We start from the raw sequence: 142,362 nt of genomic DNA on the forward strand, positions 1-142,362 counted from the left end.
AAAACACCTTATCTGACTTTGCTTTCACTTTGTAGCAATACCTGTAGAGCAAGACGTTTTGGAGATGTTTTCCAAGGCTTTTTTATATCCAATTTCCAAGAAAAAAGCCCACAAACGAGCATGTTCCCTATAGGGGATCATGTTGCCACCTCTGTAGTTCACCCTTCTGATCCAGGCAGTTATTTCGGTCAGAAAATTAAAACACAAAAGCACACAGAATTACCTGATTAAAACAAGTTTCATTTAACAAATTATATTAAGAATACAGACTGAGTTATCACACAATGAAACTTCCCTTTGTAAAATACAGGAGGGTCATCTAAAATAAATATAAAACATAGTAACATTCATAAGATTAATGCACAATAAAATCACTTTCAGTAACCCAACCATCTTAGAAAATGACTGCAATTGCATAAAAGGTTTCTCTCTGCCATTTGTATGATGACATTGAAATCTGTTGCTGTTAGGAAACAATTTCACAACAAACTACCAGAACATCCAAAGTGTTTGGTTTCCCTGTGGCGAATGCACCGAGCAGCATCTCACTGAGCTTGTTTGTGAGCAGAGGAGCAGCCTGTCCCCCGTCAGTGCCACAGCCGGGGCGATAAGGCCGGGGTGACTGACACCAGCACACTCGGCTGCTCCACTGCTGGGGGGATTTCTGCTGCTGGGAGAGATTCCCAGCTGTTCATCAAGGCTCCAAGGCTGAGGTAATTATCTGGATGTAGCGAGGTGTGCCTGCCCTTTGGGAGGAGCAGGAACAGCTCTCCGGGCTCCTGGGGCTGCCATGGGAGAGGGCCACGGGCACATCCAGGGAGACAGACCCAGTGTCACCTGGGGAGCAGCAGGCAGGTGAGGGTCAACACGGGACCAGCCAGCTCTGTCCCATTTCCCTTCCTCCCAGGAGACTTCAGGGCCCCACAGAAGAGGAGGTGCCAAGGCCCATGGAGGCATGTCCTTGCCACTAGCACCTACCTGGCACGTGCAGTGCCCATGACAGGGGCATGATAGCATGTGGGTTCAGTCTGGAGAGCTCAGGATGCTGAGGGGGCGGTGGTGGGTGTGAAACCAAACAAGCCCAATGCTACAGACTACCAACAACCTCCCACTGCACAGGAGGCTCCCAAGAAACCTCCAAAAAACACCATGGGGACACGCAGGGACAGTCACAGGAAACGTCTGACACAGTTTACTCCTATGGAACTACAGATACGAGGTGCTTCTGTAAGGGAAGACACCTGCTACAACTATTCACACTTGAATTTTATCACGAAGTTCACACTCTACATCACTTTCTGGACTAACTTCTTGCCTTTCCAAAACCAACACAGCAGACAGCACAGCCTGGCCTGGGTGGCCACTAGCCACCTTGGCACACGACCAGCTTCTTGCTGTGAGGAATCCAGGAGGCAGCGTGTCACTATGAATTCACATCAGAAGGCGTATTTTACAGTAAGCAAACCCCTCACTGCTGCTTTTCTGTCTCTGTTGCAGATGTACAATAATTTGGCAAACTAACTTCTCCATCAGCCACAAGATTAAACTACCTAGAGACCAGTCTTGTTCTACAAATTCAGGCAAGGTAGCCAAGAACATCTGGTGAAGCTCTGAAAATTCACTTCTGTTGCTTTCCACTGACTCCTCCCCTCCCCTTATGCTCCAGAAGGCTTCTCCACAGCCAGACAACATCTGCATCATACTCCCTGAACATTTATTGCCTGGTCCAGTTCTTCCACAGTCACCTCTTGGGCAGGGTGGAAGATGCAAAGAGATGCTGGTACTGACCATGGCACATGCCAGCATGGAGGACTCACTGTAAGGATGCAAGGACCAGCCCTGCAACGAGCTGCTGTGAGTGCAAAAAGTTATGAACAGCCAATAAAACCTTCCTGTGGAAATGCTGACCTGACACCCCCGGTCTTGGGAATTCAGCAGTGCAATAAAAAAAGCTTCCTCTGATCAGTGGACTGAGAAGTTGACACAGTCAACCACCCTGCACTGTGTCTTGCTGTGCTTCCAAGCACTGGCTCCGAGCCCTCTCCCCTTTGGAATGGCCTAGTTTTCAGCCTGTGGTTAGCAGGGCTGAGAGCTCAGCTGGCTCTCAGCAGGTGCAGCTTTTTATTCAAAACACCTTCATTGTGTTTGCCCCACAGGAACTGCATCTGTCCTGCCTGTGCACTTGGAACAGTCTGTCCCCACAGTGCTGTGGTGCAGGACCACACCATGGAGAGCAAACTCATCTCTCAAAGTTCTTCGCAGGTGAGTCCTGAAGCAGCTGTGCTGGCCCAGTGTCAGAGAGGAAGAAGTATACAAATATATCCTGAAGATGTAGATGCATGTCCCAGCCACATTATCCTGCCAGTGTTTCAAGTATCCAGTGTTTCCTGTAGGTCACTGCAGAGCAAGCTTCTTCAAGAAGGGTGAGCAAACCTAGCAGTTGGTATAAATATTAAAGGACTGATTTTGTCTTACATAAGGGACTCGAAGCTCTGCACCCGTTTTCCCAGACACAGCCAGGGAGTGTGGCACTGAGTGTGGGGCTTGGCAGCTCTCAGAATCTGCTCCCTGCTGAGCCCAGGCTGCCGTGCAGGCAACCCTGTCCTGCGGGGAAGAGGTGGCTCGAGGAGCAGCTCTCAGTCTCCAAGTGGCAGGCACTGCCCCTGGAGCTCTGCACACTGTGATGGCTGTGCTGTTCCCTGTGCTAACCCCAGCCCTCGTTCCTCCAGCATCACCAGGGAGGGTCAGCTCTCATCCCAAAGCTATGAGGAATGCAGTGCTGCAGATGGCTCCTGCCTACCTGCCGTGACCACTGAGCCACAGGAGAAGCTATAAATGGATGTCACAGAAAACTACAGAACAAATTACAAGCAGAAAAATAGAAAGACAAAAGATGGATGAGATGGGCACAGCACTACGGCGTAGACTGGATTTGAACTTGAAGTGAACCTGAGCCGAATGACCAAGCTGCCATGGTATGTTCATTTGTCGATGTCGGCATCATCAATCTGGCCTTTGTGAAGCCTGGCAGTGAGGTCTGGCTTTTCTTTACTGCAGGATAAATAACAACTAAAAATGGTGGTTCAAGCTCCAAGTAAACGAGCACTTCCAGGAGGTCACCAAGGGCTCCAGAGCTGGCGCACAGCTTTAACTCTTTTTCCCAAACACAACATACATGCAACCAAATTGGCTTCTGCTCTCCAACCACATGGCCACTCTACAAAGGCAGCTCCAGAAAATTATTTACCTGATTGGAAGAAGCTGAAGCATAGATCTGGACTCAGTTTGTCCCAAATGTCACGATATTTTGTGCTCTTTATCCCAGCAGTAGAGTGTGGTGCCTTAAAACCAGAAATTAATCTTTGGACAAAAATTATTTTACTTATGTACAAATAAAAAATACTAGCAAACAGTACAAACACTGCTGTTAGTTACCACTCTGTGCAACTAGCAAATGCCAGATCAATCCAAGGGAGTGCAAAGTGGGTTCGGGCACATGTACTACCCAGGCTGGGAGCAACAACACTGTTTACTGTTACCATGGCAACTGCATTTCAGTGGGGTCAGGGAATCAGTATCTTACAATACCAAAAAATTTTACATTTTAACTCTTACTCCATAATTGCCATTTTGCTGCCATGATGTATCTTTGTTCCACAGCAGAGACTTGAAAGAGCAGCACAGAGTCAGATGGGCACTTGTAAATAACTTATTACAGCAATGGACTTCTCCAAGACATGCGTTTGGTTTGGGAGCAAGCCCAGCCAGCGATCACAGGGAGGCAGAGGTCAGGGTTTAACACATCCCACTCACCCTGTGCCACGCCAGTGTTCAGTGCTCCCCCACGAATGCCCAGGAAACAGGCACATCTCTTGTTTTAGCAGCGAGTGGGGAACATGTTAGAGAGCTGTCTCAATGATGGGCAGGTGATGGCATCCCAGCTGTCAGCAGGTCCATAAGCAGCTTGGCCAGTGGTGCACTGCCAGGGTCTGCCAGGGTGTCACTGCCAGCATCCATCCAGAAAGAAGCACAGGATGCTTGCTGCCCTAGATCCATACGGACAGATGGACACCTTGTGCTAAGCAAACGTGCTTCATCTCAGGAGCTGCAGTGTACCTTGGGCACCCTGGCTGCCCTACCAGTGCCCATGGAGAGCCAGCGGCCCTGGCTCCCCCAGTCTACAGCAAATCTAGTGACCACAGTGGATCTGACACTGATCCCAGCCACAGTGGAACTTCTGTGCCCAGGCCTTGGCAGAGGGATTGGCATTCACTCAGCTGAGTTCTGCGCTGGACTGAGTGCCACAGGAGCCTCCTGCTGCAAGGTGTCGAGAGCCAAGCAGCTCCACAGCAGCTCGTGTGGCAGCACCCAGCTGTGCCTTTTATTGTTCCTTCCAGGGCTAAGATTTCTCGATGCTCCGCAAGCTCCCGGCTGTGTTTGCAGAGGTTTGCTACAGCTCTGGATTCTGTGAGTGTCCTGCAGCGGGGTTACAAAGTGGGGATGCGTGATGGGCTGCGTCAGGCTCCCATCCCGTACTCACGTGGAGAGGGGTCTGCAGCAGCAGGGGAGGGGGAACAGGTCCCAACAGTGGAGCGGTGTGTGCAGGGGGTGGCGCGGCGCAGGGCGGTGGCTGGACACGGGGAGGCCTGCCAGGGTGGTTCCATGGCTGTGTCCCATGCCCTGCTCAGTAGTGTGCACGCACACACGCCCTGGTGCTGCGGCCCCTCAGGACGGCGGGCCCGGTGGGCAGCGGGTGGGGCTGGGTGGCAGGCGAGCCGCTGCGCTCTGCTCCGTCCGGAAGCTGTAGTCATACTGTGGGGAAAAGCAGAGAGAGGGAACTGTGGAGCGCTGAGCCACACACAGCGCAGAAGAATGAGAGAAAAACCGGCCCTGGCAACAGCTGGCCCAGGCAGGGCCATGCCAGGTGAACCTGCTGGTACCACCTGGCCCCACATCAGTGACCTCCCCAGGTAGGGCTCACCCCCTCCCCAAAAATCCTGCATTAACACAAACATGACCACACTCATCCTGCCCATAAATCAGCTGGTCAGAAACATTCCCCCTGGCAGGTTTACACAAGCCACTACCATCAGAACTAATATTCTTGGTTGGCAAGAGGGTGAAAATCCCTGTATACACATCCCTATGCCCCCACGATGTCAGTGCAGACAAGGGACACCCCCGCAGCCCAGGGACATCGCTCGCAGCCTGGCGTGCACTGTAGCAGTGCCATCTCGTGGCACACTGCGAGCCGCACCCTGCCGGCCCGCGGCCACCCTGCCCGCCGCCTGGGCAGCCCAGGACAGGCCGGGCGTAGCGGTGGCTTTCCCGTGGCAGGTGGGTGTGAAAGCAACATCACGTGTGGGGGCTACCAGGCTAGGAGCTGCCCGCGACCCTGGCACACCCACTGCAACACCCCGTACTCGGGCTCTCCTCCCAGGCATCTCCCGGTGTCGCATTTGTGGCTCTTGGAATGTCGCAAACAATTCCCCCGGTGCGCCCCTCGCACCGGACCGGGGCACGGGACGTGCTGCCAGCGAGGCTGCTGCTGGCCCGGGGCTGTGCCGGCTGTGCAGGGGCAGTGGGACCGTGGCCGGTGCTACCAGGGCTGAGCCACTTCCACCCAACGCCGACCTCATTTGCTGCCGCTTCGGGAGGAACCGGCGCGACACCGGAGCTGCGAGAGTCCCGCTCCTGCCGAGCGCACAGGGCCGGCCCCGGCGAGCCCATCCCGGGCGATCTCGGCCCCGGCGAGCCCATCCCGGGCGATCTCGGCCCCGGTGAGCGCAGCCCCGGCAAGGCGGCGAGCGACCGGCAGGGGGCGCCGCGGCTTCGTGCCGGGCGGGGCGGTAATGGGGATCCCCGGGCTGTACCCGGGATGTACCTGGGCTGTACCGGGGCTGTACTGGGCTGTACCGGGGCTGAACCGGGGCTGTACCGGGGCTGTACTGGGCTGTACCTGGGCTGTACCTGGGCTGTACTGGGCTGTACCAGGGCTGTACTGGGCTGTACCCGGCTGTACCGGGGCTGTACCAGGGCTGTGCCCTGGCTGTACCAGGGCTGTACCGGGCTGTACCTGGCTGTACCGGGCTGTACCGGGGCTGTGCCGGGGCTGTACCCGGTCTGTACCGGGCTGTACCCGGGCTGTACCCGGGCTGTACCGGGGCTGTACCCGGGATGTACCGGGGCTGTGCCCGGGCTGTACCGGGGCTGTACCGGGGCTGTACCCGGGCTGTACCGGGGCTGTGCCCGGGCTGTGCCCGGGCTGTACCAGGGCTGTACCCGGGATGTACCGGGGCTGTGCCCGGGCTGTACCGGGGCTGTACCGGGGCTGTACCCGGGATGTACCGGGGCTGTGCCCGGGCTGTGCCCGGGCTGTACCAGGCTGTACCGGGCTGTACCGGGCTGTACCGGGCTGTACCAGGTTGTACCGGGCTGTACCGGGCTGTACCAGGTTGTACCGGGGCTGTACCGGGGCTGTGCCGGGGCTGTACCCGGGCTGTACCCGGTCTGTACCGGGCTGTACCGGGGCTGTACCGGGGCTGTACCCGGGCTGTACCTGGGTTGTACTGGGCTGTACCCGGAACTGTAACCGAGCTGTACTCGGGCTTTATCTGGGCTATACCCTGGCTACACAAGGTTGTACCCAGGCTATACCAGGCCTTTACTCCCCGCAGCCTCACCTCCCTGTCGCGATGCCACAGCCGCCAGCATGCAATAGGTCTCATTTTTCAACACCCAAACGCATAAAGATGTCAGCTCAAACTGTTTACTAATTAACACTTAAAAAGACACAAATTAGATATGCGTGGCTAAGAGCAATTATAATCAAGACGAATCTCTCCAGTCATTGGGGAACTGAGGAAACTCCTAATTGCTGGAACCAATGTTTTAAAATCTGAAATCATGCCAGTTAGCAAATATGTTCATTTAAAGAACATTTCTTGTGACTGCACTCAGGAGAATTGACTACAAACATGCAAACAAGGAAAAATATTTCTGTGTAAAATTAAAATTTTAAGCTCTTCTAGATTTACAAGTTCTTCATTAAATATATTTGGAAAGAGCATCCCATGAAAACTTGTAGCAATTCAGTGGTTAAATGAACTGCCTTCCTTATCAGTTTAAAAGGAATGATGAATACTGGATGTTCCCTTTACTAATTAGACTCTCTCTAGACTTTTTACACCACGCCAAGCGCAAATGAAGAGAGGGTGCACCCTGCCAGTGGCCAGACCACTGCCCTCACTGCCACAGAGCCGTGAACAGTGGCAGTGCCACCACCTTTGCTACCTACTGCACCTGCCCAGGTGCACGCTCAGTGGCTCTACCCTACCCAGGACAGGCAGGGGTAGCAAGGACAAACCCCAGAGCCCTGCTGGGAGACCTGGCAGCAGCACTGTCCGTCCTACACTCTCCTCTCTGTCCTACATCCACCAAATTAGCCATGAAGTGACAGCATGTGCTGCTTATATCTGCACTTCACCACCTCTTCACAGCCCAGCTCCCTGTGCACTCCCCTGGGCACAGCTGTGCCATCCTGGGACAACAAGAGCAGTTCAGGTACAGTCCAGGATTTGCACCTATTTCCACCATTTTCCTGACAGGGTAGAGTCCTGAAATTCAGCTTCCTGCAGACTGGAGGATGGGTGCCTACATCTGCAAATGTGGTGACAGAGAGCAGTAATTCTTGGAATTCTTTGGGAATATTTTTTGCAAGGCATCTTGCTCCAGGGAGAATGTTCTGGCTGCTTTGGATATCCAGAAGATTTGCTGTAATGGTGCTATTGCTTACAAGGGAAATAAAGCCATGCCGAAATTCACAATATTTATATGTGTAGCTCTCTATGTGCAGACAAGATGCTTCATCAAGGAATATGGGCTGCATAATCATACTTTTCATTACGCTAGAACGCACACAGCCTGCTACACAGCAGAGCTGTGGGAGAGCAGGCAGGTATTGGCCTCTCCACCCTGGCCCACACAAATGCTTCCAGTGCTGGTGTCCCCACACTCCACAGGCCTGCAAGGGCACAAGGAGGGCTGTGCAGCCCACCCCCTCCAGGCACCCCCGAGATGCCAGACCTCTCCCACACCAGGCAACACACAGCGATGGTGCAGAAGAAAATTCAGCACCACGTGGATTTCCCTTTGGCCAAAGGGACCATCTGCTCCCTGGCCAACTCAGGGCAAGAGTGGGAAAGCAGACAGGCATGTGGAAGGGCCGCCAGCCCTGAGCACCCCCTGCTCCCAGCGTCCCTCCTGACAGACACAGGCAGTCCCAAACAGACATGTGTGGCACAAGGCAGACTGCAGTGCCTGAGGCTGTGGGTGCATCTGTCAGCCATTGCCCCTGTCAGGCAGCATCTTCACATCCACTACTGCAGTCACTGCAGTCCCATGGGGTGCCTGCAAAAGCCCTGGCAACTGGGCCTGACCATCTCCTTGTACTCAGACAAAACTTTCAGGCAGAAGAGGGTGGATTAGGCAACTGGACTCAACTGGAATAAAAGAATGGAGAAGCTTTGAGGAATCTGGCAGCTTTGCAATGTCATCTTGCTCTCTCCCTTGAACCCACCTAGATGGCATAGGAGGAGACCTTTGTGACCAATGGTGCCTGAAGAAGCAGGTGCTGCCAAGACAAGTTTCCTCCCTCATCTGAGGCTTCAGATGTGAAGCGACCTTAGCGGAGCAGCTCCTCAGCACTGTGCCATACATGTTACACATGTGCCAGAACCACCCTGCTTTGGTGGCTGCCTCCTCCCTGCACTCCTCAAACATTCACTCCCACTGAAGTGCAGCCCAGTTCTCCCAGCAACAACTTCCCAGCATCAGCAAACTAAAAACGGATGAGGGTGTTTACCTGACAGTGCTAAGTCAAGTCCATTTGCCTCCCTAGCATGCAAGAGGCACCTGAGAGTGTCCTGCCTGTACCATGTATTGTTAATACATGAGAAAGAAAGGCTAACCAAGACAGACATCTGGAGATAAACAGAAGGCCCCACACTTTGCCATTAAATTCACCACCATGAGTGTCTTCACTCATCATGGATCATAGAGGGCATCCCTGACCCTGGGCTTACTGCTTGACTTTATCCATTCTCTGTGACTTGAGAGATACAAGAAAATTATTTTCCCTAAGGGTAAGGTTCTTAAAAAGAACTGAACACAGCCCTTGTGATTTGCTTAGTGCCTGGCTGGCTACTTACCTCTTTTTCGATTTCTGCAAGTGTTTTGATTGTGATACCCAAGAGATCAACTGGCTGCATCTGGAAAGAAAGAAACAAAAATTTCAAATTCAGGGTCAGGGAGCGGGGGTGTGTTTGTTTGTTGTTTTGTTCTGTTTAAAGTCAGCAAACACTCTATCACCAGAGATTTAGAGGTACCATCTGTAAACACAGGCATGATCCTGTTCCTCATTCCAGTAGGAGAGTGAAACAGCAGACGGTGGGCTGGGGCTACCAGCTTCAACACTGTTCTCCCTCAGCGCGACAGCTGACACTCAGCTCGGTGCTGCTCTGCTCAGGGAGATCTGTCACCTCCCCTGTGCAGGATGAGTCTGTAACACCGGATGGAACTCTGTGGCTGCAGCACGAGGTGTGAGCAGCACCAGCTGCGGGAAGCCCTGACCAAACTGACCATATGGTGGCAATGGTGTCTAAAGGATCCGCAGGGAGGATTAGCACAACCTAATCTCTCTGCATTTGTCCTCACAGCAGGGACTTCAGCTTTCTGGGAATAACGGCCCATAAACAACCCTCTCAGAAAGCAAGGAATGTGAAAAACCCCTGTCAGCAGGAAAAAGAAAGCACAAAGCTGGACCACTACTGAAAAATCAGACACTGCTGATGGCCCAGTGTTTACCTTAACAGCTTCCTGTAAACTGGTTTCTAAAAAGATGCTGCTTTAGGATCAGATGGATTCAGGAACTGTTAGTGGGATACTGAGTCTTTGAGCTCTGGATCATCAGCTTTAACAGGCATGGCCCAGTGACACCCAGAGGTCATTCTGAAGCAGTAGCAGTGTTTCTGTTTGGGAGAAGCAGCCGTGCCCTGCCCGTGCTGTCAGCAGCATGCTCCACCAGAGTGGCCCTGCAGTGCCCGGTGTGGAGCAGGCACCACCCAGAGCCCTCTGCAGCCAGGCAGGACCCTGGTGGCAGCTGGTGGCACTGGAGTGCACTGTGCCGTCCCCACTGCCCTGAACTTCTGCAGTGACAACAGGAAGCAGTAGAGCTGTTGGCACTATGCCATCCTCACAGCAAGTAAATCCAGGAGAACTCCACATCTGCAGCTTCCTTTACAATATACACTGAGAAATCAGAAATGCTTTCAGCACCACGGAGTCCCATTGCCATTCCTATTTTTGACAGTAATAAACCTTGAAATCCCAGGAGAATTCAGTTTTAGAAGCAATCTGGCAAAAGCCTTTCCCACCTAACAGGCAGCTATTGTGACATGCAACCTCGGCCTGTCTCAAGCACTGTGTATGTGTTTGGCCCCACAACAGAACAGCTCCCACAAGCAGGTAATTGCTCTTTATGTTTTGTGTTCGCTCTCCATGAAACAATGAATTTCAGACACTGGGAGAACAACAAAGGCAACTCACCCCTTCAGGAGCACAGGCAAACTTCTCCGAAATCATAAAAGGCACTCCATCCATTGCTGAAAGGGACAAGACATCATGTGACATTTCCAGCTGGCTTCTGACATGCAACTTCACACATTCCCAGAGACAGATCAAGTATTCACAGCATTGACACATGACTGATTGCTCTTAAACCCGCCTTTTCCTCCCTCGAAACTACAAGTGGTTTCTTTCCATTTAAGACATAGCTGTGTCAGTCCCTACCAAACCAGGAATACAAAAAATTCTCCTTGCTCTATCCATATACCATTTCATGGCCTCAATTCTGGATTTTCCAAGTTCGTGCAGCTGGCAAAGCAGGACAGTATTTGAAACTGGAAGGAGGACACACTTCTATTTATTACCTCCTCACCAAACCATTTCAGCACACTCGATGGTGTCTGAGCAAGAGATTAAGGAGCAGCTGGTTCAGGGGACTTGTAGCCCCCAAAGCAGTCAACACCACCACCTGTGTACCAGGCAGTAAGTTGTCACCACCTGGGCAGGATGATGACAAACACCCGGGGCCAAGAACCCTCCCTGGCCCAGCTGTTGCCAGTGTAAACTCAACAGTGAGAAGTAGAGCTCAAACACTTGCAAACCACATCTGGAGGATGTAAACCAGTGGAATATGAAGACAGACATGAGGACATGACACACACGGCACAGCCTCATGTCACAAGGCTCAGCTTTTTCTGTAGTGTAACCTTAATGGTACTCAGAGCACTGTTTGCCTTTATACCATTTTGTATATTCATCCTGTTGCAATGATGCACTAGGATGTGTTTGTGCCTTGCTATCACCATGTCACAGGAAGCCTCCCACAAGATGTGGCAGTACAAGGGAGACACTTATTTTTAGAACATGTAACTCAGCAATTTGCACACAAGACTGGAAAGGGCATGTTTCTAAGGCAGCACACACCCCAGATACACCCCCTTTATTGCACTTATACCTTTAACATCTGAAGTCTTTAAATTTCAACTCTGAAAGAAATAAAAACTTCAAATTAGAGCAAATTTAAGCCCTGAGAGGCCCTCCAGTGATCCTCAAATAGGGTTTTCTTTCAGAAAGCATCTGCACCCACAAACCCAGTGCTCCTCTGTCTGCTGTTTCTAACTTCTACAGCACCACTGAGTTACCATGTTAGTGATTAAACAAGTGTCATTTAAGAACACTCAGCCTTTTACATTTGCTTTGTCTATTTTAGATTTAAAAACCTCCTCCACGGGAGTAATTTTGTTATCAAAGGTGCTGTGTGGCAGCCACAGTGCAAAGGGAAATAAAAGGAAACAGATGAAAAGCAGCATCACCAAATCCAGGAAGTTTTAAACCTGAAAGACCATCTGCACTTGTTATCCGACAGAAACCCTCTTTGATCAGCCACACGCCAGTTTTTGTAAAGTAATCTAAAGGCTGAGCAAGGCGGAGTGTGCGCGTTCCCACAGCCCCAGAGCCCCCCCGTCCCTTGGCCCCGAGCTCCAGCCCACCCCAGCTCACAGCTACGGAGCAAAGCAGCAGATAAAAGCAGGGTGAGCCAAAGGCTCCACAGCGCAATTAGCACTCTCCTAAACAAACGAGCTTCAACAGAGCTGTAATTAAGCAGGCCTGTAATTAAGTATATGCCCTTTATCATAACGATCATGCTTAAAGATGGCATGATGCATGGAAGTGTGTTATTAATGCTGCACTCCCCAGGCACGGGCGCATGTGTGGAGCTGCCGTGTCAGGCCCGTCACCAGCCTGCTGCTAAAATGCATTAAAGGCAGAAAGCAGAAAACAAGGTGCTCGTTCAGCGTCTCCTTTCACAGCCAGGCACTGGTGTCATGGGGGTTTAAATACCACCAATTCTGGAAACTTTACAGAAACTGAGCTCTGGGCGGCCACTGCCACTGCCTGTCCCTCAGCAGGAGGGCAGCAGTCCCCAGCCTTCATCCCATGGCTCAGCGGGGCTCCAGGAGCCCTTTGGCCACCCAAGGGGCTGCAGAGAGGCAGGGGGGACCCCCAAGACAAGATGCACGGGGAGCAGCGCTCCTGGGCTGAGCAAACGGCCTGAATGAAGTGGATGCTCTGGGGGAAGCACCCTCCTGTGCCCCCGTTACCCTGAGGTGCCCTTCTCACAGGGTGAGACACCCACAGCTGCTGCTGCTGCCCAAGGCGGGCTTTTTCACATTCGGGAGGACTTCAAGGGTGAAGCCCCCTCCTCCCAGAGAAGCTCATGGAGACTTGCAATGATCTCCAGGGCCAGGCAACTCCAGCAACAGCAGGAAAGAGCTCCCATGGCTCTGCGGGAGCCTGACAGGTTGTCCAACACTGGGGTGTCCAGTACAAGGGGCTGGGCATGGGGACCATTGCTCCCACCTACACTGTGAGGCAGCACACAACTGCTGCTCACAGTAGCAGCTAATTTCATAAGAAAATTAAATGAAACCACAAGTCTAGGAGGACATGTCCCTTGTTTTGATGTTGTTCTCAACAACATCATGTTGTAATGTAAATGTAAACATCAGCAGCAGCCTCTGATTTCTCCCTTTTCCCTTTTTATTTTTTCCCTCTTGGCTTTAAAGCATTCCTGGCAGGCTCTGAAGAGTGACTGCTGTGCTGAGATCCTGCCCTGTGTCACCACCTCCACGGGCAGTGTCACACTCACAGACCCTGAGCTGCAGCTCCCGTTTTAGTGTGGCCAAAAGCTGTACCAGGTTCCTCCTTGTCAATCTGTGCAACATTTGAGATCAGCAGACAGTGACATCAGGGGACAAAGGAACAGTTTTGACAAAGCACAGTTCTCTCCAAAGGTACACATGCTGATTCAAATAAAAATGGGCAAGGTCCCCCTTTTATAGCATTACTCATATTATCATAGGAGCAGCTCACACATTGACCCACACAGGCTTCAACTTCTTTAAAGGTTGTGACTTAAAAATATTTCTAAAGACCTATAAAACATTTGCACCTTGCAGATTAAAGCCTCCTTGCACAGGCAGGCAAGGCTGCTCTTGCCCCTCCAAGCCTCAGTGCCTGCCAGGGCCCTGTGCCCGGGGCCCAGCCCAGCAGGCTCTCTCCATGCCGCTACATCCACAGCACCTGCGACAGGTCAGGGAGGCATTCGTGCCCTTCTTCCTCAAAATGGAGCTAAATAAAATCAGATTTCAGACGGAAAACTGTTTCCAATGGCTGTTTGCTGCCTCCCAGGATCAGCCCCTTCCTGAGAGTCACAGAGCTAATTCACTCAGGCACTGCAATTAGTTAAAAGAGTTGAAAGGAGCCTGCAGCCAAAACCAACCTCACAAAGCCCAACCCCAAAGGACAGTGTTCCCAAGAAACCCTGACAGCAGGCAGGAAGGGATGGGTGCCTCGGTGCCCCTTCCTCGGTGCAGGACCACTGAACACACACTACCTGCTGGCTATTTCTCTGTAATTTACCAAGACTTGCTCTCAGGCTCTAGTGGGGGGACACCAAAGCATGCTCTATAATTCAACTTGCTAGCTCACTTAGAAATCCTCTCTTTAATCTATAAAAGTATTGTCACCCTCCTCTAAGCACTCGAGAGATGCTGCCTTCTGCACTGCAGACTCCAACTAAATCTCAGTTGTCAAATTAGTAATTCATCTTTCTTGAATAACTATATTTTTAGCCAAGCTACCAGATTTAAATGATCAGACCTGCCAATGCTACCCTAATTTAAACATGCTGACGAACTTTCACAGGCAGCATCAGCTAACATAATGAGTTTCTGGATGACAAAGAACTTCAGACGGTAGTTCTCTACACTACCCAGCGTAATAAGCACTTGTTCTTTTCTACAATGTGCACATAAAAGAGAAATCTAAATAATAGTTGCTGTAATTATCTTGAAAAATATGTGGTGATTAATGGTGATTATGAAAATCTGTATAATTGTTCACTAAAGCTCCAAAGATCAGATGCTGTCTTGAAGCAACCATCAGTGAAGAACTTGGAAACACAAAAGCTTCCAAGCTGCTGTCTGCTAGAAGCGCGTGAGAGTGGGATCAGCCGTGTGCCAGCTCAGCCTTCACCCTCCCATGACCTCTGCCAGAGGTTCCAGCATGTCCACGATGTGACGCTTGTGTCATTGTGGCTGAAAGCACCAAGTTCAACCTGTTATTTATGCAAATAATTAATTACTCTTGTATCCAACTCACAGTTTGTCATGACACATTAATGACTTGATAGACTTCTATGAACTAGTGAGCACAGGACAGCAGAGCGCTTTTATCGTCATTTAATTTAAAAACGATCCTGTGTGAAATTATCTAGTTGTGAGTGATGGAAGCATAAAGAACAGACTCAGCAAAGCTTCTTTTGGATCATTGCTTTATTAATGGTAACGTCAGGGAAATGAAAAATGCTAACATTGTCATATTTAACTCCTGGGTACAGATGAATCGCTGCCTCAGAGCCTGGCGGGCTCCGTTTGCACACTGCAGTGAGCGCTAATTCCTCACACCATGATTGTGGGGATACACAGCCATGGAAGAGTTTATATGCCTTAACTCCCAAGGAAATAACAGCTGTTTCTGCATTAAATTCTCACCATAAGCTTTTATAGCTTTGGATTTCTTTATTGCTGTTTTTGCATAGCCTTTTACGCTTGAATTTTGAATTTCTGATATTAAAAATATTTAAATAAATAAATCCCTTGAAAAACGTTTTCCTGCATGACCGAAAATGAAGACCTGTTAATCCAAACCAACAAAAAACCCAGCACTGAGTGCACTACTGCCACCTTTAAAATTTAAATGACCTTAGATTTTAGAAAGGGCTTTCTCTAGAGCTGCAGAACTGTTCCCATTTTCCCCAGACCTGAATGCTGATAGAGTGTTCATCCTTTACCAAGAAGTGTATCCCATAAACCAGCCTACAGCAACAGTGTAAAACCAGCAGATCTCCCCTGCTTAGAGAAAACTTCCTTTTCAGCTAAATGGCACCAGAGGAATCTGAAAGCAGATTGAGAAGCAGGGGCTGGCACAGAGCTCAAGCACAGCGGTGCTTGGAGGGGAGCCACGGCCAGGCTGGAGGGACAGTGGCTCTCAGAAGAGGCACTGAGCCAGTGGCAGGTGGGGCCCCAGGCCACTGAAGCAGGAAAGTGCCACGAGCAGCCTGTGCCCCAGCTGCAGCAGAGCCCTGCATGGGGCAAGGCTGGGGCTCAGCTGCAGTGACCCACAGCAGACAGGACATGCTGTTACCTGGGTGGGCTGAGCAGCCATGGGGAGCTGGTGGCAGTGTGGTGCTGGCCAGGACAGGCTAGAGCCAGGCCACCTGCCCCTGGTGCCCTCTGGCAGCCCCTGCCAAGCACACAGCTCTGGTTCCCCCCCATGGCCCTCTGCTTCCCAGCACACGCCCCAGTGTGAGCTCTGCACTCCTGAGCTTCTCCTGCACCCGTGCATGGAAGGTGGAGCAGGACACCCGTACAAACCAGGCATGCTGTGCCCTTGTACAGGGGAAACCATTCAAAATTCATCTCTCTGTGATGCTGAGCCTCCTCCTCCTGTATTTCTATACACAGAGATTTAAACAGCAGCCTGAACAGTAAATGTGTGTGTGCTTTGTGCTGGGGTGCACCAAGGCCCAGCTGGAGCCACACCAAATCATTGATGGCAAAACCCCAGGGCCAAAACCAAAAGCAGCCTTTCCTGAAAGCTCCTGCCAAGCTGTCTGCAACAGGGAACCTGCAGCTGCCCCAGCTGTGTTCCCCAGCTGCAGACACCACCCCAACATGTATACAACTTCTTTGTGTCATACAAAGAAGTACAGAGGTGCAGGCAGGGGCACAAGCAGGGGCTCAGGGCTCAGCTCTGCTTGCCCAGGGCACAAGCCCAAGCTCATGAGAGCCCCAGAGCACTTCATGCGGCTCCAGGGGCAGCTGTGCTGCAGGTCCTGTGGCTCCTGGGCAGCAGGAGCTCCCTGCAGGGCTGTTGTGGGGCAGTGAGGCAGCAGGGCCACAGCCAGCTGGGAATGGCCAGCCCTGTGCCCTGTGCATGGGCACGGCCAGGCAGCAGCACCAAACCACCCAGTGCTGGTGCAGGGAGTGGGAGAGTAGGGGCCTCCTGAGCTGGGGAAGGAACCTCTGCTCTAGGAAAGGTTTACAGATTTCCTGTTTGTCTTAAAATTACTTTGATTAAAAAAACAGACCTGGACTAAATTTTCATTTTTGCTAATTTGATTGTCAGCCTTGATTTTCTCCGCTTCCTGCATAGCTCAGGACATGGCACAATTAGTTCTTTACTGCTAAGATCAAGCCACGAAAACACTTGAAAAAATACCCCTGGATTTGATTATTTTCTTTTTTAAATAAAGTGAAGGTTAAGTACTGCATGGTGACGCCTAAGGAGCACCTCAGCACTGTGACTCCATCAGCACCAGAGAACATGGAGAGACTTCAAACAAGCTTTTCAAATTGCAAGTGTTTAGGAGCTCTTGATTTTATTATTTTTTAATAAAATGTCCCCTTTGAAGTCTCTGCACCACACTAAACTTCAAAGATCACACCTTAGCATGTGCTGTTTCCAAGCCACAACCCTTAATTAATTAGAGCAGAGCAGATACAAACCAGGGCACTCGCATGGGGCTGAGGCAGAGCCAGGACAGGGCCCGCTTAGTGATGGGGAGGCAAAGGCAAAGGCAAAGGCAAATACTCCTCCAGCATCCGCTCATGGCTGCGTGCTGAAGAGAAACCCAGAGCTTTTCCATTCCCTTCAGCTCTGGCTGTAATGACAGACTCCTTGGAAGTCATTAAACATGTAATGTCTGTCTGCCACGGCGGCCGGGCAGCGCAGGCTGCAGCAGCACTTGCAAAAAGCATCTCGGGCAGCCCCACAATGGCTGCAGTGTTCCCTGGCCAGCAGCTGTAAATTCCTGCTGCTTGATGAGAGAAACATCCACATGGCTTCCAGTGCTGCAGGGTAGGAGCAGGGGGTATTAAATCCACACATATTGTTACAGTGTCTGGCCCCGGAAGCTTTTTCCTTAGCTGAGCCACCTATAGTGTGAGGTGGGATTTGCTGCCACCGTGGCTGTCCTAGGCTCCCCAGACTCCTTGGACAGCAGCCAGGTTACTGGCCAGGAGCAGATGCTCACACTTGCAATGGTGCTGTGATCTGGCCCAGCAGCACCCCACACCCTCCAGCAGTGCACTGAGTGACCAACATCTGTCCCACAGGACTCCCAGGGGAGACTACAGTGCACAGTCCTCTCTTTACATGGTTTTGGTTCAAGGTACTCAAGTTATTTTTAACACACAACAGCTTTGTGTTTCAAATGAAAGCAGGAGAAAGAAGCTAAATCAGCTGCCCTGACAACATGGTGCTCTCCATTCTGTAAGCATGCCTGCATGTTAGTGAAAAGAAACTCATCACGAGCATGACTAGGAAGGATGTGGGGATACCTATCTTCTGCCCTGAAGCTCACTGATGCACAGAACATGCTCCCACCATCCCACAAAACATTCATGCAGCCAGAAGAGCCTCGACACAGACCCAAAGCTAAGGCCTTCAGTGCTGGAGAGGATGGCACAGGGCACAGGCACGCAGCACTGCCCAGCTGCAGGGGAAGGTTCCTGACACCGTGGGCTGGGGAGCTGAAAGCCAGGGGAGGTGCCCTCCTCATCCTCTTCTTCCTGCCAGGCAAAGAGCCACAGCCCTGCCCAGCCAAAAGTGCTTCTGCAGGAGGAGATCCACTGCACCACGTATGATCCAGATCTTCTAATGGGATTTAATTTTTAAGTGCTCAAAATCATTATAGGAGCCACATATTTCTATCAGGTAAATTTCATTTGCATATGCAAATTATATCTAAACACACAGCACCATTAATATGACCAGTAATTACATAATAATAGTCACCAATCTCTGCACACATCAAACTTACAGTTTTGTAGCTATTAAGGAAACTGTGCTTTGTAATTAAGATAATCCTCATTTCCAGATGCTAATTAACTATATAATAATTAGCTTCTTTTGCTAATGCAAATTAAGTATTTTCATCCTTATTGGTAAAAGAGTTGCTTATCACTTAAAAAAGAGACAACCTAGAAATAATCCCTCCTCCCCCCTAAAGGTGAAAAGGTAACTCCATTTTTATCAGTCTCATTTGTGAATGTAAATTAGCCCTGATTAATCAAATCTCAGATTAATGTGCCCATCTTGTAGCACGGCCAGTGCCTGGTGTGGCCCTGCAGCCCTCAGAGGACGAGGGCTGCTCATGGCCCCCTGGCTCCTTTCCGCTGGTGCTGGCACTGCAGAGCTCCCTGCCCCAGCACAGGGGGGACCAGCCACCAGTCCCCCTTGGGGACACCCTGTGCCACCCAGACAGGTCGAGGAGCACCCAGAGCCACCCCAGCACATGGCTGATGCCACCGAGCCCTGGGCTGGCGGGCAGAGGTGGCAGGTGTGAGTGGCAGCACTGCCAGCCTGCCACGCCACCACGGCAGGGCTCGGCCTTGGTGCAGCGCATTCATCATCTGCTAAACCAATCCACCCACTCTGCACCACCATTTGTCATTAATTATGTTAATCAGCACACCATTACTCTCCAATGACACCACGGCACTTATTAGCCAGTTACGGTTTTTCAAAAGCACAGCTCATCGTGTATGTGAGTGCTGCGCCTGCATTAGCCTACAGGGAAGAAATGTCCAATTATGAAAAGAAGAAATTTGCTATTATCTCCCTCTAACAAACCAATTTAGTAATTATAAAAGTCTCTGAACTCAGAAGGATTTGTTAAGAAGAGCTGAGTGATGAAACCACAGAATTTTCTTTGCAATAACTTTCTGAGTTGGAATTGAAGTGACAACAGAGAATAAGGAGTTTTTATTATCTTAATTACAACTCTTGCATCTTCATTTTAGATGATCAAAAAGCAGAATTTATCAAATACAGGCCTGTATTTAGCTCTTCCCTTAACCTATCCAATTTATTTTAACAGATATGCAGCCAAATGTACATAACATGTCACAGACCCCGAGATGGGCCTGGCCAGTTCCCAATGCATGAAGCATGGACGTGATGAGACACCAGCTCCTGCACAGAGCCACCCACACAGAGCCCCTGCACAGAGCCACTGCACAGAGCCCCTGCACAGCCACTGCACAGAGCCCCTGCACAGAGCCACCCACACAGAGCCCCTGCACAGAGCCACTGCACAGAGCCACTGCACAGCCACTGCACAGAGCCCCTGCAGAGCCACCGCACAGAGCCCCTGCACAGCCACTGCACAGAGCCCCTGCACAGAGCCACCCACACAGAGCCCCTGCACAGAGCCACCCACACAGAGCCCCTGCACAGAGCCACTGAACAGAGCCACTGCACAGCCACTGCACAGAGCCACCCACACAGAGCCACTGCACAGAGCCACTGCACAGAGCCCCTGCACAGCCACTGCACAGAGCCACTGCACAGAGCCCCTGCACAGCCACCCACACAGAGCCACTGCACAGAGCCACTGCACAGAGCCACTGCACAGAGCCACTGCACAGAGCCCCTGCACAGAGCCACTGCACAGAGCCACTGCACAGAGCCACTGCATAGAGCCACAGCACAGAGCCACTGCACAGAGCCACTGCACAGCCACTGCACAGAGCCACTGCACAGCCACTGCACAGAGCCACCCACACAGAGCCCCTGCACAGAGCCCCTGCACAGAGCCACTGCATAGAGCCACAGCACAGAGCCACTGCACAGAGCCACTGCACAGCCACTGCACAGAGCCACTGCACAGCCACTGCACAGAGCCCCTGCACAGAGCCACTGCACAGCCACTGCACAGCCACTGCACAGAGCCACTGCACAGAGCCACTGCACAGAGCCACTGAACAGAGCCACTGAACAGAGCCACTGCACAGAGCCCCTGCACAGAGCCACTGCACAGAGCCACTGCACAGAGCCACTGAACAGAGCCCCTGCACAGAGCCACTGCACAGAGCCACTGCACAGAGCCACTGCACAGAGCCACTGCACAGAGCCCCTGCACAGAGCCCTTGCACAGAGCCCCTGCACAGAGCCACTGCACAGAGCCCCTGCACAGCCACTGCACAGAACCACTGCACAGAGCCACTGCACAGAACCACTGCACAGCCACTGCACAGCCACTGCACAGCCACTGCACAGAGCCCCTGCACAGAGCCACAGCACAGAACCACAGCACAGCCACTGCACAGCTACTGCACAGAGCCACAGCACAGCCACTGCACAGAGCAACTGCACAGAGCCACTGCACAGAGCCACTGCACAGAGCCACTGCACAGCCACTGCACAGAGTCACTGCACAGAGCCACTGCACAGAGCCACTGCACAGCCACTGCACAGCCACTGCACAGCCACTGCACAGAGTCACTGCACAGAGCCACTGCACAGAGTCACTGCACAGCCACTGCACAGCCACTGCACAGCCACTGCACAGCCACTGCACAGCTACTGCACAGAGCCACTGCACAGAGCCACTGCACAGCCACTGCACAGAGCCACTGCACAGCCACTGCACAGAGCCCTGGACACACTCCAGGAGCAGGGGTACCAGCCCAGGAGCAGGGACACCATGCCATACAGACACAGCTAAAGGGATGGAGCCGGGCCCTGCAGAGTCCCTGGAACACTGGCTTTGTTGGAGCATCCAACTCCTCCACAATTCCTATTTGATTTGCTCACTGCAAGGAGACACCACTAGTTTTAGAAGCTTAATATGTGTTAAGAGCTCATTAATATCATCAGAGTAAATGGGCCTATTAAAATATCTTTAAGCAATATCTGAACATACATCTCCCTAAACTATATTTAATGACTGTACTTAAGATACATTATATGAAAGTCTTAATGAGACATTAGATAGCATTTTGAAGATTAAAATTAGAGAATCCATATAGTCTGTCCATTTAATTTAGCCTTAAGCTACACTGATGAAATACATTACCACCAAATTATTACTTCATTAGAACAAATATTTTCTAATAATTTCTGATTCATGCCATTAGTTGTCTCCATATACATTACACATTTGTATCTATATGTACATATAAAAGTATACACAAAACAATTTTCTAGTTCAAGAGGAGATGGGAGAAATTCTGAGCTTTCTAACGGCTAAGTTAATTACTTGTCTTTTTTTCTATTGAGTTAAAAATATGCACTCTTCATAAAAGTCCATTTATGGTGCCCCCACTTATCCATTAACCATAAGGTCATTTTTTAAACATTTGCTGTTCTGCTTTTCAAGGATCACTAAGATGCCTTGGGCTTGGCCCCGAGTGGCCCTCTGGGCCGTCCCCAGAGGGTTGAGGCGTGGTGGCAGTGCAGCCCCCAGGGCGGATCCTGGCCCGGCAAGGGATGGGACCTACCAAAATTACCCAGGACTTCTGGACAAACTGCAAGCAGCGCCCATGGCACACCCACAGATGGGCACCCACCCTGGGCCCTGCTGCAGCACAGCCCGGACAGCCAGGCCAAGGGACACCTCCCCCAAACAACTGAGTCACTGCCAACACAAACTGCAATAAACTTATTAGCAAGAGGGCTTTATGTGTGGTTTATTTTGTATAAACAGCTTTTCATTAGATAAATGAAGCCCAACAACCTTTACAAATGTTTTCAATTATGAAATGATGCCATTGAGATATCTGGATGGTGATAATCAGGGAAAACACCAGTGACATCTCCTGCTCAGAGCTGGAGCGTGCTGCCTGGATGGCTGCTCCTCCCAGTCCCATCCCACCCAGCCACACCAGGCATTTACAAACTCCTGCTTTATTTGATGGAATCTGCAGCAACAAGACTATTTACATTTATTCTGCCCAAGCCTTCTAGCCAAAAGAGTGAACATCTCATTGTAAAAATTTTGCATTTTTAACTGTGCGAATTAAGCATTCTTCATAAATAACAGCCTGGTTTGCTGCACTGCAACTCCTTTTTATTAGCAGCACAGAAATGCACAATGAGCAACGTGTTCTATTATTCTTTGTCAAATCACAGAATGCTACATTAGAATAACTCTGCCGGTCAATGTAATATAGTAGATTAAATAAAACTTCTGTGCAAAACCCACTGTAAAACAGCATGATAAGAAGGCTATAAAAAATTTAATTTTACTCCAAACTCCATAAAAAAAAAAAAAAATGGTGTGAAAAGTAATTTTGCATAATCAGTACACGCCATCTGGAACAATTAACTGATTTCTATAGAACTATGAGGATCAGTCATATCTGCTTATTAAAGATCAGAAATTATACAAGTAATAAATCCTTGAAAAAACTAAGCGCACTCCCGCCTGTCAATGCTATTTTAACTTCAAATACTGAAGAACGCCTGATAAGGCTGAAAAGAAGAGATTAATATATGCAAATTACATCCAGCATTTAAAATCCCCAACAACTGTCTCTGGTTTTCTGTCCCTTATTGCTGCCTTTATGTTTTATTCATACACCAACTCACCTGTCACTTCATAAGCTATAATATTATGGGGGGTATTATTAAACAGCATAAAGCCAAGCTTTAATTGGAAAGCTTCATTGCATTTTCCAATTATTTGGAGTAAATTAAAAGCAGATGCACATAGTTTAATAAGGAGTCTAATATCAGTTCCGGGAAATCAAAATTCATTGTCATTACTATGCTGTGATAGTTTTGCAAACTGTACCCAATTTTGGAGGTTTTGAAAAGAAAATCTGTCTCTGCAATCTGTTAATTGTCATTTGGTTAATAACTGTTTAAGTATCCAAACCTCTGAGCAGCTCCCTATTTAAAAAAAATTAAACTCTGGCACTCGGCAAAGCAAAACAAACACAGTGCAGGCCACCCCAAGGTTGTGCTCCATGGGAACGGTGCCAGTCTCACAAGCTCATCCTCCTCCATCAGGCACCGGCCTTCACCCGCTGCTGCTGTCCTGGGGATCCACGTCAGCTCCAAGGGACCACCCTTCCCTCCATCAGGCACTGGCCTTCATCTGCTGCTGCTATCCCAGGGGTCCACATCAGCTCCAAGGGACCACCCTTCCCTCCCTCAGCCCTGCTGCAGCCTGCGGGTGTGGCACCAGGCTGTGCCCGGTACACCTGCTCGTACGTAACTCATGGCTCCAGGGTTACAGCCGGATAATCCTCTCAGCAGAGACTGAGCAGCCTCCTTGGGAGGTGCTGTGTGAGCTGGTGAGAGCTGGTGTGAGCTGAGGAACACGGGTGAAGCCCACATGCCAGAGCAGGAAGGGCACACAGCTCCCACGCCCAAGGGAGCTGGGACCACTCGAGCAGGGCAGCACTCAGCCAGGGCCTCCACCTCCCCTACCAGCACGACTGGAGGAGAGGAAAACAACAAATGGAGCTCAGGGTGACAGCAGCTTCATCAAAAAACTGTCTTAAAAATATCACCTGTGAGAGAACTCATGGCTTCATCATCCCCATTTGGGGCTGCTGCCCCAGCACAGCCTGGGTAACACGTGGGGCAGGCTGACACAGCACACCAAAGGTCTGTACACCATGGATGGGATAATTCAATAAGAAATGTACTTTTTGAATCTCATTTAGTATAGTATTAAGTAGCACACTTCCCTCTCTGAAATATGCAGCTGCAGCATTTTACATGAGACTCCAGCCTCCCTGAACTGCTGGATATTAATAGAGCCTTTCATAGCTGGAAGATTATCCAGGTCTCTTAGTCCAAAGACTGGAAATTGCAATAGGGTAAAAACCAGGCTGACTTTAATCTCAGCTTCAAGAAAGAGGTTTCAATGCAGAATAAAGCTTGTGTCACAACTTGTCTGGCTTTTGGAGAATCCTGATTAAAATCCAGTGTCACAAAATATATATTTAGTTCCACTTCTACTCTTAAGAAGCACCAAGAGCCTAAGTGAAGAGATGGGGACTGACAGTAAGATGCAGCACAGGACCTCCCCTTCTGAGTCTGAGGGTCTCAAAACCCTTGAACATTAGAGGAAATTGCAGGACCACCAGAGCTGTGCTAGAAGGTGAAGATAAAAGCATCCTTGTGCATTGATCCAAAAAACAGAATCTCCTTTTTTTCAAAACTACCTGTTTTAGTAAACATACTGTGACAAAGTATTTGTAGATAATTTAATTATCTACAAAAATAATGAACAAAACAATAGTTTGTAAAAATAAATTATTAATCTCTGATTGAAACACCTGCCCTCCTATATCAAGTAGAAAGCTACTGTGTCTTTTAAAAGGAAACAGACAACTAAGGAAACGGCACATGTGGCCAGATAACCTGGCATTTTGCAACAAGAAGGAAGTTGACATATGGGCATAGAAATATAACAAAATCTAAATCTAGAAAGACCTCTGAAGGAAACTTCTTTTGTTACTACCAAAGAAAAAAAGAAAATACATGGGGGGGGGGGGGGGGTAGATGCCCCAAGGCATTTCCAAATGGGCCCCTCCTGAACGGGAGGAATCCAGAAGCAAACACTTCCCACGCCACTGCCCCCACGGGTGACACCTGCCCCCGCCTGCAGTATGGAAAAGCAACTCAGCTTCCTTTTCAGGAATCCACTGGCTTTGATGTTTTTCCAGACCATTAACATCAGTTTCCACGCTCTCTGCTGCCCCCAGAGAGCTGGATTAGAAATCTGTGCAGAGTGAACGCCAAATGTCGCTGCAGTGCCTGCAGAAACAGCTCATCCTTCTGCAGAGAAAGCCCAGCTCAGCAACACCTGGTGCCGTGAGCAGAGCCTGGCTCCGCTCGCCCTGGCCGGGCTGCACCAGGCTCAGACCCTCGGCCCCTCCCCAACCCTGCCCTGGGCTTCCTGCTGGGAACGCTCACCTGCGTGACCCAGCAGCTGCAATTTGGACTGGAGCCTCTGCTCACAAATGTTTCCCTCTCCAAACTCTCAGACCACAGTTTCCTCTGACCTTTTACAGAAAGTGTCTTAAAGAGGACAATAAATATTTAAATATCATAAAAATGTTTATATAAAAATATAATAAATACCCATATAAGTAAATATTTACTTCCCTAAGGTAATAAATATTGGTGTGTGACTACAAAACAAACAAGCTGTGGAGAAACTGGCACCTGTAAGAGCTGCACACAGAAACCTCCTCCTTCGTGGCACGCTGGCACACACTGCAGCCAACGCTGCGCTGGCAGCCGGCCGCACTTCCCTTCGCTGGTGCTCAGCCTAGCTTCTCACACAAAAATATTTCACACAAGTAACTTGATATGGATCAATTAAAGTGTTTAAAAGACCACTAAACAGTACCTATAAGGTACGAAATACATGCAAAGGCATTTCAGCATCAAATGACTGCTGGAAAAGTCACCGCTCCTCAGCAAAACAAACATCAAGTGCTGCGCTCTCGGTCACAGCACAGACGCTGCTTTATCAGAAGACAAAGTGTGTTATGTTTTTGGGATCTGACATCTAAGCTCCAATCCAGAAGACATGGCTTTTCTCCTCTTCAAGAGAATGAAAACCTTCACCTGCAGCTCACCGAGGTCTTGAATGGAACTGAAATGCTCCAAGTGGTGAGAGATACTGTGCTGGATCCCGTTTTCTTTCTATGGATTAATATGACTTGAGGATGGATGCCCAAACTTACGGATGACACGTTAGTATGTCCAGCTAACATAATTTCTTAAGGTATTTGCACAAATGTTTTGACTGTTTGAGGCTGACAGCTGGCAAGTGTTATTTGAAAATAATACCAACAAATACATATCAAAGTATGTCCTGCTTTTGTTCTACTGCTTTCTCAGCACAGTTTCTATATTTATGTGTTCAAAAGATGAACTTTGGTCCTACCCAAGGGTAACTGATCATCTTGTTATCTCCAAAGTTCTGCCAGAATAAATATCCTTGGAAAGGTTCATACGAATGGAGTTGGTTTCTGGCAACACACTGCCAGCTGCAGCAGGATCTGGATGTTCATACAATTGTTTCCTGTACAAAACTGGTGTAAAGAGGTTTTAATTGCTTTATGCACACATTCTGATGGGGTTGTACAGACTGACAGACTCCATATAACACAATTTCTATCCTAATCTGAGAACAGGCTAAGAGAGTGGATGAGATTGTCCTGGAGTCAAATTACACAAATTTGTCTGCTGCTGCCCCAAAACACATCTAGCTGCAATATAATGCTGAAAATGGCTACAGGGAAATTTCAGGGGGGAAAAAAAAGACAGCCCTGTTCAGCAGAATGCACAGATCATCAGCAGCAACCCAGAACCCACTGCTTAGTAACTTCACAGTGCTGTGGTGGTGTTACAGCCCATCCAATTAAGTGAGGCCTGCAGAATATTTACACTCCTGCATTTCTTGGTTCCTGAAAGGGTTAAAGCTTATTATTAGCATATAATTTACAGGTCCCTTCTCCCAGGAAAGAAATAATGCACAGTAAATGCCACATTCATTTTAATAATACATGTTACAGTCTGTGCCCAACATCTGCACAAAGGTAAAGCAGACAGAATTTTTTTGACATGTCCCACTCTGCCATCGAAACACAGGCTTTTTGTTTTGTAAGTGACGGAAGGTTTAATCAAGAAAGCAGGCAATTCATCAATCGAAACAAGGCTGCTCACACTGCCCTGACAGCACACACATGGTTTTATACAGAAGAAACCTGGCCACCTGTCAGCAGCACCTTTTACATCAGGATATACAAATACACTGGGTGATCAATCCTCCAGCTCTTCCCATTCATTTCTTCATTTTCTTATTGTATTTTTCTTTATGCTAGATGTTGCCCTCATTCTCTGCAGGAATAGATGGGAGACAAGGCAGGCTATGGCTGTTTATACACTATCATAAAAATTTATGTACCCTTAGAGTGACTTATTTCCCTTCTATTTGAGTACCATTATTATAAATAATTTTTCACTTCATTGAGGAATTTTCCTTGTATGTTATTATCTATGCCTGCCTGCGAGGGCTGCCTCTCCCTCACTGTGCTTGTGCCTCTGATAAGCCAAAGCAATATGCTGGCAGAAGATGCTCAAGTCTGAAATGAAGGCAGTATGTAGTCACAACAACATCTTAATTAAACTGAAGGCCATGAGGAAAGACTGCACTGTGAAATACTGAGCCATGTCTGTCAACAGGTCTGTCTGGAGCGAGGCATTCTTCTTCCAGCAGCTGCCTGCCCCAGCACGCACATTAAACCTGTCAGCTCCTCAGCATCCTGCTCCCAGCAGCACCCACAGATGTTCTGCACATCAGCTTAGAAATAATTCTGCGTTTTGGTCTGGGTGCCTGGCATGGGGTGGGACGAGGGAGGCTGCTGGGCATGAGGATGATGCCAGCAGTGCCAGTGCTGTGCTGCCATGGCTTGTGACAGGCTCTGGGCAGTACTTCCCTATCTGCACCCTGCCAGGGACTCAGTTAATCAGTGTGTGCCAAGAGAAGTCTCTTTGACTTTCTGGTCACCCAGGGTGTCACGGCCAAGACTGGCAATTACAAAAGACTGGTTAAAGATTGCAATTGCTGTTTTCAGGACCAATTTTTCCTTGACTCCAGTTTTGTGCAAACAACAACTACATTACACAGCCCAAGGGGTAATGGGCAGTTCCAGTGAGGACACTGTCATTCTGCCAAAATATATTTGCGATACAAAGTAGGATCGACAGTCAAAATTCATTTAATCTTCCACAAACATGCTGAACCACAGCTGGAAGTGTTGTTTCCACCAAATACTGAGAAAATCTGGGGTGTCTGCAGAGAGCAAAGAGAGACCATGCTGCAGCTCTTCATTCTACCCCCATTAGAGCCCTCCCTTCACAAGCAGCTCCTCCTGTGCCCACGACAGACTGAGGCCATACCAAAACTGGAAGAAACTGCTCCTAATGGCTTTTGTTTCCCTCAGCAGCCCCAAGAACCCCTGTTCTGAGCTGGGAGCCAAGAGAGGGAGCCCACAGGCCTGCCCACACGCAGAGAGGGACGCTGTGTGTGCTGGAGGCCCAGCTCCCCTCGCCACCGCACATCCTCTGTGCGCCCGCAGCTCGGCACAGCAGCTCTGGCAGCAGCCCAAGCGGGGCAGCCTGCTCCTAAATCTCCTGTTGCCATGGCACTGCAGCAGCACTGCAGACAGCCCAGACTGGCTGCACACGACACCGACGGAACAGGAAACTTGGGAATGGCTTCCAGAGCGCGTCTGGGGGCTAATCCGCCTCGGCAAGGTTTAAGCACACAAAGAGAACTGTCGCGGCACCTCGCTGCAGCTGCTGACAAGGCAGCCGTGGTCAGGAGCTGTGCACAAAGTCCTGTCAATGCACAGGATGTGTCATATGACAAGACCCTTTCTTTGGAAAGAGCTCACAGCTGTAATAGCCATTACAACACACGCACAACTCATAACAGTGTTTCTGGAGGAGAATGTACAATCAAAGGAAAAGTAAAGAGTTATATACTTGAAAATGTGCTCAAGCAGACATGAAGAACTAATGCCCTGCCCGGTTCCACAAGGCCTTGTTTTGTGCTTTGCCTGTAAGGATCTGGTAAAGTGTTCAGGCTCTTTGTAAAGCAGGCACCTCCTCAGGCTGCACCACGAGCAGAGGCCAGCACATCCTGTAGCAAGAGCAGTCCCACTAACACCCACACAGAGCTGCTGCAATTGGTGCATTTGGTGCTTTCCTAGGAGAGAAAGCACAGCTTTCTACCCCCAGGCAGAATTGTCTCATGCAAACACAGGAACACACCTTCCCTTACATTTCCAAATGTATTAGGGCAGGAGAGTAACAAGAGAAACAAGGACTGACAAAGATTATGCAATTGTTATGTTCTATCTCTTTAGGAACCTGAAACTGCAGTTTCAGGCAGAGATTACCTTTCTAAATAACCCTTTGATTATGGTACATAAATTAATGCCATGTTCCCATGTTACAAGTGTCACTCACTATTAACAGGTGGAACCTGTGAATGGTACATTTATGCCATCTTCTCTTCCCTGATCATGCATAAGCAGTTTCAACTGCACAGCCCACTGAACCCACTGCTGGATTTCCAAACTGTCCTAAAGCCTCCTTTAACCAGATGAAGGGACTAGACTTTCACTAGGCTTTGACAGAGTCAGGTTTAAATCCAGTGTTTTTCCTCTTGCATAAACAACATAACGGAGCAAAACTTGTGCTGTGACTCTACCATGCCTATGACAATATTTGTTCAGGTGTAATAGTACCACACAGAAGAACTGTAAGAAAAGCTGTGGCCCAGCAGTAGCGAGTGAAGCACAGAGCAGGGAAGCGTGGCAGCTCACCTGAGATGGCGTACAGGTTGGAGTGCTGGTGCTCCAAGTCCAGGCGGGTGCTGTGACTCTTCCCCCGAAAGCTGGCTGGCAGTGTCAGCGAGATATGCCTGAGGGAAAGGGAAGACATGGGGAAATGTTACCACAGAGCAGAAGATGCTGCTCCTGTCAGCTCACTCCAGTCAGGTTAAGCAGCTGTCTACCAACTGTCTACACTCAGTGTCAGCCCCCTCCACCCCCTGGAGCCCTGGGCTCGGCCAACAACCGAGGACTGCAAGAGTGGCCACCCACCCCCAGCAGGGCATTCACCCCAGCCAGGCACAGAGCCAGGACCCATCAACAGCCAGCACGGCTCTGCCCCTTTAATTCAAATCTTTTCTAAAGCAGATCCACGCTCTGTGTGAATTTTAATAAAATGTCATCATTAATCTTCTGGACCACACTGCCACACATAAAAAAGATGCTGCTTCTTCACAGAGGGGCTCAGTGCAGCATGAGGCAGAGGTAGCAGCTCCCACCCCAGGAGTGAGAGCTCCTGAATCTGGCAGACACTGAGCATCGCCCTCCTGCCAGGAGAACCCAGCAGCCTTTGTGTCCTCTTGGGTGCCCTGTGTGTAAGACAGGGCCCTGAGTATTCTCCAGCAGTGCATCAAAGCCATGTCCTCAGCCAGCAGGTTTATCTACCACACGAATCATCTGGAAGTTATCAGCCTTCAAAAACAGGACATGTTTTGGGAAGAACAATGTATTTTTAGCCCTTGATGCAGATGATGGTGAACAGCACAGATAAAGTAAGAAAAAGCAAACATCAGTCTGAGTTTGTTTGTGCATTCCAAAGCTATTCTTAACCAAAAAAAGATGGTGTGAAAATATATTTGAATTTGGCTATCGGTTTGCTGTTTAAAACACAATCCACATGAGAGTCTCTCACATGAGAGGCATGTTTGTTATGAACACACTTTAAAATAGAAGACCACTGCCTGTGGGCATGACACACTTCTTGTTTGATTTTTAAGAGATGTATTCAAAAATATTTTCCAAGGCACCAAAGGCAGCCAGTAGAAAGACTGAATTCCTCTGCCCTCTATGGGGAACTGCTTTCTCAGGAGAAATTATTCCGGAGGTAAATAAACCAGGTGTCCTTAAAAGGCCCATTTCTAAGGAGAGTATTTTTCAGAAGTTTGTACCAACTTGTGATGTAGGAGAGACTGATCCCTGCCCTCCAGCACCGCCCACCACCACTGCAGGGAGATGGCACACATGTTCTCAGCCAGGGCACCGAAGGGATCATCCCACAGCTGGCTCAAGGTGGGCACTGCCCAAGTGCCATGCAGCAGACCCCAGCACAGCTTCACGTCACAGCTTGCAGCACAACCCTGAGAGCCAGGCGTGCTCGAGCGTGCTGGGTGTGCTGCAGGGTGTGCCCATGCCAGGTGTGCCTGTGCCAGGTGTGCCCGTGCCAGGTGTGCACGGTGTGCCCATGCTAGGTGTGCCCATGCCAGGTGTACCTGTGCCAGGTGTGCAGGGTGTGCCCGTGCCAGGTGTGCAGGGTGTGCCTGTGCCAGGTGTGCCCATGCCAGGTGTGCAGGGTGTGCCCATGCCAGGTGTGCCCATGCCAGGTGTACCTGTGCCAGGTGTGCAGGGTGTGCCCGTGCCAGGTGTGCCCATGCCAGGTGTACCTGTGCCAGGTGTGCAGGGTGTGCCCGTGCCAGGTGTGCCCATGCCAGGTGTGCAGTGAGAACGGAGCGCTGCCTGCCAGGCACTGAGCACACACCAAGACCAGGCCAGCCCTCGCTGCCCCACTCCACAGTGATCCCGTCTGCTCTCCCCTTCACACGCATCCAAATGGGGGCAGCACAAGGAATCCTGCCATGGCAGGGGCTGACAAAAGCCACGTGGAGGTGTACACCAGCAGAGCCACCCTCCACCACTGCCAGCACTGCCTGTGGGGCTGGTGAGGAGCACCAGGTCCTGGCTGTGGCTGTAACGAGGGCGACTGGAAGGATGGCCTGCCCGCCTGCTCCAGGCACTTGCTATCCCTGAGGCAGGACAACTGGCCATTCCATCACTCCAGCTGCTCCAGACAGCCAGAGAGAACTTCTCAGGAAGAACATTAGCTGCACAAGACAGGGCAGTGACTGCTGGATGGAAATCAGCTCTCCCCTTCCCTCTTTCTTTTTATAAAAAATGACATTGTAGGGAGGAATGGGAAACAATGCCTAATTTATTTTAAATTAATGTAAACTTTGGCCAGGATCAATATAGCTTATACCTACAAACTTGATTGCATAATGCATTTTCCTTATGTGTTGCGAGAGCCTAATTATTTTGCATTGTAGAAGACAAAAAAAAGAGGCTGCCATTGAAAAGCAAGAAAATCCCAATTACAAAGTCCCCAAGTTCCTAAACACATATCGTGAAAGTATGTGCAGTTCTGTGGCATATGGCAAATCAATTACTAGTTTAAATTTTAAAACAAAAACATGGTAAATGTGTTGCACAAATAATCAAGAACAACGGTTTGGTTTAGATTACAGCGGCCACTAGAGTTTTGAATACAATTAATCATCATTCCAGGCACCAGGAAGCCATATTGACACTCATTCCTAATTTGAATATTTAATTAGGGTGAAGTTCTTCATCAAATTATCACAGAACTGGGAGGAAAGCCTAAAAGATTTAAACAATTACTACTTTAACCCTTACCCAACTGTTCACCTGTAAGCACAACAATCTCTTCCTGTTCTGCAAAGCTGGAACATGATCAGGTAAACTGACAAGACAGTATGTAAAATGCACTACAAATATCCTGGGAAAGGTGAACAGACACCCAACCCAGCATCCCAAAGGGTTTCTCTGGAGAGGCCAGGCTGGCACAGGCTTGTGCTTCTGACTGCTTGTGCTCCTTGACCTTTACCAGAGCAAAGCTTTTGGGCCACATCTCTATTTCAGCATCAAGTGTGATTCCTTCCAGGGCTTTTTTGGTTTGGGGCTTGTTGTTGGTTTGGCTATTTTTAATTGAAGAGCCTGCCCAGAACCATCTACCAGGCTCTTGCTGCCCACAGCTGACCTGGCACAGCCACTTGCTCCTGCCTGGGAGGTTTTCCAGCCCTGGCCCTGCACCAGGAGCTCCTGGGATGGGGCTGGACCCCAGTGCTGCTCCAGACCTACTGCACCTCCAGCACACCATGGGCATCCTCCCTCTACACAGCCCTGCCTCCAATAGCTCAAACACTACTTTATGTGCTGTATTAATCCATATAAGAAAATCTCTTTTAATGAGGAGTGATATACTTATGAACTCTCTAGAGTCATAATTAGAGCAAACTAATTGAAGTTGTGTTTTGACACACTTTCCAAATTCACGGGTACTGCATGACATATTCACAACACTACTGCTGCACACCGTGGTGACAGCAAAATCATTAGGCTAATAACACTTATTTGCATTCCGATCATGCCAGCAGCGGCCGTTAAATGCTGCCTCAACCAGCACTCGTTTACTCAGAAAGTTTCCACTGAAAGATATTAACAGTAATTATTAGTACTTTAGTGAATCTCTGATGTTAAGGAATGGCAACTCACAAAGACTATCCCCATGCCAATTATCTCCCTTTTGAACTGTCAGCAGAAGCAGCTTTCCTCCTCCCCAGAAAAAGCAATGTTTGGCACAGCGGGAGGATGGACGGTCCTGGCAAGGCCAGGCCCAGGGCTCCAGCCTTTCCTTCCACAGCTGGAGTCAAACCCATGCTGCTCCAGCACTGCTCCAATACCAAATGTATTTTTCCCCAGCACACGATAATTCCAAGACAATTTAGAGCAAGTTTAATAACCCTCCTCACTTCAGCTGCTCTTTTATTCAGCAAATCCATAGAACAAGTCAGCATGTGATGAGGAGAACCTTCACATGCAGGCAAAGGGGATTTGAGGTCTGTGCGCATTATGGCCACTTTTTGAACATTTTTGGAGAGAAACTCACATAAAACAGACCCAGGAATGCCCGACAGTTCCAAACCTGTTATTAAGAGCTGTCTGCAGGAAGGTGATGAACTGCTTTTGAAGTGAGGGGGCAAGTAGTCATAAAAAGGAACAGAGGATCACAAGGGAAAGTGCTTGATATCAAAGGATGCTTCATAATTCATATAAAAACATCAACAATGCACAGCAAAAGCCCAATGGTAAGTTGGGCTTTGGACCCAGCAGTGACTGGGTGGTACAAGTGTGACACCCAGAGCAGCATCTGAACCGTCAGGCAGTAAAGTCTGATTTTTTCACAGTGACCTTCAGAACAGTACTGCAAAACCTACAGTCTCAAGGGAATATCTTTCAAAAAACAAAAAAATTACAAAAAACCCCAGATTACTTTCCATAAACAATGATCATGCAAAGATCATTCCTCATGAAAAACTAAGAACAGAACTATTACATTTCAACCTATAGAAAGCTGAAAACATACCTAAAGTGAGTTAATATCAAGCAGCTCTCAAGAAATGTAACCCAATATTAAAGATTTGGAGACTGGAAAAGGCACATTTTTAAGAAAGAAGCTGCTGGGGTTCTGAGGGAACCACCCCCTCTAGCAGGAGGCATCTCCCAGGCTGCAGCTTGCAGCCGCTGCCACAGCAGGTATCTGTGGTTCCAGCAGTGGCTAGATCCCAGCTACAGCATTTATTCACAGCCCTTAACTCTGACTGTGTTGGGGCACTGAGATGCCAGAACACCTACCTCATACTCCAAGGAACTGCAATGAAAACCTAAACTGCGAGGCAAGAATCACCTCGGGTAATGGACTTCATTCCAGACAATCTATTCTAATCGTGTAAACCAAATGTTTAAATACTTTTTAAAACCTTCCTGACCCTTTCCCTAAAACAAGCAACATATGGGCTTTGCACACATTTCATCTCATTCCAAGCTACTAAAATATCCCGTTTCCTCAAGGTCAATGAGAACTGGGGGTGCCAGATTCAGATTTTATAAAAGCCCAATGACAGGAGAGAATGAAAGAGTGAGCGATTCTTTCCACATTCAGATCTGCCCGTTTAGCTTTCCCAGCTGTAGGAAGGGAGGAGGGCAGCACACACTCCACTGGGCCCAGCAGGTACCCCTGCCAGCCCCCTCCCCAGGTGCCTGCAGCATGGGGGATGCGATGCTGAGCCCCTCTCTCCAACAAGAGCACCTGGTGATGCTCACGAGGGCATGTGATCTGCTGCAGACCAGCAACCCAAAAATCTAAGGCCTAATGCAGAATGACTCTCCTGCAGCTTCCTCTACATGGGGACTAATTCAGATCAGAGGACTTGAGTAACTAGGACAGAGCAGCTGCCAAACAATAGGAAAAAACCCAACAAGTTTAATTTACGCCGCTTGGAAGTATGAGCTGCAGCCCATTAAATCCTTACAGGGAGAGGCTGCATGAAAGAGCTGAGACCTAAGCATGAAGCGCTTATGAAGTGGCTGTCTCAGCTGAGCAGCGCCGTGTCTCAGGAGGCTGCGGCGGCAAGCACACGGCTTCCACATCCTTCACGAGCTGCTCTCCAGAGTCAGGAGTTTTCAGATAATGAAGCAGTAGGGAAAAATTGCCAAACAGCAGAAATACTCCAGAAAGATAAATTACACATGGTGTAAGTTTCCTGGGTTAGGATTTTAAATTCTGTCAAATTAATCAGCACAACGAAGCCCAGGCTCCCAGGCCAGATGCAAAGCCCCTCTCAGAGCCGAGCCCCTGTGGGGATGGTGGGGGCTGCTGCCCAGGCAGAGCCCACTGCCCTGGAGTGCTGCAGGCACAGCCCGGCCCACAGGGACATCGACACCGCCCCTGAAAAACCTGTTAAACAAATATTCCACATAAAGACTCATTTGGGAAGAGCACACTGTCAGCACTTTGCCAGTAATAAATAATGACAGTCCAAACACTTTACTAAAAGCAATAAACTCAAGAAGTGTTTTGGAAAATGGTGAAAGTGATTGATTTAAAGGAAATATCTGAACACAACCACATGCACTTCAGGGTGAAAGCACAGATTACAAATCAGCAGTGGCAGAGATCATATTAAATACCAGACAACACACAAGTTTTAGGGAAAAAAAGCTCAGTTTCCCTGCAGGGCTTATTTAACCACCCAGAGCACAGCTTCTCCAAATGGATACCTCCGGTTTGGACTTAACAACCCTATGCTATGCCCCAAAGAAAACATGCCTCCAGAAATACTGTTATAGCAGGAAGAGGGCTCTCTATAAAGAAAAATTACTCTAAGAAGATTGAAGCCTCTTCACGCAGAGCACTCCACAAATTTTTCAATGCATCCTCAGAATCGGCCAAATCCATCAGGCTCCTTCTAATTACAGTTCACGGCTTTCCTTCTTGGCTGCTGCAAGACTCTTGTGCCTGGAAACCAACCATATTGTTTAAACATTTTTTCCTAATAATCATTTTCTACCACTAAAACATACTGGACTGTGACCAATTTTTGCACGTCTTCATCCAGCTGAGCTGGACGCAAGCCACACGGTCAGTGCCGTTTCATAACAAATCCTTTATGGGAACCAGACTCTGGAGAAACATGTGCCAGCCCCCCTTACCCACCCCAAGCCATCCTGCACAGATCTGCACAGCCCATACACATCATGGGCATTTCATCCTTACATTTTGCTCCTTACCACCCCCACCAGAGAGGATCCATGGAAACACTCCCTCCAGGCTTCGACTTACTGTTTCAGTTTCACAGGGCTTTTAATCCATTGCTGCTGAGATGTGACCTCAGCCGTTATGACATCCTTGGCTTCTGGTCAATACGTGAAAACTAGGAATATTGTGCTGTGTTTCATGATGCAAGTCATTTGAGCATTCAAGCCACATAATATTTTCAAAATGTAATAATTAATAACTATTTTTTTTACTTAATCTTATAGGTATTTTCCAATGCAAAACATTCTACAATTAGATGCAAGTCAGAGAAGGTGATTTTACCTCTGAGCTGTCCTGATGAAACAGATTAAAAAATGCAACTCCATCAAGAAAGCACCACTTTGCAGTAAGGATAATTTCTCAGAACAGTTTCCAGTCATACCAGCTAGATCTGTCCCTAAATACTCCTTCTCTGGCAGCATTTGGTTCAGCTGGGGGATGTAAGGCAGACTCCCACTGCCCTGTGGAGGCATTCAGGCCCTCACACCTCCAGCAGTGGCTGCCCCTGGGCGATGGCAACTTCCTCAGGATTTGGTTTCTCTCTACAGCAGAGTAGAATAGCACTGAAGCCCTGGAACCTTTTCCCTTACAGATGCTTCATAAAAATCTATTTTAAATTACTTAAAGAAATAAAGTATTATAGCTATTTCTAAGTAATAGGGTAGCTACTTATAAAATAGGAAAGGCAGAAGGCCCTCCTGTCCATTACCACACTGCACAGAGTCAGGCTGTTGCATCCCAGTCACAGCTTGGGTCTCCACACTGGCTTGTTGGTGTTGCTTTATGACCTGCCTCGATTGCACATCATCAGCCTGCAGCAGAAAGCCACAGACTGATCCCTTCCCAAGCTTACACCACCAATTTCAAACACCATTAATAAATCCATTTGAAAAATCAGACTTCTCTGCCTTGCAAAAAAATTCCTACATTCCGCAACATGAAGCTCCACAGGGAGCAGCGAACAGGAACAAATTGTTTCCTTTTCCTAAGGAGGGGCCAGCTTAACTAGTGAAAAGGTAACTGGGAGCTCAGAAGGAAAATTCACACATATTGCTCTTATTCCAGGTGCTTAAGTAGAGCAATTGCTACCTGTGTATCAAAGCTAGAGCTGCACTTCCCTGGTGTAGTGCTCTATAGGCTCTGTTTGGAGCCCTGAGCACTTGGTAGCACACACCAACCTGCTCCAAGCAGTAGCAGGGCTGAGCTGCAGCAAACACGAGCTGTCCCTGCTGGTTTTCAGCCGCACGGGTCAGGCTGGAGCCCCAGCGCAGCAGCCGCAGGCTGGCCCTGGCTCTGGAGTGGTGCAGCTGCTCTGCAGGCCCCAGGACCGGGCAGCAGCAGGGACAGGAGCACACCCTGCTCTGTCCTGGCCACCATGCCTGGGCTGGGGCACAGAGGGACCAGCACGTCCCCTGGGACCCGCCGGTGATGCCTCCATGGGGCCCCGTGGCCATGCAGGAGCTGCAGTGGGACCGGCCAGCGTGGAATGGAGCACCTGCTGCACAGACATCCCGGGAGGGCAGCCAGAGCTCTGCCACTCTGAACCTGCACATCGACTGCTGCGCTCACACATCACGGCAATGCAGGTGGATTACAGCCAGACCTTTCCTCTCCTGGTAAATCATTAACCTTTCGGATGACAGCCTTGCAAACCAAATGACTGAACGATTCCCAGGGTCAGTGAGAATCTATGATTCCAAAACCTTGCATCAACAAGTGAAAGTTGTGACTGAATCCCAGTCTCTCCAAGAGGAAGATTAAATACCTGTGACACATCATCTGCAATCAGAGTGCTCCTTTCCCCAAAGTATCCATCACAGATTGATAACATCCACGCAAAAAGTTAAGTGCAATTATGCCTGTCACTGTGAAACACACTTCCACAGCACTGACTGACATCTTGCATGCAGCTGACAAACTCTGAGCGGGCTGCTTGAGTGACAGTGGCACAGGCTCCTGCTGCACCTTGGGAAGGGATGCAGAACGTGCTCCCAAGCCACAGAAGCCACCCACGGAGCACCACAGCGGGGATGGAGCCACCACACAGGCATCTGCAAGGAAAAACGGCTCACGGCTGATTCTGCGCGCGCTCACACCAGTCAAGGAGCCGCTCCCAAAAGGCTGGAACCAGACTCCAAGAGGAGAACGTCACCCACAAATCCTGTTGCAGCCTACTCCAACAGAGTCTGAGGCATGGCAGAGCTGGGCCCTGAGACACTGCTCAAACACTCATGACATGTGCTGTTCTGCAAGTCCCCAGCCCAGGACCTGGCAATGACATGAGAGGCTGGGTGAAGCAAGAGTGTGCCAAAGGCCAGGTGAGTTACCTGTAACCACCACCTCCTCTGGGGGAGGATTACCTCCCTGCTCCCCAAAATGATGCTGCCACGCAGCACAGGCCTCATGCTAAGAGCAGAGGTACAGAGGGAAGTTACATCAAGTTCCCCATGTAACTCAATCCTCCAGCAGCAGGATGGGAACCTGCAAGAGCATTTCCTCAGACTGCCAAGAAGCTGTTGCTAGAGTTGGAGAGAAAAGACAGTAAAGCAGCTTGATGAGCTGCACAAGGGCAAGGCCGTGCTCCATGGCACAGCATGCCACCCTCACTGGGACAGGCCAGTCCTCCCTCACTGGGACAGGCTGCTGCTGGAGGCCATTAAGCCAGATGCCTGTAGAAGAAAACACGAAGGAGAAGAAATGGCTGAAAAATACCACATGTAGTCCAGCACAACTATCAAACAAAGCCTCCCCTTGTGCAGCCCTGACTGTGAGCTATAATTCTGTAACATGAGTGGCAGAAGCAGCACTACTGATGTGCACCTACCTGTGGAGGTCACACCTCTGATACATGACAACTGTGTGATGGGCCACCATCCACTGCCATCAGCACCTTACACAACCGAGCAGAGGGGCTGGTGCAGAAATAAATATATCCCACAGTAAAAAGTCCTTCCATATTAGGTTTAGTTGTACAGAAGGGTTTAGTTTACATCTAGCATTAGCAATTGTTCTGAAGCCCCCTGTTGATTCAGAATTATTCTACAATGCAGTCAGCAAGTGAAGAGAGCAGCCAGTATCTGACCAGCCCAACACCAGACTCTCCACAGTGCTCATGCAGCAGTTGTCCAATTGTATCACCAATTCTCCCTCACTACTGAGGCAGCTTCAGAAAAACCCACTGCTATTTCTGTCAGGATATATCCGCACGGAATAAAACAGCAAACTGGCTGCCAGTGCAATCTCCTCTCTCTATGGTGATGTGAAAATAAGAGATTACTGGTGGCTACAATCTTCCACAAACACTGTGTTGAGTAACTCACCACACTGCTGACTGTGTTAGAAGAGGCCTTCAGGTTGTCTGTGCTCCCTGTAATAATTAAATATTTGCAGGATGCACCTTTATATACATTTCTATTTCTTAAAAAATATATTGGATAATAAATAACCAGAGTAAAAAAACAGACATGAAAGACGCTTTGAATGATCAGGCTGGTGGTGTAAAAGTTACCTGTAAATCACACATGGGGTGGGAGAGTGGAGCTGGCTACAGACAGGTGGGTTTTACTACAAGGCATTAATGTAACATTCAATTATTCCACTGCATACTGGCTGGTTTAACTCAGCCAAATTAGAATACATTTTATATTGACTATTTTGACATTTGCTTTATTTGGCAAGTAAAACAAAACTGATCCAATTTCCTTGCAGCCATTGTAAACCATAAACTGCACAACAAGAGGTTATAAAATATATAAGCCTTGTAAACACTTCTTTTCAGACTGTCACTGATGCTTTGAGCTCTAATTCTGGCCCCGTTCCAAACAGCTCTGATGCTGCTCTGCAGCCTTCTCTGGTCAGCTATAAAGTGACCCTTCCACATTCAGTGATTAAGCACTGCCATTGACGTTCTCTTGCTATGATAATTTTTTTTTCTTTATTGTGGAAATCTGCCCAGACAGAATTTCTTGCAGAAAGAAAATGAAGATCTGTGCTCTAAAATCAAGACATCTTTCTCTCTGATCTCACATGGCTGGCATATAGCTTATGTCCAGTAGAGCTTTGGAGTAACATCTCAGGTGCTAGTAGGACAGGCTGGAATCTCCAGAAAACAGCTGGCTTTTCATCTCTTCTGCCTCCATCTCTGAGAAGATGACAGCACATCTGCCTGCAGCACACCTGACAGTACAGGACAGCATGCACTGTGCCAGGGCATGGCAGCTGACCAAGCAAAACTCTCAGTGGAAGAAACACCCAAATGCTTTGGAGAGCTCAAAGAGCTACCCCAGGACAGTGGATTTCAATCTGGATCATGGCTGAAGGCTCAAATGTACACACCTGCCTTAAGGAGGTGCCTGATAGCTTTTTGAGGAATGTGTTGCAGCAATTTACAAGCCTAACCCCGAAATGACCTTTAAATCAAGACTCTACAGGATGTAAGCAATTTCCACCCATATGATATAATGACCTTTGTACACAACCTGGACCTTGTAATTCCTCTCTGCTGTCTCCTTCAAAATTCTAGCTCTCACTAGTTATTGTAATACTGTAAAGGTACCTGCAGTGTAGAAAATGCCTAGAGCAAAAATACACATACACTTGAATAGACAAGAGGACAAAGGGTCCTGAGGAGAGTGTGCTGTCACCTGGCAATGGCCTGGCCCAGTCTATGAGCCTCAGCAGCAGGAGTACAATTCACACTGAATGGCAGGAGTGCAAAGTTTAATCACTGTCTGGGCTGGTTTGTTGCTTAACAACACCTGTTTTTGTCCAGAGAAATCCAGCAAGTAAGCTGTCAGTACAGCACTACTGGTATATGAAAGTGTACACACTGGAACATCTGTTGATACACACAGAAATATTGCCTGGAACACAGGAAGAACAGCCTGGACCGACACCACTGCCCAGCAGTGCTGCTCCTATCAGTCACCACAAGATGAGCAGGTTGCTGTGTATGCTTATGTGAGCTGCATAACTGGAGCTCAGCAACTAGCTTCAAGAAAATAAAAACCAAGAACTAGCACTTCAAACCATGAATGGACTGGTCCTGGAGATAAGCAAAACCTGTTTTCTTTCTGAAGTCTGTAGAGACACTTCTCCCTCCCTCTGGTCAAGGAGAACAACTGGCTGGGCTGCAGCTCTGGCTCACCCTTCTGAGCCGACCCACACAAATGTGTTGGAAGCCACAACGTCCTGCATAGTTTGAAGCAAAGGAAAGGTACAGTTTACTGTTTCCCTTCCTCTGCAGGCTTTTCCTTTCTTCTGGCTTCTTCAACCATTTTTCTTTACACAGCAACAGGCAAAGGAACTTCCAGCAGGCAAATACTTCAACAAGCAGCACATTTCCCTTATCAGACTGTGACACAATCATTCCATACAGATGCAGCACCCTAGTCTTGGTTTCCCAGGCAAGGTTAGTAACCACAAGACATGCAGCATCAAGCAGAAGGAGCTGGAATGCAGAAAACCTACCTTGGCAGGTTGGGAGCGGGTGTTGAAGCTGGTGCTTGGGCGGGAGGAGCCGCAGGCTGCGCGGAGTCGTGATTGCGCGGCACTCTGCCCATCCGATACCAGATACCCATGCTGTTCAGCTCCCTAGGGAACCAACACACAGCATCAATGCTACTACTGAACACAGGCACGAGCAGCAGGCACTGACGTGTTCCAGGAACACCTTGCTCAGTGAGAACAAGTGTGATTAAAAAAAAACAGGAGGGGTGAGTTAATTCCTGCATCAAACTCAGTAACACTTGTACTTACTTGGACTTTTCTAATCACCTCTTACAAGCTACTGCTCGGTAATTATGGGAGCATAGGACCCTTGCTTTGGTATAACTGCATCCATGACAACAACTTTGCAGTCAAGGGTACTTACCCTATGAATGTGTACTGAGGAGGGGCTTGCTTAGATCTCCCCAGGATTCGGATATCGCAGATCGCTGCCTCTGTAGAATCTCGAGGGATGAATTTAATGCACAGCCTCTTCTTTCTGAAAGCTACTTCTTCTGCAAAAACAACCCAGAATACAGGGTGGGTTTCATGCAAGATTAGAGTATGAATGTTATTTATAGTCTCTCCAGATGTAAGGCAGGTAATTATGGCAGAACTGGTGCCAAAGAACAGACATATGTCAACAAACTAGTCAGTGAAGTGCCATTCAGAGAGGAATGTTCTATCAGATGTGTTATTGGCACTGCAATAACCAGATCTCCTCCTGCCTGCTGCAGAGATCAGCTCCCACATATGCCCTGGTGCTGCCCCACAGCACAGAACAGCAGGTGACTCTGCCTGTTCCACATGCCACTCACACTCCCTTGCTCTTTCCCAAGTAACAGTTGCCTCACTGGCCTGGACAGCCATATCTAAACATTCCTCCCACATGCACTGCCTCTAGGAATGTACCTGGAAGCTTCTGACACAGCCAGTCAGTTCATTCTGCTACGTGCTTCCAACCAGCCACTGCCAACCCACTGTGAGGAGGAGCAGGCAGAGCCTGCCAGGCAGAGGTTGAGTGTAAGAGCTGTCTGTTCAAATCTCACACATCCCAAGTGTTAGTGACATCTCCTGATCAAGTCAGCAGGCACAGAAATGACACTCCTACCATGTTTGCCCTGGTTCTTTGCAAGGACAAACCAGATTCACAAAGCAGTAATTGCCAGAACCTCCCATGAGGCAGCTGCTCTGACCTGTGCTCTGAGGGTGGATGAATGCACTGCACAGCCCTTCCTGTGATGTGTCACAGAACAATTCCACTTGTTTCCATGTTATCCACCACGAAAAACTCAAGCCCATAGGAGTTAAGGCTTATCTGTATAATGAATTCACAGATCTTCAGGCTGTTTACCAGCACGCAGACACAATCCACAGCCAGTGCTGGTGCTGTCTGTGACCACGGCTGGCACTGGCACACAGACACGGATTTGTAGTGCTTGGGAAACAATGCTCCATCTCACCCTGAGGCATCTCAGGGTGAGCAAGGTGAGGCTCCTGTTTGGATGCAGGCACTTGGAAAGCAGGACAGAAGTCTACTGAAAATCTAAAGGGCAGACGCTGAATGAAAATCTGGAAACAACCAGAAACTACAAACAAGTGCCTGCAAAATAAAAACCCTTCTTCTTAATTTGAACAAATATCTTCCAACTTAAAATATGCTGTCACTTCAACAGATGGCAAGCAGCCCTGTCTCCATAAGCTCCTCCTGTTCCATAATCCACACCTTGGGAAACAGCAATCCATTCCAGCCTCTGGAATGCACTGCTGCACTAGCACCAATAACCAAACAGACAGTGTGAGGTGTGCCAACAGAACATCTGTGCATGCAGCTTGCAGATACAGTGGTGCTTTTAGAGACAGTAAATACATACATCCCTGAAGTCTAGTCTTCCCCTGCTTTGAAAAAGTAGGGCTTCTGTTTGAAGTGCCTAAAACTGATTTTAGGAGTCTAGGATTTAAGGTTTGTGAAAATCTTCTCAAAACCTACTAAGGAGTACTGTATTAAATGTATTAACTGCGAGTCAGCTGCCACTTCGAGAGGAGCACAGAGACACCTGTAACCACAAAGCTAACTGAAAAAAATCAGTGCCTCTTATTTGACTTTTTCTGCAAGCACAAAGCTGACTATTTGCTTTGGTCTGTGTTCTCTTTCACACCACTTCCTTACAACAGGCAGTGCCCTTGCTTTAAAGACTGTCACAGTCACAACCCAATGCATTTAAAATTAATGACAAAGCCCCCTTCCACCTTTCCACCAGGACTTCCACAGAAATTGAAGCAGCACACAGCAAGGTCCAACACTCCCGAGGGTCAGCAGGATAAGCCGACAATTCTACCTCGTACCACATATGCCCAAGAATTTTCCAGAAGCAGAGGGTGACCTGGGGGTTCCAGTAAGAACCAGATCACAGTGACTGAAAAACCATCCTCATGTGCTGCACCCCCAGATGAATGATTCCCTGCAAAGCAGGTTCATGTAATCTCTTTTTGCTCATTCCTAGGCTGGATTTCATCACTGACATGCACTGGGACCAGCCCTTCTGTGATGAGCAGCTGCACACTGGGACCAGCAGCAGTCCTGCCATTCTCTCATGCTCCACTCCCATGGGGCTTGTCCCCTGCCAGCCCAGTGCCCTCAGTGCCTGCTGCACAACACAGGGCTGCCACCAGACATGGCTCCAGCTGCTGCTGGCACAAGTCCCAGGGGAGCTGAACACACTGTATGGGAACTGCTCATTCACATGTTGCAGTGAAGCAATTCTACCTTGCAGAAACGAGGATGGTACTCCCTCTAGACACTGCACTTGTGCCTTGTGTCAGCAAGCACAAACACACTTGACCCCCCTCAGCACTTCCTGGCAGGACAGGAGCCCTTGCTCCCTCACGGAGAGAGATGTACAGTGGGCAGGCATAAACCCACAGGCCCTTCCTTTCAGTGCAGTTCTGAACACCCCTTGGCACAGCAGCTCTGCTCCTGCTAGGCCCACTCCACTCTTCAAATAGAAAAAAGAAACTCTCCCTTCCTGCCTGAGACATAGGACTTTAGCAGGTGAATGGAAACAGACAGGCAGCCCACTAAACAGCCTGAGGAGGACAAGAAAACCAAAAGCTGTTTTACTGCAGCCTAGAGCTGCCCCTAAATGTGCATATGCCACACCAGAGAGCAGAAGTGCCAAGAGTGACAGTGACCCTCTGCCTGGGACACGGTCCTTCATGGCCTGACCACAGAAGCACTGGCAGAGTGGGACTGAGGAATAGATGTCAACTTACGTGTATCAATGGTCTCCTGGATGGGCATGAAGCCTACAGGTAAAGTGTCCTTGATATCAATGAGCTTCATATCAACCAAGACATTGCCTAAATGACTCTTTGGAGAGAGAAAAGAAGCAGTTGATTATGAAAATGTCACCAAATTAAACCCCAGATCTTCCCACCTGCTGAAGCCTGAGAGGCCTTGTCATTGTATCTGACCACAACTTTAGAATGTACCAAGGCACCCTTGCAAGTATCCTCTCAGCAGGAACCAAACAATGACTGACTAGGAGACACCAGACAACTTTCAGCATTCAAAATTCTAACACCTCATCCATTGCCATACTTCCAGATCCTCGGAAGCACAGACAAATTTTTCCTTTTGTAGGCACAGCAGTTCAAAGTACTACTTTCACCAACCCATGCACTGAGCAGGTCGCCTCAGTTCTTACACATTCTACATCTACAAGAGCAACATGACATTTCCATAACAGTAACAGCAGAAAGCATTACAGGATGATGGCTTACAGACACATAGCCAAAGTTATTACATGCATTAACTAATTAGTACTAAATAGACAGGGTTCTAGCTCCAAATGCAGCACACTCCAGAAGCACAGGCTGTTTGGAACAACAAACTTCATTTAGAGTCCATATAAATTCTGAACTCATGCCTTGTCCTATTAATCAAGGCTTGAAGAGCTCTGCGCTCAATTCAGAGTGACAGCCTCCACAATGGTTTAGAGACCAGATTTTCTTTGCAGTTTTCAATAAAACCAGCACTGCTGTCAATAATCTGGAGTCACATATGAAAGAAGAACACATTTTAGGTACTGCACAGCCTTTATAAACAGAAACACAACACAGAACAATTAAAATTTCATCCTAAGCCATCAAACAATGTCATTGAGTTTTACTGTTAATGTTTGCAAAATACCTCCTTTAGTTTTTATCTGGCAAGTTTTTCAGACAAACCTGTATTCTCTGATTATTACAGTGAACTACTTACTAAATATTTAAATTTGCAGGCTCTGAAATAAGGGGAGGTCAGGTCTGAGTTCATTTTCAGGAGGTCCTGCGTTTTATGCTGAGCTCCTCAGCAGAAGGCTCAGAAGACCTGCAGCCCTGTCCCACCAGACACAAGTGTGGCACACATCCACTGCTCACGTGAAGAGGTCAAAGCCAGGCAGCCCCCACATGCCACTGACCACCCATGTCCAGAGTACCTTGGAGCAAGCAATGCTGGATGCTGCCAAGCCTGAATGTGTCAGTTAACATGGTCCTGGCACAGCAAACAGCAGACAAAGTAGTTGCTGCTGATTCATCTTTCATGTTTTATTTATTTAAGCTGTCTGTGTGTTACATCAGTGGCAACTTTCTGCTGAACCACTGACCACCCTTCCATCAGCAGCAGACAGACAGGAGAGATGTGTCCAATGAGCTTGTTAGCTGCTGGAACCCTGGGAGTCAGCTGTGCCAGGTGCACAGGAGAAAAGGGGACAAAGCCCCCCAGTCTGTGAGACCACCATCCAGGGCCTCCCTGCACTCAGATACAGCAATGTCCTTATAACTGTCAGATACTGTCAACTGCTGAGAATGATGATTCTGCTAAACAGGCACTGCAAACTAACTCTGCTCTAGCACAGATCTCTGAAGCCATTAACTCTACTAACTACAACATGCCCTTCAGGAAAAAAGAGTTTCCAGTATTTGGCTAAACACAAAAGAAACCCCCAAATGGTAAAACTTCTAACCCAAAGTGCAGCAACACATCAGTGTCCAGGGGAAACAGAAGAGTCTCTCACCTCCCTTGCTCCCAGATGAGGGAACTGAGGCCCCTTAGCCCCCAGATGCCCCAACAGGGAAGTACACCATATATCCCATGTGGCCAAGAGGACTGAGGGAAGGGGAAACTTTTTTAGTTTATCAACATTTTTGCCTCATCAATACGAAGAAGGTACTCACAAACCATGCCAAGCCCAGAGTCCCTGTCAAAGTCTAACAGGCACCACCTGAGGGTATTTACACAGTCTCTGCAGCCAGCAGCTGCTGCTGCCCTGTAATTATTTCTGATAACTTCGCATTTCAGGTAGCCACAGATAAATCAGCACAAACCTATTTAATAGCCTCCCTGCCTATTCCAGGGCTGCTATTCCTGCAACTGTACATACTCGGGGATGAAAAGCACAATTATTGTCCATCCACCCCAGGAAGTGATATTTCCCATGGCTCTGAAGCTTTACTTTAATCTAGAGGCAGGCAGGGAAGTGGATGGAATAAAGGTCAAATGCTGGGAACTGGCAATGCCCAGCTTTACTGCCAGGACCTGTGAGCAGCCCCTGAAGCTGTCATCACTTTTCTGCTCCCATCGTGGTGAACGCACAAGTACAAAATGGTACTTCCAGACCCTGCCAATTGAGTCACCGTGAATATCCAAAGTGCGACCAAAAGCAGGATTACCCACTAGATGGAGTGCATTCATTGCAGAAGTCAACAGTTCCTCCAGAAAAAAGAAAGTTTTCACAGTAGCCTCAACCAAAACCACAGCAGAATGCATGAAGCTCTTGCTGCAGTCTCCTCTCCTCCACAGAAAGTGTGGGCAGACAACTGCCACTAATCACGAAGTAACTCATACTTAATAGTCAGACCAGATTACAAGAATGTGGTAGCATATGCACAACGTGGGCACATTTTCAAGAATCAGCACCAAAAGCAAGAAAGAAAGCAAGCTAATCCTGCAATAAAATATCTGTGATGCCCCTGGATTCAAAAACCAACATTTCCTTCACCAACCTGCATTGTTTGTTTCTTTAGGAATTTGGGTTAGACATCAATCAGGACCATGAGTGTGCAGCACCCACTGCTGCAGCAGGAAACGAGTGTAAGACACTGCTAAAATGCAAATGTTCCCTTTTGTGCTTCTTTTATTGTAGAAGATTTTGTCAGCAATTTCTTTCCATGAGAAACACAGACAAAATGCAAATATTCTGCCATTGCACTTTGCCTCCTTACTCACCCGAACTCAGTGAAACGCCTGCTTGAATTATAATTGGCTCCATAAAATGAATCATCTTATGGGTAAGAGCATACCAGGCACAGATGCAAATCATGCAGACACTCAGCAAACGGACTTACATTTTCTTTCGAAAATGATCTGGTGAAGCACAGGTATCGTGTGACCTTGGATTTAAATAAGCCATCTTTCCACAGGTCAGCATCCAAGCCATCTGCTGTTTGTGCAACCTGCAAAAAGACAGAGGGAGAGAGGAGACATGTGAGCCAAGATAAAGTTAATACATGTACAGTACTTCTTCCTCAAACCTCTCCTAATTAACAGTAGCCCAAACTTTCACAGCATCTCATTAGTTTCTTCACAAGGTGCAGCGCAAAGAACTTCCAAGAGGAGGTATAAAAAGAAGTTCTAAAAATGTTGTCTCTCAGGAGACCCTTGATTAAAGATGCTCTGACAAAGGCTACTCTAATGAGGAAACTGCAACTTCAGTTACAGTCTCCAAACAGTAGTTTGGAAAAGTCAGCAGATTGAGGCATTCATTACCACCCCATACACAAGGGCACACCGGGCACGCTGGGAGGGTCCGTGAAGACAGAGCACAGAAACTGATTCATCTCAGGCCTATTTTCATGGAAAGCTGAAAGGAATTCTGACTCCCAGATCAAAAAGCTGCTTCCAGCAGGTGGAGGAATCCCTGGTCACTGGTGGGGGGTTTTAGCAGCAGTGCTGCATGCAAGGACACACCCTGCAAATGTCCCTCTCCAATGCAGCCCCACATCCCGCTGAACCAATGGCACGTGATGGTGCTGGGTAAGGAAACAGACTGGACCCGCCACAGGAGAGACAGCATGAGCTGCAGAAAATCTCACTTCAAGCTGATTCAAGGAGGGGGCAGGAGGCAGCACCATGCACTGGGGGAGGCCTCTATTCTCAGCAGCTGAGTACTCACCATGCACAGAGCAAGCTGGTAAGAGCCCTGGACCCAAAATGTTTGTTGCCAAGAGAGGAGGCAAGAAGGCAAACACAAAGAAGGGCAGAAGAAACAAGATTACCTCATCAGACTACACCCAACTGGCATCTCCAACAGGAGACTCCAGCATGGTCTGAAGCTCCACAGAAGCTGAACTTCTGCCTTATGCTCCTCAGATGGGACAAACTGCTCCACTGCAGCTCTTGTAATCATACCAAGTGAGCCCTTGGCCCCAGAGCAACCTGATAACAAAGAGCTGACACTTGTCACTTTTGCACCCATGTTTAGTTGAGTACACTGTGCCAGACACAGGAAGCAAGAACTGTGTGCTGACAAAGACTCCAATTACCCTGAGTGCAGCAGAGACAAGAGACAGTCTGATCAAAGCAGCAGAGTGCACTGACTGCTCCCCAAATTTTGGCAACTGCTGCTCACAAGCCCCAGCTCAGGTCAAGGCGTTGTACAACATACACAGCTTTTGTGCTCAGGCCTCTGCATGCCTGATTTTTAAACAGCCACATTTTAGAATAGGATTTTGGTGAAAAGTTTTGCTTATTTGAATTCCTTGAATTCAAACCTTTCCTGAACTGCTAGTTTAGGAATATGTAAAATCCATATGCATCTTCCTCTGTGATGGGTGTGGATGCTGAATGCGAGAGATCAGGCAGGTAGCACAGTGCCTATGTGAAACTAAGTCACATAACCTTCTCGCACTGGCCTGAGAAAGTGTGGCCTGAGAAATTGTGGGGAGGAACTCAAACAGTCCTTGGAGAAGGAAAACAACCTTTGCAGGTGTTGTTTGTCTCCTTGTTGTTTACTTGCAAGAAACGGTTGAGGGGTGTTGTTCCTGACTGTTCAATGATGGTGATGTGTTGGTTTGATGGCCAATTAAAGTTTTACCTTTTCAGACCTTCTCAGAAGGTCTATAAAAGAAGATCTGGAAGAATAAAACTAGGTCTCTTTGCAACTAAGCTTGAGAGTCTGTGTCATCACTATTGCTGCTCCTAATACAGTGTGACAATGGGTAACTCAGTCCTGGTGAAAAGATACTCAGGAAACAGTTTGCTTGGGAAAACTGCTGGCATATAGGGATGTTCAGTTCGAACTCCAAGCCTGGAAAATGTAAGCATGAATTAACTTGTCAGAAAACTCATGGGGAAAGAAAACAGAGCAGTATAAAGAGGAAACCTCTTGCATCACCTGCTGGGCCCCTGCAAGTAAAAAGAAGCCCCAGCAGCTCTCAAAGCAGAGCTGTGCCTGATCAGCATGCCCTCAGGACAGGAGCCAAGTGGGAGAGGCTGCAGCAGACCTGGCCAGCAGGACAGGCACTCTAGTGCCCCAGCTTGCCCAGTCCTTCCTTGGCTGAGAGGCAAGGAATGTGCGAGACAGAGACAGGAATGCCTGGCACAGAGCACACGGGGCCGTGGGCACAAGGAACAGTTTTCCTCATGAGCTGGGTGTTGCAGCGGCCTCAGGGAGGCAAAGAGTTAACATTGTTCCACCCCAAACCCCTTGTGAAGGGCGGCCCAGGAGTTCTGATTGGGTTTGAGTCCCTGGGGGGTTCTCCCTTGCTGTGTTTCTAATGGTCCCTGACCCTGAACTCCACCCTCAAAGGTGTAAACCCTCGGGGGTTCTGTCCCTCAAAAACCCCTGCTGTGCCTCTGTTCGGGGCTCTCTGTTCTGGACCTGAGTTTGTTCTCATGCTGAATAAATGGTTTCATGAACGGGAGCCCGTCTCGTTGGTGTTTCATGCTGGTCCCCAGAACCCTGCTGCTTCCCTGGACAAGATCCTGAGGTTGCAGGCTGCAACAGCTGGGGTGAGACACTCCTCACCCGTGCTGCAAACACATGGACTTGTCAGAGTGACACCCGCTAAGGAAGTGACACCCCACTATGGACAGAGCCATCTACCTGCTGCACAGCAGTCAGAATGGGGTTACTGCTACCACAGTCAGGTCTTTGGCAAAGCCCTTTAAACCTCCTGCCCCACAGGGTGATCTGCCCCTCTGGCAGTCAGGGCTTTTCCTGCTGGGTGAGCAGCTCGCTCAGGCACCTGCCCCAGAGCAAACCCCACTATGGAGCCACTGTTCAGCCTGCAGCAAAGAACACGGCTGCATGGGAACCACACATCCCTCCAATCCCAGGCTCCTGCCTCCCACCTCTCCTCCCCACCCAGACACTCAGTCTTGCCAGTTTGGTTGGATTTTCAGGAATCTAAGTTCAGACACACTCTGCATGTTTTGGCAAAATCAGGTCTTTGGTGCTTTGGCTGTGAAAAGGACTTGCCAGTTATAACAAGTGCCAGTAGCATACTTGTTTTCTAAGCAGACACAAAGGCAATAGAGATTATGGAGTAACTAAAGTACAACAGGAAAAAAGGCCTCTGGCCCATTTGCCAAGACATCCCCCCAGACACTTCCACCTGCCAGCTCCAGATGGGCAGCAGACTGAGCCCTGGGGCTCCATCTGAACCTGAGAAATGGACCTGGACATCTCTATACCTGGGATGAAGCATTCATGCTCCTGGAGATTTCTTTTAAAGAGAACAAAAGGAAAAATGAAGTTGTCAATTGGAGAAGGATAAAAATGAAAGGGAAACTGGTAAAGCCTGTAACATAGATGCCTCAGAAAGAGCCGGTTACTTCATTGCAAAACATGAAACCATCGGTGAAACTACATGAGGAAATACTTTCCCATGTAACTCTGAATCCACCTGTAGAACTGTGTGCTGCAGGATGCAGTAGTGACACACAAAGCCACTGGATCCCTAACATGACTACAACATCCCAAAAACCACTGCTGTTAATACTTCCCAAAAGATGACTGTGGTTCTCCTTTCCACGGTGCAGTGTGCACCTCTTATTATGAGGGCTCTAGGGAGCACACTTCTGCCACAGCTGCCTTCCTCAAGGCTTTACAGCAGCAATCAGCTGTCAGTGTCTCATTAAGGAAATTGCCTACCTGCAGAAACACAGATCCCAAAACCAGCCAGGCCTGCACACTGCCCATATCTCATAATATGATTTGTCTGCTGAGCTGAGCACTGCACTTGTGCACATTTAGCTTCACACTTTCAGGTGGGCCAGACCAGGTTCCAGAGAAGTCATGGAGAAGTGGCAACCCAGCATACCACATGCTGCTCCAGTGCACTGACTCACAGATGAGCCACCTTCACAAACATCCAGGCAAGAGCAGCACACTCCTGCATGCCACTGTCCCCTGTCACATCAGCATGGCACCCAGTATGGCCCCTTGACAGCAGGTGATGCACGGGGAACAGGACACCAAGCATGGCTGGCAGCACCCAGGCACACTGCGGGGCTGCTGCGGGGCTGTGGCTGGCAGCCGTGCTGGGGGAAGGACAGCCGTGCTGGGGGAAGGACAGCAGACAGCAGGCACTGCCCCACAGCCTGCTCCAAGGGCAGACAGTGCTCCTTGTGAACAGTGAGGCAGCAGAGCCAGAGCAAAGGCAGCTTCTCACTGTGCCCTGACAGAGACAGCGACCCACATTCACCAGCATTACACCACCACCATAATTGGATTAAGCCACAGGAAGACTCTTTTATCTTGTTTAGCTTAAACTGCGTTAGCGCTGCAACTCCCCATTAAGCCACAGGCAGGCTATCTGGGGTGAGCGCTCTCTCTGCCCAGCCATTTAGGCAAAATGCAATTCTGATATCAGAAGTCTCACACTGTCCCGTGCTTCTTTATCAGGGCAAGCAGCTAATTACACAGCCTGGCTCACACAGGTAATGAGCACTTGGAAAAACACAGTAAATGTAAAAACCTCCCAGGTCTTTAAGGAGCCTTTTCACAATATCCCCCTTGTGTCCTTACTTCAGCCTGATCCATTTTGTTTCTTCACACTGAACAAGGTATGCAATGATTCAGAGCTGAAGAGGCGTGAGCAAAGCCTCAAGTCAGCCGACTTCCACTCCCACCACACAAGATGTGTGGCTCTGGAAACCCAAGGTGTGATGTAGCACAGTTGGAGCAGGACATGTAGAAAGACGAGCAGATGAACTGCAGACCAAATCATTCTCTACAGATCTCTGCAAGGTCAGTATTTTATATTTCACAGTTTGGGACACTGATCTATGAGGAGAAACATCCTGCTGTTGGTTACACAGCAACTAATCCAAAGAACAAGCAGCTGTTGAACAGTGACCTCCCTTTATCCATTCACACATTCATCTATGCTGTATCCAGCTGCCTTTTCCTGCTGCCAGTCCCCTGCCAAACCTTAGTTTAGAGGTTTTCATTCTGCCTCTCAAAATCATCCTTGCAATTTAAGCTGGATACAAAACTCTTTGATTCTCTTTCTGAAGCTTCTCATCATCATTGTGCAGTGCTGATATGTGGGATTAAACAGCTGATGCGGGATCCATTTATTTAGAGATATAATTTGTACAATACTTAGGACTCCTTCAGGATGAATGTTACTAGGATTATTAAATTTGCTTTCCATAGTGGCCAGCTATTTCTGTAAACCCCTCCCCCAGGAAATCAAGCTTCTCTGGAATGGCAAAGATGAAGTGGCACATTTGCACCCACAACCCTCTCCTGAAGGAAAGCCTTAACCAAATGACTCCTCACAGCACAGTTTGAAAGCAGGCTCTCTCTGGAAGAGATGCTGCTCCCAACAAAGTAAAGCCTCACTAGTGCAGAACCATAGCATTAACTGCAGCAGCTCTAACAGCTCTACTTACAACATCATATCCAGTGGGTGCTCGGCTCCGGGATGCCACCACACCAACGCCTGTGATGGGATCCATCGGCAGGTCGGGCAAGGCATCGGTGAGGTCTCGCACCTCAGGCATTATGGACTGATCCTGGAAGAAAGAAGCAGAATTAAAGGGCTGCTGGGCACCACACCCCAGCAGAAGCCAGAGAACCAAGAGCACACATGCATGCCACAGTGCCTGTGCTGACACACCACAGACGGCCAAGGTAAACAGAGGATTAGGCCAGACACACCTTCTGCACTTTCATTTGTTTTTGATAAGACAGTACACTTGTGCAATGCCAAATAGGTTTGAAATTTGGGCTGGCAGCCTCAGAGACTCATTTTGTTGCTTCCATGGGCTGGTCTCCATCTAGCAGTGACAGGAAAACCAAAGCTCAATCCCTTCTCTCCCAAAAGAGAACAAATTTCATCCCCAGGTCAGGCTGGTTGAAGCAGCTCTGTTATTTTAAACAGCAAGAAATCTGCTCCTAATGGCTTTAGGGGGAGGTTCCCCATCCACTATGGTTGTTAAGACATGCTGGGGGTTCCCCCATGAGTCCTCAGTTCCATCACACCCCCCCCTCAGCCAGAATGATTTCAAGGAGCAGCACAGATGTCTCTGGCGCTGGATGCAGAACTGCACTGGCTGCAGGGAGCCTCATCACCAGGGAACACAGAGGAAGCACAGGGTGGGCTGGTGCAAAGCAGAGAGGCCTTGAAGAGGCCTGAGCATCTTCCAGAAGAGACACATCACCGAGAACATCAACGGAAGGAGATATGCAAAAAAGGACAGAAGCAGGTAAGACCAAATAATTTTGGAGGGATGCTGCTGCAGGAAGCAGAAGGAGAGGACAAGAAAGGGGCTGAAACAACCGAGGTGAAGGATGGGAAAAGGTGCTGCTACCTCAGCATGTGATCTCCTGCAGAGGCAGCCAGTTAAAGCAAGTCTTCCCTGGCTTTCAGGCAGGAATCACCCAGGAAACCGCCCCCCACGCACCCCAAGACAAAAGGACAGTGCTTTGTGTAAACAAGCATCACTGCTGCACAGCCAGACAAGCCGTGAACCAGAGCTGCCTAATTCAATTCCCTCCTCAGAGCAATCAAACCCCAGCATTTCTAAGCCATTTAGATGGCTGGTTACTTACTGCTTCTAGAAAAGGCAGAGGTGAGTACTGGTGCCAGTGGGACCTGGGTTTACACTTCACAATGCCCAGTCTGAACAAACATCGTGCTGCAGGCAATAAAAAAGAGCAAGTCTGGGCCCTATATAAATAATAATAATGTCACATGAACAGCCAGACCACTTGAGGAGTCAAAAACAATAGGTGCTAGTGACCAGTAATGGTGCAAACACTATTGCTGATGAACCAAACAGAGAAGACAGCTCTGCTTTAGCACCAGGACACGCATCCAGCACACAGAGCAAAGCGAACCCTCTTCACTCCCCAAGCAGCTCAAACCTTTGAGCATGATGGCAAGTGCAGCCTGAGCCACAGGGGCTCACCCTCCTCCCCCAGCAGGCTCTCTGTCCTCAGGGTGGGCGAGGAGCATGGGGCCCTGCTGCAGGAAAGCTGGAGGCACCGGCACAGCCAGGACAAACCCTGCACCACTGCCTGTGCCACCCACAGCTCACCCACAGGCCTCACCAGTAATGCAGAACGTCAGACATACAGCATGGAACAAACATAATGTGAATTTAACAAAGAGCTTGGAGTCTGTTCTTCATGAATGCTTTCTGAAACTTCTTCAAGTCACTCAGTAGTGTGGCGGCTTGTTAGTACGTATTGGGAGGAGCTGAGAGGTAATGAATGCTGACATAAGCTTCTCTTAGGCCATTCTGAACTGAAATCCAGGTAAGTGATGATACTCCACAGCGTGTTAATAACACCACACGGCAGGCTCCCACCCAGCTGCACTGCAGGGAAGCAGATCTGCTCACACAGTGCCTCCGGCCTCTACCAAACACACCCTGATGCAGTGCCTGCTGCTGAACGCTGCCCAGGCCCAGGCTCGCCATGCTGGGGCCTGCTGCAGGGAGGCGTAGCTGCTCCGGCAGGAACCTGAGCAGCTGCCAGGTCAGCCTGGGCAGGGCTGAGGACGAGGGGATCCCCGGCACCAGCACACGAGAGCTGGATGCTCCAACCCGCAGTGCCGTGCCTCCCCCGCAGCCCGAAGGAAGAAGGGCACCTTTGTGGGAGCCATGTGCGGCCCTGCTCGGCACGGCAGGGGGAGGGGAGACGGCATCAATCCTCACTTTGTGCCGGCTCACACAGAGCCCCTCTATGGCGGCAGAGCCGGCCCTCGGCCTTTCCGCCTGGCCACGGCGGACGCTGCGGGGCAACGCGGCACAGGGCCTGAGCAGCACCTGCTGCAGCACGGCCAGGCTCTGCCACGCCAGGCCAGCCACCCTGCACAGCTGCCCGCTGTGCAGGGGGCACTCAGCATGCATCTGGAACAGATACGGAGCAGTACAAGTCAGCTGCACACTGGGATAAATGTTTCTGTGAACTCTGCACAGGTCAGAGGGGAATCTGCGGCTGGGCAATCACACAGATGATCAGTTACACTGCACTTCGCGAGTGCGTCAATAAGGTTTCGTTTCTTTTCTATTGCGCCTTTTAACTCAAAAATGAAACAAACAAACAGTAAAAGAGGAGATTAAATTAAGGAGCAGGATTCTATAAGTACCTCTATTATTATAAGATTCTATAATACCTCTATGTTGTTTTAAATCTCTTTAGCAATGTGAGTTTGACCTGCATGCCCACCTACCACCACAGTGGCTGAGTGCTCAGCCCAGGATATGGCCTGTCAGCATCCTGCAGTAAACTGCCTGTGCCGAACCGCTCACTGCAGGGTTATTCCGGGAACAGGCCAAAACAATGAGAAGAACGCTTTTCCCATTTGTGAGCGTGCTCCCTGGAAGCTGTTCTCAGCTGTGGGGCCACATCCAGTCCCCAGCACACCCCAGCAGCCAAAGGAAGCCGGATGTGAGCTCTGGGGCAGGAAGATGCTTCAGAACATTGTGGGGCCACCCAGACAAAGCCAGTGGGGAAGGAATGTGTCTCTAACAGAAAAAGTCCCTGTGCATCCTGCCAGCACCAGCCCCAAGCAGCATGCAGCAGAGCAGGATGGGATGGTTGCAGGACGAGATGGACAGGATGCAGTCTTGGACAAGCAGCCACCATGCTGCTGGCTCCATCCCAAATGCTTCTCAAGCCTCGAACCAGACAGCTCAAGGCAGGAGGCATAGTGTCCCAGGGATCTTGATGCCCAGCTGTAGTAGAGGCCTTCTGGGACTCCACTGGTTTCTGGCACAGCCTTCTTCCCACAACCCATGCCCACAGTCACACACACTTCCCCTTCTGCCAGCACTCCCAAATTTGTCTGTTTATAGCCTTTTTGCTTGTTCTCTCCCATTTCCTTGTTAGCTCATCCGCCTTTATTTGTTTATCCTAGGCATACTTTTCTGCTAGCTCCACTGAGGTGACTGACCACACACACTGCTGGGCTCTGGCTGAGACACACGTAAAGCAGAAGAACCCACTTTCAGAAATGAAGGCATTATTGTGAGTTTCTAGACCATTTTCTGCACTCAGTGTTCCTTTTCAACAAGTTCAAGATCTGGTGGGTACATAACCAGACCAGGCCCTTCAATGTATTTGCTACAGAAGCATCATGCTGCTAGCAAAGCAGGTCAAGCTCTGAAGTTAAATAGCCAGGGACTTAAGAGGGAGAATGGTGTTATTGTTTCTTCCTCCAACTACAAGCCCGGCACTTTGACACTGGCTTGCTCTTCCCACAGGCAGAAAAGCATGAGCTAAGCCAAAACTGGAAAAAAACCCCAACTACCTCACTGTGTCCCTGCAGTCTGTGGGAAATGGTCCCACAAACCAAAGCAGACACACCGTTCAAACCCTGGCTGCCTGTGCAGCCTGTCACTCCGGCCCTGCAGGAAGGTGGGTGGCACTGCTGGCACCACACTGCTCTGGGGCCACACCGCCTCGACTCTCCCGCGCCCAGGCACCAGACACGGCCCCAGACAACTTTCTATTCCTGTTTCTATTCCTGTTCATGGAACAGGACATAGCTTCAATGAGAAAAACAGGAGCCCGCAGTGGCAATCAGCATCAAGGCCTTGGAGGCCACCATCACAAACAGGAAGAACTGCAGTGTCACATTTCACCACCATCGAAGGCATGCCCGGAATCACCCCTGCACACAGGCTAGGAGACAGCTGCCCTGCACCAGCTGCAGAATCTATACTTCGTGACTGAATGGGATGGAAACAGGAACTTAAGTGAGAGAATGAACAAAATTGAGACCCCGTATTGCTCCACAGCACTTCTAACTATGGACACACATTTCTGAAGAGTGTCCTGTTTCAAACCAAAATAGGTTTCCATACACAGATGGCCTTGCACCAGGGCAGCAAAACTGAAAGGACATTCAGTTCAGTTACTTCTATTTCGGCAGAGATATGAACAGGTCCCTGGGGGCTACTGGCACCCTTAAGCCTGGGATTCACTTTATCAGAGATGCACAAGAGGGGTACAAGAGTGAGATGTTGTCTGTTTTATCTCACACCTCCAGAAACTCAAATTATACCTTCATCTAGAAGGGAAGGCCATTTCAGTTAAAAATTATAGGGATGATGCTGCCAACCTGCTGCACAACACACAGGCTCCCTAAAGAATATAGTCAAACTAAAACACAAAATAGAGAAACCCAAGCTTTATCCCAAGCAACTACACACCTGCTGACATCTGGCCTGTCACGTTTCAGTGTTAACTGTGACGAAGCTGAGAATGTCCCAGCTCTGGGAACGTGCAGACAACACTGAAGATTGGTGGACCTTTGAAAATGTCTCCAGAAACCGCAGAGAAAGCTTGCAAACCTCCATGATGCAAGGCACAAGTACTTAAGACACAAAGCACACTCTGTCGTGCTCCAGCCAAGCCGTAAGAAGTCAGCCAGTTGTCACCAGGCACTGAGCACAGGTAAGAAAAGGGCAGTCAGGTAGGCCCGTGCTACAAACGCAGCAAAATACCACATGAAACAGGGGGTATTTTGTCATTTCCTCTAACTGTCACCAAGAACAATTTACAGTAAATTCCGGCGCAGGTCAAGGTCACCGGGGCTCTACCCCAAGGCTGGTACCCGAGGCCGTTCCTGCAGCTACCCCAGCCTCGGAGGAATCGCCGGGTCTCACGGAGGCCACGGGGGCGCTCCAGCCCGGGCCCAGGCGTGAGGTCCCCGCGAGGGCAGCCCCCGGCAGCCCCCGGCGGCCCCGGCAGCCTCGGCCCGGGGGCTCAGCCCGCCCGTCTCGCCCGGCGCCGCGGCCGTGTGAGCGCCCCCGCCGCGTCCCGCCCGGCGGGCCCACTCGTAGGAGCCGCGGGAGCCCGGCGGGCCCGGCCCGGGCCGGCAGCGGAGCCGCGGTGGGTGCAGGGACACTTAACTGTTGCCCGTCCGGAGGGCGGCGGGTCGCGGCTCCCCCGGCGCAGGCAGAAGCAGCTCCTCATCGCCCGGCGGAGCCGGCGCGGCGCGGCCCGGCGGGAGGAGCAGCGGCGGGGGAGCGGCCTGCGGGCCCGGGCGGAGCGGCGCGGGGCGGGGAGCGGAGCGGAGGACAGGCAGGCCCAGGCCCGGGCCCGGGCCCGGGGCTCACGGCGGGGCTCGGGCTCCCGCCGCCGCCGCTCCGCGCCCACCGCGGCCGGACCGCGGCGCGCAGGGCCCAGATCCCGCCCCGCCCGGCCCGGCCCCCGCACCGCCCCGCGCCCCCCGCGCTGCGGCCCGGCCAGCGGGACACTCACCGCGCTCCGCTGCCGCTGCCGCTCCGCCCGGCCCCGCCCGGCCCTGGACACCGCGCCTCGGCCCCGTCACGGCCCCGCGGCGCCCGGGGCCACACCTCGCCAAAGCTCCCCTTCCTCGGGAACAGGGCAGTGCCCGGCCGAGCTCCCCAGCGTGCTCCGAACAGCCTCCCCGACCCGGAGCACACGGGACGTGCCTGGTGGAAATGGCTGAATAGTTGTGATTTGGTCAGTGTAACCTTACTTCTGAAACGGGCCGTGTCCAGAAGATGGGCAGCGGCTGCTGTCGGCTGAGGAAGGGCAAATGGTGTCAAACAAGCCGGTTATCTTCTCAAGAAGTCCCTGGGGTTGGGAGGGATGAGCGGTTTCAGGAGCTACCTTCAATTCATTAAGATATTTGATGCTCTGTCTCACCATGGCAAATAAATTAAAGATATGCTCCAAAAGCATATCTTTATATAGATATATCTATATAAAGATATGCTGGGTGACCAGCAGCCTTCGGGTCCACTCACAACACAGAAAACATCCAGAACAGAGGGTCTGCAAAAGTCTGGTTCTGCCCAACCTTGACACATGCCAGTGTTGAACCTGACAGCACACTCATTGAATTAGCAGATTATGTGAATCCATGCATATCGTGGGACAGCAGCATGGTCCACAGCCATCATTACATGAACCAATCCTGCAGCTGTCCTGCACTGGCTTTTGAGCACTTTACCTAAAGCAAGGTCAACAACAATCGTCTGGAGAGCAGCGAGATGGGTGTAGGGGCTGACATCAGCAGCCTTTGGTGCAAGACAGAGTTGGAGCTGCTAATCCAAAGCAAACGGAAAAAAATCCTGGGGTGAAGCACGAAATAATGAAGGGAAGGAAACACGTTAATGTGTATGTAAATTATAGAGAAGGGCAGAAACCTACTCCCCTTTGTGAGAAGCTGAGAAGTGATGTGTGTGAAGTGCAGCAAGAGATTCTGTGAGGATAACGGTGAAAACTACAATACAAAAGAGTTAAGAACAGCTTGGAGAATTTTTGCTGATGGTCAAGTCGAAAGCTCTCCTGAAAGCTCTTATCAGACATTATTCAGCCATTCCTTCGGAGCAGATGGTCTCCCCCATCCTTTGTAGAGCTGGTTCACTCCGTTTTCCATGACGCCAGGGTTTGCTTTGTGTGGGGAACCTGGCCTTTGTGACTAAGAAGAGGAGAAGGATCTCACTAAGACACCCAGATTTCCTCCCTTCGACTAAATCGGGTACCATGTGGCAGTGTGGTGCATTTATCTGAGGGTCCATCTCCATGGTCACAAGATGTTTCTCTGTCCGATATTCTGCCTTTAACTAAAATACTATTTTCCACCCCTCTTTTCTCTCCCCCCCCCCCCCCCCTTCGTCTTTTTGCTTGATTTGACCATCTTTTGAGGAGTTCTGTTCAGCCTGTTCTTTTCTCACCTAGATAATGGTTTGTGTCTTCCATCCTGTTCGGACTGTCTTTATATTGCTTTAGTCTATCTGAGCTGAGCAGGAGTGGCTGAGCCAAAAGCCCTTCTCTTTCCTTTCGTGGGTGTCTCCAGGCTGGTTTTGCACCTCTCTGTCTCTCTCTGAGGTGGACAGGAGCTCAGCTGACCAGGCATTTCCCACTGGACCAGCCGTGAGTGGGCTGTAGGTGCTGATGCACCTGCAGAGCTGAGGGCCAGGGGAGTTCCTGGGTTTCATCCTCAGGACTGTTTCAGCTCCTTGCTCTTCATCTTGGTGTGGTGAGACTTACTACCAAGTAAGTCTGTGATTAGTCAGTGTTTGAGAGGTTTGTCTGGAAGGCAACATACACATTAGTGGTTTTGTGTTCCTGTCCATAAAGCAAACAGCAGAAACTGGCATCCTGCTTCATCCTGGACACAACCCTGGGCTGAGACCAAACCTTCCTCCTGTCCTCACTGGTGCTTCTCTCCAGTGAAGCTTTTTAGACTGATGCTTGCTGAACCATTGAAATAACTGAGTGTTTTGAATGGCAACTCAGTTCCCTGTTTGACCAAGGCTCTCTGGCTCCTACTGAGTACAGCCATGATGGCTGCTAGTGGCTTCTGCATCCAAAGATTAAAAATATCTCTATATATTTTGAGTGATAAGGAATACAATGCATTTTTTTGATTTGGAGAGTAATTTAGAGAGAAGAAAAGATGATGCCTGGTGGAAATGAGAAATATATGTCCCATACATAATATATGCCCCAAATGTCCTATTACAAATACAAGAAGATTTCCTGAACTGGAGAAGTTGTTACACATTACAGTGTGCTAATGCTCCCCCACGGAGATGCTGATACTGAGAGAGTCTTTAGTGTAATAATATTAAAAATCCGAGAGTTTCAGTAAGATCCTCCCTGCTACCATGATGGTAGGAAATGAATTGATTACAAAGGAAGACTCTAATTGCTGCTTAGTATCCACAAAATATTCAAAGATTCACTGCAAGCATATATCGCAGTGTGTCTGTGGCATGATATGCCATAACATGTTTTCCAAAGAGAGTCACTTCCCAGCACAGTTTAGCTGCTGCCCTTGGAGTGACTGCAGCCAGGCAGCAGCACAGCTCAGGGCAAGTGCTCTGCCCACAGGCACCTTTAAACCTGGGCAGGACTGGAGGCTGGGAAAAGCCCTGCTGTTCTCTTCCACAGGGCACGGCACAGGCTCTGAATCAGCAAATGCTGGGTGTTGGGTACATGAATCATAGCTATGCTGGAGTTGGTTAATCTATCTGTGTAAAGTTACTCAAAAGTATAAATATTTGCAAGTATAATGCTTTCTTATGAATGTTTTACATCCATCTTTTTCAAGATCCATTTATTTGCTCCTCTTTATCTCAGAACGTATCTTTCCTCATGAGTTCTGCAGTCCTGTACGTGCTATCCAGTTCATACCAGTGTTGTCTTTTTAGGACACCTAATAGGGGGAATTTGGGTCAGTCTTGGCTCTGATACTGTTGCTGTGGCTGAACAAACATGGCTTGCTTATCCCTGGGTGGATGGCTGCCAGAACTCAGATCTTCCAGAGCACTGTTTCAAAGCTGGGTCTGTCCGCTGTGCGGGACATGGTCCGTCTGTGCCATCCTGCTCCGTGTGACTGCCACAGAACGGCGTGGCTGGAAGGGTGGCAGCTGCTGCTGCCACTCCTCAGGGCTTAGTACTGGTGACAGCACTGCTTTGCACCTCACAGTGGTTTGCTGGCAGCATTTGTGGGGGTGAAGAAGATGCCTGCGGAGCCAATCCCAGAGCCATTCCCGAGGAAGCTCAGTGCTGTGGCCAGAGACCTCACTGCTGCCAGTGCTGGCTGTGGTGAGGTCCTGCCCACCACACTGCACTCGTGCTCTGCATGGGGACAGCCAGCGAGGAAGGGGCTGTGGCTGGCCATGCAGGAAGACAGGGCCCCTGTCCTGGCATCTCCAGCCCCAGAGCACCTCAGCTGAGCAGCCAGATCTGCTCCTCAGTCAGAGGCTGGACTGAGATAGCCGGCAGTGGTTGGTCCCCACCACCCTCTTTACATTTCAAGCATTTTGTAGCAGCAAAATATGTCCATTCCCAGATACCACCTCTAAAGAATAACAGTGCACAGGTTTCTACACTTTCACCTGATACATATAATAGATAATGTGCTGAGTCCTGTGGCTAGCACAAGCACTCTGGCCCAGTGCTGCTGCATGTGCAACTGCCAAGGAGCACTGGAGCTCCCAGCAAGTCCTGGGATCACCATCAAAAAGGATCCCAGTTTGCTGGGAGAAACAAGCTGTAAAGGATCCTACAACCTCATCCTGCCTGTAAGCTAAAGTCCTTTAAAATCCTTTGTGCAGGAATTCATCTCTCCATAGCCACATTTAGCATAGTAGTGATATAGTACTGCACCTTCCATGTTTTCCATACTTGTCTTTGGAGGAAAATCAGTCCAGAGTTTCATTTCATGCTGGAGTTGCTGCAGGTCACGGATCAGCTGCTGCCTGGTTTTAAGGGTTCTTGAAGGTAGGTTTAACCTGCTGCCTCTAATTTGTTGCACAAAAATATCTCTTTGCAGCCAGAACTTCCCTTCTATATTTCTAGTTTGTACCTTGATTATTCTAAAAAAAGTGAGGAGGTCCTAATCCCTAAACCCAGGCACGCACTCTGAAACAGATGAAGCAGTTTTGAAAAAGCAGTTTCTTGATCTCTTTCCCATTAACTTTCTTATCCCATACTTGTTCCTAAGCACTAGATAAGTTGTCACATTTGTATTTCAGTTATGATGTACAGGAGACCAATATACAACAATCCTACCAGAGATAACTGATTTATGTAGCACCCAGTGGTGGCTTTGGCCAGGACAAGGGTTCAGCCCCTAAAGAGGTTCAGGGCATCCCTCACCTGAAGGGATGGTTCTGGAGGAGAGACTGTCACCAGCTGCCTCCACAAGGGAAGTAGGGCCCAAAGCATTCCGTGACCTGCCAGGGAGCCTCTGGCTCAGGGTGCACAAGCACTGACACTGTTTTGTGGTACAGGGAAGAAAGCTGGCCTCATGAGTCCTGTTTCAAGGCCCCACAGCCAGGACCAGCCCTGTTTGTTCTGTGGAGACACCCTGGGACTAAGGCACAACTGCTGTTCCACCGAATGGAGGGCAGAGAGAATGCCATGCAGCTAATAATTACCGAGGAGAGCCACGCATCCAGATCCTCATATTATGAGTAATGGCCACAGCACGATGGAAACCTTTGCTTGAACAATTTTGAATGATGAACACATTTGTGGAAATAATGTTTTCTTTGCAGACCTCCTCTGATGAAATGCTTTGCTTTCTCACTCGGGGTGGATGCTGTCCCCACAGCGTCCAGCCAGCCACCCGCTGCTTACTGTCGGTCCATGGCCTTCCCTGTGGGTTTGTGCAGGACATGGCTATCAGGGTTGCAAAGCTGCTGTCCCAGGAACACAGGCTGGCAGCAAACAGCATTCCAGTGCTGGGGGTTTGCACAAATGCCAGGCAGTCAGTTAATAGGTGACCATTTGGCAGTGGTACTGGGAAGTTTGTCTCAGTTCAGCTGCTTTTGCAAGACTTTGGGTGCAGCCCCTTCTCCATTTAGCTGTGCAGGACCCCAGCTCTTCCAGCTCCCAAAAGCAGCACCACAGGCAGCACCCCTTGGTCCTCTTAAACAAAAGAAGTAATTCACACACTGCAGCAGCCTGGGATTTTGCACCAATCTAGCCCCAAGCTGTCTCCCTGTCCAGCAATGCCAGGGAATGCCAGGGGCCCCATCCCCTCCTTCAAGAGCACATTGACTCCCTCCATGGCAATTCTCAGGCCAGCTGGCATCTTTAGACACTGCTTTTTGGCTCCTTGGCTACTGCAGCTTGTGCAGATTAGCACCCCAGCAAGGTTCCCATCCACCTGACAGGACCCGGTGTGGATAACGATGCCAAAGGCAGTCATAACTGGACAATTACTGTATCACTGGGAGACCAGAAAAATTGCAATCCCAACATCCTTAATGAAGGGTGATGTTCCCCGTTCTCACTTGGCTGTCCCCAAACAGAAAGTCACTGACCCAGTGGTCACAATGAACATGCAAGGGCAGAAACCAGCCTGATCGATCCCAGAACTGAGAAATTTCAATTTCTTATGGCCAGAGATGGGGTCAGGAGCTCAGAAATGGGGTCATCATGGGAAAACCTAAATCCACCATGGCCAACAGTTCATGCAGAAGCCCCAGCTGCTGAGCAGCTCGGAGTGTAAGGTTGGTGTAGGACAGTTATTGCCCTCAGTTCTGGCTGGAGCTTCCCAGAAACCCTGCAACTCCCACAGGTGTGATGACCTGTTCTCAGCAGGACAGAGGCCTGTGACAGTTCACTGAAGGCAAAATGCCTTTTCCCATCCAGCCTCACGTATTCCTCTCTTCATCTCGTGACAGTAAACACCATCCATATTACAGTGACACTGGCAGAAAACTGCCGTGGGTTTGCCTCCTGCTTTATGCTTTTCAGGCAGAGACCAGCAGCAAGAGATCAAAAACTGTTTTTCTGTTGCTTCAGAGCCATGTGGGCTCAATGAGCCAACAAACCCTGCGGCGCTGCAGGCCGTGCTGCTTAGCGCCCGAGCAGTAAATTACTGACAGGACGCTGCAGCTGAACCTGCAGCACTCCTGACCCACTACTGGCAGCACTAAACCTGCAAGGCACCAGTCTCCAAAATGCCAGATTGGCTGAAATATTCATGTTTCGAATACAGATGGTATAAAAACCTCCAGTGAGGTTACATCCTGCACATTGGCATGTGTCAGCTCCAGCACCAAGAGCAGATGAGTCACAGCTGCTTTATTCAATACACAGGCCATGGCAAAGAGGGGAGCAGGGTGTTGAACAGGCTTTGGGTGACACCAGCTCCTTGCATACATTACTGATTCCAAGAGAAACCTCTCCCTGCTCTGGCACAGCATCAACTCTGCTCTCACCATTGCCCTGCTGGAAGCCAGTCAAGGCTGTAGCATCATTTCCACAACAGAAGGTGCAACGAGCAAACGGGCATGGATCCTGAATGAAGATCCAGTGGTGTCAGAGACTTCTTCTGTTCCTGGAGAATGCAGAACCCCAGCTAAGACAGGAGGGCCCTGGCCACAACAGCATTTGGACCAGTGCAGCAGAACTGTCCCTTGCAAGAGTTAAATTATGCTCCATGGTGGGAGAAGAGCCCCTGTCCCACGAGAGGAGGATGGATGGGAGGAAAGGCTCCCACAGGACACTGCTCCCTGCCAATTTCTGAATCTTCTTTTTGAGCACCTGCAGTTGCTACCCAGTTTTGCCAATGAGGCAGCAGTGCACAGAGCAGCAGAGCTTTCCCTGCCCCCCAAAATGAGGTACAATTCCCTCAGTAAACAGACCCTCATGATTAGCCAGAAACCTTCAATTTATGTGAAAGCAAAATTTTCCCTAAACCCATAACCATCTGACAGAACGCGGGAGCAAATTTCAAACTGTCTTGCTTAGATCCAAGGCTGTGCATCCCTTCCTGCTGACTATTTGAGCAGGAAAAATGGTGGGATCAGCCCAGATCTGTTGCAGTGAATTGGGCCTGGGCCAGTCCCAGCTGGCACAGGACTGTGCACTGGAGTTGCAAGACCAAACTACCTCTTCCACCAGCTCCCAAGAGAGCTTGATGGAAACGAGTGACAAACTGAAGATGCTTCCACCAAATGGGTTCCCAGGGTTAGCGAGGATGCTTGAGGGTGCATCCACCCACCAAGGGGGAACTCCTCGCACATGGGCTGCCCCGTTCACCCGTCTGGTATTTGTGGGGGTGAATGGGGCAGCCCATGTGCACAACTTGGATTCACAGGGGGCATGGCAGCTCCAGCTGCCTGTGCCTCACTGCCCTTGTGCAGTTGTCTGCCAGTTGTGTGTGCCGATTGCTGTGAATGCCACCATCTGGTGTGCCACGTGGACATCATAATCTTTTCTTAATTACATTAGCAGTGCAATCAGTTACTGCATTACAAGGCCGGCGATGAGCTTTTAAATCTTGGTGGAAATCATAAATAATTGCACTAAGTACCAGGCGCCAGATGTGAGTGCCAACTTCAGTTGCTCTAGATAAATAGTAACCTTACAACAGTGTTAGATAACAGTCCAGTCGCTGCTTTTCATGGCTTAACAGTGGCTGCACACCCATTTCTTTCAGGCAGGATCTATCCCCAGTGGTAGATTAAAAAAAATAGAAAAAACACAAACCATAAACAGGATTTTTCAAAATGTTGAAAATAAGAGCAATGTGGAAGAAAAATATATTTTGTTTTAACATACTGGAGTGGATGGATGTCAGGTGGCTGCCCTCACGGTGAGCCCCTCATGACACTGCTGGAATGTGATGAGGGGTGGCCAAAATCCAGCAGAACTGAGGGATACCTGGAGGTACAGACAAGGCAGCAGCTGCAGAGAGAATGGTCCCAATGGATCATCCTGGGGTGAGATGGGCTCCATGGGCAGGGCTGCTCAGGCTCACCCTGGCTCAGTTGTCCCCCAAAGCCTTCTCCTTTCAGGAAAATTTAGGAATTTTTTTGTAAAAAGAGGTGTCTTGAATCACTGACAACCATTTTGCCAGTTTCTTTGGAGTCAGGTAACTCAGTGAAATTCACTGAAATGATCCTGCCCATAACCAGTTGACCCAAAGGAAGAGCCTTCATCACACAAGGAGAAGAGCCTCTGTCCCAAAAAGGGCCACCATCCCGCTGTCTTGCTCCCAGGAAGGAAAGCACGTGGATGCCAGCTGGCTGCTCTGCCACGGCCACCCGTGCCCAGTGCCAGGAAGGAGCGTGGGGCAGCCAGGCAGGGCAGCAGGAGGAGGCGGCTCCTGAGTGTGGAGCACTACCCCAGGTGCCAGCTCCGTGTGCCCACACACGGTGCCTGCTGCCCCCCCAGGAGCTGCAGCGCCATCCCCGCTCACACCCAGCACAGTGCAGGCAGCTGGCACCTTTGTGGCATCGCTGTGCCAGGGCTGCCAGGGTGACACAGCCTGGACCAGGAGCTGCCATCCCCCCAGGAGCTGGCACGGGTGGGACGTTCATCCCTTTGATAGATCCTGGGGGCCACGAGGGTGGAGTGTCCGGCAGCTCAGGCTCCATTTGGAAGGAGAACAGGAGCTGGTACCCTTGCAGTGTTTAAATAAGCAAAGTTTTTCTGCAAAGCAGAGGTTAATGTACTTTATTGTTCAATGTCATGTTTATAGTGGATTGTTGGAGGAAAAAAATGTGATTAATTGCCCAGAAACCCACGGATCTACAATTATTTGGTTGTTGTGAACAAATAAAGGGCTACAGTATTCATCATATTCAAATGAGGCAGTAAAATAAATGATGGCATGCCGTTTATGAACAAAACCTCGCCATGTTCCCTCACAATCTGAAAATGTACTCGAAAAATTGTAAATGAGATACAGCCATTGTCGAGGGCTCACTGGTGATTTGTCTTTGTGTAATGTTTTGCAGTGCTGACCCATCACTTGCCTGTTTTAATTTATGTCACAATATGCACCTTCATTATGCACTTTATGAAAACGAAGTGCCAATTTGTAATAAAGACTTGTTTTCAATGAAATCTCCTGGTTTTGGTAGGTGTTCTGCTTTTCATTAGCACCCATTTCACCAGGCCTAGTTAAAGAGCACAGGTACAGACTAAATATGTCCGATCATTCATCATAATTTTGCTTTCCACTTTGTCACAGCTTGGGTATTTAAGGAAGATAGATGATACAAGATGTTGTCTCCTTTTCAGACTCTTTATGCTCTGGTAAGTGTGTCCGATGCAGAATTATTTTGCCACTTTATTATTTTCTAGTGAGTGTTTGTCACAGGCTGCTCTGCCTCTGGTGCGGTGCCGGTGTTTGCTGTCACTCAGCCGCGCCGGCCGTGCGGGACTCAGGCAGCTGCTGCTCGCTGCTGGTGCTCCGGGTGCAGCTCTGCTGCTGCTGCTGCCTGGCCATGGCTGAAGCCAACACCTTGGTGCTCGCTCCTTGGGGACCTGTTTCTCCTCACCTTGGCCAGGTGACAGTCTGGGCAGCTCCGCTTGACAGGAGTGTTCCATGGCTCTGGGACTGCCTGTCGGCCCCATGGACATCCCACGCCCTTCGCTGCCCGACGCCCTTCCCAGTGCCTCTTTCCTTTGTGCTTCCCTCTGCCCCTGCACTGCCCCTGCTCTCTCAGATGAGGGGATTGCTGGTGGTCCAGCGGCGCTCAAGTGCCAGGTGCTGGATTTGCGGTTTGGGATTGGTGGGGCCTGGAAAACAGCTCAGTCTCAGGCACCAGTGCCGGCATCACGGGGGTCAGAGCAGCCCCAGCCCCAGCCCCAGCCCCAGCCCCAGCCCCAGCCCCAGGCCCTCGCACCAGCCCCCAGAACTGCCCAGCACCACGGTGCTAACGAGTGAACAAATGTCTCCCTGCTTCTGGTAATGAGGAGCACACCTGAGCCAAAGCCCCGCTCCCCCTGCCCCCCTCGCTCCCTGGCTCTGGCCTCCCCGGTGCCACAGCACAGGCAGGGGCACAGCCAGGCACGCTGCACTCCAGGAGCTCTGCCATCCTCTCTGACCAGCAAAAGCTCTTGGCCTCAGCTGCCAAGCAGAGTGCTGTGCCTCGCAGGAGCCCGGGAGGACGGCGGCTGCTGAGAGATGCAGGGCTGGCTGTCCCCAGGGCTGGCTGTCCCCAGGGCTGGCAGCAGCAGCGGTGGCACAGCTGTGGAGTGCAGATAGGGCTGTAGAGCAGAGGTGCCAGGAGGCGGGTGGCTGTGCCAGGGCTCGTTGTGCTGCAGTGGAGGCAGCCTGGGACACGTGGGGTGATCAGCCACAGCCTGCTCGGGGCAGCTGAGCAGCTCTGCACAGCTCAGCTCAGGCAGCTTTGTGCCTTTAATCTGCTTGTTGCCACATTCCTGTCTGGCCCTTCCCAGTCTCTGCTTCCCAGGCACGTGGGCACAAGCTTATTAGGACTCATGATGCAGTACCAGGTATTTTCATCCATCCCTACTATCACCATAGCCTTTTCTTTCAGGAACCCCAACTTCACATGTACAGGGACTCTGTCCCCGGTCAGCAGAGGCAGAAGGGGAGCCAGGGTTCCCTAAAGGATTCTCCTCATATCTGGAGCCCTCCTTAATATTTAGACGTTCCCCAGCAGATACCCAGGCAGTGCCCCTGGGCAGGGAACAGCATTTACTTCACGGCAGAAAGGAGAAGGAATTAATTCAGCCATTGCCTATGGTTTCTTGGCCAGCAAATCCAGAAGATTGGTGTTTAACCTCCTGAGTCCGTAGAGGATGATCTGATACAACCCTGAGAGCTTGAGCAGAGCCCCTCATGAGGGACACTTTGTGGGACTGTGGGCTGGTGTTTCATTCCATTCCTGCACTGCCTTGACCAGATAGCATGGGCAGAAGGGACAGGGGGACAGCCAGGGGGACATTCTGCAAAGGGCACAACTAGGGACCCCCAGCCCCATCTGTGCAGCAGGAACAGGACTCTTTTTAAGGTGATGCTTTGATGAGTGTCACCCAGGGAGAGGGGCAGGTGCCAACAACCAGGACAGGTTGGCTCCTCCAGCTCTGGAAGCTCTGGCAGCCCCTTGGTAAGGGAGTACCAACTATGTGAACATATTAATTCCATTTCTAAAAGTCTGAGGAAACAACCATTAGCACAGCTCCCAGTTCTGCTCTTTAAGTGTCATATAATTTAGATTAACAGATATTTTGCAGATGCCACCAAACTTGACAAGATGTAATTATTTTCAACAAGAAAAAGTTGGTTTTTTTGGCTGGTTTATGAATGTGGGGCTGTTCCCAAACAGTGATCCTGCAGCACACTGTGCTGAGCTGTGGTGGTTCCTTCCCCATTTGCATGTGTTTTTTGTGCTGATATTTGAGACTCTGAGGCTGTCCTTGAACAGACCCTGCTGTCACGGTGCAGCAACACCTGCCCAGGTCCCACCGTGGCGCTTGCCCGCCTGCTCTTGGGGCTGCTGGGGATGGAGCAGGCTGGCCGGGGAGTGCCAGGCAGAGCCTGGTGCCTGCCAGAGAGACCCTCGAGACCCTCCTGGTGCTCGTGGTGACCCTGGAGAAGGCAGGGGAGCTGTGGGAGGCGCGGTGGAAACGGGAACAGGAGGTGTAGAAAGGAAGGCAAAAGGGAAGTGCCCCCCTGCAGCACATCCCATCCACCTGAGCCTGTCTCAGGCTTTGGCCTCTCTCTGTGGCCTGCAGCCGTCTGCACAAATTCCCCCTGAGGTCCCAGCGCCTTTCCTGTCCCTGGTGCCGCCCAGCCGAGTGTGGCCCTGTTCCCCCATGTCCCCAGTGCCTCCCGTGCATCCCTGCGTTCTCCTGGTGCTCACCGTGTCCTGATCGTCCCTGGCGCCCCTTGTCTCCATGCTGCTTCCCTGCCCCGTGTTCCCCCCGTATCCCCCCGTATCCCCCCGTGTCCCCCCGTGTCCCCCCGTGTCCCCCTCGTGTCTCCCCGTGTCCCCCCCGTATCCCCCCGTATCCCCCCGTGTCCCCCCGTGTCCCCCTCGTGTCTCCCCGTATCCCCCCGTATCCCCCCGTATCCCCCCGTGTCCCCCCGTGTCCCCCGTGTCCCCTCGTGTCCCCCCCGTGTCCCCCCCGTGTCCCCCCGTATCCCCCCGTGTCCCCCCGTGTCCCCCGTGTCCCCTCGTGTCCCCCCCGTGTCCCCCTCGTGTCCCCCCCGTGTCCCCCCCGTGTCCCCCCCGTGTCCCCCCGTGTCCCCCCCGTGTCCCCCGTGTCCCCCCCGTGTCCCCCTCGTGTCCCCCCCGTGTCCTCCCCGTGTCCCCCCCGTATCCCCCCGTATCCCCCCGTATCCCCCCGTGTCCCCCCCGTGTCCCCCGTGTCCCCCCCGTGTCCCCCGTGTCCCCCCTGTGTCTCCGCACCGCTCGTGGCGCCCGATGCTCACCAGGTGGCGCTGTCGGAGGCATCCGCCCCCCGGAGCCCCGGGACGGGTCCGGGGACAGAGCGGAGACAGAGCGGGGAGAGAGCGGGGACAGAGCGGGGACAGAGCGGGGACAGAGCGGGGAGAGAGCGGAGACAGAGCGGGGAGAGAGCGGGGAGAGAGCGGGGACAGAGCGGGGACAGAGCGGGGAGAGAGCGGAGACAGAGCGGGGAGAGAGCGGGGACAGAGCGGGGACAGAGCGGGGAGAGAGCGGGGACAGAGCGGGGAGAGAGCGGGGACAGAGCGGGGACAGAGCGGGGACAGGGCGGGGACAGAGCGGGGAGAGAGCGGGGAGAGAGCGGGGACAGAGAGCGGGGACAGAGCGGGGACAGAGCGGGGACAGAGCGGGGACAGAGAGCGGGGAGAGAGCGGGGAGAGAGCGGGGACAGAGCGGGGGCAGAGCGGGGACAGAGCGGGGACAGAGAGCGGGGACAGAGCGGGGACAGAGCGGGGGCAGAGCGGGGACAGAGCGGGGGCAGAGCGGGGAGAGAGCGGGGACAGAGCGGGGACAGAGCGGGGACAGAGCGGGGACAGAGAGCGGGGGCAGAGCGGGGACAGAGCGGGGACAGAGCGGGGACAGAGCGGGGGCAGAGCGGGGACAGAGCGGGGACAGAGCGGGGGCAGAGTGGGGAGAGAGCGGGGACAGAGCGGGGACAGAGCGGGGAGAGAGCGGGGACAGAGAGCGGGGGCAGAGCGGGGACAGAGCGGGGACAGAGCGGGGACAGGGCGGGGACAGAGCGGGATCAAACCCCGCGGGGAACGGAGCCCCCAGCCCGCAGCTTCCAACCCGCAGCCCCCGAACAGCACCAGAGCTCTTCTTTTATTTTTTTTCCTCCAAGAAGCAGTTTTCTGTGGCAGGAAGTGTTTCCATTGGAATGGGAACACTGGCGGGTGTCAACTTCGATAACATCTTTGATGGGAGTAAGATTAAATCACCTTTTTCCTTTAAATATTTGGTTGATAAGGTGAAATATTCAATATAAATACAGTCACTGTTCTTACTTTAATTACTTTTGCTTAAGTGTGTATAATATTAAATATTTCACATTATGATCTACATTATGTTGTATTTCACAATATATTTTTATACCCAAAGAATTTGATCATATAAAGAAGGAAGGTCACATGCTTCTAAATTAAAGCTTGTTTTTTTCCTCTATGGTGAATTTTAAAGATTTGTTCCAATGTGGAGGAAAATGGATGTTGCGGTGCTGGTGTGTCCCACGGACCAGGAGCAGGGGTATCTGCCCATTCCACAGCACAGCTTTAGGGTGTTTTTTAGGCTGACATGGTTCCTGAGGCCAGCCCAGCCCCAGGCAGTGGCACATCCCCATGCCAGGGCATGCTCTGCCCCCAGCTTGCCTCTCCAGTTTAGTCCCCCAGACTCAGGATATGTGGAACAGTCTCAAACATCACTTATTAATAATCACATATTATGTGAGATGCCCAGTATTGATTTAAACCCAGGGGCAACTTTGGGAAGAGCAGGTTTAATTTATAGAAACTCTGATGTCTAATAGCAATAAATAATTAGGCGATCGCAAGAAAAGGGATCAGAGGGCTCTACCCTCTGACTCCAGCTGGCTGCTCATGTCCTGCTAATAAATTGGTTAATAAAAGGAGAAAGAAAGCCTGGATTCTGGGGTTATAAAAACAAATGACATTTTTGTGTTTAGTGGACAAGAAGAACTGGGAAGGCAGAAAAGTCAGGCGGGTGCACCAGGAATCACTCTGTGTTCACCATCTGAATTTCTTAATGACATTCTCATTAAAAGTTCTCGCTGCCAAGTGCTGTTCGGTTTTGCCCTCAGAACTGCCTGCATTAATTAAAGTAACTTGCTTGGAACTTATTTACCTATGCCAGGCTGGGGAGGGGGACACACGGGACTGGTGCTGCGGTGGGCGAGGCTCCTCAGATTTGCTGTCACCCTGAGGGTCACCCATTGCCAGTCACATCCCCATCAGCGGTGGCTCTGTGGGCTCAGACAAGCCAGAGCATCATCAGGGTTCAGGGAGAACATCGGCCATCCAGCCTTGCTCCAGGGCAGCACCCCAAACCCAGGGCATTGTGTTCATTTCCGTTTTGTAAATTGGCTTAGCAGCAGGTTTGAGCCTGCCCTGCCCAGCCGTGAGCCCAGCGCCCCACGGCTCTGAGAAGGGGTCCCCAGCGCTGTGCCTGGCAGCGACTCAGCCACGGCCACGGGGGGCTCCTCTGCCACAGCCTCCCTGCGAGTCACCTGTCAAACCTGCTCCAGCAGATGTTTGGGACGCTCATTCCTAGGAAATGTTGATGCATTGTGTTTACTGCTGGTCTGATGGGCAGAGCCGTGCCCATCCCTGCGGGTGAGCTCCTGCATCACCTCTCGCTGTCAGTGCCTCCCTGGCACCTCGCCCAGCCAAGACGAGCCGCTTCAGTTTCCCCGGCGATGCCATCGCGGAGCCGCGGTCGGTGCCAAGTCCCAGCGCTGCTCGCAGCCAGCATCTCCACCCTGAGCCCCGAGCTGCCCGTGCCCAGCTGCTGCCCCTGGCAGGGCCAGGCCGCAGTGCCCGCAGCGGCCACCTGTGCGGGGCCCTGGCAGCCGCTGCCGGGCACATGCCGGGCTTGCCGCGGCTCTGGGCGAGCAGCCGTGGGGGGTGCAGGGCCCCGGGGGTGCCGCCGGGCAGCCAGGGCATGCCACAGGGGCTGGGCACAGCTGGACACAGCTGGACACAGCTGGACACAGCCTCCAGCCGGCCTGGCCGCCAGATGTGCTGGCAAGCTGACCCTGACCAACACCCCGGCTTGGCCCACGCTCTCAGCCTTCCCTCTCTGCCAGCAAAGCTGCGCGTCAGGGGCCGTAAGGAATCGCCTGGCTGCAGTGACAGATCTTCGGGGCAAGAAATCAAATAAAATCTTCGCAGTGATGAAGTGAAAAATAAAACATGGTTTAAGAAAATGGTCCTTTTCTTTGCCACTGGGGGGGGTGGGTCCAGAAGGGAAACACAGACAGAGGTGCTGAAGGTCTCAATCATCCCACTGCTTAATTATTCTATCTCTCAGAAGGCATCTCCAGGCAATTAGAATAATCATTCATGCCTGTGCTTTACAGGGACTCTCGCATTCTTCCCGTGAAGCATCAGAGCTGGATTGTAATATTTGTTTTTAAACTTTAACAGTGACCTGCAACTAAAAGAAAAATAAAAGTTTTTTGAAATATTAGTTTAATAAGACATGAGAATAATATTAAGGATATGAGCCTCCCTTATTTATTATTTATATGTATAGTGTGATTTAGAGATGCACTTGAACCAAGCAAGTCACTACCAAAGAGTGGATCTATCCCTCTCTATATATATTAAAAAACCCTACAATATTCGCCTGGAGATTCTGTCCACATATTTGGAGATTGTGATTTAACATACACAGTTTATCAAGGCTGGTGTGCTGCACACAGAGGCTGGGGTTTTATGTAAGGGTATAAATAATCAATGCACATAGCAACTTTAAATTACTGCTAATGTGTTTTACTTATGTTCCCACTAGAACAATATGTGAAATAACAGGGACTTGCTAGGCACACGCTTGACAAATAATATCCATGCGTTTCCATTTTTATTATTTTTATACATTTCTTATTAAGCCAAGTGGTGCAGTTCAGGCCCATGCAGCCGCCCAGCCCTCGCTGCCACATCACAGAGGCGTGAGCTGGTGGGGAATGCTGCAGGGCTGGGCTGCAGCACCGGCACCGGCACGGTGGGGCTGAAATTCTCCATCAGGACCATCAGTGAGCAGCTCTGGCTGCAGCAATGCGAGCTCACAGCAGCAAAGGGCTCCTGCTCTCCTGCACCTCTGCAGGTTTCCCCATTTGCTGCTTCTGTCCATTGGGGTATTGGCACAGCGGGGCAGCTTGCTGACCTGCTCCACGAGCTGCTACAATCAAAGCACAGTTCACCTTTACTCTTCCATCATTTACCTTATACAGTGTCTGTGAACACCTTTGCTGGACCAAAACATGGATCCCCAGGAAGGGATTCTGAGACACCACAAAGCCCAGCAGTTCCCTGGGACCCTGTGCCATGGCATGGGAGGGCTGACACCGGGAGCAGACAGCGCTGCCAGCACAGTGCAGGGACAGGGGCAGGAAGGCTGATCCCTCCAGCAGCATCTGTTTTGGCAGCTGCTGGGCACACACACCCTTAGCAGAAGGGCAGCCTCACCTGGTGTGCTCGAAAGATGCCATCCACAGAAATCCCAGTAGTAAACGTGGCACTAGTAGGAAAACACTTGAACATGGCACACAGTAGGAAAGCACTTGACTAGGAGGGAGGACAGATTTTCTCTAAAGCATGCAATCATCTCATCTGTGTGCACTAGAGCTCTTACAAAACCTTCTCTGCACTTAAGCAATGGGTATGTGAGGAGCAGGGAGCACTGCTCAGGGCCTGCCCCCTGCATCCACAGCTCCCCACTAAACCCCAGCAGGGAGCTTTCCATTAAAACTACTTAGCAGACAATAACTATTTCTTTGTAAACAAGTCTTTGAGTGTTTATTACTGTGTCACCCACCATCAAAGCCATACAGCTTTGTACTGTGTTTAATGGAAGAAAATTAACAGAGTGTTTTGAAACCCGCTCCACACAGAAATGCAAATGGATTTCCCAGGGTGGACAGGAGCTGCCCCTGGAACTATCAGGTGCCCCCTGGACATTGCCACAACCTCCACTCTGGTGATACAAACCTCCTTCAGGGCATAGAGAAGCAATAAAGAGCCAGCAGCCTTTGTACAAACGTCCTCACAACCCAAACTCCATTTCTTGCAGCGAGAACAAATCCAACTACACACTTAATGTTAATTAAAAAACTTACCTCAGCCTCTGTGAGAGCTCAGGCAGCCCCAAAAATGATACCCAGATGAAATGAGTGTCATATGGCACAGACAGCTCACAGAACCTTTGTGCTGGGGATGAAATAACAGCTGCCAATGAAGAGTGTAGCTGTGTTATGGAGAATATTAATTTGGTCGATGTGACGATCAAGATTATCCCTAAAATGTATTTCCAAAGAGTGGGGAGCTGTGACTGCCCAGTGCAGCAGCAAGGGGCCAATGAGGGCTGGTGCCACCAGTGATGCCATGCAGAGATGCCCAGGGCCAGCACCAGCCACCTCTGGCAGGCAGAGGGAAGGGACTCATCCCTCAGCACAGGATCTGGGAAAACACCCCATTCCTGTGAAAAGCAGTTTTGGATCTTTAATTAAAAAACAGGGTTCACAGCACCAGGGCATTGACTTCTACCAGTTAATCTCCATCACTTCATTTCACCACCAACTTCCATACTCTACAAAACTGCTGGAGACAATTTTTATTGATTGCTCTTCAAGTCGTCAAAAGCGTCCCTGGCTGATCATATGTTACCCCCAGACACCTTGTGCATTTCAGATAATAACTTGGTGCTCTACAGAAGAAATGAATTGGATGTGCAGTCAGTAACTGTCCAAGTGAATCATGTTACTATATGTCAGCAGCCCAGGCTCTGACTATCATTTTAACAGAGAGAAATCCGCTATTTTCATGGCTGTTTGAAATTATTTTCCAGATGAATAAGATATAACAACAACTACTTACAGTAAAGAATAATATGGGGAATCTGTTTGCTACTTGGAAACAAATCTTTCCAGTGTAATGCTGTTTAATATTACTTAATCTGTAACTATGAACATGAAATTTTGAGACTAGCTTTCATGTAGTACACAAAGCTTGTGATGTGGGGGAGTGGGAAGCTGGAGCTGGTAGGGGTGATGGGAAGTATTTGCTCTCTCACAACTGCAAATACAGTACTTCATACAGAAAATGGAACATTGCTAAAATGAGGTTGGCAAAGATGCATCCTGTTGCCAATCATTGGCCGTGAAGGTTCATTTTGCATAAACAATTACCATGTGCCAGGATTACTTCCTTTTTCTGGGGCTTTTGGAGTGTGCATTTTGCTCAGAATTGCTGCAAATAACTGCAAATGTATTTTGTGATGTTAAAAAGAAGCAAAAAATTTAGAAGCTCTTACCAACCTGGAAACTCGTTATTTATACAAGCCTTGGTTCATTTGTAGAACCGGCTTAACGCGTTCCCCAGGCCTTGCCTGGCAGGGCCGGGCTCAGGGGCAGCCCAGGCTCTCCAGGCAGGCAGAGCTGTGTGTCCTGGAGCTGGGGTGAGCTCTGGGCACTGTGGGGGCTCGGGGGGCAGCACCCTGCTGTGATGGAGCGGGGGCCCATGGGACCCCTCCCGTGGGAAAGTGCTGTGGCACTGACAGATCTGCTGCAGGAGACCCCCACCCACTGCTCAGCCAGGGAGCAGCTGTCCCTTTCACTGCCTTATCTCCTGCTTTACAGAAGACTAATGAGAGGGATTATTTGACTGATATCAGCCTGCTTTCCCAGTCCATCACACACAGTTTCCCCTCCAAGAGTTTCAGACTCCATAAGTGGCTTTATAGCCCCACCTCAGGCAGAACCTGCTGCTCCTGACCACTCCATTCCACCCCTGCTTTTGGTAAGAAAGGGCCCCAAAAGGACATTTCCTCAGGAGACAACTCCCCAGCCACTTCTGCAGAGCCTTCCAGAGGCTGAGCCCACAGGCAGGAATACAACTCCCATGCCTGGTTCAGCCCTGGAAATGTCACCAGTGTGTCCCAGAGCCTGGTGGCACCATCCTGGGAGAGAATACATACACAGGTGTTCTGAGAGCTGTGTTGCAACTGTGTGTTAAAGCAGGAAAAATGATGGAAATGAAGAAAAGGAGGTTTGGTGACATGGAGAAGGTCTGGGGATGCCTGCAGCTTCATTAGGAACAGGGGTCCCAGCCATGCTGTGCTGCATCTCATCATCTCTATACAGTGCAGTCCTTTTACAGAAAGGGTTAAATACGTCATGAGCCATAACTGCTGCAAAATAGCAATTCACTCCTTGGGTGGGTGAAAAAAAGGTGGTTGAGGTGAGCCATATTTATTCTGATGAGTCCTGGTGTTCTTCTGAGTCCAGAGGCAGGACATATTTGCATACAGATTTGCATGCATTACATGAGCACAGCCATCCCAGCTGGGCACTAGGAGCAGTTTGCCACCCCTCACTGGACTGGTCCGAGACCAGCTCAAGAGCCAGTATATCACCCTGGAGAGGTGATCCCACCCAAACGTGGCTGCAGGACATCCCAAGCAGAGGGACCTTTTCCACGAGTCTCCCTTTTCCTGCAGAGCCTGTCCCAGCCCAGGCTGGGGGCACACAGCAGCCCCCACAGGGTGGGATGGGGGTGGGATAGGCCAGGCATGTACCAGAAGTGTTTTGGATTTGGCACGATGGAGCACCACCAACTTCCCTCCCTCCTTCACTCCCTCCCTCCCTCCACCCTCCCTCAATCTGTTCCTCAGCTTCTCAGCTTCCCGCACTGGTCCCTGATGTTCTGTCACAGGCTCCCGGTGGGAGCTGGAAGCAGAAAATGGTCCTGCCACTCGCGTCGGCTCAGCCTGCTCATGTTCCAGCTGGTAAGTCATAAAGAAATGGTAAAACACAACCCCCTCAGGGCTGCTGGGAGCTGGATCGAGTTTTTCCATCTCTCCCCAGAGACGGCTCTTTATTCTCACACTGACAAAACGAACGGCCTCGCTGGGTCTGACAGTGACAAAGCGGCCGGCGGCGCCAGCCCCACCAGGACGGTGTCACACGTGATGGGCCAGACCCCCGTCCTGGCCTGGGCACAGCTCTCAACCTCCCGTGCTGATGCAGGCCCAGGCTTCCCGCAGCCTGAGATCATGTTTGCAGATAAATATTTAATTTTTAACAATGAAATCTTAATTACTGCACTGGTTTGCACAGTGATACTGTAACGCAGCCTCCCCACACTCGCAGGTGCAGGCGGTCGGGGTCTTTGCACCCGCCTGTCCCCACTGCAGAGGGGGCTCCCCTCACAGGGACCCCCCCAGGCTCGCTGTGGTTTTTGGGGTCTGCACTGTGGCGGTCCAAGAAGAGCCAGCCCCGCACCTGCTGCTGCTGCCAGGTGAGGCAGTGGCAAGAGGTGGCTGCGCGTCACCTCTCAAGGCTTCTGCCCTGGCCTGGCGGGTCCCTGCTGGTGCCACTTGGTGAGGTTAGGCTGGGCAAGTGGATGCCTGCACACGTGTTCCTCCATCATTTAATCTGGAGTGATGCATATAGAAATTTAGATCAGGCAGCTTGACATTCCTGACTGCTGAGGCTGTGAATCGATGGCCTCTCTACTCCCTGCCGGGGAGATCGATTCCCCAAGCACAATGGATTGGTTTCATCACTTTGGTTTCACCTTGTCAAAGTCATGTCTGATTTACTTTAGTCTGGAGGGCAGCTTTTAAGTATTTCATTGCATTTTGTAATCTGGCTGTGTGCCTTTGCTAACCACACTGCCCTCTGTGAGGCTGGGGTGCTCCTGGCACCAGGCTGGACAGCATTTCCCACGACAAACAACCAGCTTGGTCTGGGCAGGGCCAGCTCAGAGCACCCCTGTGTTAGCAGTGAAACACTGCCAGGACTCAGAAGCAGCTGGAAAACATCCCTGGGATTGTTGTGTTCTGGAGGAGTCCTGGGGCTGTCCTGACTGGGAGGAGGCTCAGTCCAGTGGCAGCATTCAGGCTTGTTGAGAAAACAAAGTTTTGCAGTTTTGCATCCTTCACCAAAAGACATGAAAACAGCTACATGGCTGTAGCTCTCTCGGGAGTGATGCAGCCAGTCCTGCAAGCTTCCTGGGGTCTGGTTGTTAGCAAAATCATTTTCTTGGTGCTCGGTTTGGCCCAAGTTCTGCTTTGTCCAATTACACTCCTGAGTGAGTTTCCTGAATGCAAGTATTGATCACTCTTCAGACAGGTTTTCTGTCTGGTCTCTACATTACCTTTGCTCTTCTTCAGGCAATCAATTATATTTTTATAGCCATGGGTATTATTAATCAATATACAGTAGCAATCTAATTGATTTGTCCAAGGCTTTCCATCTGCAGCCATTGGTGATCAGGAGGGTCAGAGCTGTGTGTGCAGGCAGGGAGCAGGCGTGAGGTCCCCACGAGGCGAGGGGCAGCTCCAGGCCCCTTCCAAACACCTCCATCACACTCCTCCTGTGGTGCCTGCAGTGTCATACTCTGACCCTCTCCCCACTGCTCTTTACTCTTTATTATTTATCTCTCGTGGATGCATCTGGAGGCCACAGGAAGGGGCAGGAAACATTTGTACAGAGAATTAGAAGTAATTTTTCAGGGGAGAAATATATATCTCCTGCTTTTTGCAGAGCTCGGTGGGGTAAGTGGGCTGGAAGCTGAGCTGCCCACTCCTCCCTCCACCTGCTCCATCTGTCCCTGCTTCGATGGATGCCCTGAAGTTTTGGTATTCTCATGGGCAACAGTAAATGTTTGTGATTGGAAAGGCCCCGAGGGATGCTCCAGCACTCCCATGGCGTTCTGTGCGTGCAGAGCAGGGAGCCCAGCCCAGCCCCACTGCAGCCTACACCAGCCAAGCAAGGCACGGGCGGCTGGCAGCACCCAGCTGGGCCAGCACCAGGGTGGAGCCAAGTGGGCACACAAGGGTTAATTTGGGAAGATCTGTGTTGATAATAAAGCTGCTTTTTTCCTGGCGATGATAAGATCGGAGCAGGGTTGCTATGGCAACAGTGGCTCTGAAACCCCCCCGACCGCCGCTGGCTGCTCCCGAGCCACGGTGTGCCCACCCAGCACCCATGGCCTGCCCACAGAGCCTCCCCTGCCTCCCCCGGCACCCACACCACCCACACCCACACCCACACCCACACCCCTGCCTCACCCACACCCCTGCCTCACCCGCACCCCTGCCTCACCCACACCCGCACCCACACCCCTGCCTCACCCACACCCACACCCCTGCCTCACCCACACCCACACCCACACCCCTGCCTCACCCACACCCACACCCCTGCCTCACCCACACCCACACCCACACCCCTGCCTCACCCACACCCACACCCCTGCCTCACCCACACCCACACCCCTGCCTAACCCACACCCCTGCCTCACCCACACCCACACCCCTGCCTCACCCACACCCACACCCACACCCCTGCCTCACCCACACCCACACCCCTGCCTCACCCACACCCACACCCACACCCCTGCCTAACCCACACCCCTGCCTCACCCACACCCGCACCCCTGCCTCACCCACACCCCTGCCTAACCCACACCGCTGCCTCACCCACACCCGCACCCCTGCCTCACCCACACCCCTGCCTAACCCACACCGCTGCCTCACCCACACCCACACCCCTGCCTCACCCACACCCACACCCACACCCCTGCCTCACCCACACCCGCACCCCTGCCTCACCCACACCCACACCCCTGCCTAACCCACACCCCTGCCTCACCCACACCCACACCCCTGCCTAACCCACACCCCTGCCTCACCCACACCCACACCCACACCCCTGCCTCACCCACACCCACACCCCTGCCTCACCCACACCCACACCCACACCCCTGCCTCACCCACACCCACACCCCTGCCTCACCCACACCCACACCCCTGCCTCACCCACACCCACACCCCTGCCAAACCCACACCCCTGCCTCACCCACACCCACACCCGCACCCCTGCCTCACCCACACCCACACCCCTGCCTCACCCACACCCACACCCACACCCCTGTCTCACCCACACCCACACCCACACCCCTGCCTCACCCACACCCACACCCCTGCCTCACCCACACCCGCACCCCTGCCTCACCCACACCCCTGCCTCACCCACACCCACACCCACACCCCTGCCTCACCCACACCCACACCCCTGCCAAACCCACACCCACACCCCTGCCAAACCCACACCCCTGCCTCACCCACACCCACATCCACACCCCTGCCTCACCCACACCCCTGCCACACCCACACCCACATCCCTGCCACATCCACACCCACATCCCTGCCTCACCCACACCCACACCCACACCCACACCCACACCCACACCCACACCCCTGCCTCACCCACACCCACATCCCTGCCCGACCCCTGCCCATCCACAGCCCTGCCCCGCCCCTGCTGCCTCCCAGGGCTGCCAAGGGCTCCGGGCAGCCACCATGGGACGGGACAGGTCCCTCACTGCAGCCCCTTCCCCGCTGCTCCCCCGGCCACAGGAGCCCTCTCCTTTCCCCCTCCTCCGAGCCCCGCTTCGCTGTGTCCCCGTCTGCAGCCACCGCTGCCGGGTGCCCACGGGCTGGAGGCCCCTGACTGCCGGGGGCTGCCCAGGAGCACCAGAGCGGCACAAGGCTCAGCTCTTGAGCCGGCTGCTGCCGGGGGTCCCCCCAAACAGAACCTGCCCGTACCAGGTGCTGCCGGGGGTCCCCCCAAAACAGAACCTGGTCAGTGCCCCGCTGTCACCCCGGCTCCGGCAGCTGTGCGTGCTGACACCACACTTGACACGATGCTCACTAAATCACACACCTTCCTTCCTCCTCTCTCTTCCTCCCTCACCCATTAATGAAATGAAATAAATTTTCCATTTTTGAACATGAAGTTTTAAAAAAGAGCTGCAATCCTGCTCACATGCAATTCCCAGCGGGAGGGGAGAGCGGAAGCGAGGCCCTTGTGCTAAATACAGAACAAAGCCTTCTGTCTGAAAATACCTACGAGGAGCTAACAAATGCTAATGACAAAATAATGTATGGGGGGTTTAACGCTAGATGCTTTTTATCAGCAAATTAGCACAGTTATTATGCTGCAAATGCATTTAACAATAATTTGTTTCAATAACTGTAGAACTGGTATTTTAAAAAATATACACCATATTTAGAACACTTCATCCATGAAGGACCATTATTGTTTTTTCCTCCCCAGAGAGTTATAAAGGTCTCTCTTACAAGTGAAAGAAATACAATCATCACCCTTCACAGCTCAGTTACTCTCTTTTATTTTATTCAGAGCCATTTAAAGTTTGTGTTTTTAAAGGAAAAAGAGCAAGTGTCTTTAAAGGGTCAGGGCTGGAGAGGGCTCGGGGACCCACGTGCGGGCTGGGATTTGGCTGGGATTGCAGGTGTGGTGGATGGGTGAGCCATGGCAAGATGCTGGCACAGAGCAGAGGGCAGAGGATGTGTCAGTGCCTTGGGCACCCCACGGGCACTCTGCTCACACCACTGCTCACCTGGCACTGCCCATCTGCCTGGGCAGCCCCAACCTGGGCTCTGCAAGGTGCAGGCAGCCCTGCTGGAGCTGGGTCTGCAGGCGCAGGAGCAAGGTGGGCACAGGCAGCAGCTTCTGGCCAGGGCAGGTGGGCACAGGGCAGCCCACAGGCCTGCTCTGCTCAGCAGCCGCTTGTTTACAGCCCAGCTCCTCAGTCACAAACCATTAAGGAAGGGAAACAGCTACATCGACTGTCGCCAGGAGTGGATTCATGTGTAAATCAGCTGCTTTTAAAATTTCACTGAGCATGAAAGTTCACCTTTAAAATCGACATAAACCACAGCTGTTCCCAGGGCATCCAAGGCACAATCCTGGGGAGAAGATGCAAATACATGTGTAACACAAACACAGGGCTGTCACAAAGTTGAGGATGCATCCGTGCCTTCAAACCCTTTCTTGCACCAGGCAGTCAAAAGTGGCAGCCAGCAGCAGGCAGTGGTGCCCTCAGAGCAGGGACAGGGGCACTGAGGGCCCTGGGACAGCCGCACCGTGCTCTGGAAGCAGCCAGAAGATGCTGCACAAGTTGGCTTTCTGGGCTACATAGGAACAGGATCTTGTTTTGGACAGGTTGCAGCCCAGCCAGGTGTGAGCTGCTCCGTTCAGCAAGTTCATGCCAGGAATTCCCAGGAAGTGCCTGTGCAGCACTTCTTCAGCCCTCTGGAGAGTTCTGGCTGCTTGCTGGGGAGCCTTAGCTCACCCAGCGAGCACTGCTGGCTGATAAAATCAAACAATAACTTCCAGGACAGTCTACTCACACCATAAACAGCTGAAAGAAAATCCATCTCTTCTCCATGCAAAACCACTGATGAGTTCATGAACTGTGCTGGGCAATAAATCACTTGCGCTTATGCAGGAGAGCCGAGGTTTTTGGGTTCCTAATAGGCACTCTGACAACGTGATTGCTCCATATTTCTTTGTAGCTGTCACCTTTGCAGGCCTGTCAATGCTCCTAATCTTTTTTCATTGCAATGTCAAGTTTTGGTAAGTGAAGAGGTGGAAGGTGGGATGGGATGTGAACAATACTGGGACCAGCTTCCTGAGCCGCTCCTGGAGCCCTGTCCCTCCTGACAGGAGCCCACCCCTGGCTGCTGCCCTGCTGAGGGGGCTTGGGGCTGGCACAGCACCTCATGCACAGGGGCTGGCATCAGCACCTCGGGACAGCCACCGGCTCCCAGCTCCCTCCCTGTCATCCTGTCATCCTTCCTTTCTCCCTGCCCTTTCTCTCAGCACCATCCTCTGCCTTTTCCTCCCACCAGACCCACTGATGCAGAGTTCTCTTCCCGTGGGAACACAGCCAGTGCTGAGCCACCAACGCAGACCAGAAAACATACTTTTAATATTCAGCATCTGGGTAGACAATAAAAACTGGGACAAATAATCTAGTTGAGGCAATTACCTTAGCATAAATGTATATATTATTTATAAATGGCTTTGAATATATAAATAATATTGATACAATTTGCATGAGTAAAAAGAGACATAATTACCAAATGATGCCTTAGAGAAGTATATCCTGCTGGTTGCTTGCTGCCCTGATTCTCCTCCAGTGGAACCTGCCCCAATCCCCTTGTCCTGCTAAAAATATGACATACACATTTAACTGAGCTAAAAAAATAGAGCCTAGAACAAGGAAACCAGTTGTCAGCACTACCCAAGCAGCTTTATCTGGGTTTTGAGTGGGATTTTAGGATTCAGTGTTTCCTGGGGATGTAATTCAGGACAGGTTTCAGAGATCTGCAGAGACACAAGTGCATTACGCATCCCTCAGGAATGCCAGGACGTCCCTGACCCACTGCCAGCACTCACCACCGTCCCTGGGTGCCACAGCCCCAACCTGCTCTTCTCCTCCTCCTCATGAAAGGGCCAGGAAACTCCATGGGCTTTTACTGAAACCACAAGTGGCTTTTGTAAAGCTCAATTCAGCAACAAAGCGAACACATAAACACAGAGCAGGAGCAGCGAGCTGAGCTGGTGCCTGAGCCATGGCGAATGAAGTTGTCTGAGCCTGGCGCGTCCCACATGCGCCTCTTTAATAAAACTGGCGGAGATTTGTTGATAAGCCTGAAGCAAAGTCAATGTAAAGTGTCAATCCCGCCTGTTCACAGGAGCCTTTGGGGGTCAAGCTGCTTCCTCGCTATGATCGTCGTATCACAGATGTGTCAGCCGTGGGTTAACTGTCTTCTCATGGATTCTGCTCAGATCAGACACGAGATGCAGATAAGCCCAGGCAGAAGGGCTGGGGCCAAGCTGTGCCGTGCCAGTTCTGGCTCACACGGCCCCTGGGGCCCTGGCAGGCTGTCCTGCAGCCGTGCTGGCCGGGGTGGCACTGACACACGCAGTGGGGCAGCCACAGGCTGTGGGTGCCACCGCGCAGGCCAGGCTGTGGGATGAGCATCTAATGGCTGCACAGTCTGCATGAAGTGAAGCTGAGAGAGAAGAAATCAAAAGAAGTGGGGTTTAATTAAGTATCAACCAAGATTTATGCAACTTTCTCTCTCCATCATAAATATTAATAAGGAGCAAGTGGTGACTCTGTGTGGCAGGCACTGTTGAGCCATGAAGGGATGTTAATTCCCGGCTCTTTGAGATGGACTAAGCGTGACACAGAGCCTCTTTGATTTGGAATATTCCTTGGGTTTAAAAGTTGAAGAACATGAAGGGGGATTTAGTGGGTAGTAAACCATTAGTGAGGCTGGGATTTAAACTCCAGTATGCATGTCGTGTATTTCACGATTGCCAAACTGATTAATGGCAGCTTTGCCAGAGGAGCTCCTTTGACAACATTGGGTGCCCCTGGCAGGATGGCAAAGGCTGGACTGGCAGTGCTGGGATTTGGGCCACTGGAGCATGAGTGTTGTGGGGGGCTGCAGAGGGGGCCCCGGGGATGGGGAGCAGGAGCAGAGACATCCAGGGCACCCCAGTCTCGCACAGCCCACAGGCAGTTATTAAAGGTGACACAGTCGGCCTGAGGAAGGACTTGCAGAGCCCACTAAATCTCCAGCCATCCCTTAAATAAAACTTTATGCTGGCTAATAAATTTTAATGGCACTTGTCAGTCTTTGGTAACTGCAATCATTTAGCAGAGGAGGAGGAGTGCCAGTGTTGGAGCTTGGCTGTGCGATGCGTGGTACCCACCGTGCTGCCCTCTGTGCTGCTGCTTGCCATGTCCACACAGAAACAAGCAAATCCTGCAGCTCCCTCCAGCCCAGAGGCAAAGCATCCCTTCCTGGTGTGCACTGAGGAACAGGCATCTTCTAGGGCTGGAAAATAACTGCCTAAGGAGAGAAGCAAAGGGCTCTGCAAGTGTGTTGTACAGAAAATAAAAGCTTTTGCCTTTGGAACAATGCAATGTCACGTTTGGGATTTGAGGGGAAATTATCAAAAAGTTTTCAATTTTCAAAAATTGTTTTTGAACACAACAGGTTTCTTGGATTTCATGAAAAAAAAAATAAATCAGCAGTCTGGGAACTGTGTTTTTCATCACTAATTCGAAACACTTTTCAAACTTTACTCTGGACCCTGAGCCAGGATTAACAGTAGAGTTTATACAGCTGCAGCGTGTTTCAGCAGCCTCCCGCGGATGTCAGAGCCTGCTGAGCCTGGCTGCGGGGTGCCCTGTGCCCTGTGCCCTGTGCCAGCCCTGCCGAGAGACGGCTCTGTGCATTGTACGGGCAGAACCGGGCGCACCTGGGGCCTGCCCGGCACAGACAGGACAGAGCAGCTGCCTCCGAAGGTGAAATGTGGGAACACACTGGATTTAACTTGAGGTCAGGGGAACATCGTGCAAGCAGCAGATCCTGTGGAAAGGATTTCCAGCGTTTCCTTCCTCCGCTCCCTCGCCCGCTGCCGTGCAGCACGGCTGCACACTGAGATTCCATGTAATTTTGTTTTAGTGCAGAATTTAATGTTAAGTTTAAATATGTAATTATCTTTAATTGAAATTACATCCATGCTTTTCATTAACAAGATGCACAGAGTGAGCAGCGTAAGGCAGCGCCGTGCGGGAGCGGGGCTGGAGCGGGGCTGGCCCGGCCGATCCCGCTCCGAGCATCCGAGGCGGGGGAACCGGGCCCGGGGGTATCCCTGCCTGTCCCCCTGCCCGGGCCCAGGGATACCCCTGCCTGTCCCCCTGCCCGGGCCCGGGGATACCCCTGCCTGTCCCCCTGCCCGGGCCCGGGGATACCCCTGCCTGTCCCCCTGCCCGGGCCCGGGGATACCCCTGCCTGCGCCACCCCGCCCGGGCTCTGCCCCCCGGCCCTTCCCTCGGTGCTGGCCACAGGCTCTCCCGGCCCCGGGGCTCCCGTGCCCGGCCCGGAGCCGCGTGGAGCCGCCGCGCCGGTCACCAGGGGGAAGCATCGGCCCGTGGGCCCCGCAGCCGCTGCACGGAACCGCGGCTCCTCCCGCTCCCTCTGCTCCTCCCGCTCCCCCTGCTCCTCCCGCTCCCTCTGCTCCTCCCGCTCCCCCTGCTCCTCCCGCTCCCCCTGCTCCTCCCGCTCCCCCTGCTCCTCCCGCTCCCCCTGCTCCTCCCGCTCCCCCTGCTCCTCCCGCTCCCCCTGCTCCTCCCGCTCCCCCTGCTCCTCCCGCTCCCCCTGCTCCTCCCGCTCCCCCTGCTCCTCCCGCTCCCCCGGCTCCCGGCTCCTCCCGCTCCTTCGGCTCCTCCCGTTCCCCCTGCTCCTCCCGCTCCCCCGTTACTGCGGCTCCCCCTGCTCCTCCCCCTCCTTCGGCTCCTCCCGCTCCCCCTGCTCCTCCCGCTCCCCCGTTGCTCCGGCTCCCCCGGCTCCCTGCTCCTCCCGCTCCCCCGGCACGCCGGGTGCCGCCGGTTGTCCCTCTCTGTCCCCGCACCCTCTGCAGCTCCCGTCCCCCTGCTGCTGCCGCGTCCCTTGGCGACGCCCTGGTTTTGCCCGTCCCAGGGCTCAGCCACCGGTTTCTTTTCCAAAGCATTTCCATAAGTGATCCTAAAATCGCACTTCCATAAGTGAACCTAAACCCGTATTTCACTGCCGGCCCGACCCCCGCTGTCACGTTGCATAGGGAAACCCTTCTGTTCCCAGATTCGGTCCTTTTCAGACCGTAAGGTCAGTGATTCAAGTGGACGTTAAACTAATCCAGAGAGACAACGTGGTTATGTCTGTCTGGCGGCTCTTCTGGAAACCTCCATATCCTTTCAAATTCCTCACGGAGATCTCCCCCTCCAGAAGCTCCTCAGTCGTCAGTGTGCATATTTAAACCCCGGGCTGGTCCAGGATGTGTTCTGCATCTTTACAGTCCTGACTGCAGATCTGCCCCTCACCCTGACACGGCTGGAGGGGCACCCGGTGCTCTCCCCCATCCCAGCCAAGGGACTCCCAGCACCGTTCCAAGGCCTCGGGAGCCCCACTCTGTGTGGAACAGCCCGGGCAGAGCCGTGTCCTCACAGCCGGCACCTGCCACAGACCCTGGTTCTGTTTCTGTTGTAACATTTCCTAACATTTCACCCAACAACCCATAAATTTCACCAGAACGAGACCATAAAGGGTTGGTTTGGGGAGAAAAGGACAGATTGCCCCAGGTTGTAACTCTACAGCAAGAGGCCTTAAAGAACCTCTTGGCACAAGCAGACTGGCACCATGTCGACACAGGACCATCCTCAGGGATGGGGTTCACCCACCCATCAGGGGCTGAAGCCTTTGTTCCCCCCAGCTGCTGCCCCAGCCCTGCCTCCTCCACCCAGGGCACAAGGGTGGGTCCATCATCTGCTGTGCTTGGATCATTCATGTCCTATGGGACAACCATAGGGATCATTCCTGTCCTGGGATCATTCATGTCCTGGGGACAACCAGAACAGGGCAAACATGGCACCAGGGCTCCAGAAGAGCTTTCCAAGAGTGCAGAGTCCAGTGCCATACCGGGACAGGCAAATGAAGATACTCCCAGTTATCAGCTAAATTTCAATTTCTCTCAACAATTATTTTAAAAGCAAGGAGAAGGACCTTGCTGAGTGTGTCACTGTGCTCCATGAATCTTGAACTCGGGTCTCTGTGGCCTCCAAAGCAGTTCCTGCATCTTTTGCAAGCATGAATCCTATGGATTTATCTTAAATGCTCTTCAGCCTTGATAGCAACAGCCAGTGAGACAATCAGCACATGCTAAAGTCCTGCTCTGACAGGGCAATCAATTAAATATCAATTAATCAGTTAATCAGTACAGAGGATACACACAACAAGGCTATGATGGCCAGTTTCTAACCCTGGATGTTTCATGCCAGTCCCACACATGCAGCTTGACAGAACGTTATTTTCTTGGGAGGGGGTTTCACACTGGGATTTCCAAGCTGTGGGGCAGAGCTGGGCCAGCACTCCAGGGCATTCCCACAGGCACTCATAAACACAGCTAAAGAGCTCCCTTCCTCCACATCTCCTATGTTTGCAACTCCTACCATGCTCATTTTCAGACAGAAAATCACAGAGAATTTGGAGAAGAAAGTTTTCAAAAATTTTGGAATTTACTCCTGAAAAGGACGAAACTAAATTTACCATGGAAGCTGTCTCAAATTCCTCTCCCAGCTGTGGCAGTAGGACAGATGCCAAAACCTTGGTGTCCCAGACCTTGTTCTAATGGTTCTGTCTCTAGAGCACTCCTTATTCTTCCTGCCTTTCTCCTTTGCTCCATGACCTTTCACACTAGGACATCTCCCCATCTGTGTCCTTTCACCCTATGAAGCCCTGAACACTCGTCCCAATAAAGCCAGGACAGGTGGCCCCAGACACCTTTTCACCTCAGTATGTCCTGCCTGTGCCTTAACCTGATTTGGATGTGTCTGATGTGAGTGATACACCTACCCAGAGCCTGAGACCTCCAGAAGCCACTGCTCGTTTCCATAGACCCCCATAAATGGATAACTGGCTCTTTTAATCTTGTTACTAAATTGTAATGGAATTATCCCTCTAATCCTTTGGAGCAAGAGCAGAACTCATCCACCAATATAAAATAAAATTAAAAAAAAAAGCCCAAAAAACCTACAGTAATCATAGATTTTTAATGTATTTATTTTGTACTGCTCTCAGATAGGCTGTATGTAAAATTTTATTTCAGAGGAATAGTGTCACATAGTGCACATTGTGGCTGCTCTGTGATTAAGTCCTTTTTAATCTGCCATGTGTGTGGAGGTGCAGTGCTTTCCCATCACAGCTCCCTCCTGCCAGACTCCCCGTTAATGGCGTTACCGGATTATCGGGAAGAGGCGGAATTACCCAGCTACAGGAGGTTTTTGCTCTGATCTGCTTAGCAGCCCGGGCCATTCCAGGGCAGGAGGGCTCAGGGATGTAAGCCTGTTTCCTTCTCAGGACCATGTGCTCCTCACTGCTCTATTTTCTCACAAGAAACTTTCTAGCTAGTAAATCTGTTTAGAGTGATTGGTTCCTGCAGCTGCTCTGCCTGTCTGTCTGTCTGTCTGCTTCTCCACAAGTGGGAGCTGCTGGGTTGGGCCATTGGCCCTGCTGGCAATGGAATGGGAGGCAAAGATGGGGCCAGCAGACGAGGCAGCAGTGCTGGGAGCTGGGGCTGCCTGGGCATTGTCACAGTGAGCACAGCAAAAGCACTTTTGATCCAGAAACCACTGGCAATAGGATGGAGAACTGCAGCTGGCTCTGGAGCCTGAGGTACCTGGTGCCATCAGGAAAAGGCAGCTGGTGCTGCTACGGTCAGTGCACGGAGCCGCGCTGCCGTCACCCCACACCGTGCTGTCTCCTAACCAGGAACAGGTTCTGCTCATTCCTGTCCACCCACGGCTCCCAAACCTCAGCTCCAAGGGAAGCTGGTGATGCAGAGATGGGGAGTGTGCACCAGTGCCAGGCCGAGCAGGGCACGGCGAGAAGTGCTTTGCTTCCCACAGCACCACCCTGGTGGGGCGGGTGCACAAGGGAGATCATCTGGCTGATGCAGGAACATCCTCTGGAAACAGATGGGACATGCCCCCAGCACGGGGGCTCGCAGTGGCATTCGTGTGACCTGGAGGGGACAACGTGGGCGTGAGGGAGCTCCAGCCCTGGCTTGCTCCGCGCCTGGCACGCGGGTGAGGCCGGCAGTGGGAGACGAGGGGTTAGGGATGTGCCAGCGTCCTGTCACAAAGCATTTGCTGACCTTTCCATAAATATTTCTCAGAAAGGCTAAGTGCCCGGGTCAGTTCAGAGGGTGCCGTGCTGCGCTCAGCGCTTTGCCCGGGGCCGCGGTCACGGCTGCTTTGACAAATAGCAGCTGACCTGAGCACGGCGAGCGCGGCCGAGCTGCGGTGCTGGGGCTGCTGGTGGCCACGGCTGCCTGGCTGGGCAGGTGAGGCTTTAGGGAAATGAATGCCATTTTGCCCTCAAAAACATGAATGCTGCAGAAGGCAAGACATTTATGAAACGCTGCTTCTCACTTGATGGCTTTGCCATGATTTTCTAACCCCAAATTAAAGAGGTCTTAACTGCTCCCATTGAAAACACCAGATATGAAGTGGAAAGAGTTTAGTTGAAGGTCACATCACCTGGCTCAAAACAACTTTACGTGAGGAGAAAAAAAGGGCTTCACTGGCATGATTTAAAATGTGAAGTGTATTCCCTCTTTTTTGTCATTTGATGGCAGAAATTACAACATTTGTACAGTGAATCTAATAGCCTAGGCCCTGAAAAACCTGCCACGTTCAACCACCCCATAAGCACAGTCTGTCAGGAGGATGTACTGTGGCTGGCATGCACTTTACCAGTTCTACCAGCCTGCAAAAAATCTGGTAGTTTCTTACATCAGCTTAACTCTGGGTCACGCTGGACTGGCTTTCATTGGTGAAAATGAAGCTGATTTGATAGCACCTGGTGAAAAATCCGCATGGGAGTGTGTGAGCAGAGGAGGCTGCAGGCTGCACTACGTGGAGCGGAGCAGCTGCACACGCTGCTCCAGGTCCTCACACTCTGCTCTGGCCACATCTGTGAGCAAGCAGTCCATGGGGAGGGAGGCAAGGGAGAGCCCTGCTGCACCAGGAGCCTTCAGCACGTTTCCCTTTCCATGTCAAGTACCTGGCACGCCAGTTCTGCCCCTGCTCTGAAATGCTGTCTGCGGCTGTGCATGGCGCTCCCGCTTGGCTCACCTCCCTCTGTCAGCCCCTTCCTGCTTCCCAGAGACGCTGGCACAGGGGCTGCATTTGCCAAAGGTGGAGTCAGAAGTTCAACACCCCCACAGCCTCCAAGTTGCTCGAGTACTGCAGGAGGCTGGAACCAGGGTCAGGGGCTCGGTGTGCCCCCTGTGCTGACCCACACCTGCCCGGCAGAGGCAGCTCCGTGCTGTTCCATTGCACAGGAGTGCAGGAATGCATGTGCCTGGGAATGCCTTGGGCCCCAGCCTGCAGAGATTTATGTACGTGTTTAACTCTTAGCAGATGAGAAATCCCATTGAGACTATGCATATGCTACAGGTTAAAGACAGGCATAAAGCTTTGAAGAGTCTGAATCTTGGATTATAAAGATTATAAATTTTCAGAGGACAAGGACAGCCTCTGTCTGGATGGAGCAGGGTCCTGCAGGTGAAGAACAGCTCCTGCCTGCTCTTGCACTGCCTCACCCTCCTCCCCTGGCTGTACCTGTCCAGAGCGCAGCCCCTGTGGGTGCCTGGCATGGCCGAGGAGGGCCGGGCAGCCTGGTGCTCATGGTGTGCTGTGGGAATGCATTTCTCAGCACAGCAGCTTCAGCAGTTCACAGGAAAGGGAGTGCAAGGAGAAGCAGGTAATATATCCATTCCTGGAGCTCCTAAACTCCTCCTCAGGACTGTGGAGTGAGTAGCAGGCAGCTGTGACAGGAGAACCCAAGGGTGCAGGGCTCCATGTGGGCATCAGCCCCTTGCCTGCTGCTGTAGCCAGACCGTGGGGAGCTGATACAGCAAGAACTGAATACAAAAACTGGGCTGTGCCTGAGCTCTGCCAGAGCAGCCTTGCTCAGGTGGGGCTGGTGGCAGGCAGCAGAGCCCACGGTGCAGGCCTGGTGTTTGGGGTGCCAGCTGCACCCCACTGACCCAGCCCTGCCACAGGGCAGCCACAGCTTGAGAGTGGCACCAGCCACCCAGCTTTGCTGGGTACAGTTTGCAAAAGATGGGGCAAGGGGAAACTGTTTCCTGCTAGTCTACTTTTAATTCATATTTTCACAGCTCTGCCTGTCCTAAATCCCAAGCAGATGGTGCAACTCAGCCCAGCTCCTCAGTTTGATGATCCCTGGGGCCTTCCTGCAAAGTGTACATTTCAAAGGATAATTCCAGGAGCACTTCTTACCCTGATCCGGAGCCTTCTGAGCATCCGTGTCCTTCATCCCTCCTCACACAGCCCTGCCCTGCCTCACGACTGCTTCCACGGGGATTCCCTTTTCCATTTAAAAGGTTGGTGGAGTCACAGGCTCTTATGGCCTTTGAAGCAGAGGGAGCTCTGAAATGCAAGAACGAAAAGAAAATGAGAAAAGGAGGAAAATCCGCTTATGATTTCCCTGATTTATCCTGAAGAAACTGGGGCCACCCCCAGCCTCTGAGCAGGGCAAGCTGTCTCCCAGCCTGGGGTGACACAGTGGGCAGATTTTGCCCTCCACAGAGGAGTCCCAGCCCTGCACCCGCAGCCCCTTTTTGTGCTCGAGGAGCATTTCTGCACTAACAAACCCCGTTTGATAATTATGTTGCAAAAGCCTCACTCTGAATATTTAATAGAATTATTGCTAGTTACCAGCACAGGGAGGTGATAAATCACTGCCGCCTTTGCCCACCACCAGCCAGAGCCATTAGTGGGTTTCAATCATGGTTCCCACCCTGCCCTCGGGCTGGGATGACCATGAATTAAAAAGAAAAACAAACAATCAACCTCCCCCACTCCCCATAACCCCTGTCTGCCCCCCAGGCCCCATCCCGCTAAGAAATAAAAGAGAGCAGTGCTGCTGGGCTGTGGCTGGGTCCCGCTGCCCCCAGCACCACACGGCCCAGTTCCTGCTGCCCTCGCCCCCCGCTCTGCCCCCTCCGCTCAGGAACGAGGTGATCTTTTAGCTGCCCTTTGTCTTGGAAAAAAAATTAATTCTCATTTGCATTACCTCGACTAAATGTCACCCACCGATATTTTGTTAGACATTAGCAATGCTGGCAGAGAGGGGCACGGGATAATTGCGTTCTGCCTAGCGCTGGGATTTACATAATTTCAGACAGCAATTAAAGAATCCCTGGGAATTTTTTTTTTCCCTTCCAACCTCTCCTACAAAGAAAGTGTTCGTTTACATTAAGCGCTCAGCTCCTCGCTGTTCATTTGCATAAAATTAAAGGTTTTTGTGTTCTGGAACAGCAGGGTAACATTTAAAATTCCGTTTCAAAAAGCTCACCTTAGAATAATAAAATGTTAATATCATTTCACGGGCTGGAGAAGGTTGCCAGCTGCCTTTCACCTCAAACTTTTACCCAATACTAACTGTTAGGGTGGATGATATTATTATTATTTTTTTTGTTGTTGTTAAGAGATAAACTTTCTTGAAAAAGTGGAGGGCTGTGAATGTGCCTCTGGATGGGTCTCTGCAGGGCTACTCCAGAGCAGAATGTTTGTTTACTCCATAGTTTTTTAATTAAAAAATCATGCAAAGGAGCAGCAGCGGAATTTTATAGGCTTTAATGTGCCGTCATACTCCATACTAGGAGAGGAAATGCAATTTGGACCGAACCCCGTTCATTTGCATTCACGGAACACCAATGACTTCGGCCCGGGGGCTGTGCTGCCGTGGCCGGAGCGGGCCGTGGAGAGGCCGGGGGGAAGGAGCTGAACCCCAGTCCTTGCTCCGCAGCTGGGGGGTCCCTGCAGGCCCCCTCCCTCCCCCAGGCTCCCCTGCAGCCCGGGGAAGTGAGGGGCTGCCGAGGAGCAGCATCTGCACAGCTCCCGGCACTCGGGCACGCACCGAGATGCACCTCCCGCACCCCTGGAACCGGGGCTCCCCCCATCGCACCCCTGGAACCGGGGCTCCCCCCATCGCACCCCTGGAACCGGGGCTCCCCCCTCGCACCCCTGGAACCGGGGCTCCCCCCTCGCACCCCTGGAACCGGGGCTCCCCCCATCGCACCCCTGGATTTGGGGCTCCCCCCATCGCACCCCTGGATTTGGGGCTCCCACTCCTCGCACGCTCCAGGGCCCCTCGCTGGGGTCCCCCAGGACCGGCAGCCCCCGGCCAGCGGCCGCAGCCCCGCAGCCATCGAGGGGAGGGTGGGGGCTCCGAGGGGCTCCGAGCCCCGTGTGAGGGAGAGGGAGCCGGGGCCGGGCTATCCGGACTGAAGCTGCCTCAGCCATCAGCTGCCTTTGTTCTGAGCCCTCTCCCAGCTCTGAACAATAAAAAATGACATTTCCGTTTGAGGATGACACTGTGGAGGTCCCCGGGTGACCTTGCCCGTGTCACCAGGGTCTCTCACCTGGGCAGCCGGGTGTCAGCAGCATCGCCCACCCCGTGCCCTGCGGGCACAGGCCCCAGCGAGGCCCGACGTGCTGGGGAGGGGGCACTGCCTCCCCCAGTGCCCCCAGTGCGGCCAGACAGGGGCGGTCCCACGGGCTGGCAGCCACCGCCAAGCCCCGCACGGCTGGCAGGGATGGTTCGGTGAAGCACAGACAGCGCCACCAGAGCCCCGCACCCCCGCCCCACCCCGCGGGCAGCACTCGAGGGACCTGCCCCAGCTCAGCCCCTTGTCCCTTCCTGGGCCTCACGCCACCTGCCAGGGCTGCCACTGCTCCGTGCGGCCACCCCGCCACCAGCCTCACCCCTGCCGTGTCCCTGCCCAGCACCCTGTCCCCGCTGTGTCCCCTGTGCCCCCTGTCCCACCTGTGCCCCCCTATCGCACCTGTGCCCCCGTCCCTCCTGTGTCCCTCTGTCCCACCTGTGCCCCCCATCCCTGCTGTCCCCCCCATGTCCCCTCTGTGTCCCCCTGTCCCCGCTGTGTCCCCCTGTCCCCGCTGTGTCCCCCTGTCTCCCCTGTGTCCCCCTGTCCCACCTGTGTCCCGCTGTCTCCCCTGTGTCCCCCTGTCCCACCTGTGTCCCGCTGTCTCCCCTGTGTCCCCCTGTCTCCCCTGTGTTCCTGTGTTCCCCTATCCCCGCTGTGTCCCCCTGTCCCTGCTGTGTCCCCCTGTCTCCCCTGTGTTCCCCTGTCCCACCTGTGTCCCGCTGTCTCCCCTGTGTCCCCCTGTCTCCCCTGTGTTCCTGTGTTCCCCTATCCCCGCTGTGTCCCCCTGTCTCCCCTGTGTTCCCCTATCCCCGCTGTGTCCCCCTGTCCCCCCTGTCCCTGCTGTCCCCTCCCGTCCCCGCTGTGCCCGGGGCCGCTCAGGGCGTTTCCCCGACAGGGACTCGGGAATCAGGCGAGGAGGGAGCTCATCTTCCACCTGGCGTCCTCTTGTCTGCCACCATTTGGGGCTGCTGTAGGATTGTAGCAAAAAGCGTTTCATTACAAATGACTCCGAATCGCAGCCTCTGTGGGAGAATATCGCGCACAGCCTGCAGCCCCCAGTGCCCGTGTCGGATTCCTGCTTTAGTCCCCAGGCCACCGAAACTCCCCCCTGCCTGCCAACATTGCCGCGTCCTCTTAACGATTTGCGTGGGGATTCTGCACCTTCGCAGTCGCATCAGCCACAGGCACAGGGCAGGCTCGGGCTCACAAGCGCCCAGCTCACCACCAACATAAACATTTTCCAAACTCTTCTGTATTTCCTGGGAGGTGGGAACTATCACTGCACCCCTGTAGACACGGACACGAACCAGGATCAGCACGCTGTGTACTTCACACGGGAGCTCGCAAGTGCCAGTCTGGTGTCAGGCGGTGTCCTTGTCACCCGCGTCCTCTCGTGTGCCAGGACACATCCCCCAGCTCCAGGTTTCTGTGCTCCTGACACTTCTCCTGGGAGGCTTTAAAAGCCAGCACTGAGCCCAGCTGCTGTGCGGAACAAAGCAACAAGCAGGCAGCAAAGCAGAGGACGAGGAATGAAAGGTTTTACCTGGGGGGAGAGTGGAGTAACACGATGAAGCAAACTTAAAACTGGAAAGGAAGAAGATTTGCTTTGGAATTTCTCGCAGGAAAAGTCATTAATTCCTTTAAAAATTTTTCATTGCAAAATTTGTTTTCATTACTTTTACATTATTTTATGACATCAGTAGTAATGCATAATGTGACCTGTCATATCATGTCAAGTCATGTCATAATATGCATAATAGTAGAGAAGTGCATAATATTACATGTCATATTGACATGATCAGAATATTCTATTATTATTGACTTCATCAAACTAATTATAAAATGGCATGAAATACTTTGCTGTAGAAAATAAGATTAAGAAGGTGCAACCTCTAAAAAATTAGTTATTTCCCTTTGCAGCTACATTTTAAAGTATTTTCAATGTATTTTTATGGAAATATTTACATTAGCATATTACATCATGTTATGCACAGTTGTATGTAACTCCATGGATAAATGGAATAAGATAAATTAAAAAAGTCCAAGTCAAATTTTTTGCTTAAAACTATTTCCCTCTTAATGAAACCCCTACCTGAGAGCAGCAGCTGTAAACAAGACTCTGTGTGTCCAGAGTCAGGCGATGGAGCTGGGGAGGGGTCGGGAGCACCAGGAGGGGCTGAGGGAGCTGTGAGGGGCTCAGCCTGGTGAAAAGGAGGCTCAGGGGGCCCTTCTGGCTCTGCACAGCTCCCTGGCAGGTGAGGGGTGGGGCTCTGCTCCCCGGGAACAAGGGACGGGACAAGAGGAAACAGCCTCAAGTTGTGCCAGAGCGGTTCAGATTGGATATTTGGAACAATTTCTTTGGGGAAAGAGTGGTCAGGCAGTGGCAGAGGCAGCCCAGGGCAGTGGTGCAGGGATTTAAAAGCTGTGCAGATGTGGCACTTGGGGACGTGGGTTCGTGGTGGCGTTGGCAGTGCTGGGTTGCACTGGGTGATCTCAGAGGGTTTTTCCAGCCCCAGTGATTCCACAGCTCCTTCTGGATCGATCTCTCAGACGTGCTGCCAGCTCTCAGTGCCCGTGGAGGGGCAGTGCTGGGGGCTCATCTGTGTCTGTGCCCTGCGAGCCCTCGCTCGTGCCCAGCCCCGCTGCACGGCCCCGGGATTTCTAATTGACTCGACACGTTATAAATTGCCAAACTTGGTTGTGATTGCTGTGAAGAATGGTACTTTAAAGGACTCAATATCTCTATACCTCCCTTTGATAAACATTGGCTTTCTGAGCTTAGATCTTATTTATTTACCCTTGGAGCAGGTTCATTACTATGTATTAGGTAGATATGACATATTTATGGAAATATGGGGACTCTTTGTGGAATATATTAAGATTAAATAAATCATTGACTATGTGGTCAAGAACTACAGCAATCCTGATGAATGACTCCATGGGTTGGTTTTTTTTGGATCCTTGTATAATTTTAAGAGCCATCCCCTTTGTCTTCCTGGACTCCTGCAGAAGTTCCTGCACCACCCCAAACATGCTGGGGAAGGCAGGATGTGCACCTTCCATGGGAGGAAGCTCCAGGTCCCAGGTGGCCTATAGGGAAGGCACCTGGGAGACTGTCAGATATGAAACCCACCCCTGGGAACCTGCTTAGCAAGCTGAGAAATGGTTCCAGTTTGGTTATCCCACATCCCATCCACTGCGAGCTGAGCTGCCGTGCACATCCATTAGCCAATAAATTTACATATCTAATGGTGCATTTTCCCAGATTAGTGATAATTACATTTAAAACAGCTACTTTGATACAAACCTAGGAGAGCCATGGCTAATGACATAAATGTGATTTCCTGCGTCTCATGGCCTCAGTATAAACACTGGAGCTGGGAGAGCACAGTCCATGGAGCCAGAGCTCCCGAGTAGCTCATTGTGTTGGGCTCCTCCTCCTGCACCAGGTACATTTGCTTCCCAGCACCTTTGCTGCCGTGAAATACCTGCTCCCCACACTGCCCTCCTGGGCTGCTAGTGTCCTGCAGGGGCACTGGGCACTGGGCACAGGCTGGGCATGTGCCATGTGTCCTTTTGGCTCGGGACAGATAACAAACACCTGCCAGTACGGGGGGATTCTTAAGGATAGTTAAGTAGCAAACTATCTGTTGATAATAAAATTTGCTTGCTTCTCACAGATATCCAATTTGCCTACTATCCAAAGACAGGAATTGGGTGTCTGCTTCCTAAATTGTTTTAATCTCTGGCAAAGAGTGCTTCTGGCAGAGTCCCTCAGCTGGAAAATAGGAAACGAGTTAAAACAACAGACAAACGTGAATAATGCAGAACTTAAGATGTCTGATCATGATCTTGAGGAGAGAAGTTTAAATAGATTCCTCAGTCTACCTGCCTGTGATCCCCTGGGAAGGAGTGCACTCTTCTTGGGGAAAATGCCAGGTCAGGTCTGGCTGTGACCTGCACTCCCCCCACCCAGTGTGGGAGCAAGTGGGGACAAGGCAGAGGGGCCTTGGTGCTGCTGGCCAGGCCAGGGGGCTGCCCACGGTGCTTTAACATGAGTGATCTTGTTTCTCAATCATCCCTCGAGGCATTTGTGCACATCCCACTGCTCTGACCCCCCACACCCACAGTAGTGCTGCCAGCAAGGGCTGCTGGCTCTTGCTGCACCCAGGACACCCAGCCAGGTGCCAGCTGCCTGCTCCCCTCACCTGCCCTCCACAGCCTCGTCCCCACCTGTTCCCAGGCCACCTGCACATCCCTGCCATCAGGCTGCACCTTTGCTCTAGCTTTATAAATATTCTCTCAAAAGATCCTCAGACATTTTCCCACAATAGCATGAAAGGATTTCAAGAAATCATGAGATCCTGGGGAAAAAAATAACTTCCTGCTTGCCTCCTGGTGAGAGGCTCTGTCTTCTGTAACTCTGCAGTCACGTTCACCTCTAACACTAACTGAACTCTTCCATGCAAAGAGGCCCCTGGGCATGAAGGTGCCCCCCACACCCCAGGATAGCCCCCACAGCAGCCTCCTCCCCAAGCCAGCCCTGTCCTGTGCCCCAGGCTTGGGTCCTGACCCAGCCAGCACCCCCATCTGTGCAGTTCACCCCAAAATCCGCCCCAAAATCCACCCCGAAATCCACCCCGTGCCCGCTCCTGCTGCAGGAGCCTCCAGAGCCAGCGTGATGTTTTCAGAATGGATCCCAGTTTTCTTCTCCTCATAATCCTCACCCCTTTCATGAGGACAGAGATCTTGGTGTTGCAAGAACAGCAGTAGCTGCCCTGCACACCAAAGGAAATGCTCCTTCCCATCATGCTAAGTGAAACAATTCAAACCGGGAAAATCTTGATAAAAGTTTAATTAGGAAAACGGACTCCATCTGTAACGTATCCCTGTTCTCCCCATGTATTAACCCTTTTGCCATAAATCTGCCACCCTTGAAGAAACCTGCCTTCCTCACAAAACCTACTCAGGGTTCACATTATTTTAATCAGTTAGAGGGGTTTAATACATTATTGATTTTTAGGAGAATTGAAAAAGCTCCCGTATTAAGTCCAGGTTGCTTATTCTTTCTGTATATGACATTCAGGTACTTGTGAAAAATTATACCAATTATGAAATCAGCCATTTACTGCTTCAAAGTGCAATCAGTTGTCACACTGGAAAGCACTTGCTCCTGAATATTATTAGTTGGGCTATGTGCACAGGAAAGTGCTGAGAGGAAAGACTTTAACCAAAGGGCAATTGCATGAAATTTACTTAGAAATAGCTATTTATCACCCTTGGATTTCCTACTGTTCAAATCCACTGCAGACACTTTATGGAATGAAACAGCCATCTCACCAACGTAACTCAGCCAACTGAGGGGTTTTTTCCTCACTGACATTAAATGAAAAATTTAGAAGTCATTGTAACAGCTTAAAGATGCATTATCCTTTTTGATGTGCAATTTTAGCTTCATATCAAAAGCCATATAAAATAACCCCCGCACAAACACAAAAAAGGAACTTTTAAAAGTTTTATGACATGTAGTTCATCTTACCTTTTATGCATCTACCAGGCACAGCTTCTCCTGCTGTTCTCAGAGACCATTGCGTGATTACCACGATGGGGGAGAAAATATTGCCATAGCAGCAGCAGAGCCAGCCAAAGGAAGGATTAGTCTCTGGAGCCTGGGAAACAGAGGGGGAAGCTGAGCCTCACCACGCCAGCAAACGCCTCTAAAGCCAGCGCGCGGTGGAATCGCGGAGAGCTGCCCCTTAGAGGAGCTTTCAGTTGTGTCACAAACTGCCACCATTAATGGGCTTTGCTGCAGGCAGCGAAGTGAGAGGGAACATAAATTAGAGGGAGGACATTCAAGAGAAATTTCAAGCTCAGTAAAGATGTCTTGTCTGCTTGCTTTCCAGAACAGAGAAGAATTTTGGAAAGCAAGGGCACCTTCTCAAAGTAGGAATGAACTTGGTCAGCCTGGGAGTGCTGGCACAGCACTGGTGTCATGCAGGACCAGCAGGTATTCAATTCCTGACAGGAGTGACCACTGCTCCTGTCCATCTCCCTGGCTGCAGGTGCCACCTCACACACCTCACAGCAAGGCAACGCTTCTTCCTTTTCTAATTCCTCCAGGTAAAATGTGTGACAGGAACAGAACAACTGCACTGTTGGAAGCGGGATCAGGTGAACGGTGGGCAGCCTGGGTACAGCACCAGTCACTGTGGGACTGCAAGCAGTGCTCCCACAGGAAAATGGGAAAGCAGCTCTTGACCCACTGGGTCTTGAAGATCTAAACCAGGAGTGAAGTGCAGCCCCCACACCTTGGGATACAGTTGGCTTGTCCACAAGAACAGTGTCTGAATGGGCCTAATGGCTTGGAGGCAGCACAGAATGCTCCCCACCTGCTCTGGAAAGGTCTAGATGTGGGGATGCAGGAAGCACAGAAACAGGTTCATCCTTCTCTACGCAGCAGCTGAATCTCCTGGTGGATCAGGGATCTACTGGCACCACAGGTGAAGGCTGGGCACCCCCTTCTCGTGGCATGAGCCATGCTGGATGAGCCAAACATGTAACAAGGATGGTTTGTGTTATTTGCCACAGTCAAACCCCCACGCAAGGAAACAGGCAACTTCAAAATGATGCTGTTCTAGAATTTCAGGTCCAAATGAAAAAGGGGAGAGGAGATGCTCAGGGGAGCTGCTGCTCTGACACCAGCACTGTGTGTGGGCAGCACAGTGTCGGGCATGGTGTGTTACAAACTGCAGCAACAATAGCCTTAACAGGTGATGCCAACCAAGCCCTAACAGCTGGCTTTATAGCACAGAAATAATGCAAAACCAGAACACTTAGGATATTTTAACTTAGCAAAAGGATTGTTATAAGACCATTTAATTTAATAAATAGTAAAGTATTTATAAACGAACCATTTCATAAAGCGTTACCAATTTCTCATACACAATAATATGATTTGCACAAACGTTTGTCCTTGAGGCAATAGAAATTTTCTTTGCAAATCAATCCTTACAGGGATTGTAATTAGTATCCGCTAAGGCAGCTCGCGATACCTGTAGCTGTGTTTCTCCCATAAAAGCCCTGATTGCTGCAAGCTCTCACACAAAGCTAACGACACAGAAGGAAAATGCACACGTTGTCTAGACTATTCATTTTAATCAGGCAAGAGTGATTTTTTGTGGCCCATTTGATATGACTTTTACACAAGATACAACCTCGCTCCACAGGGGCTGGCAGAAAAGGTCAACACTGCTGTATAAAAATACATTTAAAGAAGGAATTTAGAAAAGCAAAAACTGCAGCCAAGGCCCAGCATTGCTCAGGCAGAGCTGCAGATGTTGTGTCTATCTGTGTGATTTCTAAGAAATTTATAAATCTACCATTTTTTTATTAAATGCACAAAATTTAAAAAAATACAAAACAAAACAGGGATTTATTTTCTGCCCAGGATCCAGAAGGACAAAAACTACAATCGAGCAGTCCCTGTTCTGGGACATGCCACCCATGGGTGCCCACATGTCCTCCGGTGGCTGTCACAGGATGCTGGCACCCCTTGGCACAACCACGGCCACTCTGGAGTAGCTCTGCACCAAACCTGACATGGGAACAGGAGCCCTCTGGTCCCTTGGACACAGCATGAGGCAAGGGTGTCTGTCTGTCAGGCTTGGAGCACCCCACTGCCTTCAGCTGCACTCTAAGTGCCCCAAATGGCACAGCAGGAGCTGGATTATTCTGTGAACAGGGTCTAAAATTCCAGCTGTAGGTCTGAGTTCCAGCTTTAATCATGCCATTCATCATCATTACCCACAGTCACTCCACTCACTGCCCCAAAGGCAGCGGCAGGGGCAGGGGCTGATGCTTTCTGTCCCTTTCTTCCTCCGAAGGAGGAGAAGCCAGGCATCAGTGAGATCATTGATCTGGAGCATTCCTGTCCTCCTGAGCAAGGAGCAGGTTAATTTATCACAGGTTGGAGAAAACCCAGTCTTTAAATTCTCTGCTTGCTCTTAATTAAACAAAACCCAACTGTGTTTGCTAAGCCTTACTCCAAGGACCCAGCTGCCCCGGGTCTGCAGCTGAGTACAGGCAGCCTGTCCTCCAGACAAAGACCCGTCTTGAGGGACTGGGTTGATCCCTCTTCTGTCCCTGCTGCAAAAACACCAGGATAGGTGTGGCTGCATCTGCCTGGGCACGTGGCTCAGGACCCTTGTGCTCCCCTAAATGCATCAGTCCCCGTTGGACAGTAGGGGCACGGGGAGAGCTCCTTCAGAAGCGGCGTCTCGTCTGTCCAGGGGAAACGCCAAACCCTGCTCCCACCTCCCACCCCAGCCACAGGTGCTTCTGCGCCAGGTGCTCAGAGCAAGAACAGCCAAGTCCATTGCAAACCTAGCTGCAAGGCTGCCTGGAGATTTCCTCAGCATGCTCCACGGTGTGAGGGAGAGATTAATCTTAATAATTACTGTCCTTAGCTTTTCCAGCCTCATCCAAGCACCGCTGTCCCCAGAAACATGCAGGTCTCCCTGTGCCCCAGCCTGCCCTGCCCAGGGCTGCTCTGGGGGCTGCACCCAGCCCATAGAGAGCCCCTCCATCCCAGCTGCCAAGCCTGCAGCGCCTCGAGGCTTTTCCCCTCCTGTCCATGAAGTAAATGAAGTGGGGAGAGCAATACAGTGCGCGCTCGCCGAGACTGACAAGCTTGAGCCTCTTCTGGAGCTGCTGTGCTGGTATTAAACAGACAAGACAAGCTTGCAGTCAGTTATCGGCCAAAAAAATAATGAAGGAACAAGTCAGCAGAGCAAAGCCAAGTCACCCGGCCCAGCCAAGTGGAGAATTTAATTTCGCGCAGGTTCCCAGCAGCAGTGGCTCAGAATCGCTGCGCCCCGAGCGCAGCATCGCCCTGCGCCGGGCAGCGGCTGCCCCTGCTGCAGCCAGGGCAAGGAAAGGCAGTGTCCTGCTCCTGAGGCCACCAGCGTTTCTCCAGTTCGTAAAGATGGTGAGAGTTTGCAGGAAATCAGAGCAGTCCTAATGCCAACAGAGCTATCTGCACCGATTCTGGGCTCCTTTAATTCCAACGCTTTTCCATCCTTTTGCTTCCAAAACCACTTCTGGTGTCAGCATCACAGACAAGTCTGGAAGAACAGACAGTGGTCTAGGACTGCCCCAACAACAAAACACATCCAGAAGCAGAAGGAATGAATCAGCTGCTAGGGAGAGTGAGGGCGCTGTCTGCTGCTGTGGACCAGTGTGGTGTCACCTGGATAGGGTAGAAATATGGCATTGAGCTGGAAACCAGCTGGGAACCAGCTTTGGTGTCTCCCCCTGTTCCAGCATGTGCAAGGGAATTATTTTTTTCTGGGTTTTGGTTTGTTTTGTTTTCATTTTGGTGTTTCATTTTGGTTTGTTTTCCTCCCATAATCACAGGTGAAGTCTTGCTGAGCAGGAGACCTACAAAACTCCTGGTCATGCAGGGACAATTAGGGTACCACAGCTTGGCCAAACACACATCTCTGGGCTTATGGACAAATTGCTCACCCATTTCTGGAAGCATTTTAAATTTCAGTTTTGAGGAAAAGGCAAGATGCTCGGAGCGTAATAGATCTTCCAGAACAGGTGGCTGAGGGCTGTGAAAACGGAGCTCATGGCAATTCAGCTGACAAGGACCAAGGCTCCTGTGGCCAGCACTCCAGCTACACTCGGGCTGCCCAGTGTCACTGCCACTCCCCTGGTGTCCCACAGCCCTGTGCCCCAGCAGCCACTCTCTTCTCCCTGCTCTGCTGAGATGAAGAGCCAGAGGGTGAGTTTCTCCCTACAGAGCACGAAGCTCTGTATGTATCCATGTATCCATGTCCAGCTCCCCGAGCGCTGCCAGCAGCACCTGGGCAAAGTGACACAGGAACAAACGGCCCAAACCCAGCCGGTTTCTGCCTGGGAGAAATCATGCAACAATTTTCAGCTCCACACAAACATTTGCAGCCAAGTTATAAACTCCTGGAAAATGCTGACAGACCCTTTGCTCCAGCAGCGCGAGCAGGTGCCCCGTAATGAATGTGCTGAGTGACCTCCCCGCAAAGTTGCCCAGGCAAAAAGCACCGCGGCCGTTGGACAAACAATTAGTGAGTGTCCTGGTGGGGAGAGCATGCTAACAAGGGAAAGAGCCTGGAAGAGCTGAGCAAGCATCCTGCCTTCCCCCCAAATTCCTCCTCTTTCCAGCCTGGGCTCTGATCTATAGCATGACTCACTGGAGCGCCAGTAAAGCTTCAGAGATTGTTATGCTAAATGAGAGAAAAAGTAATTGCCTTTTCCCCATCTAGAACTCCAGATATATAACTTGGAGAAATATAATTAGCTGCTAACTTCAAAGATGCATTGGAATTTTTGTAATGGGCATTGAGACCCTGTATTAAAAAAAGCTAAAAGAAAAATGATACACTCCTTCTTGTAAATGGAATAAGACTTAAAGGTTTTAATTAGGATTCGCTGTGCATCTGCAGCTGGAAAAACAGGAGAAATACAAGAAATACCCTGCTACTATCTTCCTGTTTGAAAAACACACATTGGGTAAGGAGCTTTCTGCAAAAATAATTGTGATACATTTTTAATTTATGAAAAATAATCATCTATTATTAAAAATAAACTTCTTTTTACTCTATGTAAATCATTCCAAACAAAGGGAGATTTTTGCAACAAAGACCTGGAGGTCTTGCCTGTTTGGCATGGGAACAGGGGCACTATCACCCAGCATGGCCATGCCAGCTCCTAGGAAAACATGGAACGTTTGGAAATTAATCTGCCTACAGTGTCCTTTGTGTCCCCTCTGACTGCAACATGGGTGCCCAGGGGATCCTCAGAGTCTCTTGCTTATCTCTGCAGCTGCCATATCAATATCCTTTTCCTAGAAAATCGCCTGTGTGCCACAGAGCCAGGTGCACCCTGCAGAGCCCCAGGAAAGGGTTCAGAGAACCCTCATTCTCTTTGATGAGAAACCAGCAGAGTCCCCACAAAGGGCTCCCCGTGGCTCTCAGGGCATGGCTTGGCTGCTCAGAGGCTCGAGGGATCCCTTCCCCTGCTGGGGGACACCACCACCCCCTCATTCAGCTTCCCTGCATCCTGCCAGGGTGAGGCTGCGTGGGACGAGGCTCAGTGGTGGAGCTGCTCTGTGCTAGTTCATGTGGCACTTTTTTGCTGCTGCTCTCTGTGCTGTGTGGAAAAATCTCAATTAATCTCCTGAAGAAACAGCAGATTGGTTTTACCTGGAATTCAACTCTTGTGTAAGCTTGAACTAGGTTGTACAAGGATGTTACCCTAAAAGGTGACTGTAGTTTGCATGTTTGGAGCCACTTTCAAAACAAATAAAACTTACCTCAAATCTCCACATCCCATTAGGGCCACAGGGACCTCTGTGTTAGTGGATGGTTTATTCTTTAATGCCATGGATTATAATTTATCTTATATACATTATATATTATATTATAAATTATATATATTATATTTATATATACAAGATACCTTTATATTTATAAATACAATATAATATAATATAATATAATATAATATAATATAATATAATATAATATAACATAACATAACATAACATAACATAACATAACATAACATAACATAACATAACATAACATAATATAATATAATATAATATAATATAATATAATATAATATATAATTATTATTATATATAATTCAAAATTATAATTTATCTTGTGCATGATCACTGGTTGTACTGGGCATTGAAGAATAGTTGATAAACACTGATACAGACTGTTGCCATCAGTGAATTTTTGCGATGGAGGCAGGGATGAGGATGTGCAGGGGAAAAAGGGAGTGGGGAAGAGTGGGATTGCTGTTTTCAGCAAGTCTGAGCTGCTTGTTCACGTTTTTAGGGAGAATTCCAGGTATGCATTTTCTACTATGAAATAAAGAATTCCTGCCTGATGTGTTCCCTGTGTAACACTAACCACGAGCTCATCTCTGAGTGAGCTGTGCAGGAGCTCATCAGTGCGCAGCCCAAGGAGCCCTTATGGTGCACAGAGGACAAGCACACCAGGGCTGCAGGGCACAGGCTGGGGGCAGCTCCCAGCCCTGGGGAGCAGTCCTGGGAGCTGGGCAGCTCATGAGGGCTCTGCACAGCCCAGCCTGCAGGGAACAGGCTGTTTTCTCATAGACCTGTTTCGGTTCAGCGTTTGGTGCTTGTTGAGTAGCTCTGCACATGTGTTTCCCCCACTAAGCCAGGCCTGGCAGAATGAGCAGGTGCTGGAGTGCAAGGAGGTGGCTGGGGGGACGGGCTGGCACAGGGGCTGTATTCCCCAGTGGCACTGGAGCCTCAGCTTATAACACTTACAATGGCTCTTTTTGGTATTTACTGCTTTTGCTTATATTGATCTTAACTGCACTCGATTAAGGCGGTGACCCCTTTTCTCAGGATTCCTGATCTCATTACCTGTGAGCAGCAGCTTGAGCAGAGTGGGGTGAGCAGGGCAGGAGGCTGCAGCTGCTGCTGCGCTGGTGCCAGCCGGGCTCTGAGCAGCTGAGCATCACCGGCAGCAGGACAAGGGCCCGGCTTGCTCCAGCAGGTCCCAGCACGTTGTTCATTTCCCTCTGAACAACGGGTCCGTGCTGGAGCAGCGAGGAGCAGCCTGGGGGCCGATGGTGACCCTGCAGGGCAGCAATGCCTCAGGCTTGTCCCTGCTTGGGGACACGGGGACATGGAGACACGGGGTTATGGGGACATGGGGACACGGGGACATGGGGACATGGGGTTATGGGGACACAGGGACATGGGGACATGGGGACATGGAGACACGGGGTTATGGGGACACGGGGACATGGGGACATGGGGACAATGGGGACACAGGGACATGGGGACATGGGGACATGGGGACATGGGGACATGGGGACAATGGGGACACAGGGACATGGGGACATGGGGACACGGGGTTATGGGGACATGGGGACACGGGGACACAGGGACATGGGGACACGGGGTTATGGGGACATGGGGACATGGGGACACGGGGACATGGGGACATGGGGACACGGGGACAGGTGGACATGGGGACATGGGGACACGGGGACACGGGGTTATGGGGACATGGGGACAATGGGGACATGGGGACACAGGGACACGGGGACATGGGGACACGGGGTTATGGGGACATGGGGACACGGGGACACGGAGACATGGGGATATGGGGACACGGGGACAGGAGGACATGGGGACATGGGGACACGGGGACACGGGGACATGGGGACAATGGGGACATGGGGACACGGGGACATGGGGACACAGGGACACGGGGACATGGGGACACGGGGTTATGGGGACATGGGGACACGGGGACATGGGGACATGGGCACACGGGGACACGGGGCCATGGGGACACGGGGTTATGGGGACACGGACACACGGGGACATGGGGACATGGGGACACGGGGACAGGGGGACATGGGGACATGGGGACACGGACACACGGGGACATGGGGACATGGGGACACAGGGACATGGGGACACGGGGACATGGGGACACAGGGACACAGGGACATGGGGACATGGGGACACAGGGACATGCGGACACGGGGACATGGGGACACAGGGACACAGGGACATGGGGACATGGGGACACAGGGACACAGGGACATGGGGACATGGGCAGCAGCCCCTGCTTGGTGCCCTGGCACAGCAGCCCCCAAAGCCGCCCCAGCTGGGGGTCTCTGCCCAGCCCCACCAGCCAGGGGCTCCCCAGAGGGACTCTGGTCCCAGCAGCGCAGGGAGGAGCTGCCACCCCCGTGAGCTGAGTGTGGAGGACATGATACTGAGCACTGGTAATACAATTTATTTCCACTAGTGAGTGAATTGCCCATAATTCATGACAAGTAGAGCCTCGAGTGATGATGAAGGTCAGCCCAACAGATCTGGAAATAAATTGTATCCTATTACAGCTCCTATTAGAGGTCTATTTATAGCAGGGGTTTGCAAACTCCTGGAAGTTGGGAGGGGTTTGGGTAGGATATTTGCTTTCTGCTTGGATAGGGAGGGTATGAGGACATGAAAAACTGATCTGAACAACCTGTGCTGCTGACACAAACCAGTCCCTGTGGTGGACCAGCCTGTTTGCTGCAGAGGGATACTGGCTCTGGAGCTGACCTGGGGATTTAGGGGTTTCTTGGGGCTGAAGGCACAGCCAAGAGGCAGGGGAAACCTGCATGGAAAATGTAGGAAAAAGCACAGAAAGGTGGTTGCTTTGAGGAGGCTGATCTAGAAAATACCATTATGCTTTATAGTGGCAGCACGGCCTGTATCTGCCGAGAGCAGAACAGTGCCTCTCTCCTGTATTTACCCCTCTATTTACCATGCCACTGTAATCCCCAGGTGATAGATAATGTGCAGGATGTGGTTTGCCATGGAAACAGAGCCCTGGTTCTTTACATTTTAAAAAAGATTAATATTTCTCAGCTTGGTTTCATTATTCTGCTATTAAAAACCATCAGTTATGTAGCATTTCCCAGCCCTCTCAGGCCGTGATGTGCCCTTTAGGGCAGCAGCTCTCCTGAGGCAGGGGCCAGAGCCCCGGGGACAGTGGGTGTGGGAAAGCACCTGGTGGCACCTTGGCCACGGGGTCTGCTCTCTCCAGCATGTCTGGCTGCAGCCAGGGGTGTGATACATCCGTGTGACTGACAATGCTCTAGGTGAAGAGAAAGGAGCTGCTGCTAAAGTCCCACAGATGACTGTGCCCATTCCTGCCTCTCCTCTGCATTCCAGGTCTGGAGCTGCAGAGAGCATCTCAAAGTCCATTAAATGCCAGAGCATCTCACCCCTGGCAAAGGAGAGATGCTAGGTTTCAATGTTGTCCTCTATCTCCTTGAAAAATATTTGAATTTTCTATGGGGACAGAGTTAAATTTCCTTATTCTGTTGAAGGACACAGGTTTGGGGAAAAAAAGTGGAACTCCTTGCTAGGAAGTGCAGCAGCTTTTCTTTCACCGAGGGGCTTCCCAAATGTCAACATGGATGGAGGGGGAGGCGTTTGCACAGGAGCCCTGGGTGTGCACACAGACAGGGTAACCCCCTGTGTAAGAACCTGCTCAGGTTAAGGAGGATCTCGTGCTGGAAATGCAGGGAAGTTTAGTTCTTTAAATACAAAGAAATATGAAAAACAGCTGTCTTTTAAACCTCATAAATCTGTACAGTAAAATGTTTGGGCAAAAGCATACTTTATTGTTTTTGCTGTCAGAAACAAAGAATTAAGGGCCATGTGACTCAGTAATTGCTGTGGACTTTTTTCCTGACAATAAACATTAAACTTAAAACTGTATTAAAATCATTTGACAATTTTTATGCTTTAACAGCTGAGAGTGAATAATGTTTTTTGCATATAAAACACTTTCTCTTGTCAGCCTATAAAACTGTCAGAAATAAATTCATCAAAAAAGATTATATAATTAAAAGTCACTACTTTTCTTTCCCTAGTTTAGTTGGAATTATTTGTTTGTCACTTTTTCAGGACTGAATTATGGCATTCAGAGACAACTTCCTTTGTTCAGACTATTGTGAAATGTATGATTCTTACAAAGGAGCCCAACTTTCTCCTCTAATGTATCAATTCAATATCACTTCTTAGAAAATACTTTCAGATAGTTCTGTTTCTGAAAAGTGATTTTATTCTGCAGAGGAGGCAAGACCAGTAGTGGAAAGCTTCCAGATGTAGAAATATTTTTTATTATTGAGCTGCATATAATTTATGGAAAATTGCTGAATTAATTTTTTAGCAAAGTAAATCATTAGCACTTCAAACCGCAAATTCTCTCATACAGGGAGAGCCATACAGGTGTTTCAAAGCTAAAGGAGCAGTATTGGTTATTCTGTTACAGAGATCAGGAAAGGCTGGGGGTGTGATCTGGGGGACAGTGCCGTGCCCTGGTGAGGACCCAGCTGTGTGCCCGTGGTGGGGCAGCCCTGGGGGAGGGGGGCTGTGGGCACAGGGCTTTGCAGAGGGGCACTCTCCCCCATGGAGGAACACCTCTACCTGCCACCAGTCCCTGCCACCTTGGGAGAAGTGGGGGGGAGAAGGAAGGAGTGTTTGTGCAGCCAGACTCTGTAAACAAGCTGTCTTGGCTCCTCACAATGAGAAACTGCGAGGTTGTCAGAGCTGGGTGGGTTTGGGGTGACTGGGTTTTCAAGGCTGGAGGCTAATAATGGTTTATTGATCTGTTGTTAAGTTATTGGAGCCTTAATGGAGGCAATAAACTAATTGTGCCCATTGCTGTCATGTGGCTGCATCAGCTGGAAGCCTCCCTGGCACACAGAGGGAGGCTGGTGGTGGCCACCTCCGTGGTGACCCCAGGGCCAGGGAACGTTTGGTCTTGAGGCAGCAAAGGTGCTGCTGTGAGTGGGAGCAGAAGGTTAAAGGTGTGCTGAGCACTGCACAGGATGGGGTTTGCTGGCTTGGTGCTGCTTTTCCGATCTGATACATCACAAAATCCAGAATTATTGTGAGTGATGATTTAATAAATGGAGTGAGGGGTTGGGGGGAGGGGGTTCACGCTAGGATGCGCCATGGCTGCTGCTTCCCCCAGTCTGGATAGGTCCTACGTGCCCAGCAGCTGAGGCGAGGCTGAGCTGCTGAAGTATTATCTCTTGGTATGGTAATTATTATTTGTGATTAATCCTGCCCATGCTGAAGAGCTGTGCAAGCCTTTTTCAGAGGGTTCATCTTCATGTTTGCTCGTGCTCTTCGTGCATAATGCGAATTGACGTGAGCTGCTGTGGAAGGGAGGCAGACGGAGGTGTCTGTGCCACAGAGGTTTCTTGTGACAGGCTGAAATGACTAGAAATGTCCTGGCAGGAGTCAAACCCCCACAAGGCTGGGGGTCAGGGTGTGTTCAGGCTGGGTGGTTCAGGGGCTCTCAGGGTGCTGGTGCTGCAGCTGACCTGTGATCAGGGTTAACAAAGCCCAGCTTTCCTTCCCTTCACCCTCCTGCCCTCCCAGCACCTGCGCTCCAAGAGCTGTACCGTGGGCACTGCCGTGCTGAGCTGCCCCAGCAGCCTGAGAAACTGCCAGCCACAGCTCCAGAGCTTGGCCCAAAACTGGCAGCTTCTACCTTGCCACCCTCCATGATCAGCCAGAAAATTCTTTTGCTGGCAAGACATACTTGTTTGTGAAAAGCTGGAAGTACCTGGAAAATTTGCTGGACCTTCAGTAGCTCTACAGTTATCATTTAAGCAAGTTCATGCTCCATTAAAACCAGTTATTTAATACAATAATCATTCAATTAAAAACCTCTTGAAGCGCCTGCCAAAGCCTATTTGTATCAATACAATATTTTAATTGTAAATAGCGAAGTATGGTCCTGCCAACTGTGATTGTCAGGGAAATGTTACCAAAATGAGAGCTCAGTCTCAGAGAGGCTCTGGCAACAGAGCAGGACTTGCACAAGAGCCGGGAGCAGCTGCCCTGGACAAGGAGCTCCCTTCCAGACCCACTCCTGCAGCCAAGAGCAGCCCTTGGGCAGGTCCTGGTCCCCATCCCGCTGGGCTTCCTCGGCAGTGAGGGCTGCTGCACCTGGGTGTGGGAGTGCAGAGTCAAGGTAACTCTGCTTTAAGCCTTAGGAGGAAGGAGGAGGGGAGAATCTGTCCAAATCTCTGCTCTAGGGCTCTCTGCATGATGGCTCCGCCACTGCTCCCCGAAGGCACCGAGCTCAGGCTCAGCTGGCTGGGGAGCTTGGTGCAGCAAGGCAGAAAACTGGAAACCCTGTGTGGGATTCCTGCTGCCATGTTCCTAGTCCCACACCCTGCATTTTTCCTCGTTGCATAGGTGCCATCACATAAATATTCCAGTCACTATCGCTTACTGTCAGACCCAATTTAGAAAAGTACCTGTCTGTTACAAATATTTTATAGTACTTGAATATGCAATTTATGTAACATGCCCAGCAAAAGAAATCCATTATACAGTTTTGTCTGATTGAAATTCTGGCATCGTAACAGTAGGAAAAAATTAAATTATTCTAGAAAGTTGCAGTCCATTATGAAGACCTAACTGCTCTTCTCTGAAAAAGCTGCTGCTGCCTCAGTGGTGCCAGCACTGTGATATGAGCACTGCGTGCCCTGGCTTCATTCCCACATTGCCCAAGGAAAACTGGGCTCCCTTGAGCAGACAGGCATTTTGTTCCCTCCCATGGCTGCTCCTGCAGCCCCCCAGCCCTGGGGCTGGCCAGGGGCCGGCTCTGCTCCAGCAGGAGAATGGGGCTGATGGCACATGAGGGCTCCATGGAGTTCCCTTGCCTCTGCCCTTCCCACTGATCCTGACCCTCCAAGAGCCGCTGGCTGTGAGCAGTTTCTCTTTCCTCTCTGGGGTTTGGATGGTCTGGGCCAGTTTCCTCCTGCACTTTCAGAGGCTGGGACTTGTACAGGGAGGAGGAAAATCCCAGCAGGTTGGTTACCCCTGTGTTCTGAGGGTTCGGGGCATCAGCGAGCCCCAGGGCAGGGCAGAGCTGCTTCTCACTCCCCGGCTGAGCATCCTGCTGCCACAGCATTGCAGGGCAAGAGGAAGGACCTTATTCCTCTGCCACCTTTTCTGTATTCCAAGCAGCTGGAATCGAGGACAGCTCATGGTTCTGCTACTCTGGCACCAGCTGCCATTGAATTCCCATTACTTGTGTCTCTGGCGTCGGGTTCATTTACATTTTGCAAAGTTGCCTCTCTTTTACCTTGCACTGATTAGGTCTGTCTGAAGTAAATTACTGAGTTCATTGATCTGAACAGCTTTATTTCAACTGGGGTGAAGGATACCAGTGAGTGGCCGTGGCAGTAGCCCCATCTCCACAGCCCCACAGCCATGGCCCAGAGCGTCTCCTTAGCCATGAGGAGGTGCAGTGCTGTACGAAGGTATTTGAAATTGATGTCCACTCCTGCAGTGAAACATGTCTTCAAGTGTGTTTTGGGAGGAAAAACCAGGTCAGACTAGAGCGGAGAGTATTTATTTCCTCTGGGACTTTGTGTGTTACTTGTGGTATATTTTATGGATAGAGTCAGCCCCATATGTCTTGGGGAAGGCGTTTGGCTCAGCAATGTGTTAACAGTTAGTGTGCTAAGGAGCCCTTGTTTGGGTACTTTAGTTTTGACATTTAAATGCATTTTTCAAATACAGTGAGATGAATGTGATGTCACCAGGGAGTCGCGAAGGACTCTCAAGCATAAAAGCAGACGGTTGGGTTTTAATCTTTAACAGAGCACTGGCCTCTTATCCCTGAAGGTCCCTCAGCAGAAGCTGTGTTGGGCTTTAGGTACCCACAATATCAGGTTCTTTATCCACTTATGACACTCTGTGTGAGAGAAAAATGTGTGTAATGCAAAAGTGATATTTAGTGCCACTCAGCCCTTATTTTGTTTGACCATGGGAAATCTAGAGGCTAAAGATCTTTGTGGGCTTTGGCAACAGGCACTAGGTCAGACACAAAGGGGTCTGGACTCAAGTGTCTATTTTTATTGATGTATGACTTCTGCAGAATGTGAGGATTTTACAGTTTGACTCTGCAAAACATTAACTGGTAGAACACGAGCGCCCAGGAAGGAAAGCGGCGAGGAAACAGCGTGCTGTGGGATGGAGATCCTGTGCTGGAAACAACACAGAATGCTTTCAGGGCAGCTGTTTCTCTAATTGCACAAGCACTGAGCTGGAGCAACCCCAGAGCTGTGAGCTGCTGAGGCTGGCCCTGCTGAGGGCCCACGGAGCCCTGGCCGTGCCCACGGCAGTGCAGCCCCCGGCGCGCGGCTCTCGGACTTCACACACACAACAGCGTTTGGATTCCAGGGAGGTTCTTTACACTGACACTTCTCCCATTTTGGAAACATCTGTAGCCTCTGGTTTTCACAGGGTTTTATCTTTGGGGAAAGATTGCAGATAAACATGAACAAGCTTTTAATTATAAGATACCGATTGTTGGTTTGCACAGCAATATTTATTCAGCAAATTGCTAATTAATGCAAAGAAAACTCCATGTGACATCAAATATTTGCTTCCATTTACACTACAAAATTTTATTTTTCACAATGATGACAGTAAATGAGATTTGTGAGGACAGACAGGATAAGGATAGAATTGTAGAATTGTTTAGGTTGGAAAAGCCTTCTGAGAATCAAATCCAGCCGCTAACCCAGTGCTGCCAAGGCCACCACTAACCCATGTCCCCAGGTGCCACATGTACATTTAAATCATTCCTGGGACAGTGACTCCACCACTGCCCTGGGCAGCCTTTGGTAAATATTCAGGAGTAAGAAATTGGTGTTAGAAGAGCCCTTTCCTACAGCTGTGTTCAATAGTGAGAAAAGACACAAAGTAGTCCCAAAGTGTGTGAGAAATTCAATGTTAGCAGTGCAGCCAGAAGTTATGTGGGTTTATCTGACCTTGCTAAGGTGACCTGCAGCTGCCCTGGTGATATGGAGTAATTTATAGACATAATGAAAAAGCTTGATTTATGCCCTGACCGTAGGAGAAAAATGCTACTACGTAAAATTGGAAGTACCTTTTGCAGTATATAGCTAAATCTTTAATTTTTACAGCAGCTAAGAGAAAAATAAGCTTGCATACAGTACACATAAACTGACTAAATCCCAGCCCTGTGGAGAGCCCCAGCAAGAAGCTGCTGATTTCCCTCCTCCAGACTGTTGGCAGAGGTGTCAGAGTTGATGGCTCTGGAGTCAAAGCTGGAACCACCAGGTTCCTCCTGGTTTTCCTTGCCCAAACTAGAAATGAGGAAAAGTGGGAAACAGACCCTTGCTTTGGGGTCAGTCTGGCTAAGCAGGAGCCACTGGGTCTCTGAGGCTCTGTAGAGTGTTTGTCTCTCCCTTGTATAGAATAAACTGCAAATGAAAATGTCTGTTTTCAAACTAAGTCAGATTTAACCATCAAAAGGAAATTAAACTTTTTCAATGCTTTAGCTACATTTTAAAGCAGAAATTATTCACTAAGTTCAGGTCTTCCTGACCAGTGTCAATCCCTATGACTCATCAGTAAATTCCTTATTTGTTGAAGGAATTAGCTAAATAAATTTCCAGGCCATCTGGCTGGCTACTCATCCTCACTACAGCCTGAGCCTGGCAGCAGGAAAAGATCCAACTGCTTTCAAGAGTCTTCAGGACTGGGGATTGGGTTGTAGTGACTTGTGAGGATTGTGTAAGATGTGAAACACTTCAAAATAAAATTAAAATAACTTTCAGATCCCAAAAGAGCTGCTGAGGGAGTATGAAGAATTGGATGAGGAAAGGGGAAAATGGAAATTAATTCAAAATATGGTATATGTTTCAAAGGGATTTGGGTTATTTTTTTTCCTTTTCTGCAGTTCTTCCAGATTCTTGGCTACTGCAATGAGCAGCTGCCAGGCTCCACCCTCCTGTGCCACCCCAGTGCCACCCCAGTGCCACCTCAGTGCCACCCCAGTGCCACCCCAGTGCCACCCCAGTGCCACCTCAGTGCCATCCTCGGCTGCAATGGAGCTGTCCTTGCTGTGCTGGGTGTGAACCAGACTGGGGCTGAGCCTTTGGCTTCAGGGAAGCACTTTCCAAGGAAATTCAAGAAACACTTGGAATGCCTCTGTCTATTAAAGAGTGACATTTAGTGTTGTACTTTGAAATATGTTTGAAGTACCACACAGCATAAAGGCCCTAAGGGGACCCATGAGCCAAATGAGATTTCCATGTCAGCACCAGTCACGACCTTTCCTTTACTGCATCTGCTTAAATACGGAAAACACGTTTTTGTTGTAAAGCCAAGTCAAAACAGGGATTCAGAGTAAAATAAAATACATACTTAGGGCTGCCCTCAGGGACCTTTTTAATGGTTTCATATAAAACAATACTCTGTTTACAGTAAGATATCTCTGAGCTGAACACACCCTGCACTTGCCAGTCATTCCTGGGGGTCAGCAGGACCGGCTGTGGGGTGGCCTCAGAGGGTCGGCAGGGTGGGCAGCTCTGCTCCTGGAGGCTGGGCAGGGTCTCCATGCAATAGAGCATGGGGCAATGCCAGCCTCACAGGGGGCACCGCGTCTGCCCGCTGGCAGGATGGCTGCAATTCCAGCTGGGAGCATGGAAACACCTGCAGACACAAGTGCGAAGCTGCCTGTTGCCCATTCTGCTGCCCTGGGGCCTCTGTGGGTGCTTTAGGAGCAGCACGGCCTCACGACATCCTCGGGGCTCCTCCCTGCCGGCCACCCTCCTGTACCTGCTTCTGGGTTAACACCCCGGAGAAGCGATTTTGGGGACAGCAGCTGCTCGGCAGGGGGGGCAGGGCAGCAGAAAGGTTCTCCCTCTCACCAACTAATGCGCACAAAGTGCTAATTGTGGAGCGCTTGAACTTGGTATCCATAAAATTACTTAGTAAGCACTTTGCCTCAGGCACAAAAGACTGGCACAAAGTCTGTTCCAGGCCATTGAATTCCTGTCAAAAGCAATCCCCCACCCATTAATTACCGTGTGACAGGTGCAGGCGCCAAGCACATCGCACCGGCCACCGGGCTCCTCCGTGGCTGGAGCCACCGGCCCGGGCGAGCCCGAGCAGGAGCGGGGAGCCCGAGGCTGGAGCCCGAGCCTGGAGCCCGAGCAGGAGCGGGGAGCCCGAGCCTGGAGCCCGAGCGGAGCCCGGCAGGAGCCTGGAGCCTGAGCCTGGAGCCCGAGCGGAGCCCGGCAGGAGCCTGGAGCCTGAGCCTGGAGCCCGAGCGGAGCCCGAGCCTGGAGGCGGAGCCTGGAGCCCGAGCAGGAGCCTGGAGCCCGAGCCTGGAGCCCGAGCAGGAGCCTGGAGACCGAGCCTGGAGCCCGAGCCTGGAGCCCGAGCGGAGCCCGAGCCTGGAGCCCGAGCAGGAGCCTGGAGCCCGAACCTGGAGCCCGAGCGGAGCCCGAGCCTGGAGCCCGAGCCTGGAGCCCGAACCTGGAGCCCGAGCGGAGCCCGAGCGGAGCCCGGCAGGAGTGGCCCCGGGGGAACGGAGCCAGGCCGGGGAGGCTCCGGCGGTGCCCAGCAGCGCTGCGCTTCTCTCGGGGAGCAAAGCCCGCTCCTCCAGGGGCACGGAGCGGCCTCTGGAGCCGGGAGGAGGCGGCAGCAATCCGGGATATTGGTGCACTGGGCAGCTGAGCTATCGAGAGAGAACCCGGGTGCAGCAGCCTTTCTACACTTGAGGGGCTGCTGTCGCCAGCCCCGGCGCTGGGAATTCCGGCAGCTGCTGGAAATGGTTGTGGTGCCTCCCAAGTAAAAAACACCTTAGTGGAGTGGCTCTTTGTCAAAAAACTTGTACCTGCTATGCATTATTCACCATTACCTTGTTTAGAAAAGAAGTCGTGCAGACAAGGAGCAGTGACACCGTGTCAGGAGTGGTGGCACGATGAGGGACACCTGCACGCCAGCAGCCCCTGCTCTGCCTCTTCGGGGGAGCACAGCTCAGGGGCGTTGGCAGAGAAGCCTAAAATCAGACTTTTAAATTCATCGTGATGACTTCTATAAGAATCTGGTTTTCAAACATGCTTCCCATTCCCCAGATTCTGCTGAAGTGTATTGGAGTGTTAATAGGGAGCCTCAGCTGCAAGAAGAGCAGTGAGCAGGGAGGTTGGGAGCTCTCTGAGTTCCCAGAATGTTGTTCCTGCAGCCCTGCAGACACCAGTCACAGCTCCTTGCACTTAATCCTCTCAGGAATTGTCCAGAAAACCAGGAGTTTTACGGTGATGTTAAAACAAAAAAAGCCATTTGGAGGTGCCCCTCCTGCTAGTGATGCTTCTGTGCCTAAATCCTGCCAATCTCTGTAGTCCACTGATCACCAACCTCTGCAGAGATTCACAGCTGCTCTGAAACCAGTCAGGTTAAGGTGGGGATGTTGTGAAAGGTGATGGAGTTCACTAAATGATGCATTTAGCTATACAGAGTTTATGCATCATGAATGATTTATTAGTTTATAAATACTCCAAACTTCACATACATATTCTTTTGGTTGTTTAGTTTCTTGTAATTTATTGGTTCATTATTATTTAATATGCAAGTTACGTCATCCAAGAAGTTAAAAAATACATTTTCCACCTGCTTTGTTGACACTGTTGGAAGAGCAGAAGGAGCAGAGACTCCAGGTGGGTCCAGGCAGTCCGGGGTTTCTCTGGCTTTCTGGTGGGAGGGCACAACACGTGCCTTGGGTTTTACAAGCACTCCTGTACTGGCAGCAGGAGAACTTGCTGGGGGCAGGAATGGCTGTGGTGAGGTTCATGTGTTTCCTTTTCCTGATACATCTTTGCTTTATGTCTGCCTAGAAATATCAGGAGAAATTCAATCATCTGAGCATGAGCCAGGTGGCAAAAACATCCCAATAATTGGCCTGGACAGGAAGGTGGAGGGGAGAAGGCTGAGTTCAGACCCTGTGCCCCCCAGCCCAGTGTCCTTGCCAGCACTGCTGGGACAGGACTGTCCTGCCATCACGGTTGAATCCAAGTGGAAAGGAACTGACACTGGCAATTCTTTCATGTACTGTTAGTGAACAGCCATCAGAAGACACTGACACTAACTGTGGGCCTTTTAAGAGTGTAATGTATTAGCAACTTGTCTCCTTGAAAGCTAATGACAAATGCCTTGTTTAAAAGGAAGATCAAAACATCAAGAAAAATTAGATTAAATGGTTATGAAACTCCCAGTGGAGGACGCATTTCTCAGAAGTATTCCCTGTTGAACCTTGGAAATCTGTAATTATTTCCCCTGCTTACTGCATTAGGGCTGGGAAGTGTTTGCATTGCTCCAGCACAGGGTTTGCACAGGGTGCAGCACAGCGAGCCCTGGCCTGGAGAGGTGCCAGAGCAGCAGGGGCAGGGACACCCGGGGTGGGTGCAGCCACACGTGGGACAGGGCAGCAGTGGGCAGACACCGTGGCACAGGAAAGGGGTTTCCAATAAATACTAAATTGAGGATGGCAAGGACCCATTTGACTGTGGTTGGCTGGATTCGTAGAGGTCCAGCCTGCTCACATGTAGGGCTGCTCAGATTTCTGGTGGCCATAGTGCAGCGTGTGAATCCACAGCAGCATTTTTAGCATTTTTTCTGGGCAGAAATGTGCCTAGTGCTGCCAAAGCTTTTATTTCAAAGCAGGAAGAACATGAGCAAAGTTTGTCACAATTTCCCCTTTGCTAGAGCAAAGACAATTGAAATGGCACATTCCAACTGTCACCCAAAGAACGTAATTTACATGTTTTTAATGAATTTCCCTATTAACACATGGACATCAGACTTCACTGGCAGTGGTGTGCAATTACAAGTTCCTGACCGAACTGTGAAGGACTGACCATTCATCTTTCCAGTTACAAATTATTTTAATATCTAAGTAAATTAATGTTGTTTCCCTTCTAAGCTTTGGTGAAATAAGATTTGTAGTTTTTTGCTGCAAGTAACTGCTGTAACCATGTATTGAATACTGAGGTCCTGCACAGAAGTTTGGTGGTGAAATGGGAAGTCCTTTCCAGTGCAGTGTAGGTCTGGGATGAGGGTCTGTCTTGTCAAGCACTGCTGGTCTGCTCTGGGATGGAGAGCTCTGCACTGGCTGGTGTGTTTGTAATCAAAGTCAGCTGAATTAGGCTCTTTCTCTCCTATTTCTATGTACCAATTTGAAGAGCTCAGATGAAAAGTGTTGCATTACACCAGCACCAATAAGTCACACTATCTGTGTTGTGACACACAGAATGTTATTAATTGTCAATCACAAACCACCAGGCTTGTCAAGATGTTCTCTTCTGAACAGGCTGCTTTAGACCTGAAGTGATTTTTAATCAAATGTTAATAACACAGCATCTGTCAGTGGACCATTGGCATCATACAATAATAAAAAGTTAACATATGACATGGCAAATTCTAATGTTTTCATTTTTACTTCTTTCCAATTATCTGTGGAATTTCTGCCAGAGTGAGAAGTGTGCTGACATTATTACATGCAAAACACACTGCTGAAAGATGAACATGTCTATTAAAGCCTGTGCTCCCCATCACGCCAGCTCCCAAAAGCACCTTCCATCTCTGCTCCCAAGGCCTGCTGCCAGAGCCTGCCTGTGCCAGGGGGTTCCTGTCCCTGCTCCAGCCCCCAAGGCTCCTGCAAGCGTGGGTGCCTGGGACATGCAGCCACAGCTCCCTCCTGGCTCTGGCAGCACTCAGCAAACGTGCAGGGGGCCCAGCAGGGCTCTCCCTCCCCACGCTCCCACAGTGCCCAGGATTCAGGCAAACACATGACCTGTGTTCACCCCGAGCACGGGGTGGGTGTCCAGGCATTTTTAACCTGCCCGCAGAGTGAGCAGGAGCCCGGGCAGGAGGGTTCCCTCTCCGTCCTGCCGCCCAACTCACCTCTCGCAGCACAGCATCAGTGCCAGCACAGGCCAGTGATGCCCAGGAAGGGCTGTACCTACCAAATACTGACAAAGCACCGGGGATTGCTGCTCCCACAGCACCCTGGCCACAGCCTGGCACTGTGGCTGGGAGGTCGGGCACTGCCCATGGGACAGTTTGGCTGCAGGAAGGCGTGGGGGGGGAAAATGCCGCTCAGCAGCAGTGGAGCAGAGGTGGAGGATGGAGGTCCTGGGGTGCAGGGCTGGGAGCCCCTGGCTGCCCACAGAGCCAAGCAGCTGCCAGGGAGACAACGAGGGGATGCCCGGGGCTGGGCCCTCGTCCAGCCGCAGCCACATCCTTGCGGGGCATGCAGAGTTGCAGAAGCTTTGAAATCTTAACAAGAGAGCTCAGTGCAGCGGGAGCGTGATTGTTATTAATGGTTTGTGTTACAGGATAAGCGGTGCATAACAGATCTGCTGCAATATCAAGTATTCCATCAGAAATTCATCATTTTGAGGACTTTGTCAAAAGTAGGCTGTGTATGCAGTGTATACAAATCTGCAGGAGCATAAAGCAATATGGAAGTTCCAAGCACCTGTATATTTAAAATACACTCAATTTCCTTTCCTAAATGCATTGTTTTCACTTGAATACTTCATAGCATTCAATGGATTGCAGTTGCTTTGTCTATAGATTCAATTTGTGTCTCTGGACAGAGTTTGAATGGATTTATTATATTGAAATGCAATTTTGCAGACATAACCTTATATCTGACCCGTCATTACTTATAATGCTAAACTTTGATATGTTAATTCTGCCTTATGTTTTTATATATTTTACGACACTTGGCTTAAACATTTTTAATCTACATATTGGTTTATGTCCACCTAAATTATTGTTGCTTCCGGGGACAATGTGCACAGAAGATCTGGCAATTCATTATGCTGGCCCCGCTTAAATGAATTTCAAAAATTTAATAAAGTTCTCCCCCTCCTTCCATTGTGTTCAAAAGCTCCAGCATAAACACCAGTCCAGTGTTATCAAATCACAGAAGAAGAATAAGGTTAACCTCAAACAGCCCAGCCATGCCGGAGACCCCGAGAAATGTCGCCTCTGATTAGCGCTGCTCTCTAAAGCCGCACGTGTCCCCTGGGCTGCTGCGGACAGGGACAGGGATCGGGCCGGGACAGGGACAGGGACAGGGATCGGGCCGGGCAGGGACAGGGACAGGGATCGGGCCGGGCAGGGACAGGGATCGGGCCGGGCAGGGACAGGGATCGGGCCGGGAAGGGACAGGGATCGGGCCGGGCAGGGACAGGGACAGGGATCGGGCCGGGCAGGGACAGGGACAGGGATCGGGCCGGGCAGGGACAGGGATCGGGCCGGGCAGGGACAGGGATCGGGCCGGGCAGGGACAGGGACAGGGATCGGGCCGGGAAGGGACAGGGATCGGGCCGGGCAGGGACAGGGACAGGGATCGGGCCGCCAGGGACAGGGACAGGGATCGGGCCGGGAAGGGACAGGGATCGGGCCGGGCAGGGACAGGGACAGGGATCGGGCCGGGAAGGGACAGGGACAGGGATCGGGCCGGGCAGGGACAGGGATCGGGCCGGGCAGGGACAGGGACAGGGACAGGGATCGGGCCGGGCAGGGACAGGGACAGGGATCGGGCCGGGAAGGGACAGGGATCGGGGCGGGAAGGGACAGGGATCGGGCCGGGAAGGGACAGGGATCGGGGCGGGAAGGGACAGGGATCGGGCCGGGCAGGGACAGGGATCGGGCCGGGCAGGGACAGGGATCGGGCCGGGCAGGGACAGGGATCGGGCCGAGAAGGGACAGGGACAGGGATCGGGCCGAGAAGGGACAGGGATCGGGCCGAGAAGGGACAGGGATCGGGGCGGGCACCATGGGCAGGGACAGCGACAGGCATCCGCCACCTCACTGCCAGCGCCAGCACAGAGTCCGTGCCGCCACTTGGCCGAGGAACGGAGCGAGGATGCTGCTGCCCTGCCGCCGGCAGTGCAGGGAGGAGCAGCTGCTGAGGGCCCCTCGCCCCCCTCCAGCTCTGAACCCGGCACTCTTGGAACAGGACAGCACCCCAGGGTGGCTGGGGTGTCTCAGCACGGGCTCCACTAAAGGGATATCCAGCAGAGCCTGGAGTGCCCATCCCATCCCATCCCATCCCATCCCATCCCATCCCATCCCATCCCATCCCATCCCATCCCATCCCATCCCATCCCATCCCATCCCATCCCATCCCATCCCATCCCATCCCATCCCATCCCATCCCATCCCCTGCCCAGCATGTCCCTCCATCCCTTGGCCTTTTTCCTGCCACAATGTCATGAATTTTTCATCCTTGATGAACTTCAAAGTCTTTTAATGACTCTTCATGAAAAAACAGAGGGGCCAAAAGTTGAGCAAAGGGAGATGATTAAAGGACCTTATTAAAAGCAACCTTGTAGAATTCTCCACATGAAAGAGAGCGCCATTATGAGGGCTTATCCTTATAAATGACACTTCGCTTTTGCGAACATGCCGAAACCTGATTAGAGTGACAAGCACTGAGTGATACTGCAAACCTGTTAATAACATGAAAATTAGAAGAGGCTCATGCAAAGAAGGGAGATTAATTTAGCCCGAGTACATCTCGCGCAAATTGCAAAGTTGTGAATATGTTCTCAGATAATGAGCCTTCGCAGTCATCAGCTCACTTGTCATTTTCTGTAATTAATGTTAAGGAAGACTCCTTCCTGATGGTTCGTATTACTCATATACCAAGAAAATTTCTTCAGAGAAATAATTTACATTTATTATCATCGGTCTGTTTGTGTGGTTTATTTCGCTGCGGAGTAATTTATTGCAGCACCGTTTCACTTGCCTTGATTAGTCGCTCGTCAGCCTGAAATGTAATTTTTTTTTCCTGATGGCAACGTCTGAAAATTGACAGTGGTGCAATACTCTTTTTAATCTGAGGATGTGTTTTCTTAACTTGAATAAACTTTTAGGCTGGAAGTTGAATCTACTTCACAAGTTGAATTACTGTTGGATTACTGTTAGAAACTCAAAGCTTTTTGCTCATTTAGGTCCCTGGGCTGCACGCTGGACTCCCCACCTTTGCTGTGGGTGCTTGGCTATGTGGACATGCTACAGGCAAAGTACTTTGCTCCAAGAATGAGCTTGTTATGGGTCTGAAGAAGTGCATAATGTGCTCCTCACCTGGACACTCAGACTTCAGTTTGGATCTGAAGCCAACAAAAGCCTTCTCAAATCTTATAATTGTTTTTCCTGTATTTCAAATTTATTTTTTATTTCTTTTATTATGAACTTCTTATTTTTTCATTGTCTTAAAAAAGAAAAGCAGTTTAGTTGTCTGACAGAAGCAGCAGTTAAATTTTGCATGTCCTCTTGACCTGCCTCGCCAGTTCCCCTTTGGCAGCAGCCACTTCTACATCTGAGCAGTAAAACTGGGAACTCTTTTTCCTCCCAAACATTGCAAACACAGAAGCAGTTAAAGTGAATTACTGACCTCTGAGCTGCAAATGAACCAAACGTTACTGATTAGCGTTTTTAGGCAGAGATAATGATTTTTTTTATCGGAGACCTTCATTCCCAACAAGCTTCACGGAACACTCTGTAGGCAGCCACTGCCTGTGCCAGTTAATGGTAATCCATATTTATAAAACTATAGTCCATCAAAGTGGGATGAATATTTTAAAAGCCATGGACAAATCAAATTGTCTTTGTCAAATTGCACGCTCTCCACATCAAATGTATTTTATGATTCTTCCTTGTACATGAGCCAATGGGATCCCTGCACTAGCTGAAAGCCGCCTGCCTAATTTTTGCTTCTGTAAACAGACAAGTCTCTGCTGTTTTAAAGAACTCAATGAGCTGTGGAGATTGACATTTAAGCCATAAAATTGTACTTTATTTGATGAAGTTAACAAATAATGTATGAAGTAGATTTATTTGATGTCTCTGTGAGTACTAGTTGGTGCATCCTTATAGGAACAAATTGACTATTTTTGAAGGATTTTAAAGTTGTGGGCAGCACACAGGGAGGGGAGCCTGGGCTGCTTGGGAGGATCACTCAGAGAAGGATGAGCTCAGGGGCCCTGGGTGCTGGCAGGGCTGTGCCACCACGCTGCCATGGCGAGGGACAAACCCAGACAGGGTCCCAGAGGAGATGCTGGGTCCCCACAGAGGGGTCTGGCCCCGCTCCCCAGCAGCAGTTCAGGAGTGTCTGTTGTATTTTACCAGAAAAACACTCCAAGCATGAACACTGTGCATGATGCTATGTGGGGCTTGTGTCTGCTGTCATGTTCTTTAAATCCCACCAAATTGTAAACATCAAAAAACTTACAGACATTCTGAGAAACATTTGTAAACCACTCTGCTTTGCTGACATCAGTGTGCTGAGCACCCATGTGTCTCTGTGTGATGGGACGTCCCCTCTGCCAGCACTCACAAAAAAACAAAGGCCTTTGTGGGGGTGCCAGCAAGTGAGAGCTGGGGAGGCTGGTCCCCAGCCCACTGCCTCCATCTGTATCAGAACAGCCATGCCAAGAGCAGCCACAAATCCCGCTGCAGACAGAGGTGAGAGCTGGGCCAGGGCAACAAATCATGGAGGGAGCAGCGAGGTAAAGCAGGAGCACACGAGGGGCAACACGGTGATGAGATCCTGGAAGTGATCGTATTGGAAATGTCATCCCAGGAAATAAAATGCTGGCATCGAGGCAGGCCTCACCTCTTCTGTCTGAATTTAACAGCAAAAAGTTTTGCCACATCTATCTTGTGATGTCAGAGAGACAGGCTGATAGTGCAGAGACAGCTGAGACAGCATGAGGGTTAGCAGACAAATAAATTTGAGAATCATCTGCATAGAAATGGAAAGCTACTCCACGCTGATGAATAATATAACCCAGTGGCAGCATATAAACACAAAATAACAACGGGCCCAATATAGAGCCCTGGGGAACCTTGGAAACAACTTCACTAATGGAAGATGAAAAATCACCCATCGAAACAAAATGCTGTCTATTTGATAAATAAGATTTGAACCGACTGAGAGCAGCATCAGATAAGCCAAGCAAGCTGCTCACATGAGGATCTGAGGGGATACCTTGAGCAGCAGCATCAAGTGACAAAGACCCAACAGTGTGAGAACAGATCCCAAATCAGGGCTAAAATATGAGTTTTTTGGGATCCATCTTGTTGGACAACACTGTCCCAGCCAGGCTTGGCTACTTCCCACTTATCCAGCCTTGCCAGGATGCAGAAAGGGAGCCTGGCGTGGGTTGCACCAGCAGCGGTCCTAGCAGCAGGAGCCAGAGCCCCTCTGCCTGGGTGGCCCAACTGCTGTGGGCATGGGGATCTCTCCTGCTGCTCCCAGGGAGCAGCACAACCATGGGAACAATGCTGGACTTCCAGCATCAGCAGTGGCAGAGGGAGTGTGGCCAGAAGAGCCCTGGAGCACGGCCAGCCCGATACTGGCAGCGGGAACTTCCCCGCGCCAGGGGTGCCTTCTCAACAGCCTGGCCATTCCTGTGTTACAGGCAAAAATGTGCTGCTGATCAGGAATCTCTCTTTGCTCATTTGTCTTCTGAATTTGCAATTGCTGTCTCCAATCTTGTGTCAAAACAAAATAATATGAAACACAGGTGGGAGCCCTCGAACTGCAAAAGCAGCAACTGAAATGCTCTAGGAAGCCTTTGCAGGCAGGTTCTGAGCAGCACTGCAGAGGATGTGGCTTCATGCCTGCAGCGTTCTGGGGAATCACACAGGAGAAAAGAGAATGAGTCTCCCCAAGCTCCCTGTTCCTGCTCTGGGGAGACTCTGATAGCTCTCAGCTCCCTGGTGCTGCCCCACTTGCCACCTCCATTCCAGCCCCTGTCCAGCAGCTCATGCCTGCTGTGCTTTTAGTGTTTGCTGTAAAAAAAGAGTCGCAAATTTAAAGAAGAAAAAATGTCTCAATTAATCCAGCCCTTGGATTCTCCGCTGCATCCCCAGCCCAGAGAAGTGGACTGTGTAAAAACGTGTACATTGTTTGGAAATATATTAATAATTCTGTCATCTGCACTAACATTGGCCATTGGTTTTTAACAAATTGACACCTTTTTAGCTGAAAGAAATCCTTATTAGTTTTCATTCTGATGGCTTTTCCCAGAATAACTGTAAATTATATTTATTTCACATAATTCCTCCTGTCAGTAGATATAAATAACTGTTTCATATGGAGATTGTGATTCTGGCCTGTCTATGTGTGTACCTTAAACCCAGCATGGCAGCAGAGAGGAGCAATGAATTGCCCAAGTTTCCATTGATGCACCTTCCTAATTTAAAGAGTCACTAAAAATGTATTTGCCTCAATCATCTTATGTTGGCTTTTACCAGTTTAAGTACCAACAGCTGTATTGTATCAGTCCTTTTATACAGCATTTTTCATCCAGGGTATCTCCCAGCACTTTACAGGGCAATTAATTACCTGGAGGAGAGAGAGGGATGTGGTGAGGGCCGTTAGGCAGCAGCAGCGCTCCCCACGCTTTGCATCGCTGTCATTTCATTTGTGCAGGTATTAATGGGCACGGAGGGGAGTGGGCTGGGAGAAGTGCTGGCATGGCTGCTCTGTCCCTGCTCCTCGGTGGTGAGGAAAGGCATCCCAGCACTGAGGAGGGCCCAGGGGAGCAGGGGGCTCAGCACAGGGCTCTCAGTGCAGCTGGGGGGCTCCCACCCAGCCCTGGCCCCTCAGGGCAAAGCCCACTGAAGAGATGCTGCCTGCTGGCAGGGCTCAGAGTCCTCCTTTTCGGGGGAAATTCTGATGGTTTCCATGCTTTTTCTCAAAATCAGAACAAAACAAAACATTTCTAAGCCTCCCCATACAATGAGAGCAGTGCTTTGCCTTTGCTGGAATGCTGGAATTCCTACATTTCCCCTTTGGAAATTGGGTCCCCCCAGTTCTTTCCAGTGTCTTCTTTTGCAACCCTAACACACAGAGGCCACAGTCAATATGAGCATCACTCACATTTTCAAACATTGGAGGAGTTTCTTGTGATTTTTGTCCATATGTTTTCATTACAGTTGACTGGATAATTCATAACAAATTGTTTAGACAACACAATTCATCTGGCTTCTTCCCCCACCACATCTCCTGTCTACCAGTCAGCAATGTGATCCTTCATTCTTTTTTTATTTTTTTTTTAACTCCTGGATTTATCCAGAAAATAATTCTTTCTGAACCAAAACTGTCATGGTCTGGATGATCAAGACAAAGGCTAAACTCTCTTTTATTTACTAGCTGACTAGTTGTTAGAGATGAACTTACTTTTGGGCACATCCTGACCTGAAGTACAGACTGTGTCTCTGAAGCTTTGTCAGCAACACTGCTTGGTCTTTCAGGCCTCTCCTTTCAGGCTTCACTTTATAAGACTAAAAATGCAATTTTTTCAAGGAGATTAATTAATTTAATTTAATTATTAATTTATCATTTAATAATTAATTATTAAAATTTAATTTTAGTAAATATTTTGTTATTTAAGAGGAAGGAAGGAAGGAAGGAAGGAAGGAAGGAAGGAAGGAAGGAAGGAAGGAAGGAAGGAAGGAAGGAAGGAAGGAAGGAAGGAAGGAAGGAAGGAAGGAAGGAAGGAAGGAAGGAAGGAAGGAAGGAAGGAAGGAAGGAAGGAAGGAAGGAAGGAAGGAAGGAAGGAAGGAAGGAAGGAAGGAAGGAAGGAAGGAAGGAAGGAAGGAAGGAAGGAAGGAAGGAAGGAAGGAAGGAAGGAAGGAAGGAAGGAAGGAAGGAAGGAAGGAAGGAAGGAAGGAAGGAAGGAGGGACACCTCATCCCTCTCACAATGGGGTCCCCATCAGAGCAAGCACCGTGGGGCCTCTGGGCTCGCTGAGCACCCACATTCAAATTGGCCACTGACACCTGAGTATGTGGGCTCAGCAAGCAGCAGCTTTTCCACTGTCCTGATCCCCCTCTGAAGCACCAGCTGTTGTTTCATCTCTCTTTGTGGCCAGCAATCTGCTCCATGGATTGATAGACACCATCCTTCTAAAAATAGTAACAGCAGATTTCAACCTGCCCATGGACGGAAAATAGTGCAAGAAATAGAAGCGTCCCACCTGGCTGCCAGGCAGGCGGCCAAGCCTCAGCACCCTGAGCACAGCCACTCTGTCACACCCCTGGCAGAGGAGCCTCAGGGTTGCCCTGTTTGCTGGGAGATCACTGGAAGCTTGTCTAGAACTGCCCAGCTCCTGCCCCCTGCCCTGCGCTGCCTGGAGCTGCCCAGCCCTGTCACCACCATCACCACTGCCACCGGCGGGGCTGCGCCTATCAGGGCTGGTTCTGCAGCAGAAAGCAGGGGTGGAAGTGGCTCCAAAAGGGTGGAAAGCTGTCACTGTTGGGCTTGTGCATTTTTCCCCAGCATGTGCACCAGCCTGCCTTCTCATGACCATTGGAGCAGAGGGAAATGTGAAAGGGATGCTCCCAAGAGCGGTCTGGGGACCTGCTGTGCCTCGCCTGTGGTACATTACCCTCTCCTCTCCCAGACTGGCTGGGCTGTTCAGCAGCTGGCACAGCCCTTGTCAGAGAAAGCCAGGCCTGCTCTGCACAGGCCACTCTGCCATTCTGGCACTCAGCACCACATCCCACCAGCACACAGGGAGCCCTCCCAGGCTGCCAGACACCCTCCCCACCTGAGCCACCACTTGTGCCCTGCAAGCACCAGCGCTTCTGGAACAGGAGCTGTGAGGTGCCATGGTCTTCCCTATTGAAATGGTGTCCCTGGCTGATCCCTGACTGATCCTCTTTCCCCAGCTCCACGTGGAGAACACGGGTGGAAATCTGCAGTGGGTGGAAAACAAAGGGATCCTGCACTTGGAGCCATATGGATCACACGTATATCTGATACACAATAAACAACACATCTTTCAGTCTGGGTCTGTTTGAAACCTTCCGACATATGTTCTGCTAACAGTTTAACAAATTGATTGCTAATGTTATCCTGCTCGGAAATCTGGCAGAATGTGCAGGAGGGGAAAAAACCAAAACAAAAGCATTCCTACCTCAACAGAAATTCACAAGAAAAGCTATTAGAAAAGGCTTCAGGATGCCTGACAGGAGAGAATTTCATGCCAATTTGTGTGCTCGTTGGAAAAATCATTTATTAAAAAGAAGATATACCTTCATGTTAGTGAGATGAGGGTGTAAAACTGAGCTGGGTCTCCCACTGCTTCAGCTCTATAACTCAAGTTATATTCATCAGAGGCATATATTTAAATCATAGCTTACTTTGCTTTGTGTTCTGAAATTTATTAGCCTACTACTTAAATGTTTTATTCATTAGGCCATGTAAATAATGCATGGTTGTTTCCATGGCAATTTAACCCCTTCTCTCCAGGCCGCCTGCAGATCCCTGTCTCATTTTCTGCTTAATTGCCACCATCAGATTTGCCTTTTTCTCCATGTTGAGGCCATGGACATTTTTCTCTTTTCTGTGGCAAATTCATTAGGAGGAAACTTTTCCACTGGCAAACAAGATGTGTTCAGGCATAAAGAGGAAGGGGAAGGCATTGCTTGCAGGCCATTTAGCAGAATTTGGGCATAGCTAATGATGCCAGATTCTGTTCTTTGCAGACTCACACAGGGAGGAAGAGCTTAAAGTGTCTTGTTCCTGTGTCCTTTTGCTTTCATTGCCCTGTAACCTGTTCACTGCTGTAGCCTGGCCTCTGGAACCTCTTACACTAAGCAGGGCATCCTCTTTGGTTTGCAGTGATAAAGCTCCCTGCAGTTGTCTCTGGAGTGGTGCACTTGTAGTTACACAGACCTCTTTATAGGCAGCAGTAACAGGCTGAGATAATTTACACTGGCAATACGCTTGGAGCCCGTTCTTCCCCTTTCCTCTGCCTTTTCCCACCCAGGCTGTGCCCATGAAGTCCCTCCCATGGCAGGAGATGCAGCATCCCTTGCACACGCCTTGTGCCAGTCCCAGGGCACAGCAGGCACGCACTCTGAGGGCAGTGCCTTCGCCCCACAGGCCCATGCTCCAGGGATAAGTGTCCCCTGCCTGGCAGCACCCTGAGCAGCCCTCAGGAGAAACCCATGTGGCTGCCCTGGCCTCCGGTATTTAGTGTGAGCCACATCCTGCAGGTGACCAAGCAAAAAGGTTTGTGAGCAATTCAGAAGCAGGAGCAGGATTTAAACTCAACCGCATGTCACTGGCCATAGTCTGAAACCAGTGAGGTGCAATTTGGCAAAGACAAGCACAGGGTAGTTCTACGTGGGAGAGAAAAAATCACACAATGCAGAGTAGGGATTACTGCTTGAGTAAGCAGAAGCTGGGGAGGATCCAGGGTCTGCAATAACCATGGCATCTGTCAGGAATGTGATGCTCTGATAAAATGCAGGGAAAACATATCCCACATTTGTAGCCTGAGAGAAAATTCAACTTTGGTCTTTCCACGGACATCCTCAGCTTTCTCTTTTAAGTGAACAGAAAATGGGAAAGAATACAGAGGCAACAGAAACTCAGCAGGTTAAGAAAATGCAGTGAATTATAATGGAAGCTAGTGGTGCTGGAATTACTTATTGTGGAGCAGAGGAGCTGTGACCATTAATGTCTTTGAGGACACAAAAATTTAGGACAAAAAGGATGGTTGTCCTTTTTTTCTTGAATAATACAGAAATATTGTGCTGTCCTTGCAGAAAGGAAAATCTAGGTGAGCAACTCCCAGACCATAAGCAGGTTATACTCTAGAGGAAATACAGGCTGTGGAAGATCACTGAGGGGTTTTACTCACTGGGCAGAGAAACAAGGAGTCTGTGATCTTACCTCACTGCAGAGACAGATTAGGTGAGGTCTGTTCCATGCCTACATGTCTGTAATTCTTTGCATAAAAATACTAATGAATGAATACCCCAGCTCAGGGAGACAATTCCTTCATGTCCTACAAATGTGAGGGTGCAGGAAACAGAGGCCTTTCAGGCCAGCAGCTCACACAGGGAGCACAGGATAACCATGGGCAACTCTGACATCCACACTGGAGCTACAGCAGCAAAAAGATTCAGTCCCATTGTTTCAGACCTGATCAGGTTTCTTTTCAAAACATAACACTTCTACAAGAATCTTCTCCATATGAAATACAGCAGGAACCAGGTAGAGGTTAGGAGAGAGAAATCATTGACTTCCACAGGTCTGAATAGCTGAGATCAATCACCATGAGCCATGGAGATGAGATTTGGGACAACATATCTGTACAGGCCTTCAGAGGCCTGTAGATCTGCCCAGCCGTGCTCTCGTCCGTGATGGATGGTAGAAGAGATCTGCTTTTCCTCAGAATTGGCTTTGACTTAATTCGCTCTCGGCATGGAAGGAGGAAAACAAAGGATGAACAATCAGATTTCCCATTTAGTACCTGGCTGTTCCATGGCCAAGCTGCTCCCGAGCAGGCTCCGGCCTGGCCGCGCTGCCGCAGTCTCTGCGTTGGCAGCGCCCGGCAGCTTCGCGTGAAGGGCGAGGGTTGTGTGGGCTCAGCCAGCCCAGTCTCTGCCAGCCCAGCCTCTGCATGGCCTTTTCACCGCCTCCACCAAGGCACCAGGAAGAGCCCTTCTTCTTCTCCAGCATCCCAGGGGTTTTCACTCTCGGTAGCTGCAGGGGGAGCTCACACTTGCCATCCCTTGCCATGCTCACAGCGGTTACCAGGCTGGTGGCTCCCCTGCCCAGAGCTTGCCTTCTTCCTAACGCAGTCTGCCCAAGCTGCCTGGGGCACATCTATCTCTATCTCTGGTTCTCTCAAACTGCTGCTAATTTTTGCTGCTTTTCTACAAGCTTCCTCCCACCATCAGCAGGGTCCTGCGGTGCCTCGGTGCCGGGAAGCTGGTCCCAGGGTGTGAGTGTCAGGAGCACCCTTGGTGTCCTCTCAGTGGGATGTTGGGCTGTCACTACACTGAGAGGGAGGCGAGCTGTGTGTCATCATAAAGCCTGGCAAGTTCATTGATCTTCCTGAGAACATCAATCTGTCTTTCTAATACCACAATCAGGTGTCTTGCAGAACAATTTGCTGAGTGACAACAGTCAGAAAAAGGTGTTCACTTCCCTCCGGCTCCAGCAGCCAGAAATGCCCTCAGGGCTCGGGACCCTCCTGTTCAGAGAGCAAAGGTTTAACACTGGGGGAGTTAAACACTGGCTTCTGTTCTGTGTCGAATGGATTCTGACAGGCAGCACCAGCGGAGAGGAGATGTTGTGACAACAGCCAACGTCACCTGCAAGAGCGTGAGGGTCCTGCTGCCCCTCGTGCGCGTGCTGGGCACGTCCCGTGCTCGAGCGCTCCACATGCCGGCCTACTGCCAGGCTTCCACGGAACGTGGTAGGCTAAATACAACTCAGGAGAAGTGCCAACTGAGTTTATTATATCACCACGTCTGCTCCTGCAGTCTGTCATTTACATCTTACCCACTATTCTCCATAGCAGAAAGCGTGCATTAAATTTGCAGGACACAACAAACGCAGCAACGCCAGGCTGCCGAGGCTGCTATTAGCCAGAGAACTCCAGCAGCACACAGAGTAATTAATGGCATTCAAATGGATGTATTTTATTAACGAGGCTGTGCTGATTGCCCCTTAAGTAGCTCTGTGTTAATAGCCCACTGCAGATGCCCTTCTCGGGGTGCCATGCTGTACTGCCACAGCTGCTCCATCAGGCTCGAGCACCCAAAGTCACCATCCCCCTGTTCTTGGGACCCAAGGCACCACCTCTCCTCTCTCATGCTTGCCTTGGGATCCCTGTGGCGCTCCCCAAGCCAGGGGCTGAGCCTCTGGCACCCTCGGGGCTGTTGGGGAGCAGAGTGATTTCTTTCTTGCACCGTGAGGTGCTGGGCACCATGGAATCATTGTCCTAGAGCTTGTTCAGTGCTTCTCAAGGCAGCTGGAGTCCCGGGATTCCTGGGCGTGCTCTGAAAGGACAAAGGACAAAGGATTGTGTCACTCCAGCAGTGTCCCAGGCTGCCAGGACAGTCTCCAGCTGTGCCATGTCCCTCACTGGGGACGCTTAGAACAGGATTTCCACCCTCTCCACCGTGCCCAAGTCAGGCAGAGGCAGGTTTTCATCTACAGGCAAGTACCCTGGGGAGCAACTCACTGCTGAACAGTTCTTAAAGGGATTTGAAAAACAAGCAGCCACGTGAAGGGTTAACAGTTTATTATATTTTTTTCTGAGTGATTTTATCACTGTCGTTAGAACATTCATTGAACTAAGTGAGAAATCCATCAAGACGTGACAGCAATGTGCAGACTAATGGCTGTTAGATGGTAATAATTTTTAATATGATTTTTATTTCACTTAATTTCATATGTGCTTGACAAAAGGTCCCGTGTCACTAGGGAGCTGTGTGAAACTGGGAATACGCTGATGTGAAGGTCTATTAAACCAAGTGTTTGAAGTATTTTTAAGTCCCAACTTCAGAATTCCAGAGAAAACTCCAGCATTTTAACCATTTTTGGCAAGAAGTCAATGAGACAGCAGGAAAAGACTGCGTGCCAGCTCCACAGGGCAGATCAGCCGTATGCATGCACTGTGTTTCTCAGCTCAAGCTCATTTCTTCAGGGCTCCTCTGAAATGCCCAGTACAAAGCCCTGCTGTGCCCTGAGGGCTCCTCTTGCCTGGGCATCAGCATGCGTTTCTTTGGGGTTAGGATGTATGGGACATGACCAGCCCGAGGAAGGAAGAGTCCCCAAATCCTGAAGGCAGCTTTGCCCATTATCACCTTGTGCCTTTTCTTGCTGCAGCAAGTTGTAGAACAGATTTGCAAAAAAATATGGGATTGACTGCTGACAGGCACCACTGCAAACTAATAATTAATATTAATTCCAATAAATCCTGTCAATAGAAATAGAAATAATAGAAATAATAAAAATAATAGAAATAATAGAAATAGCCATTCCTGAAGTGTCATCCTCTGCAGCTGCAGCAGAGATCCAACCCCAGTCTCTCCCAGCTGTAACCCCAAGAGCAGAACCATGGCTTCTGTCTCATGTCTCCACTGGTCTTTACCTGGTCCATCTCAAAGATCAGGAATCTGAAGTAAACACTGATGTCCTTCTCTAGACAAAGAGTTTTGTTGTCTAGTGAATATGGAACTGGACTTTTCTTTTGGGCATTTAATGCTGCCACATGGTAAAGTCAGGATGTCCTTGGGCAGCAGACAGCAAAGCCATGGCCACCTCTGGGAGAGGGAAGGCATGAAGCACTTTCTAATGTGTACCAATGAATTTTCCCTTACCTGTAGCTTGGCAAGGCTCTTCTCCAAGAGGAAACCTCAGAGAAGGCTCTAGTGCAGAGGGGAAAGAGCAAAATCAAAGGCTGTTGGGGCATAAATGGTGCCAGTGGCAGAAAAAAATGCAAACACTTAGATTTTTTTTATAAATCTGTAAAAAAATTTGATTTGTGAAGTACTGGACCCCTTCTCCAAGCATCTGAACATTGAATCCTCAGTGGTTTTACATCAATTTATTTGGATACTTTGTTTGAACATCTCTTTCAAGGATGAGATCTGCCCTGGTGTCCCACGGATCCCTCTCAGTGCAGCTGTGGGAAGCCCCTGGAGCCCTGGCAGCTGTGGGGGAGCAATGGACACAGTCCCTGGGGCTGGAGGGGAGCTCCATAGGACTGGCCAGGGGACATGCTGCTGGGGAGCACCACAGAGCCCTGGAAACACCAAGTCTGGTGTGTCAGAGTTCCAGGAGATCCCAATTCATCTGCTTTCCTCAACAGAATCTTGTCCTAGTCGCTGTGACATTAGCAAATCCTCTCATCCATCATCTTAATCCTGGACACTGGGATTCAAAACAGGGAGTCCAGACCCAGGAAGGCTTTTCCCCAGAGGTGATGTTATAATTAATGGTGGACGACCTGCGAGCACCTCACACGATAGCAGAGCCTTTCAGTATTAATTGCAAGGACTCAAAAATGTTGCTGTGCCTTTAACACAGAAGAAGGGTGATGTGTGCATGTGCACGCGTGCTTAAGTATATAATATATAATATTTGTAGTAAGAGTCAAGTATGGAAGCTATACATTCCCCTGATAAATGGGAGGCTTAATAGAAAAGCCTGAGATAGAGAGATTTTACACAATCTGACACTGGTTTAAGGAAGCAATATCAACCATTGTTTAATGTAATAAAAAGCCAGAGGTGTAAGAAATGATGGTAATTCTATTGTAACTGAACTCGAAGATCCCTGTCAAATATGAGTGTGAATGTGGCAGTTATTTTAGGTATGTTTGTAATCTTTGCAGGCGTTTTGTCAAGGAGGCACTGTGATATTAGTAAGAGTGCACAAAGGCTCGGCAATGGTGTCATGCACAATTAATGTCCCCAGGTAGCAACTCCATTAGTCTTATGAAGTGAGCTCACAAATGGGAATACTAATGGGGACGCGCCTTGGGGCATTTGCTGAGCTCACTGCGAGTTTATTTCATACCCTTTATGCTCAACACCAAATTTACCTAGCCTGGATTTAAAACGTGTCTCATTACACAGGCAGCATCCTTTTACTTCAGTGCTTCCCTTTTAACATGCAAGATTTGCAATTCTAATCATATCAAACCCTGACTACTCTTGCTAAAAGGGAAAAAAGGGATAAATAAATGGAAAAAACAATCTTACAATAAAGACTGTCTGGGGTTTTAATCTTCCCTGACAGGTTTTTTCCCTATGTACATAAGGCAGCGTATGCATTCCTGTTTGGGGACTGGGAGCAGCAGGTGGCACAGCCAGGGGTGCCAGGCTGGGGTGCAGGAGGGGGACCCCATGGCTGGGGTTCAGGTGGGCAGCAGCCAAGAAGGGTGCAGGGACAGCCTCTGCATCACCCAGCTCTGTGCTGCTGCAGCCAGGGAGGGAAGCAGTGGCTCCTGTGAGCAGGGCCATCGCAGGTGGCCAGAGGGATGTGGAGGAATCCAGGCAGCCCTGCCTGGGGGCGAGGTCATTGTCCCCCTGAGCCACGTGGCACAAGGGGAGTCTGCCATTACCTGTGTGAGTGCTGTGGTTTCTGTCTTGCTGGTTCCTCCCCTGAGAGCTTGCAAGGAGTGATACCCAGGCAGTGAAAATGCTGTCACTGCCTACCTGCAGAAACAGAATAGCTCATTTATTTCAAAGAAAGAAAAACTCAACAGCAAAGCAGCTTTCTGGGAAATAATCTGGAGGGACATCAGAATGGCAAGAGCACCACCTTGTCCTCTCCTGACTCACTCCCTACCTCTCTCCTTGGCCTGGTCTCAGTCAAGGGTCCCCCAGCTGGCACCATCCCTCTGGGCACAGCTGTCCTGGGGGGCCAGGCTGGCACTGAGTCCCTGGGAATCTGTGTGCCCATGTGCAGAGAGAGGCCCTGCCACAGAGCTCCCAGCCCAGGGGATGAGCTGCCGTCCTTGCTTTTGGAGAAGAAACTGAAATAGTGGGAAATAACAAGCTTTTCCTAAAAAATACAAAGAATGGGAGTTTAATTCCTGCTCTGACACACATCCATATGCTTACCTTGTCCTTCCCCTGCATCCTTCTGTCCATGGGGAAGGAGAGCATCCTTCTTCCCATCCTGGAGCTCAGCAGCCACCCCAGCTCACAGCACCATCCTGGGAAGGGGCATCTCCTGCCCTGGCAGAAAGGTTGTCATGTCACCAAGATACTGCTCAAGTGCCACAAGACTTGAGGAGCAGCAAGTCCTGGGAGGGTTGGGAGATGGAGCAAACTGTGGCAGTGTAGCAGCCTCTGCCCCAACACAGTCACTGTTCAAAGAGCCAGACCCTGCAGCCACTGCTGGCTCACCTGGGGAAACGGGTCCCACTCCCAGAACGCAATCCCTGATCAGTGACCCAGCAGAGCCAGCCGTGCCATGCCCACAGCCATGGCCAGTGGTCCCACAGCTGGATGGTCCAGCCCACAGCTGGGCTGCAGGAGCAGTGCCTGATGCCGCCTCTCCCAGCACCAAAATGCCAGATGAGCCCCAGACAGATTTATTTTCAAATCCTGACTCAATCACAGCATTGGATTTGTAATCACAGGCTCCAATTTTAGTGGAATAAATATACTAACAAAACTAATAGTTTGTTAGCTGCAAGGTAGGGACAATCAAAGTGTCTGCGGTGAAATACAAGGCTCCTCAGGAGAAACCCCTACATGATAAAAACATTTGGAGTTTTATTTTTTTAAATAAATATATAGTGAGGTGTCAAGCTGTTCCCAGTGCATGCCACTCGCTCACACTGCATGTGTGTGTGCCCCCATTGGGGAGGGGGTGTTGGGAAAGTTCACCGGCGTGTAACTGTCTCCAGCCACAGCATGAGCTGCACTGGGAGCGGACATAAACCAAAATGACTCCTCAGGAACCCAGAGGAGAAGCAGGAACTGTTTGGTGGAGAATTATAGCTATGGGTGAAATTAGATGTACTCAGAGCCCCAAGGCTGAGAGAAATAAAAAGCATTTTAAATGGAGTGTAGAATTCATATTCCTCAGTCACTTCCAATAAATAAATCCTTGACAATTTTTTTCTGTAAACAGTGGTTACACTTTGCTCTATTGTCTCCACATTGCATATTCCAGATGGGGCTGTGGGCTCTGCACCCCAGCCAGGACATTCTCACCCACCTCTGCCCAGGGAGCATGACCAAGGGCTGGTGGCTCCACACTGAGCCTGGTGGGGTCTGGGGCTCAGCATGCAGGTTGTGGCATCAGGGCCCCCTCCTGCCAGGAGTCACGTTTCAAGTGCCTCCTAAAACCTGAATCCTCCTGCCTTCTCCTGTCCCTTCCAAGCCCACAGGGCAGGATCCTGTGTGGAGCCCCTGCACGCCTTGGAGCGGGTCCCTGGTGGGGCATCTCTGCAGGCAGCAGGACAATGCCCATCCCAGTGCTGGCTGTGAAGCAGCACGCACTGCAAGGGCCTTCTCTGGCCATTCAAATTTCCATTTCATGAACAAATGAAGCATTTTATACTTTACGACTTCCCTGCAATGGCAGTCATCCCATTCCACCTGTCTGGGACAAGAGGTGATGGAAGAAGAACAGGAGTGCCGGGCTGTTGGCAGCTGGTGCTGAGTACACAGGAGGGCACGTTCACATTCACTTAAATTGCATCTTTTAGTAAGAACAGTAAAGTAATAACTCTTAGGGAAGCAACAACAGGCCTTCCTGTGCAACTGTGGACGCAGAACACTAGCTGGGCACTCTGATTACAAGCTGGGGAATGCCCAAATGTACTTGAGGTGCTGCTAAGCCCCCACTCCTGCCATGCCAGCGAGATTCAGGGACACTGCCAGAGCACATGTGCAGCTCCCAGTGCTCCTCAGGCAGGAGCTGCTGGCATGGGTCTGTGCAAGGGGCTGTGACACTCAGGGGACACAGTCAGCTGCCACTGCCCAGCGGATCTGTCAGTGTGAGGGGGCTCCCAATCCCACCCCAGCACCTGGCAGCTTGAGCAGCTCCTGGACAACAGAACATCCCCTGGCCTCCGCAGAGGCCCTTCAGCAGAGAGCGAGAGGCAGCAGTGTGGGGTCACTCACGGGATCACTGTGTCCTTGGGTCAACTGCAGGGAATTACAGCTCTGTGCTCCATCAGACAACAAGGCCCTGGAGAGCCACTGTGTGAGCTCTGGGCTGGGGCACTCCCCAGTGCCTTCTAGGAAAAGTTGGAGCATGGCAGCTCCAATAAACCTGCAGCACTGGAAAAATATGTGGAACACTTTTCTGCTGGAAGAGAAAGCTCTGCCAATCAGAAGTCCTTTGTGAGAGAAGGCAAATCCAACCGCAGTAGGAATTAAAAGCCAAAATGCATCAATCCAGTTACTCTTGGTTTGGAGCAGTTGGGCAGCTTTTTTACCATATTGAGAATAATTGAACTAAACAGCTGAGTAGTTGTCAACGTTGTTTGGCATTTCATTCTGCAGAGAACTTTGATATTTCTTTTTCACTTGAAATGTTGGGTGGATTCAACTTCATTTTGAGGGTTTCTTCTGCAAATAGCTCCCAGAAGCATCTGCAGAGCCTTAAATCCCTCAAACAGGTTGGACAGCTGTCAGTCTGGAGGAGCCCCTCTGCCTCTGCTGTTTCAGGAGCTTTTCCCACAAAATTCTTCATCATCCACTGGCATTCAGGAAGTAGGAGAGATATGAA

The 142,362-nt window shown here is 50.6% G+C and overlaps 1 protein-coding gene across 8 annotated transcripts; it reads right to left on the bottom strand.

The window, feature by feature from the left end:
- Positions 1-219: 219 nt before the first annotated feature.
- Positions 220-59,800, bottom strand: MVB12B (multivesicular body subunit 12B). Of its 8 annotated transcripts, none has more exons than XM_058853343.1 (11): positions 59,778-59,800; positions 55,113-55,230; positions 53,951-54,073; positions 48,394-48,501; positions 45,277-45,373; positions 42,389-42,518; positions 41,986-42,108; positions 29,841-29,938; positions 10,606-10,661; positions 9,210-9,269; positions 220-4,812 (listed from the first exon to the last, which is right to left on the bottom strand). In XM_058853343.1, the coding sequence occupies exons 3-11, from the start codon at positions 54,059-54,061 to the stop codon at positions 4,726-4,728; spliced, it is 870 nt and encodes a 289-aa protein (XP_058709326.1). In that variant the 5' UTR covers positions 54,062-54,073; positions 55,113-55,230; positions 59,778-59,800; the 3' UTR covers positions 220-4,725. The 8 variants fall into 8 exon arrangements, with proteins under 8 accessions (XP_058709326.1, XP_058709327.1, XP_058709322.1 ...); XM_058853344.1 differs by having other exon boundaries at positions 55,113-55,198; positions 59,778-59,796; XM_058853339.1 differs by lacking the exon at positions 59,778-59,800 and adding an exon at positions 59,427-59,709.
- Between the last annotated feature and the right edge of the window lie 82,562 nt (positions 59,801-142,362).

The sequence above is a fragment of the Poecile atricapillus genome, chromosome 20 (genome assembly GCF_030490865.1).
Source record: "Poecile atricapillus isolate bPoeAtr1 chromosome 20, bPoeAtr1.hap1, whole genome shotgun sequence".
Lineage (NCBI taxonomy): Eukaryota > Metazoa > Chordata > Aves > Passeriformes > Paridae > Poecile > Poecile atricapillus.

Excerpts from the sequence above, each read along its gene's own strand:
- MVB12B (XM_058853336.1), bottom strand. Across the intron at positions 9,270-10,605 it reads TTGCCTGTGCTCCTGAAGGG|ATGCAGCCAGTTGATCTCTT; the intron begins GTGAGTTGCCTT and ends CTTTCTTTCCAG. Across the intron at positions 4,813-9,209 it reads TTGCAGAAATCGAAAAAGAG|TATGACTACAGCTTCCGGAC; the intron begins GTAAGTAGCCAG and ends TTTTCCCCACAG.